At 37.7% G+C, this 144179-nt stretch overlaps 2 long non-coding RNA genes across 2 annotated transcripts in view; both read right to left on the bottom strand.

The window, feature by feature from the left end:
* LOC117326288 overlaps positions 1-51418 on the bottom strand; it is a 60194-nt gene extending 8776 nt beyond the window's left edge. Inside the window, exons 1-2 of the long non-coding RNA XR_004532459.1 lie at positions 51294-51418; positions 25464-26210 (exon numbers count right to left, since the gene is read on the bottom strand). This is a non-coding gene — a long non-coding RNA (uncharacterized LOC117326288). The remainder of the gene's footprint in view (positions 1-25463; positions 26211-51293) is intronic.
* Positions 51419-72102: 20684 nt separating this feature from the next.
* LOC117326287 lies at positions 72103-142859 on the bottom strand. Its single transcript, XR_004532458.1, has 4 exons — positions 142760-142859; positions 98463-98691; positions 73283-73430; positions 72103-72666 (listed from the first exon to the last, which is right to left on the bottom strand). It is a non-coding gene; the product is annotated as an uncharacterized LOC117326287 (long non-coding RNA).
* Between the last annotated feature and the right edge of the window lie 1320 nt (positions 142860-144179).

Below are 144179 nucleotides of genomic sequence, written 5' to 3'. Positions count from 1 at the left end.
CCAGATATAACCTACAATTAATGAACGGTATTCATCGTCTGGTCTCTCCTGTCGTGTCTTGCCCTGACCCCATTCCAATATCCGGTGACCTAGTCTCACCTTAAGGTGTCACATGACCTGTGACATTGTCGGAATAAATTTCCAATTAGCAACAAGATTCAAAAAGACAAAACGAATGAGGTAAGAGCACCTCCTTACTGCACATAAATCACACTTTCATCACAAAATTATTCCTCGATTTCAAAGACAACCAATGAAACTGATAGGCAGTAACAACATCATCGCCGCGGAAACCTATTGTAATGAAGGGTATTCATTCAACACTGTATTTTAGATGCCAGACCTATAATTTGACGGAGAAGTTTATTTTCCTCCTAAACCACATTACCACATCATTACCATAGGTCAGCTTACAGGGTGTCAACATCTCAACCCGCCTAGAGCTCCTCGTTACATCACGGAATCCGATGTTCCCTCCCGGGGTACATTCCTGGTATTTTCTGTTCCGACAATTTGGTGTTCTTCTTTCGTAAACACAACAGTTCTATAATGTCATCCGATTTCCATCCCATTAAACCTTTCGCTCATCTATTGATAAGGAATGGGGGCGATGATACCAGCGAGGTGTGGGGCAATGTTCGATGACAACAGACAATTACATCAATTGCTATCATGACCTTCTGACACGGTAATGGCAGATTAAGTGGAAGATGTTTGCCACTTCAGACACTCTTTAAAGACATGAAAGGAACATAGTGCAGATGACCTGCCTATTAAAAGGTAGCAGTACACACAAATTAAGTCCCAAGTCGATACACAATTCAAATTTCTTGTTGAATTGTAAGATGGACGGCAATGTGATGTAGAAAATAAAGTAAACTTGTAATATCACTATTAAATGTTGTACATTCCTAACAGAGAGTAATGATGATAAATGAAAACAAAAATAGGCCGTTTAATATTTTCATACAAAAATTACATACTTTATCTATTACCACCTTCCAAAAGGTTGAGCTCCTCTTCTTTAAGAGAATAAATAATTCAGACATTTTATCTTATCTCCAGATTCGGTATCAAACTTTTAGTCTTTCAGTCGATCATTATTAGAATGCAGGTCCTTTTGTTGTTTTTCATTAGATATATTTCTATACCTCGATGGTTATATATATACAGCCACGGTTTGTGAGTTTGTTTCCCGTTCCATATTTTATAAGAGCTGCATGTCCTTGCTGTTTCCTTAATCCGGGGATGTGACCAAATTGTGGTTTAATTGTGGTGATGTAATCATTTTAGGTGAAGTGGTCTTATACAATGAAGACTCACACAGGAAATGATACTGCATATTGTGTCACAGTATATCACACTGTAAACAACCCAAGATTCCAAAATACACATGTTCAGTTTTAATTGTCCTTGGGTAAGACACTTAACCCTAATTGCTCTGGATAGCATGTAATGGGCCTCCTATATATTTTGTCAAGTGAGGAAGTCACCAACTACTACAAGGAGACCCCGCCTAAAGATGACTCTGGCTGTTCACAGGGCGACAAACCCAGCAAACAAGCAAACAAACAAACAAACAAACAGCCAGGGTAATTTTGAGGCCTGCTTGTAGTATCTGGTGACTACCATCGCATGTCATCTTAATTTGAAGCCGGGTCTACTTGTAGTAGCTGGTGACTACCATTGCATGTCATCTTAATTTGAGGCCGGGTCTACTTGTAGTAGCTGGTGACTACCATCGTATGCCATCTTATTTTGAGGCCGGGTCTCCTTGTAGTAGCTGGTGACTACCATCGCATGTCATCTAGAGTAATTAAAATAAAGTGTCTTGCCAAAAGGACACGACGATGACTGTTTCCTGAGAAACAAACTGACACAGGTAGGGAGCGTCGAACCTTCACCAGAGGTTATGTGGCGGCGCTCTAACTGGATGAGCTATCGTGGCTGTTCAGGGGGTGAAAAAACCAACAAACACACAAATTATGGCGAGACATATTACCTATCAAACTTGCTAGTTTTCATACTTCTTCTTTTTTAGAAACACCATTTGTTACTTTAGATATTAGATATTCCAGACCAAGGAAAATGAACATTATAATATGATATATGTAGCAAATATGAAGCAGCACGCATTACTTAGCTCGAGCACGATCAAATATAGCACACATTACTTAGCTCGAGCACGATCAAATATAGCACACATTACTTAGCTTGAGCACTTAAATATATATCTGATAAAACATAAAGAAATTGGAAAATAATAAAGTGCTTTTGTCCCCGTAGTGCTGCTGAAAATTATTCATCATCATGAAATGACCAAAGTTGTGGATAAGACATTAAACAATACAAAATCAAATTGGGATATAAACTTTTGCTATTTCTGAAGTTCCTTGATACAGCTACTACTTATAGAGGGTATATTATATATTTTCCATTTACACTTACTACTGACTCATACAGATGTTACCAGATTTATAAATTTGCGAGCCTTGTGATTTATAAACTGTTACACAGATTTCACATGGGGAGCCGAATATATATATATATACACCTTGTCAAATTGTGTATGCTTTCAAAACATCAGTGAGGAAATTCTATGTAAACTATGATTATTTAACTTTCTGATATTGTACAACACCCTGCATGGGAGGCCATCAACATTAGCTAATGAGGGATCTGTTTATACTGGCAGGCTAACAGGATGGGGAGGTGCTACCCTACAACAGATACTCCCCCTCCCCTCCCTAAACAGTTATATATATATATATATATATATATAGGCACTTAACCCCCTAATTGTACTTAACAAGGATTTAATTGGAATTAGATCAGATGGGTCAGGTCAGGGTGATCTCCCCTGCCCATGCTACCACAGCTGGGACCCCTGTGGCGAGACCCCTGTGGAGGTCAGGGAGGTCAGATCAGGGTTAAAGATATACAAGGTGTTGTTGGGCTACTTATCTATATCATGTATCTAGACAACAATTAAAATGTTATTTAGGGCCAATCTCCATCTAAGTTTGGTAAGTTGGTTTACAATCCTGGAACAGCTTGTTATACAGGCGGGCCACTGTTCGGGCCACTGTTCGTGTGTCTTCACAGTCATTAATCATACACACCTAGACCACTGTGACCGCCTGGGTCCGGTCTGTCAAAGTATCAAATGCACCCCTTCATCCTAGTAGGACACTGTTAACAATCTAGAGATTTATGTTCCTTCTGTAACATCAATAATGACTCCGAAATAGAACCTCCAAAGTATCATCATCAAAAAATGTCCTGGTTTATATGTGACACAAGGCAATGAAGAGTCAACTAGCTGTCACACACACATACACAACACAACCTAAGTGTGACAGACAGACAGAAAAGACACAACCAAAGTGTGACAAACAGATAGACAAGACACAACCAAAGTGTGACAAACAGACAGACAAGACACAACCTAAGTTAGACAGACAGACAGAAAAGACACAACCAAAGTGTGACAAACAGATAGACAAGACACAACCAAAGTGTGACAGACAGACAGACAAGACACAACCAAATTGTGACAACAGACAGACAGACAAGACACAACCAAATTGTGACAGACAGACAAGACACAACCAAATTGTGACAAACAGACAGACAGACAAGACACAACCAAAGTGTGACAAACAGACAGACAGACAAGACACAACCAAAGTGTGACAAACAGACAGACAGACAAGACACAACCAAATTGTGACAGACAGACAGACAAGACACAACCAAATTGTGACAACAGACAGACAGACAAGACACAACCAAATTGTGACAGACAGACAAGACACAACCAAATTGTGACAAACAGACAGACAGACAAGACACAACCAAAGTGTGACAAACAGATAGACAAGACACAACCAAATTGTGACAGACAGACAGACAAGACACAACCAAATTGTGACAACAGACAGACAGACAAGACACAACCAAATTGTGACAGACAGACAAGACACAACCAAATTGTGACAAACAGACAGACAGACAAGACACAACCAAAGTGAGACAACATACATACAGACAAGACACAACCAAAGTGTGACAAACAGACAGACAGACAGACAAGACACAACCAAATTGTGACAGACAGACAAGACACAACCAAATTGTGACAAACAGACAGACAGAAAAGACACAACCAAAGTGAGACAACATACATACAGACAAGACACAACCAAAGTGTGACAAACAGACAGACAATACACAACCAAATTGTGACAGACAGACAAGACACAACCAAATTGTGACAAACAGACAGACAGAAAAGACACAACCAAAGTGTGACAACAGACAGACAGACAAGACACAACCAAAGTGTGACAAACAGACAGACAAGACAACCAAAGTGTGACAAACAGACAGACAAGACACAATCAAAGTGTGACAGACAGACAGACAAGACACAACCAAAGTGTGACAGACAAACAAGACACTCACTAACTGCCTGGATATTTCAAGAGGAGGACACAAATATTTAAAATTTTCATGTTGTAGTCTCTTCATTTAAATATCAGAAATTTTTTATTGAATATTATACATTTTCAAACTGGTCAAAGTAGACCATGGTTTATACATGTACATGTGTGAATTACAGACCTTGGTATAATCCATTTATACAATAATGATACTTTTAATTTTTAATCTATTGAAGAATGGGCCGTGTTTGCAGAACAGGTAAGGTGAAAGTTGACCTTGTAGGTAAGTTTGTTCTGTCACCATGTTCCTGGTCAGCCTGCCGGTCAGGTCAGGTCATTCCTCGGCCTTTTTACCTGCAGATGACCAATGACGTCTGAGTGGTCAATATTTGTCAGCCCACCAGATATACTGGCTAGTGGTCAATATTTTATGGGGCCATCAGACTGGCCAAATGTTGAAGGTTTAATTGCTTATGTAGGTGTAATGTCAATATTTTTTCCCTGTCTAGAATTTTATATTATTTTTTGGACTACTTTACAGACATCATTATTCATGACATAAAAACATATACATACAATTATCATATTTATTAATAGTAATATATGGCCGTTTTCTTCCTAGAGTGCACCACTGTCTTAATACGTTGGCAGGACTTGCTTGTCTGACGAAAACTTAACTGAATGGCTTTCATAAACTTTACAGTCCCAACCACAATAAATACATGTGTGGTCACCAGGCTGGGCTTGTCTGCCTTTACGAAGGCAACTGGGGTTTGATTCACTGTTTCAATGTGAAAATATATGGGGTTAGTTACCTGCCTGTTTTTAAAACACAATATATGTATGTTTTTTCTCTTGGTACTTGGTGCATTTTCTTAGGGTTCTAAGACATCTTGTGGGCTTCCATCCATGCCAGCAAGATAAATTTATTCGTAAGGCGAGGTAATTCGTTATGCCATTGTTGTTAAGTACCTATCTTTGCCTGATAGTACTTTAAGCTCCATAGTTACCGGAAATTTTGTATTTCTATTTCAAATTCAATATCTGTATATACAAAATCAGCATTTCAAGGTCATCTCTCCTGGCTCAGAAACGGGTATGTGTATGTATAAGATGGGAGTTTTCCATTCATAACACAGGTCAGCAGTAACAGTCGATATATTGGACAGATTATATAGGAAAGCTATGTGTTATAATATATATACCTGTCCCAGTATAATGTCCTATATATATCTCCCAGTACTGATGTTGTCACGTTCCTACTTCTGACCTGACCTATTAAATAATCTTGTCTAAATCTTCCGATTCAGAAAGTTTGCTCAGATGAATCATAAAATATTTTAAAACCTATATGACAAGATTTACTCGGGCAGACATTTTAAACAAATAGGCCTTCAGAAACGTTCCACTTTTACTATTGGTTTTAAACTCCAAAGATTGACCTCATTCATTCCTCTGCATGTGCCTCATGATATTTCTACGTCACACAGTCTCTCAGACCCGACTTGTAGTATACAATGATGTTTCTATGTCACACGGTCTCTCAGACCCGACTTGTAGTATACTATGATATTTCTATGTCACACGGTCTCTCAGACCCGACTTGTAGTATACTATGATATTTCTATGTCACACGGTCTCTCAGACCCGACTTGTAGTATACTATGATATTTCTATGTCACACGGTCTCTCAGACCCGACTTGTAGTATACAATGACGTTTCTATGTCACACGGTCTCTCAGACCCGACTTGTAGTATACTATGATATTTCTATGTCACACGGTCTCTCAGACCCGACTTGTAGTATACAATGATGTTTCTATGTCACACGGTCTCTCAGACCAGACTTGTAGTATACAATGATATTTCTATGTCACACGGTCTCTCAGACCCGACTTGTAGTATACTATGATATTTCTATGTCACACGGTCTCTCAGACCCGACTTGTAGTATACAATGATATTTCTATGTCACACGGTCTCTCAGACCCGACTTGTAGTATACAATGATGTTTCTACATCACACTGGTCTCTCAGACCCGACTTGTAGTATACACAGATCACACTCTCCAAGTTCTCTTTTTATTTTTATTTTTGTTCCTTTTTACACAATATCATTGAAGTTTCATATCATTATTTAATTTTGGTAATCAGAGGGAAAATGCCAAGGGATCAATCAAACTAGGATTCCAACCTAGCATTTTTAATTCTAGACTGATACCCTAACCAATTTTCATCACTTCAGTAACCAGAAGGTGAAACCATTCCAATACTTAGTGCAATATGGAGTGAATGTGCCCATTTTGCTCTGCTGAACTTCTCTTAGGAATTTCTACACATATATGCCTCCTTTAATGATATCCACACTTTTAATGCCCCCCTCTTTAATGATATCTACACTTTTAATGACCCCCTCTTTAATGATATCCACACTTTTAATGCCCCCCTCTTTAATGATATCCACACTTTTAATGCCCCCCTCTTTAATGATATCCACACTTTTAATGACCCCCTTTTTAATGATTTCTAAACATTTCACACTAATGAGCCCTAGAAGCACGAAACACCTGTGTGACAGCTTTACATTCATTATTAGGTATTCACTGAATCTATTAATAAATCCATGTTTACAGTGTACACCTGTGTGTCTTAATTCCATAACATACTGTATATCATCGTTAATGTTAGTAATATAATTCCATTATAATCATATAGTTATCAGCACAAAAATAAATACTGGAATATTTTGTTAATACACACCTAATATAAATATATCTAGATTTATTCACCTTACTATATAAAAATATTAGAAAAGCAGTGTTTTTCCAGATTATTTCAAAATGTTAGAAAGGCGGTGTTTTGCCTAATTATATTAAAATGTTGGAAAGGCAGTGTTTGGTCGAAATTTAAACCCACAAGCTAGTTCTGACCAGGACTACAACAAATTATCAGCCCTCTAAAATTCAACAACTCGCAGTAACAAAACATCATTTCAGCTACATAATATGGGCCATAGTAGGTTTCTCTTAGACCTGTTGTTAATATATATATTATATACTGATCATGAAAGTCTCACTAAATACAAGTTGTATATCAAAAGGGATATGGTTCACTTTTGTTACATTGTATTCAGATCCAGATGAAACACAAATTTCACCATCCATCAAATTCAAAATGTCAGGACCGAAACATGAACTTTCAATTCATTAATATAATGAAAATGTATTCAATCTTCTCCTATTATCCAGCTAAATAAATACATGTGGCTTTATCGATATCAATCACTTTCAACAGTAAATATTTTCCAAACCTTTGATGAATTTCATAGGCCTTTTCAAATCCCTGAATGACCAATAAAAATTAAAAGGATATCTTGAATGTCCCATTCATAAAATATTTTGAACACAAAATAATTCTTGTCATTTCATGGCGAATATTGATGGATGTTAAGCACTGGGTGAACATCGCCCCAAAATGAAAGGCAAATAATGCCAAGGAAATTCAGAAATACGTAAATTAAAGTGAGAAGATCACAATAAAACATCCGTTCTCGATATCGGACAATAGCACTTCCGAAACATAACGGATACAGTACCATACGGAAACAAGCTCACAGCCTTTGATCAGGACACTAAAACATTCTGGCACAAACTCCAATAAGAATGCAATTTCAAAATTATATGGTACATACATCTTTAACAAAGAGTAATTGTGATCAATTTAAAACAAGAACAGACTGTTACATATATACAATACCATAACTTACATACTTTACACTATTACCACCTTCTAAACATACTTTACACTATTACCACCCGCCGCGACAACAACGGGTACACGAGGACCAACCGCGAAACAGGACTGGACACGAGGACCAACCGCGAAACACACGGGACACGAGGACCACCCGCGAAACACGGAGCACCAGAAGACCACCCGCGAAACAGACGGGACACGAGGACCACCCGCGAAACACACGGGACACGTAGGACCACCAGCGAAACAGACGGGACACGAGGACCACCCGCGAAACACACGTGGACACGAGGACCACCGCGAAACACACGGGTACACGAGGACCACCCGCGAACACACGGACACCAGAAGACCACCCGCGAAACATACCGTGACACGTATGACCACCTCTAAACACACCTGTGACACGATTACCAACAATATGCTAACACACTTTACACCATAATCCACCCTCTAAACATACTTTACACTATTACCACCCTCTAAACACACTTTACACTATTACCACCCTCTAAACACACTTTACACTATTACCACCCTCTAACACACTTTACACTATTACCACCCTCTAAACACACTTTACACTATTACCACCCTCTAAACATACTTTACACTATTACCAACCTCTAAACACACTTTACACTATTACCAACCCTCTTCATCCAGAGTGGTATATTTTTTGTGTTTTTAGTGACAAGAAACTACATACACATTGTGGAGAATGAATGGTTTTAAAACATAACAAATTATGTGTTAATATTATCAACCATGTAGACAGGTATCTTAATTAATTCGAATATTACAATTGGGATGGGGATGCGGTTAGTTTGGAACATGTATGTGCATCTTGAGAGGTCAGCATCCACCCCTACTCAAAAGTCTGTGGGTGGTAATTGTAACTTCTTTCATATCCCCAATACTATTACAGCTAGTCATTTAGGGTACATCCGAGACCCTTGAAACAAAATAGCCTTGCAGCAGACAGACTGTACTTAATGAAGGCTTGATGTAATTTTTTATCGGATCTTATTATCATAATAACGTATTAATGTCCCTACTTACTGCCAAGTAAATGAGACTTTGGTTATGACAGACATGCATAATACAAGACGATCTATCGGTCAGCCAAGTATTTACACAATAAACATCAGCGGTAGACAGTATACAGGACATGTTTTTGGCCAAATTTGCCGATAAAAATGTGGTTTATGCTTCCTTTCTGGAATATGCACCACCAAAGTGAATGATGAAGACTTCTTATCTCTCGATTATCTCCAGTCTCATTTACTGTAATTATACATTACACAGTGATTGGGACTGGGGATAAAGGGCTGGGTTGGAGGGTCCAGTCGGGGATAAAGGGCTGGTTTGGAGGGTCCAGTTGGGGATAAAGGACCGGATTGGAGGGTCCAGTTGGGGATAAAGGGCTGGGTTGGAGGGTCCAGTCGGGAATAAAGGGCTGGGTTGGAGGGTCCAGTTGGGGATAAAGGACCGGATTGGAGGGTCCAGTTGGGGATAAAGGGCTGGGTTAGGGGATCCAGTCGGGGATAAAGGGCCGGATTGGAGGGTCCAGTTAGGGATAAAGGGATGGGTTATGGGATCCAGTCGGGGATAAAGGGCCGGATTGGAGGGTCCAGTTGGGGATAAAGGGCTGGGTTAGGGGATCCAGTCGGGGATAAAGGGCCCGATTGGAGGGTCCAGTTGGGGATAAAGGGCTGGGTTAGGGGATCCAGTCGGGGATAAAGGGCCGGATTGGAGGGTCCAGTTGGGGATAAAGGGCTGGGTTAGGGGATCCAGTCGGGGATAAAGGGCCCGATTGGAGGGTCCAGTTGGGGATAAAGGGCTGGGTTAGGGGATCCAGTCGGGGATAAAGGGCCGGATTGGAGGTCCAGTTCGGGGATAAAGGACCGGGGTTGGTGATAAAAGGCTGGGTGAGGGGGTCTGCCAGCAGGATGAGGGTCAGGAACCAAGGCTTTGCTGGAGGAAACTGGGGAGAGAGCAAGATGCTATAAAATGGTGAACACATATCCCACTACAATGGCAACACCAACGGTGCCACCCTATGCATACAGAATGCAACTAGTGTGAAATAGTAATTATTATATTAGCAATTATTTACCCCTCATTTACCGTCCTGTATAACCTATAGTCTAGTGATGTGTGGGATCACCTCACATACCTGTGCCCCCAGTCAACGTCAGTGTACTTATAGCCTACAGTAGCATTGACCTCCATCACACAGGACAAACCGTGACGGGTTGCACTAGATTTGGAAAGTTTGAAGGATCGTAATTACAGACAAGGTGTAGAAATACACAGAGGAAATTGTAGGTGTGTATTTGCTGGCAGTATAATTTCTCGGCATTATATGTTTGAGAAAACGAACAAAAGGCATAATTTATGCAGTTTAACACTACACACAGGTGGGACATGTTAATTACAGGTATGACATCCTGTCTTTTAGGGCACAAAACTAGTCCTATTATTTCATACCTGATCATCAAATTTCATAAATGCTTATATAAAATACAGGATACTTTCTATTAAATGATTCCACAACTGAAGGGGAAAATTATATCTTGCATAACTGAATACAAAAATATATTCCCGACACGTATCAAATTTCTCTATAAGGTAATTATCTGACAATTATAGTAGAATTTCCTCAGACCTGGATCTTAGTAAAAAAATTCAATTAATTCTCTAGGTATATGTATATACACACTATATCTGATTTTATTATACAGCCTCTTCTTTACAGTGTAGATCATGTTTGCCAGCAATATAGTCTTTATATGTAAAACAACAAAGTTCTAATTGTCTAAATGAAACAAATAGAAACACTATTATGGTTCATGCAGTACGCCAATGACAAACAAGGGAAAGTGATGTTAACTACAGAGTATCACAACAGGGAAATTCATGTTTACACCGGAATATAACAGTGTATATATCATAGTGTTACAATCGTTATTGATTGACAGGTGCCCCTGTCATCACCTGTTCTCCAATGAATGTCTTCTAGTCATCACCCAGGAGGAATGCTGGTCTCTTCCTAGGAACTGGTCCCCTCCTAAGAGGAATGACTAATCACCTTCGCAGAGGAAAGACATGTCCCCTCCTCAGAGGAAATGACTGGTCCCCACCTCGGAGGAATGACTGGTCCCCTTCTGAGAGGAATGACTGGTCCCCTCCTCAGGGAAATGACTGGTCCCCTCCTCAGGGTGACTGGTCCCCACCTCAAAGAAATGACTGGTCCCCTACCTCAGAGGAATGACTGGTCCCCACCTCAGAGGAATGACTGGTCCCCTCCTCAGAGGAATGACTGGTCCCCACCTCAGAGGAATGATGGGTCCCCACCTCAGAGGAATGATGGGTCCCCACCTCGGAGGAATGACTGGTCCCTACCTCAGAGGAATGACGGGTCCCCACCTCGGAGGAATGACTGATCCCTACCTCGGAGGAATGACTGGTCCCCACCTCGGAGGAATGACTGGTCCCTACCTCAGAGGAATGATGGGTCCCCTTCTGAGAGAAATGACTGGTCCCCTTCTCTGAGGAATGACTGGTCCCCTTCTCGGAGGAATGACTGGTCCCCTTCTGAGAGAAATGACTGGTCCCCTTCTCTGAGGAATGACTGGTCCCCTTCTCGGAGGAATGACTGGTCCCCTTCTAAGAGAAATGAATGGTCCCCTCCTCAGAGGAATGACTGGTCCCCTCCAAAGAGAAATGACTGGTCCCCTCCTCGGAGGAATGATTGGTCCCCTTCTAAGAGAAATGACTGGTCCCTTTCTAGAAAAATGATTGTTCCCCCCTTAAAGGAAGCACTCCTCTTTTTTTTTCAAACTTAAATTTTCACACATGTACAGAAACTTGACAAAATTTGAGTATGATTCAAACACACAGTACAGGGATGCTGGTACGTTTCAGTTTAATCAATGCAGTTACAGCACAGACAAAATTACGGCTCACAGCAGACAGAAATACTTCATTGCAGGGGGTTAACAAAATCAATTTTACAAATCCATCAATTATTTAATTCACTTTAAGTTCAGAATCACATAAACGCCGAGGAGTTTCAGCTTTATTAGAATATCAAAATAAAGTAGGCAGTTAATTTTCGCAAATTTTACAGCACCTCGTTTAAATCTGACACTTTATGAATGGGTAGTCCGTAAATATCCGTTGTATGAAGACATTTTTACCATTTTTAAAATCTACTGGCAGTGACAGGACTGAAAACTTAACCGAATCCGATCAATATCTAGAGATGAAGCATTTTTACATTACTCTTTAATAGAGCATGAAGCTGACAATGACTGTGAGAGTCGAAATTCCTGGCAGGCTGCACAATCTCAATATTCCTCCGACAAGGATGTCTATAAAATTGAGCCCCATCGTTTATAACACACATGAGTAAGCAGGTTATTGTCATATAGATATGCTTTATATACATTATTGAGCAATGGGCCTTTTTAACAACATCCAATATACCAGAGTCCGGAATAATGACCATTATGATGATGAATGAAGACAAAAGGGCCTCTCACAAAGATAACCTTACCAGCTATATCCATGTAGCTATTACCGGTTCAATGATAAGTGCTATATTGCTAACTGGCTAATGTTTGACATCAACCAATGTTTGATAGTGGGAGGGCACTCGAGGTGAACTACCGAACCTCAAGGTCGGGCATGTAAGGCTAGACAACACACATATAACGCATCTCCACTTTAAAGTCCAGGGACCCCAAAACCGGACAGGAAGGCATGTGAAGTTCAAGGGTTTGAAGCCAATAACACTGTGGCGTAAACGACCTTCACTGTGGAGTAAACGACCTTCACTAGGAGGAGTCTGGTATTGGTACCAACATATTGTCTGTATCGTAAACAAGAGACATTAGTCAGGGCGGTATAAAATGCGTTGGTTCATCAATATTCTCAGTAAACTATTAACAACCATATCCCTGATCAATAATCAGACATGTTTTTTTTATTGAAGAGGTATAGTTTATGGAGGGCCAATTTAGCTTAAGCCAATGCAAACAAGGGCCCAATGGGCCCAAATCGCTCACCTGCAATGCAGTGATCTTTTCATATATGGATCCTGCAGTTATTTGAAAGCATGCTACAGGACCAATATAATGTCTCTCTGCACTTTGGCTTTTCACTAAAAGTCATTTAAAGATTTAAGCATACTTGATTGACGTGACCTTGAAAGTGAGTCAGGGTCATTCATTTGAAAAAACTTGGTAGCCCTTCACCCCAGCATGCTACAGACCCAATATCAACTCCCTGGGATTCTTGGTTATTGAGAAGAAGTCTTTTAAAGATTTTAGCCTTTTTGACCCCTGTGACCTTGAATGAAGGTCAACGTTATTCATTTGAACAAACTTGGTAGCCCTTCACCCCAGCATGCTACAGGCCCAATAGTAGGTCTCTGGGCCTTTTGGTTATTGAGAAGAAGTTGCTTGAATGGAAAAGTTGACGCCGGACGACGGACGGATGACGGACGGCATAAGCTCACTTGCCCTTCAGGCAGGTGAGCTAAAAATTGGAAAACATATTTTCCGTTTTGTCCAATTTCCCCATTATAATAATAAAAAATAATTGGTTTCTGTTTCAGTCAATTTGGATAGCTATATGTGATTATCTTCTGAATTTTCATAATTAGACAAGAAATCTTGGATATGGATTACATTTTTTACATGTCATCAATGTTGTGCTACTTTGAATAATAATGCCCCAAAAATTTTCCATGATTTCTGATGCAATTTTCATATACAGCACATATATACATTTTATCAATGTTTTGACCTCTGAACAAAATCTTTAAGTCCACCAGAACTTACATTCTCAAAATGTTTGAATTTCAAAAGATGCCTGTCAGACTAAGGTTTAAGAGTAGAATGTGGGTCAAGGTCATTTTTTGTCTGTTGTTTCGTAGTATATATCTAGATCTGCATATGTAGGTAAATCATGATGGCCTTGTCATAAAGGTGTCAAAACACTGCAGATAATATAGCAGGTTAACTTATACACATATATCAAGTGGAATGTAGTCTGGTAAGTCAGGGGAAAAAAACTACTCCTGTAATAGGACTAGACTTATATATATCATACTCATATTAACATGGTGCATAATTCTGAGATAGATAACAGTGTATGTATGTTACTAAAACAGCTTCTAGTACATTTACAATCCAAGATGGACCTCGAGATTTCTACGATCAAAGATGGACCTCTCTACGATCAAAGATGGACCTCTCTACGATCAAAGATGGTCCTCTCTACGATCAAAGATGGACCTCTCTACGATCAAAGATGGACCTCTCTACGATCAAAGATGGACCTCTCTATGATCAAAGATGGACCTCTCTACGATCAAAGATGGACCTCTCTACGATCCAAGATGGACCTCTCTACGATCAAAGATGGACCTTTCTACGATCAAAGATAGACGTCTCTACGATTTACTCTTCAGCATAAATGTCATTGACCAGATCAGAGTCGAAAATTGTTTTAGCCTCAAAATTGTACACAAGCTGATCTTCTTTATAAACCAGCGTTTCACCTCTGGCCAGGTATATCCCTAGATAAGTGCTGTTCACAGAAGGGAGAGCAATGTACAAAAACATATAGGTGTATAATATACACATGGTCAATATCTATCTAGGTCAACAGAGATATAAATAGAAACTATTTACATACTGATGTAGAATCCTGATGATGTTGAGCCTTACTTGTAACATCAACAGTGGAATGCAGCATTATAATCTAGTTTTGCGGTAATCACTTTGCATCACTTCCACAATTTACCCATGCCGTAAGCCAGCATCTGGTAATAAGCCCACCCCCAACTTTGGACCTGTGCAGTAATGTAGGGATCCCAGTTTTAAAGCCTTCACCAACATTCCAAAGTCAATAGACAGTCTGGTATCAATTTGAATATTCATAATGATAATTTGTAAGTGTTGACGCATATATTAATAAAAATTTTCTCCTCAATAACAAGTCCCTGTATATATTAATAAAATTTTTCTCAATAACAAGTCCCTTATACAGTTTTGAGCAAAACAAATACCTAGAGTTACATAAAGCTGATTGTCACTTCATGACTATAAATACGTAATAATAGATATATCTGTACTGAAACCTATAAAGCGGTGAATTTTTATTCCCTGCATATTTCTGATGCAACATGTTCAGGAGCTCATGCCTGGTATCCTTGGACCAGCCTTGCGTAAGGTGAGACTTGTGTAAGGTCAGTACATGTGTACTGTGATGAAATACGAAGGTGTTATTACATAGTGTAGCCTACTTCGATCCACCACAGGAGTTCAAACGTCAACATGTAATAATTTGTATCATCGCCAATTGAATGCTCACCGGACAACCGAATGTCTAGACAACGCGATGTAACTGCATGTTTGTTAACCAAATCTCTTTTATCACTATATTTGTATGCTTGTTTTTTATAAACTTCAGTTACATTGCATTGGCACCGGTCCATTCTCACAATGACAAGAGGCCCAATGGGCCTGTTCTACTGACCTGGGCTGAAAAGAGATTGTGACAAAGTCAGACCATGGAAAGAAAAGCAATCAGTGAGGCAATATATCTTCTTTTTACTTTCATTTAATTATTGGACAATTGGACAATGTTGTCAAATGAAGGTCTATGGTACATTTTTATCAAATCGGTCATTAAATGATCTAAATTTCCATAAGCTATTTAGCCATTACTGTACTTGTTCAACCATTGGCCAATATGACTGCAGTGTCTCAAACTGCCTCCAAATGCATTGATGTATGAATGTACACTTGAGGTGTTTGACAGTTTAGACTTGGCTGTTCATAAACTAGTGGTAGAGCTCAATAAACTACTGATTTGATTTAGCAATCAGTTCCGAATTCAGCCGAATTCAGCCGACCAGCAGAGTAATTAATGATGATTTACAACTGCTATCCAGTCACTAAATGACACAAGCTCCAGAAAAACCGAGATAACATTTTGTGTAATGATGACAACAGGTCATATGATGACCAAGGTGAAGGCTGGTCAATATCTTCAGACCTGAATGGAGAGATGACCCGGACTGGTCAGTAGTCTTATGATGACCAAGGCCAGGTTGAAGTGACCAATGATAATCAGGACTCTTATCTGGCTCGTGTCCACATGAAATGTTACCTATACACACACAATGACTCTGTGTAGTGGTCACTCTGGCCTTGAGTCCACTAATCATGACCATATGTTAATACGTACCTAGAGAACATTAGTAAAAGAATACATGTATCCAAACTCCCAAAAATCTGGAAAATGGTGCAAATCATCAGGGTCAAGCTTGGTGGCCAGTTGCCATGGACAGGGAAATGGTCAAGATGACCACCATCAGTTACAACAAGAGTAGTACAGATGAAAGAACAGAAAGTACAATCAGTGGTCAAATTCTAGCCAACTTGGATACAAGAATTCTACAGAAAGTCCTGTGTTACCGATGTGGTCAACAGTAGACTAGTTACAGCCTACTGCACAGAAACATATTCAACACCCTTTCTCTTAAATATTCTACTTACTGTGTAATGGTGACCTTGACCTTTGACCTTCAGATTCGTGAAGCAATCATTTAACCCTTTGCCACATGCAGGTTATAACACTTCAGCACTCTGTGCCAATCGTGCAAAGATACATTGTTGCAATGCAACATTATTGTGCTGACTGAAATATACATACACCATCTCAATGGCAGTTTTTGAGAAATTAAGCTTTGTTTTGATTAATTTTTCTAAACCTAATTTTGAAAGTGAAATAGTTGTTTTAGACATTTTTAGTAAGTTAGAATTATGTTCAGAATTTCTTAAATTTTAATTCTGTGCTATTTTCTTTATAAAACCAACAACACATAAACACAAAATCAGCTGTATACAAACAGAACAGACAAATTTCAAAATATTTTGACAATGTAATTTATAATTCATTGAATTCCTGTACATGAAATGATTCAACATTAACTCCCAAATGAAACAAACTGAATTTTCAAAGTTTTCACAAGAATATTTCAACAGTTCAGGCTTAAGCTTAGAATATTTTATATCCGATGTCGCGACGAAGGAATGTGTATCCGACCATTTTGGGTCAAATCTACCTTCGTTTTTCAAATGCCAGCGAGCGTAGTTATTAGTGTGTCGAGCTATGGTGGAAAACTGATTCTCATTGAAGAAAAGGTAGAAATAATCTATGGGACTTGCAGTATCAACATCAAAAGTTTCTGGAAGTACTGGCCCCGTTTCCCTAACAAAATCATTTACTGTGATCGGCGAAAAATCTCGGTCAACATTACCTAATGGCGGCAGTACAACTAGTCGCCGTTCATCCTCATTTTCGGACTCGTTATCTGTTGACAGTTCATTTAGAACATCGTTAAGATCAATATCTGACTCAATGTATTCAGGTCCAAAGCCATCGAACTCTAAATTATCATCATCGTCGTCAAAAACGTAGCGCAAAATCATAGCCACAGCCGCCATCATGCCTCGTTGTTGTCACACTTTTATACACTCATGACTCGCACTTTCTAGGTTAATTTATTCAAAAACTTTCGTATGAATGACGTGTACAAATCTGATTGGTCGATGCATTGATATCTTCTTAAAATAGTATCAGGGATTTCCAGATAGGTGTCGCTCTCAATCACGGGATTTTCCATGTCTAAGTTTACCGAACCGGCATGGCGTCGAGAGGCGCTTACATTGAGATAATGCAAAGGCGTCGAGAAGCGCTTACATGTGGCAAGGGGTAAAGGCGTCCAGAGGCGCTTACATGTGGCAAAGGGTTAAACACTAAGAAATAACAGAATAAACCTGGAATTGAAACCAATAGTCTACCTATAGTGAGAGGATGACCTTAAATGGTAATGACCTTGACCTTTGACCTTAACAAACGCAACTCCAAGCCAACCTTTTTTTAATTTGATAGGCTCAACGACCTCAAGCTGTAGCACAGTAGTCCATAATTATCAGATGATTTCAGTACAGATAGGTCACTTGACGGAAGGATTCAGTACAGGTACACTAGATGGTAACTCATATATCTGAAGATGACCAGATGACCAGATCTGTGATTGTTTCAGACCAAAATGACCGCAAGATGACCAGCCGGTACTAATCGATTGAATCCAAAGATGACCAATACAATCCTAATGGCATTTTTCTTTTACGAAAACTTCTCGTCAAGGTGATGTGCTTATTTCTCTTTTACGAAAATTTCTCGTCAAGGTGATGTGCTTTCTATGTGAAGACGACAAAATATCATCCAAACCGTTACAATACAAGATGTCTAATGTCTGTACCGGACATACTTGTACAATGGCTTTTGACTTGTAACAGCTCTGCATCAACATTTCACACAAAACACAGGTCAGATGTCTCGACAAAACCATCTTTATGACAATGGGATATTGGATTGACCACTGACCACTGTCCAGAAAAGAATGAGATGGTCTCGGTAACCGAAGACAACATTCACACCTGATTAAACCCAGAAGATTGAGTACAATGTCCTGCGTACCACACGCCAATGACTCGGTCAGATCGTATCTTTGTACATTCTTCACCTTTGGAAACCAGACTGGAATTCAATTAAACAGGAAGAAAGAAACCTAACCGTACTTACAACGTAGATATATAGAAACAGGACTTCTGTACATATTAAAAGCATCACGTTATTAATCACAAAAGAATGCGAGATTTAACCTCCAGCTAGAAAAATCTATTATGTCTGCAGAGTACCTACATTAAACTTGGGGTCTAATGCACTTAATTGTGATAGTGTAACAGCACTTAATCACTTCAGTAAAATCAAAATGTCCTGAATCCACCATGGACTGTCACCAATATACATCACCCCAGAACAATGTCATGGAATAAAATTATTCAGTTTCGTAGTCTGAAACCTTTTTCTACTAAGGAGAATTTTTAGGCTGATCAAGATGACCTTCAACTTAACTTTGCCCCTTTCAAAAATTTTTGACAGTTTTAACATAACCTGAAGTACTATGCATTATCAATTAACTCCTGTTTGTTTTTTTTCAGAAACACTGAACAGAAAATGAGGCATTCCATCATATAGTAACAGGCAACTGCCAGGGGCCGGTCCTTCATATATATCCATATACAAACTTATACACATTACTGAAAATTCCTGATGAACATTGCTTTTAAAATACTTCAAATATACACATTGATAGCCGGTAGATAGCTTGTGTAAGTAATACAAGCTTTAACTGCACTGAACTGGGGTGTTAGGTACATTGGAATTTTTTCAGGATACCTAAATTTTTAAATTTAAACGAAATACAAAACACTGAATATATTGGCCATATGATACTGTATCAAAACAACCCCATCTATACAGGACACCTTGAAATTAACCTTACACAATCTAGTACTAGTTACTATAGGATATATATATACACAGGTAATTTCAGTACATGTGACATATACTACTTCAGGAATGTCTGGAATCTTGTATACACCCACTGGACGGTACTAAGAAAACGTCGTGTCGACTAAGGTCAATACAAAATCAATAAAATTGTTAGACAGATCAACAAACACAATACTATACATGTCCTACACCTCCGTAAATTTAGACAGATCAACGAACAAAATCCTATGACACCTCCGTATATTTAGACAGATCAACGAACAAAATCCTATGTCCTACACCTCCGTAAATTCAGAACCGATCAACAAACAAAATCCTATGTCCTACACCTCCATTTCATTTATGTGTTGTTTATTTTTTTTTAACATTTCATTATGTATTAATCTCTTACAAATATTTTAACACAATCCTCTACAGGTCAGACCCTACAAATATCATGCCTAGCTCCTCTCCCCCATAAAATAATTCATGTGTTGGTCATTTGTTTCAAATTCCATTATATTTTAATATCATAGAAATATGTTTTGTATGAGTAGCATGGAATTGGACACTCAAATTGTCCTGAAAACCTTTTAAATCTCTTAAAACATTAAATATATATATCAAATTGTGTTATTAATTAGGGCTCTGTTACATCAATATGGGCAGGCTGCAAAGGCTTGGTGCATGTAGAGATATTGAAGCAGTTGCAATAATTTCTGTGGTTATGCCGAGATTTAGTGTGTTTGCATGGACCTTGTGTGCGTGCTGCATGCATGTGATCTGCATTACCCCCCGAGAGAACTACCGGACAGGTACCGGATAGCTCTGGACCACAAACAGGCACTGCAGGCTACATACATGAGATCCTTCTACTAAATCCTGGCCATAATCTATATCAACTGTTTTAATGTTCATTTTTTAGATAATAACAATGTCACCAATTGATATAGACACCCCAATAGGTTTCAATAAATGCCACACTAACATTTAAAATATAGGTCACAGTGACCATCTTTTATAAATACAAACAATCTGGGTACATATTGTTAAAGCAATACACTGCTAAATATAGTAACAGTGACTTTGACCCAAAAACCTCTTAAAACTTCAACTTGATCTGTACTGTAGCTTCTCATACTGAAGTTACCAATTTTTCACCAACATATATCGGTATATATAACTCAAAGCACAGCTGAGGAAATTGGAAAACTGAAAGAACAGACAAACAGAAAAGAAACTAATAGTCAATTTCACTGGTAGGGGACAAATAACCGAATCTGTAACTAACCCACTGGTAGGGGACAAATAACCGAATCTGTAACTAACCCACTGGTAGGGGACAAATAACCGAATCTGTAACTAACCCACTGGTAGGGGACAAATAACCGAATCTGTAACTAACCCACTGGTAGGGGACAAGTAACCGAATCTGTAACTAACCCACTGGTAGGGGACAAATAACCGAATCTGTAACTAACCCACTGGTAGGGGACAAATAACCGAATCTGTAACTAACCCACTGGTAGGGGACAAATAACCGAATCTGTAACTAACCCACTGGTAGGGGACAAATAACCGAATCTGTAACTAACCCACTGGTAGGGGACAAATAACCGAATCTGTAACTAACCCACTGGTAGGGGACAAATAACCGAATCTGTAACTAACCCACTGGTAGGGGACAAATAACCGAATCTGTAACTAACCCACTGGTAGGGGACAAATAACCGAATCTGTAACTAACCCACTGGTAGGGGACAAATAACCGAATCTGTAACTAACCCACTGGTAGGGGACAAATAACCGAATCTGTAACTAACCCACTGGTAGGGGACAAATAACTGAATCTGTAACTAACCCAGCTTTACTACACAAAACATCATTATCATTGTGCCTTCTTGTGAAGAAGATAAAACCTGGATTGTATCAAGTTTTTATGAAACCAGTAGAAGTTGAACGAGATTATGATTGGACGATGATAACATGGAGATCTCATGTCAAACAGAGAGTAAACATATCCCCTGGTCTATAGGAGACATTATCTGAACGAGAAACAAAAACATCATGTTTTGACAGGTTCATCAGGCGTGATACAGGTTAGTGTTCTAACTCTGACCTGCCTGATAATCGACCCTAATTCTACTCCAGTCAAAACATTGTTAAAACATGTCTACCTCACAAAACTCCGCCACCTATCGAAACCTGCTACCAAACATATTTCCACACCTTTTGTTGTATGGATAATAACAATACAGTCCCTTTTTAAACGAGCAGGTGCCCTTTTAATGCTAAAAATTTGTCTTAATACAAGGTAGCCACTACAAAGAGCGCGGTGAAGTGAAAAATACCTAATTAAATTGTCAGGCTGATCTGTTTTTTTCAGCCCAGATTACTTATAATCTCGAGCTCTCGTTTACGTCTGTCATAAATATCAATATGCCGCTAGCGGAAAAAATATGTCTAGGGCTTTAATAAAACACATCGGTCAGCCGAGACAAACAGGTCTACATTAGATCAAACTGATTAATGAAATCTCATGCCATTATAATCCTCCGTCACTGGGATTAAAATTCTAATACGTCATTTTTTAAAGTCCATATCTCACTTTTACTGTCTATAATCTCCGAGATTAGGGAGCTGTTCACCATTACTTTGGAAAATGTCATGACAAAAGAATTTTTGAACCCAGCTGACACTCAATAATATCATATCTATGTAAGAAAATAATTCCCCCTTCCCCCAACATAATTTGTCAGAATATTTGCACCCTCAACCCCCACCCCAGCCAATATCTATAATATCACTGTCAGAATATTTGCACCCTCAACCCCACCCACCCTCCCACCCAATATCTATAATATCACTGTCAGAATATTTGCACCCTCAACCCCACCCACCCTCCCACCCAATATCTATATCACTGTCAGAATATTTGCACCCTCAACCCCACCCACCCTCCCAATATCTATAATATCTATGTCAGAATATTTGCACCCTCAACCCCCACCCCAGCCAATATCTATAATATCACTGTCAGAATATTTGCACCCTCAACCCCACCCACCCTCCCACCCAATATCTATAATATCACTGTCAGAATATTTGCACCCTCAACCCCACCCACCCTCCCAATATCTATATCACTGTCAGAATATTTGCACCCTCAACCCCACCCACCCTCCCAATATCTATAATATCACTGTCAGAATATTTGCACCCTCAACCCCACCCACCCTCCCAGTATCTATAATATCTATGTCAGAATATTTGCACCCTCAACCCCACCCTCCCAATATCTATGTCAGACTATTTGCACCCTCAACCCCACCCACCCTCCCAATATCTATAATATCACTGTCAGAATATTTGCACCCTCAACCCCACCCACCCTCCCAGTATCTATAACATCTATGTCAGACTGTTTGCACCCTCAACCCCACCCACCCTCCCAGTATCTATAATATCTATGTCAGACTATTTGCACCCTCAACCCCCACCACACCCAATACCTATAACATCTATGTCAGAATATTTGCACCCTCAATTTTTCAAAATATTTGCATTCATGTGAAATTTCTTTAAGAATATTTGCACCCATATGTACATCTGGGAATATCTACAATCTAATTATGTTTTCCCCACAAATGTCTACAGCATATATCTTCAATTAATATAACAAATTTTATCAGTAAAAGAAAAATTTGGGTGGACGGTGCTCTCAGACGAAAGTCTTTCTTGAATCAGCTGTTTAACAAGAAATTTATTATATTCTCCTCCACCACACCTCAATATTTAACACTGTTTCATTTTTTTACATCACATGTGCAGCAGCCATCATCCCACACGCTGTAGAACAAGCCGGAGAGTTATGTAATGGGTTTAGGCCAGATATTCCTATCTAACCAGATGCAACACACAACTCACTTTCATTGATAACGACAACGCTATTGTTTTTCTGCACACGCCACGGTGATGATCTTTGTGCACTCCATACCGATCTCCCCCTCTGTGTTATCGTAATTCACCTAAAAAAAACTATTTATGAGTTACCGTAACTCACCTAAAGAAAACTACTAATGAGTTACCGTAACTCACCTAAAGAGAACTATCTATGAGCAACCATAATTCACGTAATGAAAATTAGGTAGGAGTTATAAAATTTGCCTAAAGAAATTTAATGATGAGCAACCGTAATTCACCTAAAGAAAACTACTGATGAGCTACCGTAACTCACCTAAAAAAAACTATTTATGAGTTACAGTTACTCACATAAAGAGAACTATCTATGAGCTACCATAATTTCTGTAAAGAAAATTAGTTACTTGTTACACAAATTCACCTAAGAAAACTACTAATGAGTTACCGTAACTCACCTGAAATAAACTACTAATGAGTTACCGTAACTCACCTAAAGAAAACTACCTATAAGCTACTGTAATTCACGTAAATAGAACCATGTATTAGCTACCGTAATTCACGTAATGATAACTAGTTATGAGTTACACAAATTCGCGTAAAATGCCAAGACCAAAGATTTGAAAACAGATTTGAGATTTGAAAAAGTGTAATTCATCTAAAGAAAACTACTGATGAGCTACCGTAATTCACCTAAAGAAAAAGCTATTGCTGAGGTACCCTAACTCATCTAAACAGTACTATGTATGAGGTACCATTATTCACTTTAAGAAAACTATTTATGAGTTTCTGTCATTCTCCTAAAGAAAACTTTTAACCATTTGAACAGCAGCAAACTCAATTGTAAAATATGAAAGTCATCTCTCATGATCAAACCCATCCTTTCCAATAGAATTCCTAGCCTGTATATATACAGGTTTTGTCATCTGACCCAATGACCACAAAATTTAGACCTACAACCTTCACAACTCGCAATAAGAAAGATATACCATCGATGTTTGGGAACTGTTTTGTCATCAGCCCTACTTTAGAAGGATATCAACATTTTTGAATTAACCCGGACCTCTACGTCCCCAAGATGTCATCGGTCTCGACTTAAACCGACCTCCATGTCCATCCCAGTCCGTGTTTCCCACTCGGAATCGACCACCGAAAAGTCACGGATCCTGACCCTAGGCTAGGTGGAGACGTTCCGATTAAACAACATCATCATCTGCTACCCCTCAATACTCATAAACAAACCTACTCCCCATAACAACTGCTTCATCTGGTAGCAATACACAGACTGAAGTGGGGCCCCTTTACATGGGGGCCCTTTACATCCCACGGGGGTCACTTTGCCTTGAAGACCCAATAGGGTTTAATTGGTGCCCACAAAAAAAAATTTGATACATTAATTGTATAAAATGTCAGTTTGTCATTACAAGGCTCTCGGGAGTGTATGGGAGGATGAAACAGCTGTTAAATTGCCATCAAACATCGTCACAAACCCAAACGGCTACCATCCCTTACACGACGACTTGTCTGCAAACTTGTGTTCTAAGCCCCTCAAAAAACACAAACTTGTATGCTGTGTTAATTGACATAAACGAGGAATATTCCCGCGTTACATAAGTTAATGTTCTCATACATAAATGTACATTTCTACTGTTAAAGATTGGAATCTGTTGATCAAAAGAGCCGAGCGGGACATCAGCATTTGCTTAATACATAAAGGCCTCGGGCCTCTCTACCTCTAACCGGGACAAATGACTGCATCAGAAATCAAGCAGAAACATACAGCTGTCGCAGATATCTCATAAATATTCTAATTAAATTTTTTGCTCTCTTTTAAGGAGTTTTAAATCTTTTATATCATTGACCTGCAATTGGTTAATACGTGGTTCTATGACAGTTTGAAGAAGACTTAAGCTTACCTGCTAGTAACATGATCCTCGATTTACAGCCCATCACAACACAAAATTAATTTGTAATGTACTCCATGTTTGTTTTCCGGTTCCTATGAATCCCCGAAATCCTTCTACACAGGTTGTGGCGACATCTTGGAAATTTAACTATAAATCGTAACGCTGTACAGCACTGCGAACCTGTGGGAAGGCTTCAATCATTCATTCAAAGTTAATTGGTTGTAAAGTTTTGAGAACACTTGTTGAACTTCTAACATCACATTTTCATTCTTTCTTAAAATCTTGTTCATCTGGACTGAAAAGTTAAGCTTTTGAGAAGCATGATGGTAATGGTGCAGATTTTTTACGTGAATTTCCTATCTTTAATAATAGGTGACAAGTCAATTCTTCAATGACATTGACATTCTAGCCAAAACACTTGATTTCAATAACGCCCAAAATATTATTAGAGGCTGTAAAAACACCAAGTTAAAATGAGTCTTCCAATATGTGTTGTGAAAACATCTTACAATGTATATGTTGACCTTCGATTAACAACCGGTTGACCTTGGGACCACCCTTCTGACAAAGTGTTGTTTTTCTTGCAGAGCATCTCGCTTCTGATGACTCTTTCTTGACCTAAAGCCACCATCTTTAAGGATGCATCCATGTTAGATGCTGCAGTGCCTTAAATCTTTAAGGAATTCAGGTAACTCCTTCAATACGTCCAGTCAAAATGGCAGCTTTCTTCATGGCTGAGGTTTTCTGTAGAGGCACCTGTGTATAGAAAAGAAAGAAAAATAATTCACCGATTATGTCCGAATTCCCAGAAAGATTATTTAGGGATGTACCCCCATGCATCTTGCACATACATAATAATGACATAATCGAAATATAAGTAAAACTCTTCTGTCCCAAAAAATCTTGTTACAGGACATGCCACACCCAAGGAAAGTTGGGAACACATCATTAACTCTTTCAGCACCATGTAACTTAAGGGAAAGAACTCTCTACACACCAAGTAACTTCAATTAAATTATAATTTTAATTAATTGTATTTCAAAAGACATCATTTTATCATTTCCTTATGGATTTTCATGTATGACCTATCAAATTAAAGAGTATGTTCTCTATTTTTAGTTTGTCGACACAAATACATCATATCGTTGACAATGTACAGGTAATACAGGTAAAAATACCTGGATTGCAGGTAAATTTTATATATTTCAATTATGGTTGTAATTTTGGCAATAAAATCCTTATAAATTAATTTTTTGTTCTTTGTGTTGTTAATCAATATCCTGAAATCAAGACAACATGTGTACTTGACCCAGGTATCGCACCATATCCAGGTGAATTGATAACGAGAATCATAAAGGTAAGCACAAGCACACAAAATAAGTTAGTGTTTTCTGTTATTATTCGACTTGAAATGTGACTTTCAAATGCACCTAGTCCGAACTGGTTTCTAAATTAATGCATCAGCAGGTTCGAAGCCCTCAAACTCCTCCATCTAACACACGTGTCGGCCCAACAATCTCAGCAAATTGACGAATATTCCTGTTGTTTTCAACTTTGGCCCACGTGTTGAACTGGCGAGTTTCAAAGACATCGGCAGGTTCGAAGCCCTCAAACTCCTCCTCGTCATCACTATCACCGAACTGGTTTCTAAATGCTCTTTCTAAATCTTCTCTGACATTATTATCATCAACATTAACTAAATCAAATGCACCTAGTCCATCAAATTCCCCCTCAGAAGCGATCGACTCAGAGTCACTTTCGTCCGCCATTTTTGGTTTTGAGACCACAACACACTACCTCGGAAAATCCCCTTTCGTAAAGGTATTTCACATGATTTATCGACTTTTCATATCTAAAACCTAGATGAGTTCCGAGTGTGATATATAATTATAGTAATGACGTCAATAGGGAAACGTCTCGGATTGACCAATCGTAATACTTTGTTGCTAAATTTAGGTCTACCTGGAGACCGGTTTATCGGTCTATGGGGGCGAACTCAAAACGATTTCCGGACCGATTTTTCGGCCTGCGGTGCTGAAAGAGTTAATATATAAAGAGATTGTAAATGCTGGTCTAACCATAGAATATTATTGACTTCTTCATGGAGGTGCAAGTTCTTTCCAGAGAAATTATTTGATTTTACAACTAATCAGAGCTAGCACGCAATATATGTAGTCAAACCTGTCAATAAAGGACACCCAAGGCACAGATAAGAAGTGTCCTTTATAGACAGGTGTCCTTTATACAGAGGTTATAATTAGCTATATAGTAAATTGCAAGGAGTGGGTCTGATGAGTCCTGTCCTTTATAGACAGGTGTCCTTTATACAAAGGTTAATTATATAGTAAATTGGAAGGAGTGGGTCTGATGAGTCTGTCCTTTATAGACAGGTGTCCTTTATACACAGGTTAATTATATAGTACATTGGAAGGAGTTGGTCTGAGGAGTCTGTCCTTTATAGACAGGTGTCCTTTATACAAAGGTTAATTATATGAAGGAGTTGGTCTGAGGAGTCTGTCCTTTATAGACAGGTGTCCTTTATACACAGGTTAATTATATAGTAAATTGGAAGGAGTTGGTCTGAGGAGTCTATCCTTTATAGACAGGTGTCCTTTATACACAGGTTGATAATATGAAGGCGTGGGTCTGAGGAGTCTATCCTTTATAGACAGGTGTCCTTTATACACAGGTTAATTATATAGTAAATTGGAAGGAGTGGGGTCTGATGAGTCTGTCCTTTATAGACAAGTGTCCTTTATATAGAGGTGTCCCTTACAACAGGTTTAACTGTATTGTGATTGCCTGCACTTCTGTCATTCATATGGACTTTATATGCCATATAGCAATTCATGCCTAAATACATTGTTGCCAGAAAACCAATGTTATAGGTTTTGGCAGAAGAATGTGTAAAGTTCATTTTCCATAAAAACAAAACTTCAACATTTATTTCTAACAAAACAAGCTTAAGGATAGTCATCACTTGTAAGCTGTGAGCTACATGTAAGCTCTGTTGTACACGTGCTTCAGTGTTTGAGACTGCCCGTGGCCAAATCTTAATAATCACCTATAATCACCTGTATTTTTTAATATACCAACGATTTTCAATAAATCTTCTAAATAAAGACAAGCAAGAAGTACCAGCTAAAACCAGATATCCATACACTTGAAAACAACTTACACCAGCACAGACATTGGTCAAAGGCTAATGAACTATACATATATATTCAGTATGTATTTCTTATATTGCCAGTCTAATTTGTTACTATAACATAAGAACTTAACGTTCAGCGACCAGAGTGATTTATTAGCTCTATAAATCAGTCATTGGCTTGTCTGGAGGGCTTCCATGTGGAATGACAATATCAACACCTGGCCGTGTTAAATATGTACACATGTTTATAGCGAAAAACCTCAATCATGACAAACATGTGGCTTCGTCAGTAGAGTCGTCTTCACTTTAAACGTCTTCAATTCAAACGTCAACCATTACATGTGCTTCAAGTTAAAATGTCTGTCCTCCTCGACTACAAACCTCAACTGTCACCGTGATACAAAATGTCTGCCCTCCTCGACTACAAACCTCAACTGTCACCGTGATACAAAATGTCTGCCCTCCTCGACTACAAACCTCAACTGTCACCCTAATACAAAATGTCGGTCCTTGAATACAAACCTCAACTGTCACCCTGATACAAAATGTCTGCCTCCTAGACTACAAACCTCAACTGTCACCCAGATACAAAATGTCTGTCCTAGACTACAAACCTCAACTGTCACCCTGATACAAAATGTCTGTCCTCCTCGACTACAAAACCTCAACTTTCACCCTGATACAAAATATCTGTCCTCGTGTACAGAACGTTGCTCGTTACCCCTCAACTGTCACCGTGATACAAAATGTCTGTCCTCCTCGACTACAAAACCTCAACTGTCACCGTGATACAAAATGTCTGTCCTCCTCGACTACAAACCTCAACTGTCACCCAGATACAAAATGTCTGTCCTCCTCGACTACCAAACCTCAACTGTCACCGTGATACAAAATGTCTGTCCTCCTCGACTACAAAACCTCAACTGTCACCCTGATACAAAATATCTGTCCTTCTCCACTACAAAACCTCAACTGTCACCCAGATACAAAATGTCTGTCCTCCTCGACTACAAACCTTAACTGTCACCCTGATACAAAATGTCTGTCCTCGACTACAAAACCTCAACTGTCACCCAGATACAAAATGTCTGTCCTCGACTACAAATCTCAACTGTCATCCTGAGACAAAATGTCTGTCCTCCTCGACTACAAAACCTCAACTGTCACCTGATACAAAATGTCTGTCCTCGACTACAAAACCTCAACTGTCACCCTCATACAAAATGACTGTCCTCCTCGACTACAAAACCTCAACTGTCACCCTGATACAAAATATCTGTCCTCATGTACAGAACGTCGCTCGTTACCCCTTATACGAAACTGTCAGTCTGTCCTGATTAACACTAACAACAAAAAGACATATCACTTCTGTCAAAGTTCCTTAAAAATGATGTTAATTATTTCTGTTAATAGATTATGATAACCATCATTTCTAACGAAGTTACGTTTTGTTCTACTTTCAAGATGTGACCCAGACAATTACATAAACCTATCAAAGAGAATTCATATACAACAATCAAAATATGAAACACGTGTAAACTGGATATCATATTTCCGAAACAGCTGGTAACTATTTGAAAGAATATGTAAATTGAACAAAAAACACAACACCTAACAACAGCTTGCGAGATCCTTAACTGCAATACTAAGTGTTTTATGATGTACTGGTAGTGTATGCTCCGTGGTATTGATCCAGACGGCTGTGCTTACAATATGACATCACTGCACTCCATCTATACAATATCAACTTTCCTCGGTAGATTTCTATTAGAACCTATCGTATGCTGTACAAGAGGATAGGGTAATGGTGTTTGCTATACATCACAACGGCTTGTTTGGTATACGCAGTTGGTAAAACAATTTACATCTGTACAGCAACATGTATTTTGGTTACAGTCGGTCTTCGGCTGCGCATCAGAACTTTAGTAAATGACTGCTGCGACACAAGCTTTGGGTATTAGCTTTCCTAAGTAGAGAAATATATTACACTGCATTCGACCTAATAAGCACATCTGCCCTTATGCGCATCTCCTATTTCAGAAAAAGATGATGGATGCGCTAATTAAAACACAGAAAGTTCCTTCCTTCACCGATCTGCCGATATAGTATCAGTCTTTAAACCAGTACAACATCTAGATTGTTTTCATAACATAAATGAATGTCAATGAAAAAAGTAAAGAAAAAACTCATTTCACCCACACAATTTCTTTTCTCTGTATATGATTTTATGAAGTACAACCGTTTTGAGTGTTTTTGTTAAGTGCAAATAGATGACTTTTGGTGGTCCCAGGCCTCATTTGAACTCCCAAGACTCATTTGGACTTGTGAGACTCATTTTGAACTCCCGAGACTCCATTTGGACTCGCGAGACTCATTTGAACTCCCAAGACTCATTTGGACTCGCGAGACTCATTTTGAACTCCCGAGACTCCATTTGGACTCGCGAGACTCATTTGAACTCACAAGACTCATTTGAACTTGCGAGACTCCATTTGGATTCACGAGTGTGTCTCATGTGTCCAACTAGGTCTATGAAAGTCCAAATGAGTCTCTCAAATTCAAATGAGTCTTTCGGCTCCAAATGAGTCATATGAGTGCAAATGAGGCCTGGGACAATCAAAATTTATCTATAATTAGGTCAACAACAATAACTTAAAATTAATTAAATACTGAGGTATATTGCAAATACCGGTAATATCTTTTGGGTTTGTCAAGTCTTCTCAATCCAGCCACCACTAATCTGGTTGTCCCACTATCCAGTCAACACTAATCTGGTTGTCCCACTATCTAGTATCTAGTCACCACTAATCTGGTTGTCCCACTATCCAGTCAACACTAATCTGGTTGTCCCACTATCTAGTATCTAGTCACCACTAATCTGGTTGTTCCACTATCTAGTCACCACTAATCTGGTTGTCCCACTATCTAGTTACCACTGACTTGGTTGTCCCACTATCTAGCCACCACTAATCTGGTTGTCCCACTATCTAGTCACCACTAATCTGGTTGTCCCACTATCTAGTATCTAGTCACCACTAATCTGGTTGTCCCACTATCTAGTCACCACTAATCTGGTTGTCCCACTATCCAGTCACCACTAATCTGGTTGTCCCACTATCCAGTCACCACTAATCTGGTTGTCCCACTATCTAGTCACCACTAATCTAGTTGTCCTACTATCCAGTCACCACTAATCTGGTTGTCCCACTATCCAGTCACCACTAATCTGGTTGTCCCGCTATCCAGTCACCACTAATCTGGTTGTCCCACTATCTAGCCACTACTAATCTGGTTGTCCCACTAACCAGTCACCACTAATCTGGTTGTCCCACTAACCAGTCACCACTAATCTGGTTGTCCCACTATCTAGCCACTACTAATCTGGTTGTCCCACTAACCAGTCACTACTAATCTGGTTGTCCCACTAACCAGTCACTACTAATCTGGTTGTCCCACTAACCAGTCACCACTAATCTGGTTGTCCCACTATCCATGTCACCACTAATCTGGTTGTCCCACTATCCAGTCACCACTAATCTGGTTGTCCCACTAACCAGTCACCACTAACCTGGTTGTCCCACTAACCAGTCACCACTAATCTGGTTGTCCCACTATCCAGTCACCACTAATCTGCTTGTTCCACTATCCAGTCGACATGAATTATAGTTATAATCCAGAGGCCCTTATATGTTGTCATATTCTATGGAACAGAATTTGCTTTTGATGGGCAGTTATTACGGAACATCTAATTGGTTAAAGCAAAGTTGCGGTCTTCATCTATATAATATAGGACAGCTATAATTGTCATGGTAATGTCAGCGATAAACAGTCCCCTATCAAATCAGTCATTACAAATAAGAAATGCACAACAAACCAAGTCAATCACTTAATTCTTCCATAACTATGATAGGCAACAGGAACTCTTATCAAATTGGTTTTTTTCTTCTTCAATGACACAAGTTCCTGGGGAGGGGGTACCAGACAACACAAGTGTTTATGCCTAATGACTTTTATCTTAAAGCGGATTACTTAGTAAACATAGGTGGCATCAAGTCTACACTTATACGACCACCTAGAGGTCGTCCTAGGAAATGACCAGTCTGGTTTGTTTAATGTCCATTCATTGTCACAAAACAGGAGCTAATTTCTATCTGGTTATTGCCCCAGACGTTTACTGTCCCTAACTGACGGAGAGCTAACAAGCTTTTCATGCCTTTGCCCACCAGGTCCCTTTATAACTTTATGCTTATTGCGTGTATTATTGATATGTAAGTGCTCCCCCACCCCATTTAGGGTGACACAGTGACCCCTTGAAGCAGTCTGACATCCCTCCCCCTCTTCGCTTATCCCTTTGTAGTGGGTTAGGCCTTAGGCTCACTTAGAATACCATTAAAGACATTGAAGTTTAATGTGTTTAAAAGTTTTGACAATCTATTTCCTGTAGATTTACTGTTCTTTTTTAACCTTTAAGACATCCGTTTATTTGATCACACAATGACAAGCCGACGTACATATTAGAAGAAAAGTTCAACTCCATCTTCATAATCACTGGCATTTTCAGAAATAAAAACTAAGATCAAAAGAGACTGCATATATCAGGTAGGAAATATGGCTTTGGTGTCCAAATATTAGCCCATAAGTCTTGAACACAGTAGACTGATGTCTATGTTTGACAAATCTATTGGATATGATTAACCTCTCCATCTTTTGTCACCTTGACTAAACAAATCTGAAGTTTCACAAAAGGGGGCAGTATTTGACAGGAAATGTCTTTAGTATGATGCCCTACAGTGAAAGGCTAAGCCTTAAGTAGAGGTCGCCATAATCCTCTGGCTCAACACACTAATAAGGGGCCACCATAATCCTCTGGCTCAATACTCTAATAAGGGGTCACCATAATCCCCTTTGATAACAGGTCTTCCAGGTATGTCCTTGAAACTGTCCAATTTGTGTGTGGTCACTGTTAGGTTACTACACATAATGATTCCTCAACTCCCTCCCACTTTACGTAACAGTATTTAGTACTATACAAATGTTTGTTCTTGGGACTTATGGAACTGTAGATATTTGCCCTTTATTCACCAAGCCACAATACAACAGTAAACCTTCAGAAAGGTTCCCTTGACATACTTAATTATTTCTGCACCTTCCTGCTCCTTACTGCAAATAGACTCAGACTTTGCCTTTGTCACTGAATCTGACAAGCCCAAGGCACAGCATCGACGGCTGAGGACTTCCAGTCAATTGATCTTTAACTATAATTTTCTTTTATCATTAATAAGCAGGCTTCTGATTTCATTTTTCTCTTTGATATTTTACTAAATTTCATGAATACTAAATACAAGGCTACAACAATATTTCCTCGTATTGATATGAAAGATGATAACTATTTCTCGAATATCAAATTGTAGTGCACCATCGTGGCCACAGACGCCTGCTGGTTCACACAAGAACAATACAATTGGTTTCGTGTTTCGTGACTTGTTACTTTTTGGCCCTATACATATTTCCTACATGCTTTTTTTATCACACTTTTTTGTCAAAATGAAAATACAACAGCATGGTCGGATCCCAGTGCGGGAGATAATCCAGCTAGCTAGTTGACCTTTAGAATTAATCTTTGGTACCCTCTCTAATATCTTGCAGGTCAAGTAGCTGGGAAAAACGCCACTGGTTGTCTTTATCAACAGGTAAACACCTAATAGTCCAAGATAGCCTACCTGGTAATCCTGATTCCCAAGGGGGACACCAGTTTAAGAGGATTGCAAAATGTTTAATCTTGCCATACAGCTTTAAGTAGATGTCTTTATCTCATATAACTTACAAAAGTTTCTTTGACACTCCTGAAAGATAGCCGAGTATAACTCCTTACAAAGCCAGGATTCCAAGAATTAACCAACTCAATTACGATACAAACATTTCCCTCCAAAATTACAAGTTTCTAGCCCGCTCAAATGCTCGTGAAAACTTTAGGAAAACACTAATTCTGATTTATATGAACAGACTTTATCTGAAAGCCGTTTATGGACTGCTAAAATACTTCTGGAAAACATTTCCATTCGAATTCTGATTTATTTGAATATAAAGTACTATGTTACTTTAAAATAGGAAAGCTGGATGTTTCTAGACTGCTTAAAGTGCTTGTACACTTTTAGGAAATCATTTTTATTTAAATTTCGATGTAATGGTATATGAAATATCAGGTATATAGAATACCATATTACTGTGTCTGAAACTTGATTTTGAAAAATGTTTAATTTTGATTTACATGTATTGTACATTCCTAAATTTAAAGTTTATTTTGAAAAATTTCAAATAAAATACAACTTCAGCTAGTATACATACATACATATATATATTAATATATACATACAGGTATTCATTTTTTTTCATTGACATAAAAATTATATTTTTCTAATCCAAATTTCTGTAAGATTCTTTGTAGAATATACTTTTGCGGATATTTGCTGTGATTATAAGGCAAATTTACATATTTAGAAAACTTAGTAAACAGTTTTTAATTGACAAATCCTGATTGGACAATCACAGCTATCTGGTATGTATCTCAAAGTATAATGTCTTTGGGGTTTTTCACTTTCATTTCTTTGTGAATGGGCTTTTTTGTAACATTTTGGGGAGAAATTTGTGAAATGAGAAGGAAAAACTGCATATTTTAACAATTTGGCTTCTATATAAAATAATTTCAATTGGAAAATGAGGCACAAAATTGGGCTCAAATGGCCCTTAGACAAAGCTCTGAAATCAGATTCTCAGTATCTCCCTGGAATAATCTAAATGTGAAATAACTTTCAATTTTAAGTCGACAATAAATTTCAAACTACCGACTTTAAAAACTACTTGGCACAAATGGCTGTAACAAAGCCAACATGGTGCCCAGTTCTAGGTTAAAGTGATTATTGATTTGTGGGCTCACTAAGGACTCCGGAAGCACCATGCTGTCACTCAATGAGGTGATCAAAGGTATTATCTGTCAGCCGATACTTCGCTGCCATATTTAAATCCATGTTTACCTGCCCGGATACACAACTTTGAATAGCATCATGATCAGTTTTTGTTAGCGGTGCAGAAACTGTGAACCTGAATAGGTTTTCCAGAATCTCATGTTCTTGGTGTAGCCCATTGAACCTTTTCAGCGTTACCAATTTCATTGATACCGGTTTCTAGGGTAATCTAATTCAAATCTGATCTGACCTGAATTCCACGGAATTTGTTAAGATTTTTTTGATGTATTAGCCATTATGCCTAACACCTTAATGGTGACTCAGTCGCCATTGTGTGGTCGAGGATGAACGGGGCGAGGGAGGTCAGACAACACTCTCGACTTTATAAGTACATATTGAAATGTATTTCAACAACATTGTTTGTATATATTATAAAATCCAGTTAAAATGAGCATGTCATTCACTACGAATCCAATCAAGATTTGTCTTGGAAAATTATATGATTAGTTCATATGACACCCTGCTAACGAGACTTCAATGCTAGTTGTTCTCCTACCTAAATTTTTCTAACTAATCATCAAATGGCAATAATGACACAATGAACTTCCCCTCCAGACACTAATAGCCTGCAGACAGGTAGGTCTTCGACAGGTAGGGGGAGTGTCCTATCGTTCGGTATTATCAGCGTACATCTCCGCACCCTATCTCAAAAGCTACCACCGACACCGTCCATTCAAATTCTACCTGAATAGCATAATGCAAAAACGGTAGAATTTTTGAATTTCAATGAACCGTTTGGTTTTCAATTTTATATTTAACGTTGGGAGGTGGGTGCAAGGGATCGATGACAGAGCGAGTTTTAATTCCGTGTTAAAACACGGCAGTTTATTTTAAATATCCTGAGAAAACAATAAAGACTCTGGCAAAGAAAACAGACAAGAGAAAGTTAAATACCTGCGAACATGAATGAAACCAAATGTTTGTTTATAATATCGATCTGGCTATGGGGGCCAGGACAAGAGGTGAAAAGGCCTTGCTTCCCTACACAGAACAATTGTTCAAGGCTAATAAATCAATATTCAAACTCCGGAAATTTTTTTTTTTAAATTATCAATGAAATTATTCCATCAAAAAAGACATCTTGAACTTGAGGACAGGTTAAGAATATTTTTCCATCAGTAATTAATTAGCTTTTGCAGTAAGCAAACTTTTTTCCCCTTCAAGGGTGACAGTGACATTTTTATCTGCCAGTAATTCTAGCTGATGACAAAGTTACACAATTTGGCTGAGAGGGTTGAATCTGGTCCAGAAAATCCCAAACAAGAGTCATTTCATAGAAAAATGTTTAAAAAAATCTCCTCAGGTATTCTACCAGATACTTGTATGCTACGAAGGTATGACCAGTCAAAAAACAGGATGTAGTTTAAATGTTTAGCTCACAGGTGACCTGGGATGGTTCAAATCGCTAAAGCCCGCTAAATCCCTATCAAATATCGCTATTAGCTACCCAAACATCTAAAATACTCCATCAAACTGATATGCGATCAGTAAAGTTAAAAAGCCAAAAAAAAAAAAATTAAATTTTCAATGATTTTTTTTTCAAATTCACCTGTAGTGTTTTTCATTAGCTAGATAACAAGCGTACAAATTACTTCCTTACGCAGATGACTGTGCATGAAATGAAACTGTTTATTCAACTTTAAGGTTACGATTACAAGTGTTTAACCCTGTATGAGTATTCGATAAGAAAGAGATATCAAAATTGTGTCAAATAAATATGCCTCTGCACGTACAAAACTTATTTAGTTTCTGCTTGTTGTAAAGTTTAACACTATACAAGATAACCTCGAGTTGAAGATGTGAACGTTTGACCTCAATTCAGAGCTGAATTTGTAATCTTGACATAACATGTTATATAACTATAAAATCCTGTAAAACAGCACGTTGTACAATACTGGTATCAATATTACTGTGAATATGCTTATTTTTCGCGAGGGTTTAATTTCGTGATTTCTATATGTAAACTATATGCATGGGGGGTAGTTTATCGCGACTGATCCACCGTCGCTATTTCCATTTGTAGTTCAAAGATTATACAAATTTATATCAAAATAATATGTGTGGGGGGAATTTAGCGATCAACAGTACTCCACATTCAGAGCGTAAATTTCCACATTTACAGTATATATTTCATAGTTTAGTATCCAGTTTCCAGCCAATATATTCACACTTCAAACGAGAATCACTGTAAATTTACCTTTAAAACTGTACCTATAGCATGTCAAAGTGTAAAATAATACACAATAACACTGAAGGCAAAACGATTTCACTCCAAGGTTAAATCATTTGACCTAGTGGCAATAAAGATGCTACTTTGGTGATAGTAGCAAAAAGGTTCCCCTTAAGGTCAAATCTTTTACCCTTAAGTATGAAAATGCAATCAGTTGCATAAGGGCAAAAAAACAGGTTTTTGTATACGTATATGTTAACACTTTCTAACATAAGTTATTGTAGGTTACATGTATGTACATAATGGTTTAAGTTTTTTTTGACTTTAAGGTAAATATTTGTTTGCTATTATGTGACCTAATCATATTTACCTAATATATTCTGTTCTATTTCAGGTTTAAAATTTGACCTTAACGTAAAATGAAATATTTTTCAATTTAGGTCAAATCATGTGACGTTCAGGTAAAAAAAATAAAAAAATAAGGACGAAAAAAATATATTTGGTCTTCAGGTGAATTTTTTCTCTCTAGAGTATCATATATATTATATTTGACATTTGGCATGCCATATGTACCCGTTGTCATTGTGACACTTAACAGTGGAGAAAGTGTCATTGAGGACTATATTGATTCAGGCTGTTCAGTATACTACAGTTGATAGATTTAATGCTTGTGTTGTATTGTAGCGGCTCGACATAGTATTGACTCATTCAGCTCAACTAGTCAGCACAGTTGTGCCCCACACACAATGAGTAATACTACAGGCTAGTAAGGGCTAAATAAAACCATTATTATTACTCAGATTCAATCGTATCAAAACAACACCTTCATTTACGTAACACATGGAACTAAAATTGATAATGATTAATACCGAGTCATACAATCGCTTGGAGTTAAGAGGAGGCCATTAAGTACATACAGGACAATACCAGGACATCAAAACAGATAAATTCTCAACAATATTATCAAACAAGGAAAGTATTTAATAGAGTCAGTGACGGAGAAAGGAAACAATTACATATATATCAAGGTCATCGCTAGCCCGAAGCTACATCCTCTCCCCAAAGATAGATACACCTGCTGATTTCACTTTTTACCTTTTTTTCCCCAAAAGAAGCTGAAACAAGTCACCTAACACTGTATAGTTGAGATAAGATCTTTGTAACATTAATATAATCTATCACATACAGCTAGGGACAAAGAGATTTTAGTACACCACCCTTTACATATAAGTCTAGACAGAGTCCCCATTAGGCCACGCCCCCCCTCTTGTTGATTGGTCAAGATGAAAGTAGTTCCAGAGCTTCATTACATATGTGAATGTGAGCCAGCTATTTCACAATCCTCAGACACCATCTACTTAGGCTATATATAATTCTTACAACTTCACGGCTGACTGAATCTGGTTATATGGGATCCATATCCTTGGAGTTATATCAACATTTCCTTCAAACAAACGGCTGCCTATGTCAACTAGAGAGCAGTAATCTTGACATACCCTCCCCTCAGCAGTACAATACATGTTAATTAGTACTGTGATGTGGCCGTGAAACTGTGCCCTTTAGTAGTATACATATATAATTGAGACAAGACCTCTAGAGCTTTGTCCTAACGCTACACTTGTAACAGAGGTGTAAGTATATATATATATACCTACAATTAATTCTATCTTTACAACATTCTGACCACAAAGTGTTACACAGTTAGTGGACAAACTTCCTGGAGTTTTATCACTCTGTGATGTCCCCTCCCTGATCAGGGTACATAATTATCACCAACAATTAATTCTACCTTACCAACACTCTGACCAATCTGTGTTACACAATCTGTGAAGAAAGCTTCCTTGAGGTTTATTGATATATATATGTTCACAGTATGTCCCCCTCTCTCTAATCATGGTACATAATTATCACCAACAATTAATTCTACCTTACCAACACCCTGACCACTCTGTGTTACACAATCTGTTAAGAAAACTTCCTGAGTTTTATTGCTAAATGTTCACAGCATGTGTCCCCTCTCTCTAATCAAGGTACATAATTATCACCTATAATTAATTCTACCTTACCAAAATTCTAACCAGACTCTGTGTTACATAATCAAAGGAGAAAACTTCTCTGTAAATTCTCAGTACCCCCCCCCCCCCCCCATTGAAATCTATCCCTGTAAGTGGAATAACCATGAAATGAGACATTCCATCTACAACAGTACTGCCCTTGTATTATAGTGTGTCCGATACCAGGGAGGCAATTGCAAGTCTACAGAGCGGGTACTAGACTGGTCAAAGTCATCAGGGAGGGGAAGGGAGGGCAGACTGGTCAAAGTTACCAGGGCAGGGCAGGGAGGTGAGACTGGTCAGTTACCAGGGCGGGGGAGGGAGGGCAGACTGGTCAAAGTTACCAGGGCCGGGAGGGAGGGCAGACTGGTCAGTTACCAGGGCCGGGAGGGAGGGCAGACTGGTCAAAGTTACCAGGCCTAGGGTGAAGAGAAAGTGGAGACTGGTCAAAATCATCAGAGAGGGGGAGAGAGCGGAGACTAATGAAGAGTTACCAGGGTGGGGGAAGGAGGCAGATTGGTCAAAGTTACCAGGGCGAGGGGGGGGGGGGGGGGGGGGGGGGGTGGGGGGGGGGGGTAGTTTCAAAGTATCAGGGGGTGGGGAAAGTGGGTCAAAGTCATCAAGGGGGGGGGGCGGGAATAATGTCGGCGGGGGAGGGAATTGATGGTAAAGTTACAGGGGGGGGAGGAAACTAGTCAAAGTCATCGTGGAGGGGGGGATCATACAGCCAAGTCACTAGGGAGGGGGCATGCATATATATATATATGTCACCAAGGAGGGAACCATACAGTCTAAGTCACCAAGGAGGGGACCATACAATCAAAATCACAGAAGAGCAGACATTCAGTACTATTCTGGGGGAGGTCATGGCCAGTTACTAATGAAATTAGGTGGACCATAATCAACGTAACTGGCAAGAGTGTGTGAGGAGGGGGTACCTGAAGTGTGAGAGGGCAGGAGGAAAGGAGACAAGCCATTGCAAAGAAAGGAAAGAAGACAAGCCAGTGTAAAGAAAAGAAAGAAGACAACCCAGTGTAAAGAAAGGAAAGGAGACAAGCCAGTATAAAGAAAGGAAAGAAGACAAGCCAGTGTAAAGAAAGGAAAGAAGACAAGCCAGTGTAAAGAAAGGAAAGAAGACAAGCCAATGTAAAGAAAGGAAAGAAGACAAGCCAGTGTAAAGAAAGGAAAGAAGACAAGCCAGTGTAAAGAAAGGAAAGAAGCAGTCAGTATAAGGGAGTATGGGACCAGCTAGTAATTGGATTGATGTACAATATAGTGTAATAGAAATGGAGGACCAGCCAGTTTAGGGAAAGAAGGGACCTAGCCAGTATAGTGTAATAGAATTGGGGAAAGAAGGGAACTATCCAGTAAAGTCAGTATATATATAGGCAATGGGGTACAGTTAGTACTAGGGAGCTGAGGGACTAATCTGTACTCATTAAGGGAGTGGAGCCCTGAGTCAGTACAATGGGGAGGAGGGCAGCCGGCTCCGTGAGGGATGGGTCCCTACAGGCGCAGTCCGATGGTCATTTACCGCCAAATAACTGCCAAAGTTACATTTCCTGTAGCTGTCAAAACATAGCAACATTCCCCTAAATCTACACACACAGATTAATTCTTACTATAACTACGTAATTACAATAAATTCAATCCAATATATGTAATTTAATTAACCAAACACATGCTATCTCGGAAGAGCTTGTATATCTGATAACAATGATATGTTTATGTGCTTGTAACTTCTTTCATTTCCATAGCAAGTGAAAAGAAAATATTACAATATTACATCTGCCTGCTATAATCTTTATCAGATACAGCACACATTATACGGACTAAACCAGGCTAGACTTCAGACTAAACCTGCAGGCGAGACTCCTTTTTTACTTCAGAGTGTTAACATGATCTACTAATTATGACAAATATTCATAATGTAAGTAAGGAGATTCTCCGATTCTAATTGACATATTGCATTGACAAGACGTCCAAATTAAACTTGTTCCTTTATCTACAGTACACTGAAGTCCGATGGGAACAGACTTGGACAACTACAACCCAAATTTAACACACAAATTTAACACACAATTTTTACTGGTATATTTACACTACTTTGTGTACCCAGTCATAAATTACAAGTGCACGTAACATGTATTTAATGGTTTCCATGCATAATTTAGTAAAATCGCTGGTGAAAAATCGAACATGTTCCCACGGCATGCTGTCTCACAGTTGTTTCTGATCAATTACTACATGAGTTAAGAACCATTAAACAGTTGATAAAAAATTAATTAGTTCATTAAAGAAGTCGGATAGAAAGTTCTGTCACTCATCATTTACGATCGTTTTATAGCTAACCACAACTGGGTAATGGGGCATTTTTTTCAAACTTATACCATCCATCTCTTCATGCAGACAACATTGTCATAGTACAAGGTGAAGCATTGCAGTGTGAGAAATTTGAAATCGGTATGAGAAATTAGAAATCAGTAATGTAAATTGTTAATTTTCTGTGAATTTTATAATTTAAGTTATGGTAAAGCACTCAACCGACCTACATAGGACCTTGAGAATAGTCACAAACCTATGTGACTGTCAACATTGCCACAAAACTGACCTTTGACATTCAACATTGCCACAAAACTGACCTCTGACCTTCAGATTGCAATTGACCCACAGCATTGTCAAAGAACTGACCTGACCTATACATTGTCACAGAACTTTCAGACCTACTGATGACCTCAAGAATTGTCACAGAACTTACCTTTGACCTACAGCATTGTCACAAAACTGACCTTTGACCTACAGCATTGTTACAAAGTTGACCTTTGACCTACAACATTGTCACAGAACTGACCTTTGACATAAAAAAAACATTCTCATAGAATAGGCCTTTGACCTACAACATTGTCACAGAACTGACCTTTGACCTACAGTATTGTCACAGAACTGACCTTTGACATGCAAAATAAATACAACACCACTCCAAGTACTGGAGACTGAATTAAACACCTAAATCACTTTGAAAATAAACAAGATGCTAAAAAAAAATGCTAACCACAGAAAAAGCCCAGGACACCAGGAAATATTCAAATACTACAGACTACTTCAAAGCATTTTTCACACAATGTCTCAAGCATAATGAACTCCAGTGAAACATGGCATGCCAGGAAACTGAGAACCTTGAGAGGCAACCTGCCTGTTTTTTAAGTTGTGAGCAATTGTTTCTAATTTTACACAGAGTATCAAAACGTCAAGTGGGCTTGACCAGGAGAAGGATGTGGTTTACACTGAGAGTGTGATACCTTGTGAAATACACACAGACTTTAGCACTTACTGGCCTGAAGAGAGTCCAATGATATCAGTTCAAAAATAGCTCTCAATAATATATCTGACTATAGTTTAGAAACTTTGAATAATTCTTCACCAATGCTCAGAAGTTTTCAAGTGATTTCCTGCTAATTAAACATGAATGAATAGAAGAGGACAGAAAGTAAACAAATTAGAAGCCATGCTTCGACAGCAGATTCATTGACTTGTAGGATAGGATTGTGTGAGAAAATATCTGAGGAATACAGGAAAGAAACACTGGACTCTAACTGACCACCACTCAAGATTGACCTCAAGATTGGCCTGATCTAGATCTTAAACAGCCAATTAACATCCAGCCACCAACCTGTTAGAACGGACTTTAGTGGGCACCTGTTCACTACATCTCCAAACATAAGCAAAGGAACGAATCATTTTCATTCACCATCAAATTTTAATTGGTATTCAATCCAATTTACATTCTAGGACTTTCTACCAATTTAATTTCCATTATGACTTGGGCATGTGAACTGTTGGCCTGGTCAGCTGTTTAAGTGTGTAAGATTCTGACCTGTACAGGAAGAGCAGGATGCAAATCTCAGAACAAGGAAAAATAATATTCCTTATATTCATGGAATTTCATTAAATTCAAAATCTTCAATGAAGTATATTGCATAGCAATCATATGGGCCTCAGTCTCCCCAGTACCAGGACCACACACGTGTAATGTCAGTCTCCCCAGTACCAGGACCACACATGTGTAATGTCAGTCTCCCAGTACCAGGACCACACATGTGTAATGTCAGTCCCCCCAGTACCAGGACCACACACGTGTAATGTCAGTCTCCCCAGTACCAGGACCACACATGTGTAATGTCAGTCTCCCAGTACCAGGACCACACATGTGTAATGTCAGTCTGCCCAGTACCAGGACCACACACATGTAATGTCAGTACCCCCTGTACCAGGACCACACATGTGTAATGTAAGTACCCCCAGTACCAGGACCACACATGTGTAATATCAGTCCCCCCAGTACCAGGACCACACATGTGTAATGTCAGTCTCCCCAGTACCAGGACCACACATGTGTAATGTCAGTCTCCCCAGTACCACATATGTGTAATGTCAGTCTCCCCAGTACCAGGACTGTACATGTGTAATGTCAGTCTCCCCAGTACCAGGACCACACATGTGTAATGTCAGTCTCCCCAGTACCAGGACCACACATGTGTAATGTCAGTCTCCCCAGTACCAGGACCACACATGTGTAATGTCAGTCTCCCCAGTACCAGGACCACACATGTACTTGTAATGTCAGTCTGCCCTGTACCACACATGTGTAATGTCAGTCTGCCCTGTACCAGGACCACACATGTGTAATGTCAGTCTCCCCTGTACCACACATGTGTAATGTCAGTCTCCCCTGTACCAGGACCACACATGTGTAATGTCAGTCCCCCCAGTACCAGGACCACACATGTGTAATGTCAGTCTCCCCTGTACCACACATGTGTAATGTCAGTCTCCCCTGTACCAGGACCACACATGTGCACTCCCCAGTACCAGGACCACACATGTGTAATGTCAGTCTCTCCTGTACCACACATGTGTAATGTCAGTCTCCCCTGTACCACACATGTGTAATGTCAGTTTCCCCTGTACCAGGACCACACATGTGCACTCCCCAGTACCAGGACCACACATGTGTAATGTCAGTCTCTCCTGTACCACACATGTGTAATGTCAGTCTCCCCTGTACCACACATGTGTAATGTCAGTTTCCCCTGTACCAGGACCACACATGTGCACTCCCCAGTACCAGGACCACACACGTGTAATGTCAGTCCCCCAGTACCAGGACCACACATGTGTAATGTCAGTCTCCCCTGTACCAGGACCACACATGTGCACTCCCCAGTACCAGGACCACACATGTGTAATGTCAGTCCCCCCAGTACCAGGACCACACATGTGTAATGTCAGTCTCCCCTGTACCAGGACCACACACGTGTAATGTCAGTCCCCCCAGTACCAGGACCACACATGTGTAATGTCAGTCCCCCCAGTACCAGGACCACACATGTGTAATGTCAGTCTCCCCAGTACCAGGACCACACATGTGTAATGACAGTCTCCCCAGTACCAGGACCACACACGTGTAATGTCAGTCTACCCAGTACCAGGACTGTACATGTGTAATGTCAGTCTCCCCAGTACCAGAACCACACATGTGTAATGTCAGTCTCCCCAGTACCAGGACCACACACGTGTAATGTCAGTCCCCCCAGTACCAGGACCACACATGTGTAATGTCAGTCTCCCCAGTACCAGGACCACACATGTGTAATGTCAGTACCCCCAGTACCAGGACCACACATGTGTAATGTCAGTCTCCCCAGTACCAGGACCACACATGTGTAATGTCAGTACCCCCAGTACCAGGACCACACACGTGTAATGTCAGTCCCCCCAGTACCAGGACCACACATGTGTAATGTCAGTCTCCCCAGTACCAGGACCACACACGTGTAATGTCAGTCCCCCCAGTACCAGGACCACACATGTGTAATGTCAGTCCCCCCAGTACCAGGACCACACATGTGTAATATCAGTCCCCCCAGTACCAGGACCACACATGTGTAATGTCAGTCTCCCCAGTACCAGGACCACACATGTGTAATGTCAGTCTCCCCAGTACCAGGACCACACATGTGTAATGTCAGTCTCCCCAGTACCAGGACCACACATGTACTTGTAATGCCAGTCTGCCCTGTACCACACATGTGTAACGTCAGTCTGCCCTGTACCACACATGTGTAATGTCAGTCTCCCCTGTACCAGGACCACACATGTGTAATGTCAGTCTCCCCTGTACCAGGACCACACGTGTAATGTCAGTCCCCCCAGTACCAGGACCACACATGTGTAATGTCAGACTCCCCAGTACCAGGACCACACATGTGTAATGTCAGTCTGCCCTGTACCACACATGTGTAATGTCAGTCTCCCCTGTACCAGGACCACACATGTGCACTCCCCAGTACCAGGACCACACATGTGTAATGTCAGTCTCTCCTGTACCACACATGTGTAATGTCAGTCTCCCCTGTACCAGGACCACACATGTGTAATGTCAGTCTCCCCAGTACCAGGACCACACATGTGTAATGTCAGTCTCCCCTGTACCAGGACCACACATGTGTAATGTCAGTCTCCCCAGTACCAGGACCACACATGTGTAATGTCAGTCTCCCCTGTACCAGGACCACACATGTGCACTCCCCAGTACCAGGGAGTACATGCACATGTACTTGTAATGTCAGTCTCCTCATCACCATTGGAGGGTGTGAATACAGAGCTTTTACCACCAATGTCAGCTTGTGTCAGGGTACACACTATCACAACTCTTTCATCTCTTTCCTTAATCACAAATACAGTGTTGCTGTCAGTCTGAATCCTGGGCTCAGGCCAGAAATAACACCTGTCCCTGTCGGCTAATTACGGTTACAGCCAATCTGACCCCCACACATGTCAAACAGCAACACTCAATGTCAGTGGGTCAACATTGGTCCACAACCAGTGATTAACTCATTGTATTTTGGCAACAGATAAAGTGTATCCCTATTCAAATACAAGTGGTCCAACAGGCCTGTATCGCTCACCTATTCTGCAGTTTCTTGGAATATTCGTAAGTCCTGTATATCTTCAAAACTGATTCATGCTATGTATGGATATACAAAATCAAAACCCTGGAATTTGGTATTCGAAGATTTTGGCAGATTTGCCTCCTGTGACCTTGAAAGAAGGTCAAGGTCATTCACTTTAACAAATTGATAAAGACCAAATTCATTCCTTTTGACAAACTTCGTTGCCCTCCATCCCATTGCTTCTGGTCAAAAGTTGTTTGAATGTAAAAGTTTCTATCTGACATAATTATAAGCCTACTTGCCCTTGAACAGTGGAGTAATTAAAACAGAAATTTGTTTTCGAGAGAACAAAGCCTGTTCAGTTCATTTATTTTCAAATATGTTCTAACTTATTAGTTGCAATGCCAGTGTCATCAAATATTGAAATGTATCATGCTGAAAATGTCAAATAATACCATATTCTACGTATAGAGTGAAGGTATGGAGATTTGTACAGGAAGTTATCACCTGTAAGATGTATCTGTTTACTGGAGTATGCAGATCCACATACCGAATACACAAATCATCGTGGGGCCTCAACAAGGAAGTCCTACAGAAATGTTCACATAGACCACATATTCAGCTGGCAAACAAACATTATCTGACCTAGACCAAGACGACTTGCACAAACTGTCACCGATGGCTGTGACACAACTTATACAAACTGTCACCGATGTCTGTACACAAAGAATGACGCAGACATAATACTGTATTTATTTCTTCACATTAGAAAATATCATCATCATAAACAATCAAGTTTTACTAAAATTATCTTCATTTCTATCATTTATCATGGAGAGAATATTTCTAACTTTCACTCAGAAAATTGAAATAATATACTCCACATAATGCCTGCATTTATTTTATCTTTTTACATCACATGACCACATACCTTTTTACTTCACATTATGCCTACAAAATTTGAATGACAACTATTTTCTTTTTTTACTTTGTATTGACTGTATTTTTCAAATTTGTACAACTATTTTTTTTCTAATGCATGAATATTCATGCAATATAAAAAGTCATACAAATTCGAAAAATTAATCCTGTGTAAAGTTTGAAAATTCTAGACTTCAGTAAATTTTATCAATATTTTTCAGACATGTGGTACAGTGTTTCTAGTTAATTTTTGTCATAGTTGCTGATATATTATGTATATTTTTACATATTCACACAGATTTTAAGCCTAAAAGTTGTTTAGAAGGCCATAAAATTCATCATCCATAAGCTTAAGACCATCAGAATGATATGTGACAATATACTGAAGAGAGCAAATGATCACCGGACTAGATATTTTGACTGGATGTAAATCCAAATGATGAATGCACTTTCCACAATGATCAAGAAATAATAATGAGAGATATCTAATTAGTCAATTCACAGTGTACAACTTCTCTATCTAGCCCAAACGAGTTCATCTTCAAGGAACATCTGTGACTTTACAAGAACTCAGGTAACCGCTATAGCTATATATACAGTGTCAGTATAATGATCAGTGTATTTCAACGTATAATATGATACAGTTACAATATTCAGTGTGTCCACTAAACACAGAGATCTATGTTCTTCATGGTTGAAATTTGTAGTCTGGGCTTTTTCTTGGGGGGTTTTGGGCCCTATTCCCAATTGACATCATTTCAGATTTAAACCAAATTCCCAAAATTTGCTGTTTACTCCTAAAAAAAGTCTTTCCCAATTCACCAATTTTCTTCCCAAAATGAGACCAAAAGGCCCATATCCCAACACAGCGAGAAAAAGCCCTGGTAGTGTGCTTGGTGCGACCTGAGGTCCCAGAGTTGACCTGTGAAGAATGACACAGAAATGGATTGTGACCTCTGCAGAATGACCCAGAATTGACATGTGACCTCTGAAGAATGACCCAGAATTGATTTGTGACCTCTGAAGAATGACCCAGAATTGACATGTACATGTGACCTCCGAAGAATGGCCCAGAATTGACCTATGACCTCTTAAGAATCATTTTTTTCTGAATGGCCTAAAATTGACGTGACCTCTAAAGAATGGCCCAAAATTGACATGTGACCTCTGAAGAGTGACCCAGGATTGACATGTGACCTCTGAAGAATGACCCAGATTTGACATGTGACCTCTGAAGAATGGCCCAGAATTGACCTGTGACCTTATATTATATGGAAGTAAATGTATTGTTTTTATAGATGAAAGAAGAGCTGGGCAAGTTTCCTGACAAAATCTTTGAGTTCCTTTTGTCATATGATATGCAGTAAAATAAGAAACTGGTTGATTAATTGTTATATCTTCACCAAAACTATGGATTTTGTTTATGGTTTATTTTGTTTAATTTCCTATTGACAGCCAAGGTCATTTAAGGACCTGCCAGGTTTTGGAGATGGAGGAAAGCTGCAGTACTGGGAGAAAAACTCCCAGTTTTATGGCCAGTTCCAGACAACTGACCCACATGGGTTTCAAACTTATGACCAAAAGATGGAGGGCTAGTATTAAAGTGTTGGGTAAAGTGCTGCTAAGGGCCATAACTCTACAAGTAAAGATCAAATTGTTGAACTCATCTGAGGTCTTAATTACTGATTTTGGTTGCATACAAAGTCTCACTTTAAAATCCATTCATATTTACTCAAATTATTATGTTCACAAGGTCCAATGGTAATAAAACTACAAAGGGCAATAACTCTGTAATAATTTTACTGTTGACATAACCCACAATTTGTTGTACTTAGACGATTTTTTTAAATCTAATTTTGAAACTGTTAGTATTATGTTTCTTAAAAACAAATGACAATGTGCCACCCTCTTTCTTAAAGCAATTCCATGAAATCTGCAAACCAATGACCTGTTGAATCTCTTACAAAGTACCAGATGTGGTTTGGTGCTGCAGTGGTAATGACGATGTCTTACACCCAAGTGACCAGGGTTCAATTCCAAGATCAGGTGTGAAAAGGTATAGGGGCACCTGTCAAATCATGTAGGTTTTCTCTGTTATTCTTGGTTTCCTCCTTCAGCAATACCCTAAGTGTACTTTAAAATGGGCCGAGAGTGATTGACATAAGATGATCCAACTTGTTTGAACAAGAATGTAGCAGGAAGTTGGTTCTTTGAGAATCTCTCCAACTGGAGATTTTTCTCTTCAGCTTTGATTCTAGTTTTATTCTTTTACAATTTTAATGAGATATGCTGATCTAACGTGTTTTTGCAATTGCTGTTAAATGATTAAAGTTGTAAAGGGTACAGGTGGCAACGTCTGTTTAGCAAAGTATTTCACTACAATAATAGATCATATATATATATATATATACTGAAATGTCAGAACAGGTTGTCGGGTGGATATATTGCACTGGTCTTTTAACTGTGCGACCAGGTACCCTAATTAGACATGAAAATGTATTATAGGGTTGTTCTGGGGTGACCCACCCTATCATACCATGCTGTACATGCACCCTATCATGTTGTCCCCATGCACTCGTTTCCTTCCACCAGGACCCCATTCATTGAAAATGAAATTTGCCTTTCCTAGGATTTTCTTTTTATAGTAGCATTAATATTGCATTAAAATGGCTAATCTTGTTGGGACATGTCATTCCTAACATCAATTATTTTCAGAATAAAATAAAAACTAAAATGAAAGTATTTTAGGTGTATATGTTGTAAATGATAAGTTATGTCACAAAATGAAAACATCTTTTCTGCTAAAATTCCTGACAATTGACACATTCGTAGCTAAACTAGACAATGTGTTTCAGGTTTCTAGAGATAGACTAAAAAATAAACACAAAACAAAGGACTAAAATAGTAAGAACAACATGTATCGTGTTTCAATAAGAAAATGTAATATCATATCTGATTATTTTCACGTTCACTTCGTAATAAATGTGACAAGTGTTCACACCATCACTTCAATAATCCACCATTATTGTCGGCCAATACACACGTCCGCCGGTAACCAGTTATAACATTGTAGCTACCGTAAAATAAAATAAAAAGTACTTCAGACGTACAGCATATATCCATATGAAACGTTACAGTTAATATTAATGATCCAGAATGATATATCAACTGTTAACTTTCATGATAAGAGAACGGTCTATAAGGATGGCATTTGGTTTTACAAGCCCAAGCAAGTCCCCGTCTTACCGACCCAATACACAGCCGTTTTCTCAGCAATTCACATCCATCTGATCTTAAAAAAGCGTCACACACCTGCTTCATGGTTTGAAGATCAATTAATCTCTTGTTTTGGAATTTATAATCCTTCAAATACAAGTCTGTATCATGTTTTTCGTCAACACACAAAAGCCACAGTTCAGACCATGTGCTCAGCCGCCATGACACTTGTTAGCATTTTTGCTGATGTTTGCAATATGATTCAACAAAATATACAAATGGACATATTTTTGTAAAACCGTTATTACAATATATATATACGTGCAGATGGATTTCGCTGATAATAACCTACATCAATTGTTCCAGTGCCTTTTTTCGGAGGTCATCTTCAGATTGTGATCAAAACAACAAATATCCTCGTTCCCAGTCGTTTTAACATATTCATTCGGAACATCGTGCCTGTCGTGTCTTGACAGAGAAAAGGCGAGAAAACAAGTATTTCCGGTTTCGAGGTTGGTCCGACCACCTGCTCATATATCTAGACTTGCTATAGTCTCAATCTGTAAAATGAAGGATGAATTCAGTTAACTAAGTTAATTTCACAGGTGTGAAAGTATCAATGTCCCATTGTTTGAGACGTACATGTAGATGATCTATGCGGTTTGAAAAGGAGATGGCGAAGCCTGAGTACATTTTAAAATCGAAATATATAGACACTTTTCTATTTTGTTAAATTGAAAGAAATTCCAAATTTACATTGTCTGGAAAAATCTATATACATAATATTATATGAGATATTGAATATTGTTTCCTTGTTTTTTTTTCTTTGTATTTTTTCTTGGCAAATTAACTACTTCAAACATCATAAATGTACAATAAAACAGAGGTTTTCATGTTATGGCAAATAGCAACGTGAAATGACAAATTCCAAGTCAGGACACAAAAACACAGAACTGTGCTATAAAAAATTATCATGAATCAGAATAATAGGTTTAATTTGTACCCGCCAATCAACAGTCTTCTTTATATGTATTACAAGGATGAATAACTAGCTGTAAGAATGATAAAATTATTATTCACGGCTTCCAGTTTCCCTTGAATTTTGCTATTTCAGAAATGAACATTGTTTCTCAGAAATCTGAAAGGTTAAAATATAGTCAAACAAATATTTACCTTCAGTCCCAAGAGTCTGATCTCATTTTAAGGAACCAAAAACACATTATCAAGGCTACTGGGCGTACTGGTATTACAAAATAAATGAATTGATTGATTAAATGATTGATTGATTGATTGATTGATTGATTGATAGATAGATAGATAGATAGATAGATAGATAGATAGATAGATAGATAGATAGATAGATAGATAGATAGATAGATAGATAGATAGATAGATAGATAGAGGGAGGGAGGGAGGGAGGGAGGGAGGGAGGGAGGGAGGGAGGGATGGAGTCATTGATTGATTGATTGATTGATTGATTGATTGATTCATTGATTCATTGATTCATTCATTCATTCATTTGTAATATTATCCTTGATTGGATTCGTTATAAATCTGTGTACAAAACATCTGTCAGTCTTAACTACCCAGGACGTGTGCGTTCCTGGTCTTCTCGCATGTAAAAAATACTACTGTTTGACTAAACATGCTGAGTTAGTTAGAGTTACGCTTCCGTTTTAGTAACCTAGTATTAACTGCACATATTCGGAATTCCAGAAGGAATATTCTGTAATGACCCTCGTGCCTTGTATCACAAGGAACAGGTGTATTACTATAATTAACACGCCCGTCAGGTAACCCGCACTATATATATATGTCTATAACATAAACATGTCGATATAGATCAATACTATAAGTGGCTGTTAATAGATAGCATTTGTCAGTCACATGCGAACTATAGCCATCCAATTCACCGTCATGTTTGTACTGAAGGTGTATATTTTGTACACGGATTCATCGATTATAAGACATTGTAAAAAAAAAAATAAAAATGAAAAGTGACAATGGATCGGTGTGCGTAATATCTCTTTGAAATGCAACAGCGGCCAACCTTTCTTCACAAAACTCCACCTCATTACACATTTCTATAAATAGTAACAGTGACCTTGATCTTTTGTTAGCGAAACAATGTTCCATTACGCTTTTCTATAGATAGTGACAGTGACCTTAATCTTGACATTTTGTTCCCGAAACACCATCTCATTACGCAATCCTAAAGATAGTAAATGACCTTGACCTTTTGTTCCTGAAACTCAATCTAAGTGTACATTACTATAAATATAAAGTGCCCTTGATCGTTTGTCCCCGAAACATTTTCTCATCACAAATTTATATGTATTCCTTAAACAATTAATGTAGTCCTTGACGATGTGTTCCTGAAATGCTATCTCATTCTGTTTGTATGTTTGTTTACCATACGACACGCTTTCAATCAACAACAACAAAGACGTACAATTTTTATTACATATGTGTTACAGTTGATGTATTCGACATCGTTGTTGCCCCTACCGTACTGAAAAATTCGTAAATACAGAAGTTCCATTTTTATTCTCTAAACTACGTATGTTTATGACTAATGATCATCTTGACTTTGGGGTGGGGGGCCGCGGTGGCCGAGTGGTTAGGGTGTACCGACACTTTATCACTAGCCCTCCACCTCTGGGTTGCGAGTTCGAAACCCTATGTGGGGCAGTTGCCAGGTACTGACCGTAGGCCGGTGGTTTTTCTCCGGGTACTCCGGCTTTCCTCCACCTCCAAACCTGGCACGTCCTTGCATGTAAATGACCCTGGCTGTTAATAGGAAGTTAAACAAAAACAAACCAATGACTTTGGGGCATTGAAAATTATTTTTTTTCGAGGTACTTTCATAATAAGGGCGAATGCCATGAATCAATATATAGCGGAGATCCAATTGGGGCAGATTTGATGCTGATTCCGGACAAATCAGACACAGTATGAATTGGGGAAGGTCGGACACCAGGACAGATATAACACTCAACGGCGACAGATCGGACTGATTTTGGACGACTTGGAAACAGAATCAGGACAAATCGGATGTTGAAACGAACATATGAATTGGACACTGCATGGACTGGGGGCAGAGCGGACACCGACTCGAGTCAAATCGGGCAGTAGATCAGGCCAGATCGGGCCAGATCGGGCACTGATGTCGGAAAGTAAACCAGAACAAAGAGAACTCGTAACATAACTGGACACTGTCAATCATTGGTGCTAACAAGGTTGTCAAAACACCTGTGTTTTACGTAGTCCAGCGAAAACCCAATAAACTTACGCGTTAAACTGATAGATGATATATGTGATATTTTTGTTAGAAGACGCCAAACGAGTCTGCATAGTACCGCACGTACTTTAGACGGCGACGGGTGGTGTAAATATTGCACTTTAAAGTTTATACATAATATTATTCAAAGAAATAAGTCGAAAATGTTACCTATAATATAGTAGGGTCACATAGTAGATGTCTGTGGTTTGTAATGTTTTTGTTTTGTAGGAAAACTGAAATTTTATAGAATTTTAGAGATTGTTTCATGCCTACCATCCTAACATAACGATTGTTTTTCCTCTCTCTATCTTTCCAGCTGTTTTTTTCTTCATTATGACGCATCGATTTAATTCCGATTGAACTTGTTATTCGCGCCGCGGCAACAACGCGAAAGAACATTTCAAACGAAAGGCAAACAAAACTCTTATCTGTTAACCTATCCAGTGTTCTTAGAAATAATACGTCTTCAAGATATTTTTTATCGTGTCAATGATTTCCCTGAAAGTTGTTTTATTTCATTTTGAATGCATGCATGCATGCACCTGATTAAAATCGCTTTCCATATTACACGTGTGCGTGCGTGTTTGCGTCTGATGGTGCATGGGCGCGTGCTTGCGTTCTTTTGTGTGCAATTGTGTTATCTTCGCGAGAGTGTAGATCTCCTTGGCGCAGTTGGCTTCAAATACTCGATAGTACTAAAAATCCCAAATAAGGCATCATAGATGTTCGAAGGTCCACGAATTTGTTACGAGCGTACCGGGAATAGATCTTGCAGTACCAAAGGTCCAAAAACCCGCACGTACACATTTATTGTTGCCCCGATAAGGGAAGGAGGAGCTTGAATGTCCGGGCGTAAGTTCATAAACATTTGTTCTCTGTGTTTAATACCCAAAGAATGGCTGATGGAAGTAGCCTCTGAAGCAATTCATTCTAAATCACTCCCGAAGCGATGGCTCTGTTTTGACATTCATTAGATACTCCATAGTTTTAGTAGCCATGCTACACACTTTGTCCAATCGCATTGACCAGGCTTCAGGCCGAGGTCGATAATTGACCAGCCAGTCTGTCTAGACGTCGAGGTAATCTAAGGCCATACTACCTGTATCTATAAGAAGTGGAATATAGGCCGCAGATGTGAATCAGGCATAAAAGTCTCACCAAGACATATTGATCGATCCAAAACGGGCTGCGCAAAAGTACACGACACAGGGGCTTGACACAATTATTCATTCCATGGTCCGTATTTATAAATACACTATATATGAACCAGAGTTTGAAAAATCCGTGCTAAGTTCCTTTGCTATTTATATATACTAAAGTATTATGTCCGGATGACAGATTGTGACATTTTAGTCCGCTATTGCTGAGAGACGTTAGAAACGGTTACTAGGATGGCCGTGCCGTGTGGCGTTAAGATGGGCGAGATACGTGCTGTCTAGACGGCTCTGTAATGCAAAAGAGTTTATCGTGATATCCGCATTTTTGTCAAAATCCTAAAATCACTTTCATCTTCATCCAAATCGTGGGTGGCGCAAGCGCGAGTTACGTAACAATGAATAAAACAATACGAACGCACCGGCCACGAATGCGTTCGATGCTAATTGATGCTGGAAAGAACATACAAAGATAGGCGGAGATAAATCCGACAAAATCAGACAGAATTACTTCATTTTCTCCCGTTTGACTTTATCGGAACAAAATGGGATAATGTTAATCAGTGGATAAAACCGACTGCCATATTCTCTTGGTAACACTCAACACTGCGTACTATCTGCAGTATTTTATTGTCTCTCTTTGAATTTGGGTAATTTGATTTCAAACGGCAGAAAATACATGGAGGGCTGAACCAAAAGCAGTGCTCCTGGTAGGTCTAAACAGTGTTGTGCTGTCTGGCTGTAAATTGTCGAAATTGAATATAATGGTAATGAAACGCCTCATAACTATGTTACGCCGATTTGGCTGCAGCGATACATAGGGATCACATCAAGGTTCTACTTCAAACAATGGCCACTCGACGCCTCTGAAGTATAAGGTGCCAGGGATATCTAAATTCATCGACATGTCACTTTATAGCATACGTCACAACGCTCAACATGATGTAATATCTATAATCACTGGACGCGCGTGCATGAGAACCTGACAGCGGTCTGCCATCTGGGCAGAAAGACGCTTACAGCTATTGGTTACAGCATAAACTGCAATGATATTCTTCAACAAACATCTGATCGGCGGTTGTATTGTTATTTTGGCACCGGCAGGTATCAAGATGTCCGCCATTTAGCGCTGGTTCCGAGAAACAAAGTCCTGTATTTACACTTGTAGCTTTACAATGAGAGAATCTTTAAATGTATTGTACTCAGATATTCTCGTTATAAAGACAATTCAACAAGGATTCTCTTTGACTGATTTCGGTTTGGGGGCATGCCAAATAACATCGCGATGGCGGTGAAGAGAGGAGGGAAAGTGTGGTACACCGATACACATAGTAGCCTGGGATGACAGACATTCCCCGCATTGCCTGCAGTACCACTGCAGTCCCCAACGCTGTGTGGCACATGTGCTGCAAATATATAGCATCGTTTCATGAATTATGGAGTACTTTCGAGTCGAATGTTGGCATGTACAGACGAACAGTGTTACTCCGAGTTGTGTCAGTGACAGCAATCACAAGCTGTAGCTGTTGGGGGGTCGTCCTACAACATACCATTGTGTAGGGGTACCGCAGCAAGACACCGAGGGTCTTTAGCAGTCACCACGCAGGGACTTCGTTTAATATGCGGTTACAGCCGTTTTTTTCCACTTCCATGTTAAATGGACTTATTGTTTTATTTAACTTGCCTTTTCAAGAAAGAATGATGCAAAAGTTTCGTTTGAAAGGTGTATCCATGAAATAAGTAAATACTAGTATATAATTTCTATGGAAACTAAAACCTCGTCTCGCGCCTCGCCTACACTGTATATCGCGATCATTGATTTGAAATTTGGCGATTTAAATTTTGGCGATCAAGATGTAGTCCACCAAATCGCCAAATCGGGGACTGACCTGGCTGATTTTCTAGCCATACCATAAACCAACTACCTATTTGATGAACGTTGACAAAATAGGCCCGTTAGTACAGACATAGAAATATTTAATTCGAATATCAAACTTCATAGTAAAGAGGGCAATGCCCATTGAGTGACTGGACAAAATCTGTCGTAGAAAAATGTGGTCGCACAAAGTTGTCTAAATATTGTAGAAAACAATAGGCCTATCGTTTGATAGGAATATAGCTAGAACTTGTCCAAACGGTTCTTTGTTTTGACAGAAACTTGGATAGTCTATCTGATATTAAAATATCCAGTACCATATCACCGCTGAGATACAGATCGTCGACATATGGTATGTCGAAGGTCATTGGTTCCATTATTGGCCAATCAAACGCAAGATGACAAAACTGAATATGACCCTTCCTGGCTGCGAATCTTGAAAAAAAAAACGATGATATTTTTTCCTCTTTTTTTTTCAATTGCCCAATGGGATGTATCATTTTGTGTATAAAATTCTCTCTGTCACTAAATATCTGTCCACGACTGACAAGAAGATGAAAACTCGCCATAGACAGGACAAATTACAAACGGTTTAAGTTAATAACCAGAGGGGACATATGGCATTTGGAATATGACCGAACATGGAAGATAAATACTAAATATTAGCTGTAATTGATATTATTGGATGAAAATATGAAATTGCAAAAATTAGTATGAGAGCCGGTTTCAAACAACTCAACTTCTCATGCTGTCCGCGGGACATGTGGATTAATTAATTATTGGTGATAATTACAAGGTTATCTTTACGAGCCCGACTGGCGATAGTGGGGTAGTGTAGGCAATGTTACCCTGGGACTGACATATAAACCATATGTCCATAGCTAATCATATTGTCTGCTTCAGAGTCTGATAACGGTGACCTTGAAAGACGGGTATGACCTTTTTCTGACGGGTGAAAAGTGGATTACATAGCCAGACGGGTTGCATATGTTCAACTGACATTGAGAACCAAAACAGTAATATCCATAGATATATCGTTTTTCAGTCATACTTCTAAAGAAAGTTTATGCTACTTTCGCTACTAACTACTCCGCGAAATGTCTGAAACATGTACACAACACGTGTAAAATTATCGAAATAAGAAGTGTATATGTTATTTTCAAACTTCCGGTTTCATGAAAAACGTACGTGAGTCACGTATCAAATATACAGTACAGATGCCAAGGAATATCGCGGGAACGAGTGTTATGCTGACTGTCAAATGGTAGATCGCATTGGAAACATGGCGTTTTCAAGTGTATGTATCATAACTGCTAAACATCCAACTTGTACTCGCCGACTTCCGACACAGCCCGAGACATTGCTTTATTTGCGAGTATTACGTGAATTTACGATCACATTGCTGGGTAAACGTGACATACCCATATCCCTGGGTTGTTCTGAAATATTCATATTACTGGGTTACGTGTAATACATTCTTGGGTTATTGAAAAATACCCGCATTCATGGGTTAATTTGAAATACTCGCATTCCTTGGTTATTGTGAAATACCCACATTCAAGGGTTAATGTGAAATAGTCATATTCCTGGGTTATTGTGAAATACAAATGAGTCGTATTTCTGGGTTGTTGTGAAATATTCATATTACTGGGTTGCGTGTAATATATTATCGGGTTATTGAGAAATACCCGCATTCCTGGGTTATTGTGAAATACCCGCATTCCTGGGTTATTGTGAAATACTCGCATTTCTGGGTTATCGTGAAATACTTGCGTTCCTGGGTTATCTCAAATCGTTTGATGAAAATCAATACTTTGCTTGGTTCGTTTGTGGATTTTACATGTTCGCTTACCTACATAGAGGTTTATATATTATCACGATTTCCATAACCTCTCGGTCCATTCTGATACCTACCATATTATGACTCGGTCAAACCATGAAAAAAAATGCTGCAATCACCAGATATTTCGTTTCAGTTGATACGAAATTAAAAACAAACTTTTAGAAGCTAAACAAACCAAAATATTGTTTACATTAACATATGATAGCATCTTATTACATATATTTGATATATTATGAAATTTATTATACGGGTTTTTCACTTGGCGACCCTTTAAAACTCCCTTTCATCGTGGATTTTGATTGGGGTATGACAAGATATCGCTAGAGGTTGGCTACCGACAAAGAACAATCGGTTAGGAAATGCGAATCTTAAGAAAGTTTCTTAAATAATGATGACATGAAGTCGTAAAAAGATGTTTAAACAAGCGAACTGTCAAATTCTTGTTTGACCACGGGTTTGGTTACAGTATAAGGTCTTATCAAAAATAGCGCCTCCATACGACAAGTGTGTGATCGGAATATGTTAAATAGAATGTTTATTCGTGCCCCTGAACGCTCACATTCTCGGGACAGTCCTAAACATATCAAGTACCATGTTTGTATAGAATCAAACCCTAATGGCTGCATGATTCAAACTCTCCTCAAATTAAATGTTTGCTGAGAAGCGTTTGACAAAAACCCGGTACACGAAGGCGTGGGGGTCTACGTGGACAGCACAGGAAATGCATACTTGAAATGCTACACTCCAAAAGCGTCGATCAATATTGTAATCTGGAGGCATTCAAACCAGGTAAACTATATATAAGGTAAGGCTTGTCACGCCGCTGAAATACTCCTCACGATCTAAAAACATATATTTACACGTATTTCATTGATAAAGTTCAGTGAATGGCGTACCTCGGCAGCTACAGCCCCCTCCCCCCACCCCTCCGTGACCTGCATCGTCCCCGGCGGCTTGCTTTAGTTTAAAAGTTAGAATTTCGTTATATATAGACGATATTTTGTCGTTTGACGCGGATAACCTTAGCTTTGACCCGTGCATACACATCCGTTTTTTTATACATAATTTAAAGGTATCAGTTTAATTAAGATAAATTATCCAAACTGGGTGCTGAGGTGGTCCAAAGTTGGGAAATCCCGGCTTTTCAAATTCGTTAAACAATTTTATCAACCGTGTCTTCACCAAAAGAGAAAGTATACAGAAATGGGTTGGAGCGTCACGGTTTTAAACTTTGGAGGATCCAATTGCATTTATGACTTTTGATTTTGATTTTAGAGTTTTTTCCTCGCTGATAACACCTGGGAGTGTATATGACTTGTGGAGGGGGATGTGACTTGTAGTTCTCACATCTACAAACACTTATCTTGCAACATCATACGACATATAGATATCTTATATATAATCATCGGTTTTCATTTTAAGATTTTAATAATGCTATCGTTTTATCTAGAAAACCCCGCCAGTAACATTTAACACTGTTTGTTATATGAGCCTTTATATAGCCAATTGTTTGCAATAAAAGAAAGTAGTTTGTATTCATGTATTATAGGATAAGCTCCGAACATAATCTTTGGAAAAACATATTGACTTTCTAAAGTGAAGGTTATGCTAAAAATCCATCTATTATATCTCGCAAAAAGGCCAACTTGATATGCAACCACGGGCATACATTTCGTCTTTATGTTTAAACATATAAATTGACGAGAGAGTCGATTGTTATCTGAAGTTTTGTTAATGACACTGCAGTATGCTTGGATAATTCTGGATCGTATAACACTGGGAGTGCCAATACAGTAATAAAAAGTTTAAGATAAATTGCTCTCCATTCACAAATTTTCTGGAATTCCCGAAAAATGTTTGAAATCTTAACTGTTCGTGAATCTGGGACAAGATCATGGCCACTGTTATTAAATTGCTGGGACAAAACAAAAACAAAAAACCGTGAAACCTTGAGTGTGTTTATATTTTCAGTAATCGTTATTTCTTTATTTACTGTGATATATAGCCTCATCATTACATCAAAGATACGCTCAAACTATCTCCTGGGGTACGACAGAGCGGGCTATTGTACCGTTCAAGTACTCCGAAGTGTATAGCTTAGTGGTAAAAATCCCGACCCATTCAGTACCCCGGCAGGATATGTCATTCATATTTAGCTTATCTACAAACACAAAGAAGAGGACAAACAGAAAGTGAAAAGTGGTGAAATAGACGATGATTGATATAACATCCGCCAAGCCTCTCAAACGGTACTACCTTTACTATCAAAGCTTGTTTGTTCAAACGGTATGCCGACATAAATCTGTCCCGGGGGGTCACCTGGGTGACCCTACGTAACTACAGGTAACCGCAGGTATCGGGAGTGTCATACACTCTCAATACACCACAGAAATCACAATATTATATATATACGTATACACAGGTGTATTACCAAGGCAGTGTATATGTAGGTAGGGAAAACCGCGGGAAAACTGTAGTCTTCTTTGTGTCGGCTCTAGAGATCAGAGTATACTCATTATATAAATTAAAGTCTTTCTGTTTGAATATTATTTCTGTCTGACTCACAAAGAACGGACTAGATTTGGTGATAAAGGAAATAAAACATAGCAACAATCACCATCGGAATATTGGAAGGAAATCCGTTTTTTTTTTGGGATTGGAAAAACAATCCAAACAGTATACGTTCAGTTTTCTGTATCAATGTAAACAGTGTCTTTGAAGAAGCAAAAATATTTGTATAGAACACAAAACTGACGTTCAGTCAGGAAAAGGGTCACCATGCCTCGAAAACAACAGACAATACCGACATGCAACCGACATCATACTTAGATCGATAAAATTGCAGGACGAATTACGAAGAAAATATAGATTTGCATGGACACCTTATTTTGGACCAGAGATCTGGATATAATGATCTAGTTATCAGTTTCGATGGACAGCATTTGTTTGTTTTTGGGTTGATCACCCCGTGAACAGCTAGGGTCATTTTGAGAAGGAGGCTCATTGTAGTAGTTGGTGGCTACCTCACTGAACAACATATGGGAGGTCCGTCGCATGAAATCCAGAGTCATTAGAGTGAAGTGTATTGCCCAAGGACACAACCACGACAGCACAGACCAGTCCGTTTCTCAGCTTCACGAGAAACACAAACCGACACGGGTAGGGAGTGTCGAACGGCGTACAACGAAATGGATTGCAAATACGTATGGGCGACAGAAAAAACAACAACTTTATACATAAAAATATATATGAGATTGTGTATCGCCAGTAATTAACACATATGACAAAGGTGGACATTGGGGGGTGGCCTGACGCCACTGAGTATGAAACCGACACCGCGAGCTTTGTGTCCAGTTCACGGCCAAGCACTTCATAAATCACATCAAAATAGCCCCAGTAACGGTAAATTCAACATTTACTGCGTAAAATGCTAATTTCGTTCTGTTCAGACCCCTCTGACGCGCCTAGAGAGCGGATTTGTCTAAACCTACCTACACATTGAGATATTACCTACTCAGTGTATTGAGATTTTATTGCTAGTCGTTTGTAATTATAAATAAATTTAGCATATTAATGGTACGTATTATCGGTAGTCATGTTTAAACAGCACCTGTTCGCTACCTTGGTTACGGACGGTTACCAGTGTAAATAAATAAATGGGCAGTGTTATGATGTTTCGGCGTCTGCGCTTGGACAATGTAAGCTACAAAAGGAAAGGCGATATACCCGAGAATTCGTCACCACGCAAAGACGCGTTCCGCGAATACACATTTTCCAAGTAACAAAGGCCTGGAATACCTTTGTCAGGTATACCGGAGTCATGTCGAGAATAGGGTAATTATACGAAGTTGTGATTAAATTGAAGACCACTTATAAATAGGGAACACATGTCAGCTCTTGTCGACAGTCTTTGTTGTTGGGTAGCTTTGTTAGAAATCTTCGATTCTACAAGTTTTTGTGTAAATAATGATGTGTAGTTAAATAAGTACGAGAGAAAAAGCAAATATATTTCATAAAAATATGTGCATCAAAGGAATTAAACGTCCTCAAAGTAAATTTTATATAAAAATATAATATTGAGTAAACAGACCTGTGTACCTATTACATAACAATGTTGGCGACGTTTTCTAAAGATCTCGCTCCAGTATTTAAGTTGTGTCAGGCCGTCTCGAGAGGTTGAGAGATAAAGCCATCTATAGATATCGTTTACTATGTAATTTATATGTAATCGACTCGTTTGTACAAGTCACAGAAAAAGCATGTTCCCTACTACAACATCAGGCTAGTGCAAATAAAGTGGTTTCAAGCTGATAGAAAAATCAGCGCCACACCGTCTCAATGCGCCCGAGAAACCGAACATTCGAGAAACCGAACATTCAATCTTCGTGCACCAAAAGGCTTCCTGACTAAATGCGCCCGAGAAACAGAACATTCGATCTTCGCCCACCAAAGGCTTCCTGACTAAATCCGTGAGAGAAACAGAACATTCGATCTTCGCCCACCAAAAGGCTTCCCGTCTAAATGCGCCCGAGAAACAGAACATTCGATCTTCGCCCACCAAAATGCGTCAAGCCTAAATGCATCCGAGAAACAGAACATTCGATCCTTGCCTGTCACATCTGTCACCTCGATAACTCTATATTCCGACGGCCCTCAGAGTGAATCCACACGTGTCGATGCATGACACTCACGTGTCAAATGTTAAGATGTTAAAGTCACAACATCTTCCGTGCATGTAGATGAATATTCCGACTGTATGACATTTAAACAAGGAGAAATTGGATTATCGGCTCGACACTTAAAAGCTATAATCAAGCTGTTGAACCTACCTCTAGTGTAAATGTGTTTTTTCCAGTCTCCAAGAAGAGACACCGTGTTACCTGCATGACTGTCACTGAAAAAAAAAATCATTGTTTATAAAAAAACAAGAAATATCTTCAAAAAAGATAAACGGCATAGTTTTAATGCTGGTGGTTTGCTGGTGAAATAAATTGACGAACTAATGCGTTTCAGCTCGGATAACAAAATTATATCGGTTTGAATCATTTTTGGTGATAATAAGATTGCATTTGAATCAGAAATATAATTTAATTAATGTGTCACTTGAAAAGATACATCCACTTATTCAGCTAACATTCAATCTTAACTTTGTTTCATTTTTAACTGCATTGTTTCGTTTTTAACTGTATATCTGCATTTTGCATTTACCGCTACATTGACCAATCACATAATTCATCTTGACCAGTAACGCCACCTGTCGCGTCATATCCGGGACCAAAAGACTATTATACGGCTATGCCGAAAAATATCGTAATTCAAACTTTTATCCATCTCAGTTTAGAGGGTATTTTTTCAGTTCGGGAAGATGTCCATGGCCGTGAAGACAACAAGCCAAAAGCCACATTTCCATGTCAGGAAGCAGACGTCAAGTTCGATATCTTGGAAGGGCTTCGAATTAGATAGTTTTGGTAACAGATAAAGACCACTGGAGCTCAGACGACTTGTTTAACAAGTTCGATATCACTCTTGAAGCAATAAGTTCACAACAGAAAAGAATTTAGGTAGCGCGAGATGAGACGGTTAGGATTTTTTCAGACTCGCCAAACATAGCCGTGTGTTCGTGATTGACTGTCTTGTCACCGCAGTCGTCTGCTTCAAGTCAAGGTCACCTTGTGATGTAAAGACAATCAGATTTAAAACCATTTTCGGCGAGACTCATTCTTGTCCACAACAGTACGTCTTCAATGATTTATAACGGTCTGCGATAGAAAAACCCTAGTCTTCCTGTAAAACGTGAATGGAAGAAAAACGTCTGCGCCTGGCTTGTTTATGGTTTCTGCTGTGAAGGTCATTAAGGTAAAGGTCGCCAAGGGCAAAGGTCAACAGGCTGTCTTACATCAATACGTCTATAAAACATGTAAGGTGTTCGACGCCGACAGATAATTTGGGAGTCGATCGCGGAATTTGTCTGAGGGAGGACAAACCCTCGACATCTTGGAATTTCATATGGATTAGCGTGACTGTGGAATGATGTTGTAAGATTTGCAATTCATTCAGCATCCTAGTTCACTTGCCAAGGTGCGTTGCGTTTTTGATGCAGCTAGCGTGCGAAGAAGTACCTCTGGGTCCTTGGCAGATTCATGCATGATCATTTTGGCTAATGAAGATTGAAAAATATTAACCAATTTGGTCATCGAGTATTACAATGGGATCGACTTGATTCGAGAAAATTGATGGAGGTTGATTGATGGGAATTGTACAGGAATACAAGCAGAGGACATTGTTTCAACGGCACCGTGTTTATTTTACACATTCAGTTTTAATCATACTTCACGGGAATCATAAGTCACAAATTAATTTAATCACTTATTAGCCAAAAAAGAAACATCATCTTGGTTAATTAAATTGTTGGTTTCTCGAACCACACGTATTAGTATCTCAAACCACACGTATTTGTTCATACGTAGTCGCAGGTTAGTTGAGGACCGGAGGTCAAAGATTTGGTCTTCACGAGCCGGATATATTTCATTACCCACATTGCTCGTGCACAATCCTAGGAGTTTCAACTTCTAACCTACCTGTCACATAAATTCACATGTTGTTAAAGGTGTATACGTAATTTGTCTCCTAACTTCCACACAATTTGACGTGGTGTTTAGAAATATAGAGTGACACTAGTAGCCGGTATGTTTACCGAACTTTCAGCACAACCTGCATAACAACGGATTTAGGACAAAAAGCAAATAAATTAAAAGCTGATAGCTACGTGACGTTGTACAATGAATGGGTGCATTCAGGTCAGCTTAATTCGCCATGAATTGTACATATATATGACAAATATGTTGTTTTCTTAACGTGCATCCCGTTTCAAAAACATGTTTTTTCTTCTGATATTCTTTTGTTTAGAAATGTCTATGCAACGACGTCTTGTTCTCGGAGTCAGAGTAAAGTATTAACTTCGTACGATTGTTAAAATTTCAAATAAAAAAGTCTCATTTCAGATATCTGTACCCATCCTACCCCTGTGGTCCTATAGTTAAAATCAGCGATACTATTTGGCGGATATTGTTGCGAATAAGAGACTTGTATCAACTTTTACATTGTACCAACCCACATGTACAATGTACATAAACCAATTTACTACAACATTAAAATATTTGTTTGATTACTATATAATGTGAGATCTTGGCCTTAATTATTTTGAATGTTTTATCCACATTTTTGTTAAGTGTCTATAAAACGTCACAATAATTCGAACTGGGGAATTCTGCGGTAACATAATCTATCTATATATGGAAAAATAGTCTGTGTTTGTATTAAATTGAACGGGAAAAATATAATCTAACATTCTAAATGGACATATTGATAGTTTAGATTAAATTTCAAGGAAATATTCACGTTTAAAAAACAACTAAGACTGCAAAAATCCTGGACCGAAAATCTCCACTATGATGGCTTGCCCCGGGCCGAAAGAGCACTGCGCACGACTCACAATAGCGACGTGCCTCGGGCCGAAAATACACTACAGCACACCCTTACTATGATGACGTGCCCCGGGCCGAAAGTACACTACAGCACACCCTTACTAAGATGACGTGCCCCGGGCCGAAAGTGCAACCTGTTCAACTCACAGCGGCGGCGTGCCCCGGGCCGAAAACACTACTGCACAACTCACAATGGTAGCGTGCCCCAGTGCTGCACACACGTTCATCACACTCCCGACATGCAACAGATGCTGCGAGTTACCTAAATTACGACATCAATGCTATTTACAGCTTAGTTTGGAAACAACCCAACTCATTGCCGACACAAAGAACTCTCAAAATCAATAATTAATTTGGAAAAAATAGGAAATACATGTATGCCAACAGTGAGATAACAGGGTGTTTTGTGGGCTCCCTTTGAAATATTTTCGATTGCCTCACCTTTAGTCATAAATCAAAAACCAAGGTCATAAATGTCTGTGAGTTAACTTTGATTTAGATCTCAATTGACAATCCTAATGACTACAGTGTCAAATTTATCAGCTCAGTTTGTTGACATCAAATTAGGGCCGTCACATCTCTCTTAAGTAAAGACAAAATTAATTCAGAAATTCTTTATTTACTGACAATAACATATAGATTGTGTATTGTATAAATAGTCTATTTAGGATAGAAGTATTGATTTCTATAAATATACAAAGAATGATTGATTCAATCTGATTTATCATCAAGCTGAAAATAGTAAACTGCTAAAAATAAAAGTTTTCAATAAAGCCGTTGGCAAAAGGTAAAATTTCATCATAAGGGATTTGGTTTATAACAGGATCATGGAGGAGCTTAAAATTCCGAGTATATCTTGTAAATAAAGTCAATTCTGAATTCTAGACAACTGAAAAACATTGTCAGTATTGTCAGATTTTGAAATCAAGACAGCTTTGGACAGAGTACACTGGATTCTACACGTACAATGTACTATTATAGTAAAAACAGCACATCTAACTGGGTATGGAGCGATCCCTGATCTTTATCGAGGCTGCCGGATTCTTCACCAGATTGTATGCTATAGATATCATTAAGTGACAAAGAAATTGTAACAGTAGCATTCAAAAGGGATTAAAAAAAACGAAAATGTTCATCTGTTGTAAAATACTATAATCTTTGGGATCTAAATCGAGACCGTTTTAAATCATAAAGACAATACCCCCTGCCTACCTTGTCAGATTCTATATCTACAAATAAAAAAAACTGCCATTGTTACACAGAATTCTTTATTCAGATGTCATCAGATTTTTTTTTGCTTGTATACAGTCATGATTGATATGTCTTTGTCAGAGAACAACATGGCTGTCGTAAAGGCAACTTGACCGCAAATAAACACAGCTTGAGTTGTTGGTCTCTGAATTGTATTAAACGTAGAGAAAGACATTTTTTTTTTTTGCATGTTTTGACATCTTAATAAGAACAATGTTTTAAGCTGTCAAAAGACTTCCCCGAAATGTTAAAGATAGCGCTAGGCTTGTTTCAAGCGATGACATCATCAAACAAAGACCTATATTTCAGCTCTGTCAGGGAGTACACATGTACATGATGTTGGTGGTCTCTTAATGAACACCTGTAATTATTGGTTTTTACTTTATATAAATCTTATTCTAACTGTTATGATGAGAAACAAAGAGCAGGTAGAATCATTCAGTATCAACATATATAAAACAACTCCTGCTCTTGCTCTTCTGAAAAAAACAAAAACAAAAAACAAAAACAATCGCAGGTTTGAATTTCTCAAAATATTTATTAAGATGTTTTTAACAAAAGCATAAACATGTATATATATATTTCTCTCGGTACAACTACGACAGGAAATTCAAATCTATATATATATATATGTATACAAGAAACTCTTCAGACAGAAAGTGTCTCTGTTTTATATAATTAAGAATTAAATGCGTAATGTTAAATGTGTCACATCCTTCAAAACATTATAATTTCGGGTTATACACATATATAATGAAGCATCAAATGAATAAATTGTATGATCGTATAATAAATTGTAAATTTATGGTTTATTGGTACATGTATAAAATGGAATATTAAAAACTTTGCATATTATGAAATAAAATTTCTAATAAATTAATAAATATTAACATCTCAAAATAATTAATAGCATATAATTATAATGATATGCATGTAAAAATGATAAACTGGAAATTCTGTCCAAATACAGGAAATAATTCAACATACATGTATATATATGGTAGCCATATGGAAATGACCTGGAAGTGACCAGGAAGTGACCAGGAACTGGACAGCAGGTTTTATCGCCATTTACCTTGATTTGTCTGGGTTTGAGCGTCAATTCATTGTCTACCACTTTACATAACTTTATCACTCTGCCTTTGCTATAGTGCCCAGTATCAATTTGTCTATCAGTCGCCCCGATCACTTTCAAAGTGGTATCGTAATCCAATAATCAGTATAGGTAAATACTTTGTAGGTGTTTAATCAGTCCATCACCTGACTGAACCTCGAGTGGCCGGCTGGATCAGGTACATTTTAGTAGATTACAGCCTATCCCTAACTTCCTCTATACAACCCCTTGACCTACTGTCTTTTAAATTTCAAAGTCCAGTGGCCATCTTGAAGTGTTTTTAAACAGGAGGAAATCTTGTTGGCTCTGATAACAGGATGTATCAATATCTAATGACCAAAGATAGTCACTGTGACTTAACAGCTATCAGAACGTCTTAAAGACATTCACCCCTTCCCAACTACAGGTACACCCTATACATACAGCACAGCACCCCTCTACCTTGAACGTACAGCCCCGCCCCCCTTCCTTACATACTCAGCCCTGCACACTTGAGACTCCATAACATATACTGCCCAGCACACTCTCCCACCTACACATACAGCCCTGCTCCCTCTCCCACCTACACATACAGCCCTGCTCCCTCTCCCACCTACACATACAGCCCTGCTCCCTCTCCCACCTACACATACAGCCCTGCTCCCTCTCCCACCTACACATACAGCCCTGCTCCCTCTCCCACCTACACATACAGCCCAGCTCCCTCTCCCACCTACACATACAGCCTAGCTCCCTCTCCCACCTACACATACAGCCCAGCTCCCTCTCCCACCTACACATACAGCCCTGCTCCCTCTCCCACCTACACATACAGCCCTACTCCTCTCCCACCTACACATACAGCCCTGCTCCCTCTCCCACCTACACATACAGCCCTGCTCCCTCTCCCACCTACACATACAGCCCTGCCCCCTCTCCCACCTACACATACAGCCCTGCTCCCTCTCCCACCTACACATACAGCCCTGCCCCTCTCCCACCTACACATACAGCCCTGCTCCCTCTCCCACCTACACATACAGCCCTGCTCCCTCTCCCACCTACACATACAGCCCTGCTCCCTCTCCCACCTACACATACAGCCCTGCTCCCTCTCCCACCTACACATACAGCCCTGCTCCCTCTCCCACCTACACATACAGCCCTGCTCCCTCTCCCACCTACACATACAGCCCTGCTCCCTCTCCCACCTACACATACAGCCCTGCCCCCTCTCCCACCTACACATACAGCCCTGCTCCCTCTCCCAACTACACATACAGCCCTGCTCCCTCTCCCACATACACATACAGCCCTACTCCCTCTCCCACCTACACATACAGCCCTGCTCCCTCTCCCACCTACACATACAGCCCTGCTCCCTCTCCCACCTACACATACAGCCCTGCTCCCTCTCCCACCTACACATACAGCCCTGCTCCCTCTCCCATCAACACATACAGCCCAGCTCTCTCTCCTCCTGAATGTACAGCCCTGCCCCCTAGACATACTGCCCTTCCCCTAGACAGACTGCCCTGCCCCCTTCCTCCTATATATACACACCTACCTACCCTAATGACCAGTAGTAATGCCAATATCCCATTTCTTTATTACAGCCCTCACATAAATGACTTCATCAAAGCCCCGTTAAACTACCCCGTTAAACTACCGTACCTGTCAAACAGCCTATATTTGGGACACACAATACCACCTAATGGTCAATTACATGTAAATCAGACAAACGATACCTTCCCTTTACAGGTAAAAACTGAATTAACACCAGTGGACAGTGGTCACTGGTCAGTGGCTCAACCCCACACCATCTACATCCACCTTCACACCTACCCCGATATAAATTATACACTTATCTACCCGGCCATTTCTCCTGCCCCACATACACTTCATAATCACAGATACCAAGAAATGCTTTTATCGACAGACATTCCCCTGTTCAGGCTCTCAGTAGCAACCTCTATTCCTCGTCTCGAAGGTGACGATTTTCTTTCAATGACACCAACCAACCATTTTGCTACTATCTGAGTAATAAATCTAACTTTTAACTTGGACTGGCATCGCGAGTAAGTATGTGTTCTTTTTATCAAAGGAGAATAAGGCACAGAGGTGTTTAAGATTAAATCTATTTACTTTCAACAATAAAAAGTTTCCAGTATTTAATTCAAACTTGATACATTTATACCTCCGAGAGGAATATCGAAGTAATCCTGATGATTTGACCCGTTCTTTAATAGATATCTACCTAATGATAAAATCTCAGGTGATACGGACTCTAGGTCATGTCATGGGGGGCATGAGTGTCCAAATTACCATGCGTATACATTTCTATTTTATCCACTCTCGTTTATAATAATCGTAAATTTATATCAATTTCTTTTTGAGATAAATATCAATTGGTGTTTTGTGAAGTGCTACGAGGGTATTTGAGGACGTTTTCCTTCGAATGCTGTCTAAAACATGAATATGAACGTTGCTACATTAATACGAACATCCATTTAACTCATTGTCGGTATTTGAAGTACTTTGTCAACTCCGTTTTACGATTTCATCAATTTACGTTTTACGGAGGAGTGACCCCGTTAAAGGTTTTTGGGGACACCTACAATTTACGTTAAAATCAGAGAAAAGATCATTGAAGTAAATGTATCGTACAATTTCATCTGTCCTTTGTGTCTGTAAGATGTATCGGTACGTTCACACTCCCGAATAAAGGTCACATTAGTGTTTGTGTCCAGTATAGATCTTAGCATAGTAACCAAGCTCCCACTATAGATCCAATGGAAAATGCTGCGAAAGTACATGAAGTGTCATTCCTTTCACAGACAAAATGTTCTGACAAAAAATTATCATAAACTACTAGATATTTCTGTTTAGCAAAAACATGATTAAAAACTGTATTTACAATTTTATACACTTATCTTAATAAAATCTATAAAAAAATGTGTTTGCAAGAAAGAAGTTGTAGAATAAAAACATAAGGAAAATTTTTATTGATTTATCTTTTGTTTAATATAATAATGGTCATTCAATGTATAAACAAGGTCAGTGAAATAAAGTTTACGAATACACAATGAAATTGTATCGTCATGGCCGAATAAGAGTCGATTTGAGGGCATTCCTGGATGCTGTAATTGACAATAGCATTATGTCAGAAAGCCTAAATGATTTATCTTTTGTTTAATATTATAATGGTCATCTCCATCCAATGTGTAAATATGGTCAGTGATATAAAGTTTACGAATACACAATGAAATTGTATCGTCATGGCCAAATAAGAGGCGATTCGAGGGCATTCCTGGACCCTGTAATTGACAATAGCATTATGTCAGCAAGCCTATCAATACCAAGAGCCTGACTGACTTAGATTTCTACACCTGTAGGTGACACAGGATGTTTTGACAATTACTCTACCTTATCAATGTTCAAAGAGATAAAGATTTTAATTCTTCATTTCCCACACTCATCATTGCGGTCTGTCCAGTTACAAGGGCCAGTAAGTGTCGACTACAGACAGGTAGCCCGATTCTAAACAAACACAAATAAATCTATCAAAACACCATATAAATTCATTTCTCTGACTGTGTGCTGGTCAAGTGCCCACTCAACGTGTCTGACCTCAACCCCTGACCCGGACGGCCGTGGTAAGGCGTGTGTACGTCAGGATCATTGTGACTGCTGTGACAATTGTCAGCGACAGGAAGCTGTGAGCATCCCTCGTTGATCTACCTGTAGAAAACAATAGACATTGTGAGAATGACCAGTATTGATTGTATACGTATGTAAATAGACTAGTTAACGTCATCGGATCACTGAGTCAACAATATTGTCTATACTTATGGAAGACTGACTTCTCTAACAAAATATTTAATCCTTTTGTGTTTATTCATTGGGAACATATTTGTTCTTTCGCAGTAAATACACATCTACTGATATTGTTGCTTGTGACAATGCTGAGAATTTTGAAAATGCCTTTTTCACAGTTTTAAGCTTATTGTTTTTTTTTATACACATAGAGTATGGAATTTCAATTCATAATTCTCAAATTTCATCGCCTCTAGACTGATAACGGAAAGATTGTTGATAAACATGAGAGAACAGTTATACATTCAACAGCTTACACAGGATAAACAATGTCCTAACACACAAGTAAATGTTTTTTTAAGTCTGTGAAATATCTACAACAGACAAGTAATAAATTAAACACACATGAAATGTCTTCTTACCATTATTTCATGTTGAGAAACTGCAAAAAGTAACACCATCAGATTTTCATTTGTCTTAAACTGGTAAACATGTATATTTATCATTCTTTAAGTGGTACAACAACATCTTGTCAACAAACCTGGAATTTTAACGAGCGTGTAAATGTATTCATCAGATATGGAATACGTAGTTTCAAGGATCCGTGTCCGAAAGGTGAACATCTGTGATCCCCACCCATCTGAGCACCTGTCTTCAAGACCATGGTTCCCATCTCAAGGTTCAAAGACCTGAAAAATGAAAACATTATTACCATGTGCTCAGAAACTTGTGTTCATTATTATAAAATGGCTTCAATGACCTGGGTTTCTGAACGTTTATCAAAACAGAAGCAACTCGGATCACAGAAATCATTTAATAATCCTGATCTTCTATGAAATAATCCAATGGGACCAACACATAAACTTTGATTTACTATAAGGTTGATCAATGTATTGGTGATTCAACATTTGGTTGATTCAGAGTATTGGTGATTCAATGTACAGTTGATTCAATGTACGGTTGATTCACTGTACGGTTGATTCACTGTATGGTTAATTCACTGTACAGGTGTTTCAATGAACAGTTGATTCAATGAACAGTCAATTCAATATATGGGTGATTCAATGAACGGTCGTTTCACTGTACAGTTAGGCTTATTACATGACAATGAAATAACATAAAGTATATTACTACACCGTAATCAACAGTCGGTTTGGTTTTGAATAGTTTAAAAAAAAACAAAGTCATTTCAGGACGGCCTCTCCTGTGCACGAAACTTACATCAACTTTAAAGTGCTACCTCACAGAAGCATACTGTTGAAGACACCCAGCAGGACACCCCACCTGATCACATTATACTGAAAAAGGTCAAACCAGTCGTCCCACTCCTTGTATGCTGAGCGACAAGCAGACGTAGCAACTACCATTTTTATAGACTCTGGTATGTCTCGGCCAGGACACAGAACCAAAAGCCTTCCTCAGAAGGATGGACATTCAACTTAAGGCCAATATAAGGATTTTATTACAAGACATTGAGTATTTGTAGGGAAAATATTATTTGTTTATTCATTGAAATATTTATGTATTACCATGGAATAGAATAAAGAATCTCTGTTCGACAAGATTTACACTGTTGTAGTGCAAAACTAGAAAGTTTGTTAATTGAAAACTGCCACCTCTGTGACCTTGAAGGTGGGTCAAGGTTATCCAACTCATCAATTAGGCACACTTGCCAGATATCGTCTTGCTAACATCTCCCAGCATGATTTAAGTTCAGAAATCATTTTAAAGAGAGGTTGATACTGGATGGACTACAGATGCTGACCCCATCAAATATAAATTCACAGGTTTGTCATTCTTGGTGCTAGATGAGGTGTCAAATCGAGAAAAGGGAATAACACGTAAAAGACATGATATTTGATTGGTCATTTTTAAGTCACGATGAGCAGACGGATATGAAACACTGCAGTCTCCTCCCTAATGCTACATCAGACATTGGTAACAGTCGCCTTGAGGACTCGTTCATCAAATCTTAACGCGGTCTTATAGATACCGTTTTATATCTCTCGCCTCCCTAAACAGTCTGGATGTTCCAATCCGAATAATTTTTGTGGACTGAAAAAAGTCTCGGTTATTAGCCGTTTGGGAACTGGGAGACGTAATAGTCTAGACTTCGTAAAGCTTTGCCCCCTATTATCATGTAATGTCGAAGTTAGGTTCTGATCCACGACCATCTTCTCCGTGAGCTATTTATAACCGTTAAACAAGGAAACGACAATTTCATTTGTGACAGGGGAGACTGCATTCCGGAGGTGTCACACCTGTTAATAGTTTTGACACTGGTCAATGGAAGCGTCTACAGATTTTTGCACCAATCCAATATAAAACGGAAGGACTACAGATGGCCCAACAGCAAAATATTTAGCGAAAATCAGAGAATTCTCAAAACGGGTTGAATCCTCACCTAGAATATAGTGGTATGTTGTGCATTCAGTTCAAACGAATTAAATAACACACTGGTGTTATGTACAGACAATAAAAACAGGTATCTGTGTCTGAGGGTTTGAAGTTCGGTAGTATTGATACAAATATCTAAACGTCATCGGCACAATAGTGTCATGATTCCTCATCACCTGCTAACAGTGTTTTACCGGAGTATAAAGGTAGGGGTGTGTGTCACCGCGCGGGGTTAGAGTATATCAAATTACGCCTCTTATAGTCCTCAGATCACTCTCAAAATCTCATCTCCGTACTCGATCGAATACATTTTTTACCCTGACTGAATGACGCATAATATGAATGTTAACAGATACTTAAAACGGTATTTAAATTTATATAAATTAGACACAGACAATTTGAATTTCTGCACGAGATTCCTGTTGATAAACACACTGTTTTGTTCCAGTGTTAATGTTTCCAAACATGTAACAATCACTAAACGATAGCCGTGCTGATAAGGTCAGACAATCGGATCACATTTCAGTGTTTTTTTAAGCTCGAAACACTTATCTGTGTTGACCATTGCCTCATCTTAGTTCAAGGTGAATCTATCTCAAATACACATGTTCACCAACCTGTATTGAGCAGCAGGTACACGCTATCTGCCCTATGCTAGAGTGCATGTCCGATTATCTTCGTCTGTTCGACCGCATTACGATTTGGCGCTTTAATGCAAAAAGGCCGCATATCAGGCCAAAGAAGGCAATGGCATTTACACTTATATTGACATCAGTCAGCTTCATTACCCATCGAACATATCAATCAAATCATCAGTATCTTAAATGTACCTAAATTATAATGGTTTGACAGTTTGTACAGTAAATGTACCTAAATTATGATGGTTTGTACAGTAAATGTTCCTAAATTATGATGGTTTGTACAGTAAATGTTCCTAAATTATGATGGTTTGTACAATAAATGTTCCTAAATTATGATGGTTTGTACAGTAAATGTACCTAAATTATGATGGTTTGTACAATAAATGTTCCTAAATTATGATGGTTTGTACAATAAATGTTCCTAAATTATGATGGTTTGTACAGTAAATGTTCCCAGATTATGATGGTTTGTACAGTAAATGTTCCTAAATTATGATGGTTTGTACAGTAAATGTACCTAGATTACGATGGTTTGTACAGTAAATGTTCGCATATTATGATGGTTTGTACAGTAAATGTACCTAAATTATGATGGTTTGTACATTAAATGTACTTAAATTATTATGGTTTGTAAAGTAAAACTTCCTAAATCATGATGGTTTGTACAGTAAATGTACCTAAATAATGATGGTTTGTACAGTAAATGTACCTAAATTATGATGGTTTGTACAGTAAATGTACCTAAATTATGATGGTTTGTACAGTAAAAGTTCCTAAATTATGATTGTACAGTAAAAGTTCCTAAATTCTGATGGTTTGTACAGTAAATGTACCTAAATTATGATGGTTTGTACAGTAAAAGTTCCCAGATTACAATAGATACAGCTACTACGGTAAACGTTCCTAGATTACGAAGGCAAGTGTGGTAAATGTTTAATGCATATATCTTTGTTACTATTATATACACAATATTTTTTGTGTTTTCTTACTGAACTATGTTCACAATGCTCGAGAGTTTCTAAACTTGAAACAGAGATCTTGGTAAATTGGTGTCCTGTATTCGTACTATCCTAAATAATTTTAAAATTACATCCCAGTTGAAACTTCCCAATTAGATAATACAATTGTATATGTACAAACTATGTATCTCAATCGGTACACATGTACTAAATAAATCATGCCTAAGATTACAGACAAGACAAATGTAAGCAGTTAAGTTAATGACAAAATACAACAAATTAATTAACTCTCCATTACTGCTAGCATGAATACCATCCCAATTCTGATGTTCTTTATTTTGAAAATCAAGATGACATATTAGTTCCCAAAAGTCACAAATGAAATGACTTCTCAATTCTATCCTTAAATTCAATCCTTATATAGCCAAATTTTGTTATCTCAAAAACTCGTAAAAACTCCCGAGATATTCAGAGTATTCAAGGTAACCAGGTGAATTTCACTATTAAAATTTTTCACTGCTGAAACAGAATTTTTTCTTCAAGTTAACCATGGTCTTTGAGTTATAACAGTTTGAGATACTGTAAACATATATATTTTTGTGGTTATCTCATTTTAGCGTTTTCTGCATTTTAAACCTTCCGTTAAATTTTGACAGCACTAACAGTATATGAAGTTCATGTCTATTCTTATATCTATGGCAAGTATAGCCCGAGTTTTCTCTGGCCCTGTCACCATGTCTGGTGTAGGGCCAGAGCGCACTACTATATGAAAACGTGGAATTATCCGACACCGTTTGGTGTCGCTAAGAATTTGATGCAAAAACAATAAAATCGGGTGTGACATAACACCTACCTTACATATATGGATAAATGAGATATTTATGTACCCCAAAACACCCATTTAGTCTCATATAGGTGTTTTATTCCGTCTGTATAGACCCTCGCTTTACGCTAGTCAAAATTTCATACTTGACTCGACGCCATATTGCTAACTATGTAGGTCGCGGTCTGCCTAATTACCCTAATCTGTGCGCGATGGAGCGAAAAGAAAAAAAAATACAACATTTACTTTTATATATTTTACCGCTTATAATTTATAAATAATGATTTTTTTTAATGGAATATAACATCTTTTGGGAAATAATCAACTTAGTTTTCATAATTTAAACTTTGTAAGAAGAAAAACACAATAAATGATATGTGGTCTTTTCGGTCCATTGCGTTCCGATTTGGGTGGTTAGTCGTACTGTCACTTACAAAATGGCGGGTCAACAGTATGAAATTTTGACTAGCGTAAAGCGAGGGCCTGTACGGACGAAATAAAACACCTAGATGAGACTAAATGGGTGTTTGGGGTACATAAATATCTCATTTATCCATATATGTAAGGTAGGTGTTATGTCACACCCGATTTTATTGTTTTTGCATCAAATTCTTAGCGACACCAAACGGTGTCGGATAATTCCACGTTTTCATATAGTAGTGCGCTCTGGCCCTACACCAGACATGGTGACAGGGCCAGAGAAAACTCGGGCTATGGCAAGTACTGTGAGTTAAAAACATTTCATCATTGTGCAAATCTGTTTGAATTCATTTATGAGCCAAAAATTCAGATATAGGCTAAAAATTCACTGATGAGCTAAAAATTTAGTTACAAGCTAAAAATTGAATTATGAGCTAAAAATTAAGTTATAAGCTAAAAATTGAATTATGAGATAAAAATCTAGTTCTAAGCTAAAAATTGAATTAAGAGCTAAAATTGAATTATGAGCTAAAAATTGAGTGGGCCAAAAAAAAATTATTTTCACAGTAATGAAAGTTTGATTGTATTCTCAACAGTATGAACTATACACAAGCAATACCAGTTGTCCTTAATTGACCATAGCTGTTGATAGGACATTAAACAATATGAAACCAAACCAAACGAAATACATGAAATGGTACATGTAGCTAAATCAGCTGATCACTGATTGAGTGTCGTATGAGGAGAAATGATCTGGTTGAATGGCCGCCAGTGTCACATCAACCCACCCCTATTTACATTCACTGTCTTACAGGGACTATGTCAATATGTGTCCAGCACTTTGAGACTATCAAGATACTGGGTCACAGGAGATTTATCACAGACAGATTATTCCTACAACTAAACTGTGAGATCCACCTACAATCATGTCAAGTCCGTTAATATTAAACCATAATCAAACACTAACAGTTCCGGTTCTCAAGCGCGATACCCTTAGTTATATACTGACCCCTTCAACTAGGTAGTAGTCCAAACAGAATTAGCATTTAGTGATAGCTTTTAGTATCGGGACCGAACTAAGCCAAACTAAAACTAACAAAGCTTTTACTATAAACCTCCTTTAATATTAACCTAGCTACCTCTAAGAAGTATATTGACCCCCCCCCCAAAAAAAACATATTGACCTACCTCAAGAAACATATTAACCTACCTCAAAGAAACATATTAACCTACCTTAAACAAATATATCAACCTACCTCAAAGAAACATACTGACCTCCTTCAAAGACACATATTAACCTACCTCTAAGTATATTGATCTACCTCAAAGAAACATATTAACCTACCTCAAAGAAAGATATACTGTAAGCAAAGAGCTAGAAATCAAGCTAAACACAAAATCGAGCTAAAGACAAAACTGAGCTAAACACTAAATCGAGCTAAAGACAAAATCTAAGCAAAGATACAGAGCTAAGTCTATTTTAAGTAAACATAGAACAAAAATGTACCCAAAAGTCAGGGAGGAAGAATAAGTTGATGACTGAGGTTTCATCAACGAAATTCAAATCTAAATGTCATCATGTCATACATAAAGATGTAAATTTGGAAAAAATAGAAAAGTAGTTCCTGCCAAAAATGTTAACATAATTAAAGAAAATAAACAACTGTAGAAAATTAATTAACAAATTATGATATACCTGGTTCATGAAGTTTCCGAAAACTTAATTGCACACACTAATAAACACTAATTAACACTAATTAACACTAATTAATTATTTATATGTAGCCTAATATCATTCAACCAGCGGAAAGAACGTGACGACACAAAAAGTCGGAGCACTTAAATATAACTCATTGAAGATCATGACGTTTTTTTTAAAGAAATACTTTGAAGAAAATTTCAACTCAAGAATTATCAAAGGCTTATATACAATGCATTAGTTTTAAATGTCAGTGTTAAGTATATATTAGTTTTAAATGTCATTGTTACGATAATCGGAGCGTGGTAAGGATCAATATATTTTTCAAAACCACATGCATGACCTAGGTCAAGTATTTGGGCTCCGTCAAAACAACCAGGTGAGTTATCGGAAAATTTGTCAGACGAAACCACAAAATCGGCACTAACTCTCTTAAGGAGATTACTGGTACCGCGCAAAAATAACAAAACACTTTTCATTTTCAAAGACTATTTTAAATCTTGGGATTAAAATTGAAATCTGTCTAAATACTTCGGCTGAGAAGATTAAAGACGGATTAAAAACTCTGACCATGAAATGTCGCTAATTGTACGTTAATTATTTTTCGTACCTTCACTAACAGCATGTCTACTTGACGTATCGCTGGAAGGTATTTGGGTCGGTACACCCCATGATGACTAGAATAACCGCATGACTAAAACACTCACCAATACCTGTATTAACGATGAAGGTCGTCCGAGGGACGGACAATAGGTTCGAAGGAAGGAGGAGGGGAAAGAGGAGGGAACTGGATTATGAAATTCGTCAGAAAACGAGCATGTTCTGTATAGATCGCTGTGATATCATCAGGTCTTCACAGTGATGGACAATGTCGACTGTCATCATTACACAAAATGTCACCACCTTTTGATCTGTACGGTTACCTCACATCCAAACTTTCTAGGGTATTAAGTCTGATCACAGCTGAGCTAATTACGTAGGGATTAGCCTGATGCCAGGCTAATTTTAAGTCCCGGTTCTAATCATACCTATGTCATTTAACAGGTGACGTAGCACTTTAGAATTACAAAATAATGTTGAACTTTTGAATTGATTTAAACTTTTGTGATTTAATCCCTGCGATTACGGGTAGAAGGGGCACCTCCGACAATTATGTAGGTAGAAGTCCATAGTGATGTACAGGAATTTCAGTTAGTCATGTTTTTAATGGATGGTGGTCAAAAGCCCGTCACCTCTATGATGGCTACTATGAGGAACAGTGGGGGTTAAAACAATCAATGGCAGGAAGAGAACTGTGGGTGTATTGGGTGGAGTTATGGCCCGGGGCCATGAAGGTCAAATAATGATTAGGTAGCGATTTACTTATCGTTAAAGGGCGGTTGTACTACAATATCCTAAAGTTAGTATTTACAGAGATGAATCAAACATGTTGTTCACCAAAATAAATAAATGAAAATCTTATGAACAGAAAGACAAAATGAAAGGGAGGAATATAGGGATTGAGAGAACAGATAAGGGTTAATAGGAGGAAAAAAGGGTAGAGAACAGAGAAAGGAAAATAGAAATAGGGATTGAGAGAACAGATAAGGGATAATAGGAGGAAAAAAGGGTAGAGAACAGAGAAAGGAAAATAGAAATAGGGATTGAGAGAACAGATAAGGGATAATAGGAGGAATATCGGGATTAGAGAACAGATAAAGGGAAACAGGAGGAAATCAGGATCGAGAGAACAGATAAGGGATTATAGACAGACTAGGTAAGGACAAACAGATAACAAGTTTATCATGGGGAGGAAATGCAAATTTGTTCAAAGTTTGAGACCACGCAAGTTATCAGATAATTTAGAATAAGCAAGTATGGACTTCTCCCTCTGGTAATGCTAATCCTCGATGTAGGAGGGTAAAACTTGTGACACAGTGCTGAGACATGGCATTCTGTCCCAAACTCTTTCCTCCACATCCCTCATCCTTGGCCTGAAGTAATTTCTGTTGTAAACATCACAATTTAAGCTCACACCAACAGAAGTTTTAATCGTGTACCAGTTTGTATGGCGTGAGCTCATATTATGATAGTTTACAACATGTCAACATTTGCAGATGTACAACTTTGTCAAAAACACACCACATCATTGTCGGCATATGTCTCTGTCATGTTAACGTGATAATCAGACTTATATACTTCACAGGGAGGGCTAACTTTTAAGATGAACATTATTCTTCCAAAGATTTTTTTGTTGGATGTGTATATCTACTTATTTTTCAGACTAGTTTAGAAGCAAAGATCATGAGCTATGAAATGACAGTTCACAGAAAGTAAGTCTGAGAACTGGTCCACTGAGGTTGACACCCATGGTAACTTATTATGGCACAAGTTCACAAAAGTTGTGAACTTATCTAGGGACTAGTTCACTGAGTACCGACACCATGGGCCTTACGAGAATGTTCACAAAGTCTGCTTACTGGGACGGTCAAAGCTGCCCAACAGTAACCTGCAAAGCACTGGTTCACTGAAAATTGTTTAACATGGATTCACCCCAACGAGACTGACACTAACACTATAACATACTGATCGCAACTACGCTTTTACAAGAGGCAGAAAAGTTGTGAACTTATCTAGGAACTGGTTCACCGAGAACTGATACCACCGTAACATACTGAGGCACTGGTTCACAGCAAAGTTGTGAACTTATCTAGGAAATGATTCGCCAATAACCAACACCTATGGTGACAAACTGAGGCAGTGGTTTACATAAAGTTGTAAATTGGTTCACCAATGACCGACACCCCTGTTAACCTACTGAGGCTGTAGTTCACAGAAAATTGTGAACTTATGTAGCGACTGGTTCACCTAGTACTGACATCAATGGTGACCTACTGAGACACCAGTTCACAAATGGTTGTGAACTTATATGTAGGGACTGGTTCACAAAGCAACGCTAATCTACCGTATAACAGAAATGTCTGTAGTTACTTCCTTTGTGGTTTTTAGTATCCAGACAGATTAGTGGTACAGTGCCCCACCTATAGCCATCGAAAGTCTAATATAATTTTGTGATTCTTTATCAACCAGGAAATCCGATATTTATATATACATTATTTTCATGATACTGAGTATCAAAGGATATAAATTTAAAATTTAAATACAGCATTAGACATTGTGCTTACTTTATTGACAATTTGAATATTATCTAATGAATATGTTGTTCATATTCTTGTTTTTTTCTTCTTAAATATCACTGACAAAGGCATTAAGCCTACGCAAATTGATCACGTTCATTCACATATCTTCTTTCAAATTTTTTTCTTCTAAATGTTGTGAGGCATTGAAACAGCATATGTCGGCCTTTTATTCTGATGTGACGCAGGCTACGCTAGGTCAATTTTGGGACGCTAGGAAATACCTGATTTCAAAATAAACAACTCCGCCCCTTTGATCTGATTGGTCGATCTAAAAGTAGTTCCCCTGCCACGATACAGTAGGTTGTGGGTACAGTATAGTAGGACACCTTGACTTCTGCATGAATGAGTAGACATACACACCTTTGTAGTATCTGACCCCAATCCCCAGCCGTGGGTGGATCATTCAAACTGGGACACTACAATACACACATTTCCTGATTAGGGTATCAAACTGTTTTTTTTAAAGTTTAAAGATTTATCAAAGTGAATAATATTTACAAGCACCTACGTCACTTAGATGATGATAAAAGATTTTTTGAGCTGATTCTCCACACTGTCAGATAGATCGTGGGCGAGAACTTAAGATATTCAGTTAGCATCAGAAAGTAATTGATATTAGCAATAACTAACAAAAACATTTTATTCGCCAATACCTGCTAATTAGCATATATGTAGCAATAAATGCTAATTACTATCAGCACCTATTTACTACAAACTAGCACTGATTATAATGCTAATTACTATATCAGCACCTCTTTATTACAAACTAGCACTTCACTTAATTCTAATTACAATTAGTCAGCACCAATTTATCACAAACTAGCACTGATCGTAATGCTAATTACTATATATCAGCACCTATTTACTACAAATTAGCACTTCTCTTAATGCTAATTACTATCAGTACTTATTTACTACAAAATAGCACTTATCATTAGATATTGTAGGTAAAAAATGCTTGTACACATGAATGACAAAAAGAAAAGGTTAAGTTTGAGAATTTTAAGGAAATTCATAAATTCATAAAATGTAAAACATTGTAGAGCAACATTTTTTATCATCTCTGATAAAACTGGAAGGCCATAACGGAGATCAGCTTGGTTGAACTCAACATGAATTATTCATAAACAATTCAGAAGTATCTGAGGTAACTGGACATTCACTTCCAGTGTCAAAGAAACAAATTCATCATAATCACAGACAATGTAATCGAGGCCATATAAATTTAATCAGCTCTAGATCCTCAGGGTCACACATTCCCACACACCTATAGGTAATAAATGACATGCTTTATAAACGGTGAAGATAATATCTATATAGTTATAGACAGTACCCAGTTTGTACACATATGTTGTACATAGCAGATGGATAATAAGATTTCAGAGCAGATGAAAAGAGGAAGAAAGTGAAGAATGAACAAGTGAGAATGGACAGACAGTGAGAATGGACAGAAATTGAATGGACAAATTTTGTTGGACAGAAATAAAGTGAGAGGATAGACAGAATGGACAGAAATTGAATGGATAGACAGTTAAGAATGAACAGAGACAGAATGGACGGTGAAAGTGGACAGAAAGTGAGAATGGACAGACAGTGAGAATGGACAGACAGTGAGAATGGACAGACAGTGAGAATGGACAGACAGCTAGAATGGACAGACAGAAAGATTGGACAGTGAGAGTGGACTGAAAGTGAGCATGGATGGACAGACAGACAGCCAGAATGGACAGATAGCGAGAATGGAGAGAGAGTGAGAATGGACAGACAGCGAGAATGGAGAGAGAGAGTGAGAATGGTCAGAGAACAAGAATGGACAGTGAGAGTGGACAGAAAGTGAGCATGGGCAGACAGACAGAATGAACAGACAGACAGACAGACAGAATGGATAGAATGTGAGAATGGATAGGTATACATATTTAAATGTTGGAGGGAAAGTTGAGAAATGCGGATGTGTGCGTTGTAAACCACCGTGAAGGACGTTTAGTATGAATATATTAAGCCAATCCCATACAACTGTTATACAACTACACGGAGAGGTGAAGGTTTTTTACAGCTAGAGAAAATTCTTGGAAACAAGGCTCTGCCTATCTATTCAAGTCCTGGACAAGTTCACCTGCGGGACTGTCCTATCAGAATGATTTATTCCAGGTAACGGACCAAAACAGGTAGTTATTACGATTACTTGTGCGAGGTCTAGCGAATCATGTGTCAGTTTAACTAATGAATTAAATATATAAAGTTTTAAGAGAAAAAAGTGATGGAATGAATTCAAATAAGAAAAGAGACATTTATACACTGATAGGTTTTGAAATGAAAGTATATATATATAAACATGTTTGAAGTTTATTTTCAGTAAATGTACGGGGCACATCTATCTTGCTATACATGTATATGTAAATTATTAATTCATTTATAGCATCAACTTCTCTTTTCATATTGATGGTACATTTTTGTGGTAACCATCTTTAAATATTCATAAAATCCTTATCAATTTACCATAGCGATTCAATGCCTTGTACTGTTGCACTGAAACTTAAAGATAAATGAACACAGCTAGACTTGAGCTAAAACAAGACATGTTGTATATCCGACAAGACTCTATCTAAGCCGGCTACAAACGCCACAAAATGCTACACAAATTAGGTCACAGGTTTTGAAAATCAATAGAAATCTTTTGCATAAGTTCAAACCCGAACATGACTCAGGAATGCAGGAAGTTAAAATTTGAAGGAGGATGATTTCAGCATTTCGGTCATTAGAACCCTCCCTTCTTGGTAAATAGAGCCCTAGGGAGCTACTGATCAGTAGATAGAGCCCTAGGGAACTACTGATCATTAGATAGAGCCCTAGGGAACTACTGATCGGGAGATAGAGCCCTAGGGAACTACTGATCGGTAGATAGAGCCCTAGGGAACTACTGATCGGTAGATAGAGCCCTAGGGAACTACTGATCGGTAGATAGAGCCCTAGGGAACTACTGATCGGTAGATAGAGCCCTAGGGAGCTACTGATCAGTAGATAGAGCCCTAGGGAACTACTGATCGGGAGATAGAGCCCTAGGGAGCTACTGATCGGGAGATAGAGCCCTAGGGAACTACTGATCGGGAGATAGAGCCCTAGGGAGCTACTGATCAGTAGATAGAGCCCTAGGGAACTACTGATCGGGAAATAGAGCTCTAGGGAACTACTGATCGGTAGATAGAGCCCTAGGGAACTACTGATCGGTAGATAGATCCCTAGGGAACTACTGATCGGTAGATAGATCCCTAGGGAACTACTGAGCCCTAGGGAACTACTGATCGGTAGATAGAGCCCTAGGGAGCTACTGATCGGTAGATAGGGCCGTAGGGAATTACTGATCGGTAGATAGAGCCCTAGGGAACTACTGATCGGTAGATAGATCCCTAGGGAACTACTGATCGGTAGATAGAGCCCTAGGGAACTACTGAGCCCTAGGGAACTACTGATCGGTAGATAGAGCCCTAGGGAGCTACTGATCGGTAGATAGGGCCCTAGGGAGCTACTGATCGGTAGATAGGGCCCTAGGGAGCTACTGATTGGTAGATAGAGCCCTAGGGAACTACTGATTGGGAGATAGAGCCCTAGGGAACTACTGATCGGTAGATAGAGCCCTAGGGAACTACTGATCGGGAGATAGATCCCTAGGGAACTACTGAGCCCTAGGGAACTACTGATCGGTAGATAGAGCCCTAGGGAACTACTGATCAGTAGATAGAGCTCTAGGGAACTTCTGATCAGCAGTTTCTGTCTGGCCAGACATCATATATTCTGATTATTGAACTTCCTACTGACAAGTTTGTACAATAAATAAGAAAACATTCTTTCTAATATTCCTAATCTGAAAGACCTTTTTAAACTGAATAGGTGCTTAGAATGATAGATCTCAATTCATCTACACAAAGGAATGGATTCGTGTATATAAATAATCACAGAGAGTTTTTAACAGTAATTTACTTATGTGTTTCCAGACATCTTTGTATGTTCATGTCATTTCAGAATATTTTACTGTGCAGATTTATAGGCACAAAGGAAATTAACCAACAGGTACAGCTTATACCAGCCCTCTCCCTAAAATATTAACGGTACATATACATCATCATATGTGTGGAATATAGCTTGTCTTCAATGCAAAGACTTAACTGTGTACATTCATTTCTTTAATGATAAAAAAAAAAAAAAAATTTACACAAAAGCAAGATATTATGCACATTTTTTTTTTGCATCTAGTTGATATAGAAATGTTCTGAACTGATGATGAAGAGACAAGTTTGGATGAAAAAATTTAAAAAAAAAACTGACAAAAAAGGTTTGACACTCGTACTGAGAGACCTGACCTAGTGAAAGTCCCCCATCCACCCACAAATCGTCCCCCAATATCACACATGGATAATCTTATACAGGTATCACAGCTGGTTGCCGTTAACAACAGTTTTTAACCATCCCACGTCCAAGTACCTGGTAACCTTATTCTGCGATGTCATGCTCCGTACAAATGTTGTACTTCGTTTTTATTTACTTTTTATCGTTTTGAGGGTTTTGTTATCGCAAATCACGCAATAACCATGAAAATACGGACACACAGTTTTCTCTTGATCGGACTCCTCAACAAGCTTCTTTTTCAAGGGGACATATTGAAAATAACAAGTTAAAACATTACCAGCAATAAAGTGGCCCATTTGATGATGGGCACTGATAACGACAATTCCAGTGTTGTAACTACAACTTATTCGGCAGTTACCTTACGCAGTTACGCAGTCATGAATGCTTGGACCTGATCGCTTCTGCACTAAAGAAAGCAGTGATTCTCAATAATCAGTCGCCAGGCTTTTCTCCTAAATGTCCCCAAATATAGGAGTGTCTCCCCGGCTGATAAATGGGAGCGTTGTCAAGGCATATGACAGGATTATCTCAAAGTTCAACAGGAGATTCAATTACATTTTACTGTACTTAAAAAATAGCCTGTTTTCAGGATGTGTATTTTCTTGTTATATGATGAAGCGGTATAATTATTCGAACACACGTATTAGGACCCAACGCCGAGCCTCAAATATCAACAAGCTTACATATAATTACAATATTAGATTTTACTTTTAACATATTGAATACATGTAGTTATTTTCAATGTTTGGGAGATGTAATATAATGCCAAGGTCAAAAACTAGATACTACTTTAAAATATCGTCTTTCTGTCAATTCTTAACTGACAGACAATTTAAAATGACTGTCTGAAACGGCAGCAGTCATAGTCTAATGAAATGAAACTTAACATCTTAAATTCTTTCAAATAATTTTTAAATCTCAACATTTATATTTTTTTTTTTATTTAATAAAAGAATCTATATAAAATATCTACATACAAAAGAATGACATAATGTTTTAGGATGTATGTCTGCAAAGGATATTTCTCTGACAAATTGAGTATAAATGATTAAAAAAAACCCTCACAGGTATTATAGAACCAGGTGAGGACTTTACAGGTGAGAATTGGTTGATGAATAAGGTGAATCAGTGCCTGTAGCATACTGTGATGTCCCGACCATAATAACAAACAGCCCAGCTTCTGCAGGTGTGAAAAATCTGTCTCACTCACGCATGCCCCTAATGCTAACGAGTCGACAGGTAAGTACATGTGCACAGGTAATATGCGCAGCGGACTGCGTCACCAGAGGTAACCTTTGTGAAGTAGGTGCGGTTCTGTGCCGTGTTGTGAGGTTACGTAATATATGTCGTAATACATGTCGAGCCACAGTGTTAACAGAACTATTACACAATTCAATACTATTACAGACACAACAAAAACTGTCAATGGGCCTGTTTGTGAACATTCAGTACACGCACACTACAGGGATCTACTGCAGTACAGCAGGACCACAGACAAATCAGTTGCTACACAAAGTTAGAACAATATGGCTGCTGATGTAACAAGGTCAATGCCCTCTGCGTAGATGCACACACAAATACGCACAAGGCAAGGCAACACTGGGTTACATTTGTTCTTGATCAGGCAAACAGATGTCAGTGTGACCAGATCTTTTTTAAAGCAATATCTGTCAGCCGCAGTGACAGAGGCATGGGGTACACACAGGCATGTGTGATGGCATATGTTCAAGATTAGAGAAGTTTGACGTTTTTGTGTCGCACAAAAAACAATTAAAAGATGATTACCTGTGTATTCGTCATTGTTCTGTCACAGAAACAACAACAGAAACTTGGATTTATTGGTTTGTGACAGCCGACCATCTGTTTATAAACAAAGAATCCTGATAATCTAATACAGATAGGTTATCAGTGAAATCAACAAAAAAAACCACTTCTCAGAGAAATCAACCAACATCCATCACTTCACAGTGAAATCAACCTACCTACAACATTTCACAGTGAAATCAACCTACATCCAACACTTCTCAGTGAAATCAACCTACCTACAACACTTCTCAGTGAAATCAACCTACATCCATCACTTCTCAGTGAAATCAACCTACATTCAACACTTCTCAGTGAAATCAACCAACACTTCACAGTGAAATCAACCAACATCCATCACTTCACAGTGAAATCAACCTACATCCATGCCACACTTCTTGGCGAAATTGATGATATTGATAGTATTTGTGTTCAGAAATCTGCTTCTAAATGCTTCATGGAGAGATTGCATATGTTCAAATATTCAAGCCTGAGAAAAGTATATAAAAAATTGACCACTTTTCGACAAATCTATTCCTAAGACTACATATCCTAAGCTGTTCAATTGGAATTTTTAAAATTATGAGCAATAAAGAAGTTTTACAAATTTGTAATTCATTTCTAAATTTAGGGTCTAAAATTGGGAGTCTTACCAAAACAGGGACGTTGGAAAGTATGTGCAGATATCTGTTAAGTTCAGGTTTCTGGTAGACAAGTTTCTGATATGGACAGGTTTCTGATATGGACAGGTTTCTGGTATAGACAGGTTTCTGGTATAGACAGGTTATAAAGGTGTTTGTATCAAATGTAAAACATGCAGTTATCTCACATGTTTCAACCAGAAATGTGAGGCTTCACAACAGAAGAAACTATCAAGGCAAAATAACATCCAACCATCTAGTGACTATGGAGTTTTACTGGCAAGATCCTTACTGATCTAGAAGACTAAAGAAGACCACAGGGCAGCTACCATTCCTAATTCATTAATCTTTATCAGAAGCCGAAGACAAACTATTAATATACTTAAAATTTAATCTGTATTATGCTAAGATCAACAGTTTGCTTGGAGGGCATTTATTTTTTAAATCTAAAGACTGACTTTCAAATATTATCCGCCTTAATGAGCAATATTAGTAGCAAGACACCTGCAGGGTATATTATCAGTCACAACAGAAAAATAATGAGCAGGTCAATAGTCGGCCATATTTTGGAATTTAAATTTAACAAACTATGATTCTGTTGACAGTCAAAACAATTACGCGGGAGTCAATAAGGTCGTTTGGGTTAAAACGCAGGTAAATATCGTAACAACAATACAGTATACCTGGATGCCCTGATAAGTACAGCACATGCACCACTGGCCAAAGGTGACCAGTCACGGACAAAAAAAAAACCGGAACAATACGATGGTGGGGTTAATCGTGTGATCTAGTAATCCGGGGTGAGGGATGCGTACCGACCCTCAATGAACATGTCTACCTTAGATGTTCTGGTGTTTGGTGTTCAATTAAGTGTTAAGGGTTGTATTCTTGTCACATAGCGGCCACGGTATTGTATGCAGCTCCCAGACATCTTTAACAGATTATAATAGCCGAAAACTTTAGACAGTGCGGGTAAGAGGGAGGAAAATGGGCCGAATTGTGTTTGTGAAGCCGAACCTTGTTGTACCATTTTCGCCTTGACAATAGATGTGGGAGTGTAACATCAGTCGGAAGACGACACAAACTTGATACACAAAACTAACCATTATCAGTCACAAAACACCACTGTAGTAGGGGATTTTCACCAACTCAGACCTTTCAATCATAACGCATAATTAGGATCAGATCAACTATCAAAATAACACTATCCCTTAGTCACTGCCTTTATCATATTACAGTAGCAGAATACGGTATGTATACTTAACAGTACCAGAATACAGTACACCTATACTTAACAGTACCAGATTACAGTACGTATACTTAACAGTACCAGATTACAGTACGCATACTTCACAGTACCAGAATACAGTACGCATACTTTACAGTACCAGAATACAGTACGTATACTTTACAGTACCAGAATACAGTATGTATACTTAACAGTACCAGAATACAGTACACGTATACTTAACAGTACCAGAATACAGTACGTATACTTAACAGTACCAGATTACAGTACGTATACTTAACAGTACCAGATTACAGTACGCATACTTCACAGTACCAGAATACAGTACGCATACTTTACAGTACCAGAATACAGTACGTATACTTTACAGTACCAGAATACAGTATGTATACTTAACAGTACCAGAATACAGTACACGTATACTTAACAGTACCAGAATACAGTACGTATACTTAACAGTACCCGAATACAGTACGTATACTTTACAGTACCAGAATACAGTATGTATACTTAACAGTACCAGAATACAGTATGTATACTTAACAGTACCAGAATACAGTACGTATACTTAACAGTACCAGAATACAGTACGTATACTTAACAGTACCAGAATACAGTATGTATACTTAACAGTACCAGAATACAGTACGTATACTTTACAGTACCAGAATACAGTACGTATACTTTACAGTACCAGAATACAGTACGTATACTTAACAGTACCAGAATACAGTATGTATACTTAACAGTACCAGAATACAGTACACGTATACTTAACAGTACCAGAATACAGTACGTATACTTAACAGTACCCGAATACAGTACGTATACTTTACAGTACCAGAATACAGTATGTATACTTAACAGTACCAGAATACAGTATGTATACTTAACAGTACCAGAATACAGTACGTATACTTAACAGTACCAGAATACAGTACATATACTTAACAGTACCAGAATACAGTACGTATACTTTACAGTACCAGAATACAGTACGTATACTTTACAGTACCAGAATACAGTACGTATACTTAACAGTACCAGAATACAGTACGTATACTTAACAGTACCAGAATACAGTACGTATACTTAACAGTACCCGAATACAGTACGTATACTTAACAGTACCAGAATACAGTACGTATACTTTACAGTACCAGAATACAGTACGTATACTTATAACAGTACCAGAATACAGTACGTATACTTAACAGTACCAGAATACAGTACGTATACTTAACAGTACCAGAATACAGTACGTATACTTAACAGTACCAGAATACAGTACGTATACTTTACAGTACCAGAATACAGTATGTATACTTTACAGTACCAGAATACAGTACGTATACTTAACAGTACCAGAATACAGTATGTATACTTAACAGTACCAGAATACAGTACGTATACTTTGGTTTATCTTGGTCTTGAAACGGACCTCATGACCTATGTCACCTATGTGCATGCCAAACGTGGCATAAGGAATCAAAATGAAAGCAAATCCCAAATTAACAAAATTTCAATTCTATTTATAGTAACAATGACCAAGACAATACAATTCCTGAATATACACACATCCAAAGGTAGCTCAATTGGTAGAGCATCCTGCTAGAGTTCGGAGGTCTGGGGTTCGAACCATGTACTGGCCGTGCACTTTCCACTCCTCTTACAGAATTTTGAAATTAAACAAATTTTATATTATGGCCCAGTAACGTCTGTTTTCTGGGAAGCAGAGTAAAATCTAACAGAACCATTTCAAGGAAGACCTTTTGAACAGATTAACAACAGCACTTGCAGGAAAACACAGGGAAAACTATAAATTATCACATATTGATTGTATTCAACGGAATTAACACAACAAGGTCCAAACAAAGGTCGGCTGTACTAGTACAATTGTCACAATGGCTGTATCTGGCAATACACATTCCAGATAGATTATTTATAACACACAAAGTGTTAATTATACCGATAATTTCTTGTGACTGGAGTAGGCACAGAACCACGCATGTGGGTTAATGTTGCGTCCCGTTTTGTTGCTCATTAGTGTATTCATGTAAAATATACATTGTTGTACATTGTTGCAACTTGAACATTCCAATGACGTCACATTGTTTACAGATCCCGCGTTGTGTCTGAACTGCCTGACACGAAGGCTTCATTCTGTGTTTTTTAATGTTTTTGTTAGTTTTCTGATAATTCAATTGATCAGGTATGATTAAACAACCCCAATCAATTTGAGGTGTGATTGTAATTTTAAGTTTAAACCGCATGTTGCGAAAAATACTTCAACTTTCACTTTGTCAGTGCATTCGTGATCGCAGCTTCGATCGGCTGTCATGGCAACGACGAGGACGATGGTTTCATCACAGTGACGAATTTACAAACTTGCATGTGTACAGCCGAAAACTTCTAACTATACCTTATGTCTTTGGAAATCATCTGTAAATAATTAATTGAATTAATTACGATCCATTGCATTCGTTTATTAACGTCTGTTCGTTTCTATATGCCGATTTCGATACTTAAAACACTGAAGAGTTCCAATATTGGAGAATGAACATTAACACTTGCTCTATGAATCGTCCTAGAGCACCCGACTACCCTAAATCAATACTTATGAAACAGGTACGAGCGTGAAGGTAATTGTATGAGAGCAACGAAAAGTGCTGTACATTCTTACGAAAATGACAAACATCGTCAAAATTACTTAAAAAGTAGTCAATTAATCGGCATTTCTTCAATTAACACCTGTTTATAACGCCGTTATGTAACCATACTTGAATAAATAGAAGAATGTACAGCACTTTTTCTCGGTTTCTTAGCACGATGAATAAGTGTATCATATTTGTTTGTACGACAAAATACGTTGGTCGGGTGCTCTGGCCATATTTACCGACCAAGTGTTAATGTAGTCCTTCGTGCCGGTCACGTGACCACGCGAGAACACGAGGAACGACAAAAACATCCCGATAAAGACGTTGGACACCTAACATTAAAATCCGATCAAAAAAACAAACAGAACTAACCGGGAAATCATTAAATATTGAATTTATATTAAAACATGATGTTTTTTGTTCTTTTTAATTATAAATGCAACATTAACCCACATGCGCAAATTTCACCTGTACAAACAAGTGTCCAAGGTTCTCTGGACAGACAATTCAGAGTGTCCAAACAGGTGATCCTAGGGTTTTCTGGACAAACAAGTTTCACCTGTACAAACAAGTGTCCAAGGTTCTCTGGACAGACAATTCAGAGTGTCCGAACAGGTGATCCCAGGGTTTTCTGGACAAACAAGTTTCACCTGTACAAACAAGTGTCCATTGCAAGGTTCTCTGGACAGAAAACTTTCAGTGTCTGGACAAGACAACGGTCTAAGGGTTCTCTGGACAGGCAAGCATCAGTGTCCAGAAAGGTGGTCTAGGGCTCTCTGGACGGACAAGTTTAGTGTCCAGATATGGTTGGTCCTAGATTCTTTGGACAGAAAAGTTTCAGTGTCTATACAAGTGGTTCCAGGTCTCTCTTGACAGGTTAGTTTCTGTGTCCAGACAGGACGTCCAGGATTATCTGGACAGAGAAATTTCAGTATCCTGACAGGTGGTCCCAGGGGTCTCCGGATAGATCTTGCTACATTAATAACGTACCTTTGATGTTTTTGAAGTTGGTTGTCAGAAGAAGTATCAACCGTATACAGGGTCTATCTGTGTAACCTGCCAGAAGACTGGCTATTGTCGTCCTGTCATATCTATACGAGAGTATTGTTGTGTATTATCCTCGAACTTCCAGTTTCATACGAAACTCATTCTTCCGAATTACAATGGTAAGAGTTCTCTGATAAAACAATGCCCATTATCTAAGGCCAGTTCTGGTTAAAGATCAAGGGGAAAGGTCATGACCTATGATCTGTTAATTGGTTGGTTGATAGGGATCTTGGTCTATTATTGTGACAATTACGGGGGAGATAATCGGCGCTTTGTCACAGTTTATTTCTGCGGTTTATCGGTATATCACATACATAGTTACATTTCCGCTACACTTGTTTGCCATCTAAACTGCCGTCACAAAAAAAAAAAAAAAAAACAGATTCCGATCACGAGTTTCAAAACTTGTTTTAACCAGGATCATACCTACGTTTGGGAAGAATCAGAAAAGCAAGAGTCAGGCGTATACGATGACCTGTGAACATCGCCTGATAAAAGCCATCATGACAATTGAAACTGTCCTCATTACCTTTCCACCTGGGTGTTCCGAAGCCTGAGAAAAAATAGCAAATGCCAGTTTTGTTTCAAAAATACAGTTATAACATTTCAATTGTCTGTGGATCCCGGAGGTACTCAAGTGGGAAAAGCTACCAAGGGAGAAATGGCTGTCGTTTTACCTTCCTAAAATCACATCAAAGAAATGCCAGCCATTCCGTCAGAGAAATGAGTGATGATACGAGATAGCAGACAAAACAGACTGTAACGGTCACCACTCACGACATGTTCAGCTTAATCAGTACTTCTATACACACTTACTACCTGGTTAGGATTTCAATCCGCACCGAACATTGTCTACCTGGCATGTCAGTTTTCCAATATCTTTATGATGAGGGAACAACCGATGATTTTCCAGCTAATTAAAGTTTTTACAATTTTCTTTTCATGGCTTTGTTCATATTTTTTTCCCCTTCCTACTTCAGCTGACATTTTAAAACTTGATAACTATAATTCTATGACACCAAATAGCATTAATCATGTTTTAACAGTTGAACAGTCCTTCATGGGTTTGACGATGCAGAACATTTTTGTGAATGAACATTTAAGGGAAGTTGTATTTAGCCAGAGAATCCGTCTGTTGACCACAGTAACAGGGAAGTATATGAGAATGATTCTGAAGCTAGTCAATATTTCTATCAGGCCTTTAAAAAAAAAGCTTTGTTTCTGGTAACCCGACCCTCCCTATTTTTAACCCCCAACCCTTTAGTTTTTATTGACTAAAATACATAAAGAGTGAATCCAGTCTGGAAATCCAGATCCTACTTGATAGATTTAGACAATGCCAGTAAAAGTGTCACCTAGACGCTTTACTTGTACTAAACGACCCATATGCAATTCAAGTGTCTTTAGTTACTTAGAATGTGTAAAACAATCATGGGGGGAAGTGATCTAAATATAAAATTAAATGTACATTTACATGTTACATTATGTATATATTACATCATATTTCAATGTTTAATTAATCAAATTTAAGATACAAAAAAAAAAGGGAAATAAGATAAAAAGTATTTCTGACCTAGGTAGGTCAGAAATACTTTTTATCTTATTTCCCTTTTTTTTTTGGCACATTAGTAGAAAGCTATTTTTATTTTGGCCTCATTTAAAACAAAATATCACAACTGACCCTGACACGAAATGATCAAGTTGACAATCAAGTTTAAACTAAATCAAACAAAGTTTAAACTAAATCAAACAAGATTTATCCTTTTACCCAACAAAGGAGCACATACAACTGAGACCAGCCAATCAAAGGCACACAGACAACTGAGACCAACCAATCAAAGGCAAATAGACAACTGAGACCAGTCAATCAAAGGCACACAGACAACCGAGACCAGCCAATCAAAGGCACACAGACAACCGAGACCAGCCAATCAAAGGTACACAGACAACCGAGACCAGCCAATCAAAGGCAAATAGACAACTGAGACCAGCCAATCAAAGGTACATAGACAACTGAGACCAACCAATCAAAGGCACACAGACAACCGAGATCAGCCAATCAAAGGTACACAGACAACCGAGACCAGCCAATCAAAGGTACACAGACAACTGAGACCAGCCAATCAAAGGTACACAGACAACTGAGACCAGCCAATCAAAGGTACACAGACAACTGAGACCAACCAATCAAATGATCAGAGATGACAGAGAACAGCCAATCAAATGATCACACTAGACTGAGACCAACCAATCAAATGATCAGAGACAAATGAGTTTGGCAAATCAAATGTTCATACAAGACTGAAATCAGTCAATCCAAGACAAAGAGACAAATGAGACTTACCAATTAAATGATCAGAGATGACAGAGACCAGCCAATCAAATGATCAGAGATGACAGAGACCAGCCAATCAAATGATCAGAGATCACAGAGACCAGCCAATCAAATGATCAGAGATCACAGAGACCAGCCAATCAAAGTCACACATAAGGTATCATCATTACACCTGGCTCCACTTAAAAATATCAATTAAATCTCAGACACTTAGATTATGTCAAATCATAGCTAAATGACAGTCTAAATTCCAACACATCATTATACATTAATCGCTGAAAAAGCCAAGATTTTTCAATGTGATAATTTCAATTAAATCTATCGAATACCACTTATCTCAGCTAGGCTATTTGAGAAATTGCAATACATTATCGAAGCCTTCATTTTCTGTGGACCGTGAAAGAACAATTACTTGTTGGATAAGGTTGGTTAGTCGCACAGCTGCGGTACACTTGAGTAGCGACGCGTGGGGAGTTCGTACTTACGAATGTAAGTGTGACAACCATGTCAGATGGAGGCTTGCTCGCATCCAGATGCGGACCAACAAATGACAGAGTTAATTATAAACACCCTCAACTCCACAACAGGCGAAACTAAAAAGATTGTAATCAAATGCTACTAATCTGTCCAACCTCTGTTTGAAATCTTAATACTATCACTTAACCTGAAAGCCTTTACGAGACTCTTTACAAAATTAAATTGGGTAATTGACATGTTTTTACTGAAATGTTGATGTCCTTTCACTGAAATGTCCCAAGTGTATTTCATTGAACACCTTGTACATGCTCCAAGGGGCATATTAAAATTAATATTTTAGATAACCTGTCGTGGCGGTAACTATATTACAGGACTGATATACCTAGCACTATTTTTCCTCCGACACCATGGCATACATTCGTCTATACATACCAAAATACAATCTAATCCTGTAGCTGACATCTGCTACATACAGAAAAGTGAATGCTGTCAGAGACATAAAAAGTCTCATACATTGTTATAACCTTGGTAAACTAGCACAACAATGACATATTTTTTTTAGAGGAAATAACGTAACTCCATTCCTTAGGGCCCATTTTTCAGACTCCCTGGTATGGATTCTGGGCACAGCGTAACATTTCTTTCAATATGGAAATAGCAACAAAATTTGCAATTCAAAAGAAGTTTCATACAAAGCACTCAAAAATGGAAATCGCATTTCTTTGGAGAATTGAATTATGACCTTGAAAGTCCAAAACACTTTTTTTTTTAATAAAAGGACTTGATAATGATTTGATGGTCTGTGGAAAGAGCCTTAATTCCATATTTTCTTAATATTTCAGAAAAAGTGTAATTATCTTGTAATCAAATTTTCTAAATTTTGTAAATTATAAAATAAAACTGTTGACAGTTTCACCTAGTTACAATCCCCAAGATTGTTAGATTTATACAAAATATACAAATGACTTAAAATGCATATTAATCATATTTTACCAGGTGATCATGCACTCGCTGAGGTTCCTGAAAAAAGTTCCTGTCCAGAACTGGACTGGGTCCATCCTTCGTCCTTAGGTAAGTCAGGTTCCTTTGGGTGTCCATTAAAGAGGTTACAGAGCCTGCCATCCCCATGACTCTAGATGGAATCTTCCATTATTGGACAATGAAGATTCCTACCTATAGATATAGGTAGCCTGTCCTTGACCTTTTTCACATCTTTATTGACCTATAATGACCACAGAAAAAGAAGATTAATTTTTTTCCTGTGAGCAATAACTTTTTCTGTGGTTTCATAGAATTTCGTTTAAATCACTTCAGGAATAAACATTTCAAAGAATTCTTACCAAGCAATTAATCTTCGTAAACACATCAAATTAAATATTCATACAAGTTTAAAAGAATATATTGAAGCTCATTTATAATTTATAACATTTAGACATGAAGACATGGGAAAGTCTGATGGTTTATAGAAATCTAACGATCAATAGGAATAATAGGGTACAAGATAATACACATTTAAAACCATTATGACTACGAATATTTGATCAGAATTTGAGGAAGGACAAATGTAATATGATAAATACATGTATGGTATATATAAAGGTGTGAGAAAGTACTGATTAGTCCAGATAAGAGGAAATATTAATCAGGATGTGTAGAAATTTAAATCTCAGGTAAGAGACGCTGTGGTCAGTTACTGGAGCTTGACCATTACTGGACATGAGTGATGGTTGAAGATGACACCATAGCCCTGAGTGTAACAAAACTGATGGACAAGGCCACTGGCCAGAGCGTCCTAATGTGCGATTACCTATGTGATAGGAATATGAGCATGCATTAAGGTGACTAGTGTCTAACTTCTGTCTGGACGATGACCTCCGGTTGAGGTCAGCACTCTGTACATGACCTTTGTACAGAAAAATGACCCATGGTGGTTTGACCCCAACACCTGAAACAAATTTTGGTAATTTCTAAACAAACTGACCATCACAGGCTCAAATTAGTAACCTGTAGGGATTCCATAGTCTTCAGCTGAGACTACATGTGATGGGTCAAGAACATACCCCCGTACTTATGGTCAAGGACAGTGAACCGATAGATGATGGGTCAAAATAATACCCCAGTATGTATGGTCAAGGACAGTGTACCGATATGGGTCAAAATAATACCCCAGTATTTATGATCAAGGATACTTTACTGACAGGTGATAGGTCAAAATAATACCCCAGTATTTATGATCAAGGATACTTTACCGACAGGTGATGGGTCAAAATAATACCCCAGTATTTATGGTCATGGATACTTTCCCAACAGGTGATGGGTCTCTAATACCTCAATACTTATGGTCAAGGAAGGTGTACCGATAGGTGATGGGTCAAAATATTACCCTGGTACTTAAGGTCAAGGATAGTGAAAGTGTACTGACAGGTGATGGGTCAAATTAATACCCTGGTACTTAAGGTCAAGGATGGTGAAAGTGTACTGACAGGTGATGGGTCAAAATGAATACCCTGGTACTTAAGGTCAAGGATGTTGAAAGTGTACTGACAGGTGATGGGTCAAAATTATACCCTGGTAATTAAGGTCAAGGTTGGAGAAAGTGAACTGACAGGTGGATGGTCTAGATAATTCCCGGGTACTTGAGGTCAACATGTCAAGGACAACTTTCAAACAGGTGATGGATCTAGATATTATGCCAGTGTTTAGACTAAAGAAAGTGAAAGTGTACAGACAGCTGGTGATTTTGATTGGTTCATAGGTAGACACATAAAGATGCAGCAGATAGTGGGCTGAGCCTGGTGTAATCAACGACAGGTGTGATATCCCTATTGTCAAGTCAGGTGTAGGTCAGAATGAACTGCGTACCTGTCCTCTCAATACCTGTACTCCAGTGTCGTAATGCACTCATAGCTCCGTGATCACTATCAAGCTAATATAACTCTTATTATCCAAAGGAAATCACTTTCACAGAAACTTAAATTTTAATATCAAGTCTATTTGAAAAAAAAAAAATAAAAATAAAATTTAAAAAAAAAGCTATAATAAAACCATAATATATAATTTCAAAGGGAAACTGTATTAATTTCAAATAAAATTTTTAAAATGCTGATTTCAGTGTAGGAATTATAAAATCATCACTGACTAATCTGTCAATCTCTAGGGCAATAACAAATACAATCCGATCTAAACTGCACTAGCTCTAACTACGATCTTACAGACAGGCTGGTTTTTTTTTTAAATATAGATATACCACAAATATTTATATATATGAATCAATTGATTTATTTCCATTTAAAGCAGGACTCAATTAACTTTCTTTTTCCCCCTTATAATCCCCTTATTAAAATTTAGAAAAAAATAAGTAATTGTATATATCTCGGTAAATCACTTAATTATGATAATATGCCAAATTTTTTAATTTGAACTGAAAGAAGCGACCAATCAGTACTATGTAATGCTAGACCATGTCATTCAGTGTGACAACAATGGTTGTTAAATTGGCGGCTTTCTGGATCACTGTCACCATTCAACAGGTACTAAGACTAACTGAAGTTTAATTGTACGTCCAATTAGTCGCTGGCTGTGGGGAAGATAATTTCTCTCTTCTAACCAGACACCAATTAATTTTTTTTGTCATTAAAACTCCAGTGTAAACTTGTAAATTTGCTGTTACAGGTAAAAAAAGCCTTTGAGACACACACAGACTGATGTACGTCCCTGTCTGGACGAAGTTTCGGTGACCTTGACCTGACGTGCAGGTATTGTAATCTTTTTCACTACCTAATTATCCAGGTATGTCATTTATAATGGACGAGGATGAAAGCTTCTTAAAGGCTGCACCACAGATGCACCGTTATAGACAAAGCTTGATGCACTCGAGCAGGATATTGACCTGCCTGATTCGATATCATAACCTGGCAAAAGACAGCCCTGACCTGTCAGAGAGAGAGATCTCCTATTATACAAACAATTAAGTGATAAGGCAATACTCAATAATTACACCTTTTGACACCTAAATCAATTCATTGCCCTACTTGAAACCTAGCTCCCTTTTCTCTGCCATCTCTTCCTGCTCTAGTTTTCCTTCTTTTTTTTTTTTAAATTCTATCAAAGCAATTGTCATTTAAGGATGACCACCCCATGTATGCCAAGTCAGTACTTGTCAATTCAGTACCTGGCAACAGCACTACGGTCAGTACCTACGTGGGGCAGTTGCCAGGTACTGACCATAGTCCGGTGGTTTTTTCTCCAGGGTACTCCGTCTTTCCTCCACCTCCAAAACCTGGCATGTCCTTAAATGACCCTGGCTGTTAATAGGACGTTAAACAAAACAAACCAAGGCCAAGTCAGTTAGGGTATGTGTTCAAAATTTTTGCATATTTTCAGGAAGCTGCGACATATGTGCTGGTTTGAGCCTCCTGATGATGGTACAGACCAAAGGTCTACATAAGTCACCTGGTGGGCGGAGATAGCTTCATCAATTAGAGAACCAGTTGTTCAGTGAGGTAGTCACCAACTACTACAAGGAGATTCCCAACTCAAAATGACCCCGGCTGTTCACGGCTAGAATAAGCATACAACATATATAAAACTGGGCATAACGTATTTAAATGAAGTTCATTATTTTCAATATTGCGAATAAAATCCATTCTAAGCAACCAGAGAATGCACTCATATTATAGAGACATCTTAAGTGACATTGCATTTTCTGAATTCTGACGGAACACATAAATTAAATATGTATATATATTTGGACAGGTGATAAAAGGTTCATTTAAACATCAAACATATTTAAAATCTGTTATATTTAACAGAACATAATCTGTTTTACAGATCCCGGGGTGATTTCCTGTCCATTCAGAAGGAGAAGGTAGCCCTTTAATCGAATGTTTATCGGTAGTTATCGAGGACATCCCATTTCACCTCCTGATGTACAGACAACCCCAATAACGACTCAATGATTGCCCAAACACCTTTTTGACAGATGTGGCGTATCGTAACACTGAGAGGCATACATTTCAAAGAGGCATTTCACCCACTACATAGAGCTAGCTACTTCATAGACAAGGTGAAGAGATATATATGTCTTTTTGATAAACAACTTCATTTGATTGTGGTTCAGAACCTTTCTATCAGACATGTAATAACTTTTTATAATTCATAACTTGACAGGCAATAAATGTGGAAGTTCAGTTTAGCAAACATAATCCTCCCAGCTTGTACAGTCCGACATATCTATACACTGCACTGTTTTCAGGGACATATTTCCATCAACTTGTAGGCACATTTCAGTTGTATGTATATCATATACTGAATGGCTGACAGGCCATATTAGGGGATGCTTAAGGCGTTATCAATAATAATAATTAGTAGTACATAGCTAGTTCCCCCTCATCACATTTAAACTGATAGCATGTGGCTATTCCCCGAGATGTATCCCTCCCCCACAGTAACTGTCAGTATATGGCCGTTCCCCGAGGTGGATTTCCCCCTGCCAGTAAAAGTCAGTATGTGGTCGTTCCCTGAGGTGGTTTCCCCCTGCCAGTAACAGTCAGTATGTGGCCATTCCCTGAGGTGGTTTTCCCCCTGCCAGTAACAGTCAGTATGTGGCCGTTCCTTGAAGTGGATTCCCTCTGTCAGTAACAGTCAGTATGTGGCCGTTCCCCGAGGTGGTTTCCCCCTGCCAGTAACAGTCAGTATATGGCCGTTCCCCGAGGTGGATTCCCCCTGTCAGTAACAGTCAGTATGTGGCCGTTCTCTGAGGTGGTTTTCCCCCTGCCAGTAACAGTCAGTATGTGGCCGTTCTCTGAGGTGGTTTCCCCCTGCCAGTAACAGTCAGTATGTGGCCGTTCCCTGAGGTGGATTCCCCCTGCCAGTAACAGTCAGTATGTGGCCGTTCTCTGAGGTGGAATCCCCCTGTCAGTAACAGTCAGTATGTGGCCGTTCCCTGAGGTGGATTCCCCCTACCAGTAACAGTCAGTATGTGGCCGTTCCCTGAGGTGGATTCCCCCTGCCAGTAACAGTCAGTATGTGGCTATTGCCTGAGGTGGATTCCCCCTGCCAGTAACAGTCAGTATGTAGCCGTTCCCTGAGGTGGATTCCCCCTGCCAGTAACAGTCAGTATGCGGCCGTTCCCTGAGGTGGATTCCCCCTGCCAGTAAAAGTCAGTATGCGGCCGTTCCCTGAGATGGATTTCCCCTGCCAGTTAGCATTATTCCCCTGTAGAGTCTACCCATCTTAAAAAAACCCAACTGATGTAGAATTTCGTTACCTGTTCTGAGTTTCTCTAATTAAATCCTGGTACAGCTAATGTGTCACATTAAATGATCACAACTCCAGTCCTACATAATAACACTACCATATCTACATTAAGCTATAAATCTTAATTCATAAAACAGTGAAGCAAAGATCAAAACGATGCTTACTGAAGTGAAATATCATATGTATCTTCACTAAATCTCATTCTTACTGAGTAGGTATGTACTCAAAAGGAACCACATTATCTCAAAAAAAGATTTTAATATAAATAGATATCAAATGGAAATTTTAAGATACATTAAATTTCAGTTGAAACTTCAAATAAATAAAACTTGTAATGTAGGTATAATGCTGAATTCATTTCTGTGATAAAATCGTTTTAATTCCTGCAGAAGAGTAACAAGCCTGTTTCGGAATACTGCTACAATGGAACCGCAGGACTGACAAAGAACATCCTGGAAAATCTGATGGTCCTGATAATAGTATAAAAGACAAATTCTATAAAAGCAAAATTTGACAAGTATAATATATCATACATTACATTGCTTGAGGTAATGTTGGTTTTCTTGAAACAGATTTTGTTAAAAACTGATATTAAATCTGTACCCTTGTATATAACTTAATTGCTTCTGCAGCGAAATAAAAATTCGAACTTGCATGACATGTATGTAAATATTTCCTTATCAAGACACGTGGGGTTACCTGGGTACTTTTTCTTAAATTACAAACCAGGAAATTTACTCCATGATCTCTGAACACTTTAGAATTATCATAAATCACTTGCACATTATGCAGTTTGCAAATATTTGCCTTTTTGTTTAATCATTTCGAAATTTTTGTTGCATTTTGTTTGAAAAGTGTTCAATATAAGGTAATGGATTGTAATCCATGGTAAGCAAAGATGCATTTCATTACGAATATTTCAAAAATTTTAAATCAACGCATAAAAGAATGTTACCATAGCTGAAATCACAGGGGCTTGGCACGATTTTCCAAATGATAGTCTATATATATATGTATATAGTATCAAGGGTAGTAACTACAAAGAGGGGGAAGACCAACGTATTTAAAAAAAAAATAATTTGTCGTATTCTGCGGGTCAAAAATCTTAGTGACACATACATGACCTTAAAGAAAAATGTTTTATCTTTCCAATGAGTGTTCGATGAACAAAATTGGCCAAGTATTATCCAAGTTATGACCTGACGAATTCGGAAATAGATGCTGAAATGGCTAGGTCGGAATCTCCCTGTCCGGTTGAATAGTCGCCTCGCCTCTAATGGGTACCTCAATAACCATTCAGAAATCGAAAAATCGACGCTTGCAGCGGTATACAGTAACCATAACTATGTCAATATAGGATGTCGGTTGGTTATGTTATCCGTCATGTGCCGTAGCCAATTCCATATTACATCACCGAGCTTACCGTCTTCAAAAAGAACGGCCATCTTTCCCTAACCTTTCGTGACTTTGTTTATGTCGTTACAGTGGTCGTACAGCCAAGAAGCGTTCCGAATGAAGGGAAAGATGGCCGTTCTTTTTGAAGACGGTAAGCTCGGTGATGTAATATGGAATTGGCTACGGCACATGACGGATAACATAACCAACCGACATCCTATATTGACATAGTTATGGTTACTGTATACCGCTGCAAGCGTCGATTTTTCGATTTCTGAATGGTTATTGAGGTACCCATTAGAGGCGAGGCGACTATTCAACCGGACAGGGAGATTCCGACCTAGCCATTTCAGCATCTATTTCCGAATTCGTCAGGTCATAACTTGGATAATACTTGGCCAATTTTGTTCATCAAACACTCATTGGAAAGATAAAACATTTCTCTTTAAGGTCATGTATGTGTCACTAAGATTTTTGACCCGCAGAATACGACAAAAATTTTTTTTTTTAAATACGTTGGTCTTCCCCCTCTTTGTAGTTACTACCCTTGATACTATATACATATATATATAGACTATCATTTGGAAAATCGTGCGAAGCCCCTGTGGCTGAAATGTATTGTCGACATTAAGAAGATAATTTAGCTGTAGTACAGGTTTGTGGGAGTTCTTTAACACACATGAAAATGTGTAAAATATTTCATACATATATAAAATACATTCACGCTCAAAGTATTCTAGAAAGCTATAAAACCTTTTAATGAACAACACATGTTCAATCTTTGTTATGAGTCTTGACCTCATAAACTCTTAAATAGCAAACAGGTTTTCAGATTTGTTCCTTGAATTGTAAATGAACTATAACAGATACCAACAAGGAAGCATTAAATCTATACATAAACAGGGCAATATGTCTGATTGTCATTTAGATATTTTTATTGGGAATGAAAGTACATCAGACCCACATGCTCATAAGCTTGCCTCTGTGATATGATAGGTACAGTTCAAACACATTGGTAACCTAGATCAGTCAACTCCGGTCACAATAGGTACTGTTCAAACATATTGGTAACCTTGATGGAACTCCAGATACAAAAGGTACAGTTCAAACACATTGGTAACCTGGATGAAACTCCAGAAATATATTACAGTTCAAACACATTTGTAACCTGGATGAAACAAACACATTGGTAACCAGGATAAAACTCATTCAGATAGAATAGGTACGATTCAAACGCATTGGTTACCTGGATCAAACAACAGAAGATTCTGTAAAATAGATACCGTTCAAACATATAGGTTACTTTAATCAAACAATTTCAGATACAATAGGTACAGTTGAAACACATTAACCTTGATCAAACAACTTCAGGCACGGTACAAACACACTGGTAACCTTGATCAACAGTTCAATCATATTTGTAACCTGGATGAAACAAACATGGATATAAATAGATACGGTTTAAACACACTGTTAACCTTGATCCAACAACTCCAGATTCTGTACAATAGATAAATTCAAACACACTGGTAACCTTAATCGAACAATTCCAGATTCTGTACAATAGATAAATTCAAACACACTGGTAACCTTGATCGAACAATTCCAGATTCTGTACAATAGATAAATTCAAACACACTGGTAACCTTGATAGAACAACTCCAGATTCTGTACAATAGATAAATTCAAACACACTGGTAACCTTGATAGAACAACTCCAGATTCTGTACAATAGATACAGTTCAAACACACTGGTAATCTTGATGAATTCACCCAGAAGATGCCATGGTTTTTTAACGAAACCAGAAATTATATGCATTTAAATGTCTTGCCTGTGCCAATCTGTCAATGCGTTCTTACAGAACCAGACTGCTCATTGCAACCAGCTGCATTAATGGGGAAATTTTTTCTATCATAATTATAATCTTACTATAATGTCTTTTACTCCATCTATATCTGGGAAATTGATTTTTGATTCAGACTGAAATTTATATTACATTTCCATATAAATGGAGTTGGAATCCCTCTATAACAATGATAACTTACATATTAGAAAGTAAATTACGAATCGGTCTTTAGCATTGCACTGCTATATATATGCCAACAGTAGGCAGCAAGAGTGGACAGAATCAATCTCCTTCTCTAACAGCACCGCAACATTCATTACAGGTAGGGGGCCTTTTTGACTAAATAGTTGTATAAAAAGGACATATTTTCATCTGCTGGATTGACACTTTGATTTGTTTAATGAATTTCAAAGTTGAGTTGGGTCATCGATTGTTAACGATATTTTGATTTGGAGGACGGACTCATGTGGAGGGGCACAGTAGCCGAAAGCGAAGTGTCCTCATCCCGAAGTGCCATCAACAGGTGTCAAAAACAGGATAATTAAAATAGAAATTACTACCGCAGCAAACATCCCATCAATGGTCTAACGGAGTCCCATCACAAAGACGGCCATCCTTCACTGCCTCAGGAATTCTCAAATGCCAACACATAAATGTCTCGTGAATTAATTTAAATACAGGCTTAAATAGTAAATCATAGTGAAAACCGTTTTATGTACACACATTTGAATGAGAATCAGTGTGGTGACACTGTGGGGCGAACGGCTCGTTTACATATGAAAATTCCGTTACCTGTATGTGTGTGTATGGCAAGTGGCAGAACAGTAATGCTATGCCTCTTCTATTCAATAAGGTGGCTGATAGCAGTTTTGACAACTATTTACATAATTTTTTATTGTAATAGAGGAAAAAATGCACTTACTACTATATGCAATGTTAAAGTCTTTTAATATACTGGACCAGTTCAGGAGAGCAGAGCTGACAGTCAGACTAGTTCAGAAAGGACAGAGCTAATACAGATTGGTTCAGGAGGACAAATTGACCCAGACTGGTTCAGGAGGGTAGAGTTAAGACAGACTGCTTCAGGACAGAGCCATCAACCAGACTGGTTCAGGAGGGCTGAACTAACGCAGTCTGGTTCAGAAGTTGTTGAGCTAATTAACACAGGATTGCAGAGCTAACACAGACTGGTTCAGGAAGACAGGCTGACACAGACTGGTTCAGGACAGAGCCGACAGTCCGACAGTCAGACTGGTTCAAAAGAGGACAGAGCCGACAGTCAGACTGGTTCAGGTGGGTTATCTTTACACAAGACAAATTAAGGAGGACAAGAGCTGTCAACCAGACTGGTCGAGGGGGGCTGAGCTAACAGTCTGGTTCAGAAGTTGTTGAGCTAATTAACACAGGATTGCAGAGCTAACACAGACTGGTTCAGGAGGACAGGCTGACACAGACTGGTTCAGGACAGAGCCGACACTCAGACTGGTTCAAAGGAGGTTATCTTTACACAAGACACAAGACAAATTAAGGAGGACAAGAGCTGTCAACCAGACTGGTTGAGGGGGGCTGAGCTAACAGTCTGGTTCAGAAGTTGTTGAGCTAACATAGGATAGCAGAGCTAACATAGACTGGTTCAGGACAGAGCTAAGCTGAGCTAACAGTCTGGTTCAGAAGTTTTTGAGCTAACACAGGATAGCAGAGCTAACATAGACTGGTTCAGGAAGGCAATTCTAACAATGCATGACTTTTAACAGACTGGTTCAGGAAGACATTCTTATCACCATGGCAATACCCAACTCCACAGATGAAATGGTCAGAATGGAAACCCGATAGGAGTACTATGTAGCTTGCTTTGTCTCCATGACAAATATGGACAAAACAATCAGTATAAAACAAGCCTGACAATATAGAGGCAGGTTGATTCAAAGTGACACTCATCAATATTCCTAGATTTACTGCATTCCAGGTTGTAAAACATGACCATATGGATTTTTATACCCCTAACAGCTGATATTGGTATAATATGAGCCTTATTGCTTTGATTTCAGGATATAGGCAAGTGGTGACCTCCTCAAATGTCAAGACGTATTTCCTAACAATCTCCAGTAGGGCTTAATTCAACTGATTTGGGATGGGACCATTCTGTGTCACTTTGAGAAGAAAATTGATGAATTGGAAACAAAATTTTCAAAAGTAAACTGAAAATTTTGGGAATTTGACTTAAATCTGCAATAATTTCATTCAGTTGAAAATGGGGCCCATTATTAGCTCCAAAAAATATCCAGAGAAAGTCCTGAAAAGTCAAACTTCTTGTAGAAGTTGCAGTAAAATACAGTGTATTTGTGTTTTGCACATTTTTTATCAAGATGAAAACAAAATGTGCTATGGTACGGCTAAAATCTATAGTTTAATACACCACTAGTTTCTACCAGACTTGTACAGACAAAATCTCAGTCCATTCAAGTCTGACGCCTGTTGAAGTTATTTTTATTCATTCACATGTTTTTTTTTCAGGAAATGACAAAGTCTAAAGTTTATCATATAAATGGTTAAAAATGATATCTCCTTCAGCCAGTTCTCCACACAAATGAATGAATGAAAATAAGTGGATGAATGAAAATAAACGGATGAATGGAAATGAGTGGATGGATGAATGAATGAATGAATGAATGAAACTGAATGAATGAAAATGAATGAATGAATAAATGAATGAAAATGAATGGAGAGAAATGAATGAATGATTGAATGAATGAATGAATGAATGAATGAATGAATGAATGAGAAAAAGGGACAGAAATACATCTCAGTTTCTTAAGTTAGATAAGATCTCAGATATTTAAACACTATCTCCCAGTCTGGAAATGATTAACCCTTTATAGATACAGGTCCCTATAACTTTTGAACATCACTGAACACAGAACAGTGTATGTCATACAAATAAGATTTTATGGGAGCCATTCTGCAGTAGCTGCCAGTCCTGAAGAAAATCAGTGCTCATCTAATCAAAACTTTTCAAAGAACACAGTAAACTTAATGCAGCAATGAAAAGTTTGTATAGTCATGAAGAAAAATTGACTATTTGACTTGAACTGGTCATAGACATTTATTGCAAAGGGTGCAGAGCTAAGCAAGGATATCCGATACAGAGTAATTGACAGAAGCTTGACAGTCTTTAGCCCAAAGTCCAGCCAAAACCGTCTAACAGGATCCACCAAACAGGATACAACTACGTAAACATCCATCACAAAATAATAAAAAAAACAGATGCATTGTGGGAAGATTTGTACTTTAAATATTTGCAAATATAACGGGACTTATAGCATTTCAGCTTGTATATTGTATAAATTAAAGGCTGTATTTCCAAGGGACATAGAGACAACAGGACTTATAGCATTTCAGCTTGTATATTGTATAAATTAAAGGCCGTATTTCCAAGGGACATAGAGACAACAGGACTTATAGCATTTCAGCTTGTATATTGTATAAATTAAAGGCCGTATTTCCAAGGGACATAGAGACAACAGGACTTATAGCATTTCAGCTTGTATATTGTATAAATTAAAGGCCGTATTTCCAAGGGACATAGAGACAACAGGACTTATAGCATTTCAGCTTGTATATTGTATAAATTAAAGGCTGTATTTCCAGGGGACATAGAGACAACAGGACTTATAGCATTCCAGCTTGTATATTGTATAAATTAAAGGCTGTATTTCCAAGGGGCATAGAAACAACAGGACTTATAGCATTTCAGCTTGTATATTGTATAAATTAAAGGCTGTATTTCCAAGGGACATAGAGACAACAGGACTTATAGCATTTCAGCTTGTATATTGTATAAATTAAAGGCTGTATTTCCAAGGGACATAGAGACAACAGGACTTATAGCATTTCAGCTTGTATATTGTATAAACTAAAGGCTGTATTTCCAAGGGACATAGAGACAACAGGACTTATAGCATTTCAGCTTGTATATTGTATAAATTAAAGGCTGTATTTCCAAGGGACATAGAGACAACAGGACTTATAGCATTTCAGCTTGTATATTGTATAAATTAAAGGCTGTATTTCCAAGGGACATAGAGACAACAGGACTTATAGCATTTCAGCTTGTATATTGTATAAATTAAAGGCTGTATTTCCAAGGGACATAGAGACAACAGGACTTATAGCATTTCAGCTTGTATATTGTATAAATTAAAGGCTGTATTTCCAAGGGACATAGAGACAACAGGACTTATAGCATTTCAGCTTGTATATTGTATAAATTAAAGGCTGTATTTCCAAGGGACATAGAGACAACAGGACTTATAGCATTTCAGCTTGTATGTTGTATAAATTAAAGGCTGTATTTCCAAGGGACTGCACAGATTGAATCCCTGGAAAAAACGATGAAATTTATACGTAGAAACTGAAACAATGGAAGTTTGACCAGCTCCTGCTGGCTACCAAGTAATCAGATAACACTACAGTCTGGAGGATTTAGACGGTTGTCAAGTATACCCCCCACTTGTGGTGCTAAGTTTGCGACGCTGGACATGAAGTGGTATGCTATCTCCACTGTTTCACTGACCTCTATTTAGAAGGAGTCTTTTCCGTTATTAGAAATCTGATTACAGAGAAAAAGCAATTTTTCTAAGAGGATTATGTAGCTAAAGAGGTCACAAATGAATGATGTGTCCCATCCGTTCTTTTGTTGTATTCACGGAAAATATGAATATTTCCAGTTTGAATTTCCTTTCTCTGTATGTTCAAGAAATTAAATGAAACAATAAAAAAAACTAGGACTTGAAGGTGAATGAGAATTTGATTCTACCTTATTTGGGTCTTGAGAAGATGATTTTTTAAATTTAAGTCAAGTTGACCCTTTTTGACCCGGCCCATCAGCCCCAGGGGTTCAGTCAGGGCCGACGTTTGCATACCATCAAACTGTCATCCCATGCTAGCCTGATAATGTTAACCAAGTTAAAATGAATTCCAAAAGAGTTCCAACAAATAATAGCCAAAATTGATTTCCCTGCATCTACTGTGGTAAAATTCACCTCCTTTAAAGGCAATTGTGAGACCCAAAGATAATAAAATTTATAACTTTGGCAAAGCATCTTAAAACCCTTTAATCTAGGTCTTGAAAAGAAGATTTCTTGAAATTTCAGTCGATTTGACCCCTTATGGTCCCACCCTTCAGTGGGCAAGGATGGGGATCATATAGTCCACAGTTTTGGTTGACCTTTGGTCAGGGAACATTTCTACAAAATTTCATTGAAATTGATTCCGGGGGTTTCTGAGAAATCGAAAATGTGAATTGTTTCCGGACGCAAAAGAGACCCAGGACAATGCATGATGACAGACAAAAGGTCATTACACTAAGGAAAGGTCACTTGAGTCTTTGTTCATCATACCAGCAAGTTACCTTTCACCCAATAAGCCAATTAAATATCATTACTCTTTTTACCATATTTGACTCCTGATCATAGAGGTAGGTCAAGGTCATTTATATAAACAAACTTGATAGCTTTCACACCTATTAGCTACATAGGTAATATACTAAGCCTTTTTACCCCTTGCATGAAATCTGTAGAGCAGTTTGTGCTGGACAAAAAAATAAATAAAAATAAAATCAGATGGACAGACCATGGATACTGGACTGGACACGGGACTGGACACGTAGCAGATGATCTCAAAATAGTTTTAACAGAAAATGTATAATGTCATTGCACAAAACAGATCCTTAAGCAAAAGAGAATTTTGATTGGCGAGATTAAACTGGGTCAGGAGTGATGACGCACATTAACAGGATAAGAGCACTTTCTGATAACCACACATTTCTGATGTGTATCTCTTCTCTGCTAAAACAAGATAATTTCAAACAGCACTAATTTTATTATCAAACACTGCACAATAAACTTATTAGTTTCAACATTCTTTACCTTATTTCCTGTAATATTCTCTGAAAGACGTCATTAGTCAATGATACCAGCAGTTAAATGTTTAATCCTTAAGTGACATACAATTGTATTTGTAAGTGTTGACCCTGATAAGCATTATACAAATTTTTTTCGGGTCAAGATCGGCTTAAACATACCGAGAACAATAATTCATCTTAATTGTCTTTTAAATACCTTTTGGTTATTCATGTAAAAAAAATAGAAATGAAAACCGTTTATATTAGGCTAGTATTAAATTAATTAATTTACATAAATTCCACGAATTCCACAATCCTATAGCAGCATTCCTGAGACGGAAAAGTATCCTAAAATGGTGCCATAGTAAGTTTGGAAGTTATTTGTTATTAGATCATCGGCTTAATTAATTTTATGACCTTTGAAAGGCAATGACTAGCATCAACAAGCTTATTGACTAATATTATATTATAAAAACGTTCATAATCTACATCATCAATTTAAGAAGTACTCCTGAATCACAGGGACTTGGCACGATTTTATAAATGATAGTCCTCTATATATGTATTATAGTGACTATTATACATATATATATGGAATACAACATCAGTTTAAAAAGTACTCCTGAATCACAGGGGCTTGGCATGATTTTATAAATGATAGTCTATCTATATGTGTATTATAGTGATGTTATGCATATATATATGGACTATCATTTATCAAAATCGTGCCAAGCCCCTGTGTTCTGAATCAAAATGTTATTTTACATGATAAAACTTTATTTGTACAGCCTGTAGTCGAAGATTTATTTGTACAGCCTGTAGTCCAAAGTATAATTGTACAGCCAGTAGTCCAAGGTTGAATTGTACAGCCTGTAGTCGAAGATTTATTTGTACAGCCAGTAGTCCAAAGTATAATTGTACAGCCAGTAGTCCAAGGTTTATTTGTACAGCCTGTAGTCTAAAGATTGATTTGTACAGCCAGTAGCCAAAGAATGATTTGTACAGCCAGTAGCCAAAGAATGATTTGTACAGCCAGTAGCCAAAGAATGAAGAATGATTTGTAAAGCCAGTAGCCAAAGAATGCTTTGTACAGCCTACAGCCAGAGAAAACAATGTTACATTAATGATTCCATTTCCTCAACAAAGAACAAGCCATCATATATTAAAGTCTGTGAAAAATAATTATCACAAGAAAACCCCATTAAACTAAACCATTTTTTTTTTTTTTTAATTTTAAAATCAAGGCCGGTACACTCACTGAAAGAGAATAAATTGTAGAGAATTTCCTTGGATTTATGTTGCAGTATTAGAAAGTCTGCCCTCATAAGTAGAGAGGATTTATTCCAATATTTGTGGTTTTTTCGTGAATCTCTTGCACTAGAAGTCACAGCTGCTGTCAAACAAAAAAACTCGGCCCTGATGACTCAATGCTGTGAATGAAATCCACTTCTTGGAGTTTTATTTTTAAGGCAAGATGTCAAGCTGTTGCAAACAGATGAAAGTATAATGAACACCAGATTTTGGTGAATAACACTTATTTCCATGTATAGATATATAAGCTCCAATCTTACTTCACTGGGTTCTATCAATCAGCTGGTATAGAGAGTCGAGGGTATTAACTTTTCAAAGAATGGTTACAACGAAAGTCATTGACCTGGAGATTATCAATCAGGATAAACCCGATTCTTTATAAAAATTTTGTTTAAAAGACTTTTTGTTGATATGAAACGTTACAAAATTTCCATTTCTTATATCAACAACGTTTTCTGTATCTGTGTGATAATAGCCCTGGTCACACGGATCTATATAACCAGTACACAGATGTCAGTTTGACCTAGTGACCCAATACTAAGTAATGTACTTATATAAATGTACAGGGTAGGCCACAGGAGCAGCTAAGTGAATATATATAAAGTTTACAAGTAAATGATAGACTAATGTGACAATGTAGGGGGTCAGCCGCTAATTTTGTTACTGAGGATGAAGCAAAAGAGAATTTTGATTGGCGAGATTAAACTGGGTCAGGAGTGATGACGCACATTAACAGGATAAGAGCACTTTCTGATAACCACACATTTCTGATGTGTATCTCTTCTCTGCTAAAACAAGATAATTTCAAACAGCACTAATTTTATTATCAAACACTGCACAATAAACTTATTAGTTTCAACATTCTTTACCTTATTTCCTGTAATATTCTCTGAAAGACGTCATTAGTCAATGATACCAGCAGTTAAATGTTTAATCCTTAAGTGACATACAATTGTATTTGTAAGTGTTGACCCTGATAAGCATTATACAAATTTTTTTCGGGTCAAGATCGGCTTAAACATACCGAGAACAATAATTCACCTTAATTGTCTTTTAAATACCTTTTGGTTATTCATGGAAAACAATAGAAATGAAAACCGTTTATATTAGGCTGGTATTAAATTAATTAATTTACATAAATTCCACGAATTCCACAATCCTATAGCAGCATTCCTGAGACGGAAAAGTATCCTAAAATGGTGCCATAGTAAGTTTGGAAATTATTTGTTATTAGATCATCGGCTTAATTAATTTTATGACCTTTGAAGGCAATGACTAGCATCAACAAGCTTATTGACTAATATTATATTATAAAAACGTTCATAATCTACATCATCAGTTTAAAAAGTACTCCTGAATCACAGGGACTTGGCACGATTTAATAAATGATAGTCCTCTATACATTGTATATGTATTATAGTGACTATTATACATATATATATACTGAAACGAAAAAGAAACGCAACATGGAAAATTGTGATTAATTTTGTATTAAATATACATATCTGTATAAAAATCGCGGAAATAAACATGCACCCTGCCTAACACCCATACCAATCTTCAAAATCACCCAAGTGTGACTAGAGACCTATGCACTTCCGGCGCGGTAAAAACATCAAAAACCGTGCCTGTACAAACATATGCGTTCTTTTTTCATTCAAACCAGTATCAATTCATCACTAACATTGAGCCACATCATCGCCAATACTTTTGCAAACAATAATTCCTTTTACAATTATGCCACGGTTATCAAAGGTTGATAGAGGACGTGCTATAGCGATGCTTCTGGCAGGGAACACGCAACTTCACGTCGCTCGACAATTCAGAGTTCACAAATCGACTATCAGTCGATTAGTTTCACGTCTTAACGCAACAGGAAGAGTCGATGACCAGCCGAGATCAGGACGTCCACGCGTAACGTCGCGACGTCAAGACCGGGTTCTTAGGTTGGCACACCTGCGTAACAGGAGATTAACGGCCGCTGAAACGGCAAGGAATACGATTGGTAATCATAACCGTCGAATTCATCCCCAAACAGTGATCAACAGACTGCGTGAGGCTAATTTGCGTGCAAGGCGACAGTACATTGGTTTACCACTAACACCGCAACGTCGAGCACGTCGTATGCAATGGGCAACGGCACATATGCCCAGACGTTTTCCTATGAGACGTTGGAGGTCTATGCTCTTCACCGATGAATCTCGATTCACGTTATTTCGAGCAGATGGCCGTCAACGTGTGTACCGGCGTCGAGGCGAACGTTTTGCTGACGCCTGTGTTTTGGAACACGACCGATTTGGGGGTGGATCAGTTATGGTTTGGGCGGGAATCTCCCATGGTTTGAAGACGCCTTTGGTGATAGTCAATGGGAATTTAACGGCCGTACGCTATTGGGATGAGATCCTTAGGCCCCATGTTGTGCCGTTTGTTAGGCAGCATCATCTAACCTTTCAGCAAGATAACGCGAGACCACACGTTGCAAGAGTCTGTAGAGACTTTCTTGCGACACAGAACATTGTTCCTATAGATTGGCCTCCATATAGCCCCGACCTGTCCCCAATCGAGCATTTGTGGGATGAATTAGACAGAAGAATTCGAAATCGCCGTAACCCCCCAAATACCCTCCCTCAGTTAGCAAATGCACTCGTCCAAGAATGGAATAACATTCCAATACGGAAAGTCAATGCCCTGATGAACTCAATGCAACAAAGAATTAGAGATGTGATAACTGTTCGAGGAGGACACACACGATATTAGGGCACGGTTTCAAAACTGCTGCCATTTCAACTTGGATTCACGTAGGGTACTACCAATCATGACCTTCTAGCAAAGTGACCTGTTCTTAAAAATCTCTAAACATTTAAAGGATGTTACATCAATATTCAATATTAACTATTACATATGAAATTTAAACATAATGCTCACAAGTATTATTTTATTAAACCTACAATTTGAAGTTGCGTTTCTTTTTCGTTTCAGTATATATGGAATACAACATCAGTTTAAAAAGTACTCCAGAATCACAGGGGGCTTGGCATGATTTTATAAATGATAGTCCATCTATATGTGTATTATAGTGATGTTATGCATATATATATGGACTATCATTTATAAAATCGTGCCAAGCCCCTGTGTTCTTAATCAAAATGTTATTTTACATGATAAAACTTTATTTGTACAGCCAGTAGCCGAAAGATTGATTTGTACAGCCAGTAGCCAAAAGAATGATTTGTACAGCCAGTAGCCAAAAGAATGATTTGTACAGCCAGTAGCCAAAAGAATGATTTGTACAGCCAGTAGCCAAAGATTGATTTGTACAGCCAGTAGCCAAAGAATGATTTGTACAGACAGTAGCCAAAGAATGATTTGTACAGCCTAGAGCCAGAGAAAACAATGTTACATTAATGATTCCATTTCCTCAACAAAGAACAAGCCATCATATATTAAAGTCTGTGAAAAATAATTATCACAAGAAAACCCCATTAAACTAAACCATTTTTTTTTTTTTTTAATTTTAAAATCAAGGCCGGTACACTCACTGAAAGAGAATAAATTGTAGAGAATTTCCTTGGATTTATGTTGCAGTATTAGAAAGTCTGCCCTCATAAGTAGAGAGGATTTATTCCAATATTTGTGGTTTTTTCGTGAATCTCTTGCACTAGAAGTCACAGCTGCTGTCAAACAAAAAACTCGGCCCTGATGACTCAATGCTGTGAATGAAATCCACTTCTTGGAGTTTTATTTTTAAGGCAAGATGTCAAGCTGTTGCAAACAGATGAAAGTATAATGAACACCAGATTTTGGTGAATAACACTTATTTCCATGTATAGATATATAAGCTCCAATCTTACTTCACTGGGTTCTATCAATCAGCTGGTATAGAGAGTCGAGGGTATTAACTTTTCAAAGAATGGTTACAACGAAAGTCATTGACCTGGAGATTATCAATCAGGATAAACCCGATTCTTTATAAAAATTTTGTTTAAAAGACTTTTTGTTGATATGAAACGTTACAAAATTTCCATTTCTTATATCAACAACGTTTTCTGTATCTGTGTGATAATAGCCCTGGTCACACGGATCTATATAACCAGTACACAGATGTCAGTTTGACCTAGTGACCCAATACTAAGTAATGTACTTATATAAATGTACAGGGTAGGCCACAGGAGCAGCTAAGTGAATATATATAAAGTTTACAAGTAAATGATAGACTAATGTGACAATGTGGGGGGTCAGTCGCTAATTTTGTTACTGAGTATGATTTTCAGACTCCATTTTATACTTACATTACTGAAGGACACTAGGTACTGTACAACCATAATTTTTTGTGGAGTTTTTATTTTGTGGGTACACAACAAACTCATATGTTCACAAATCGATAAACAGTTGAAATTATACAAGACTTCTTAAAATTAAGTGTATTTTATGGGTGTTTTTAATGCACCAAGTCAAGTGCGAAGAAAAGTTTTTTTTTTTTTTTTTTTGGAAAACCATGAAAATTGAGTATCACAAAAATGAATGACTTAACAGTATTTGTCAATTTGTTAGACTCCGGTTTGGAGCTCTTAGATCGGACTGTAATCTAAACATGTTGATCAGTATTGCTGAAGTTCAAACATTTATTCATTGCCAATCAAAGGTATTTCTAAAGTTCCAATGGAACTCTTTTCTAAATGGGAAATTCACAGAAATTTACCATACCTCCATAACAACAAACAGATACCTTAATTCATTCTATACAGTACACTATGAAATATCAAGTTAAAATTACAGAAATTTAAATAGATACTTTACCACAGCAAAAACACAGGTGAAATAAGATCATATTATGATATGCCGGTTCTTTCAAATGAAATCTCAAGATATCAGGGACTTTAAAGCTTGTATCATTAAATGGCCGTATTTAGACAAAATTAATTGTTAAATGAAATCCCCCCAATTCAATTCACCCAATTTTAACAATCCATCTTCTTTTTCAAGCATTACTGCATCCCTATAATTGTGAAAATAAACTGTCTGAATTAAATATTGCAAGTATAAATTTTGAACTTGACTGTAATTATCAAATTTACGAAATAAGAACAATTCAAAGGGGATGTTACCCAGAAATTTGTCAAGTTTGTAGTGTACTACTATACATTACAACAAAGAAAATTGAATTTGACAAACTGACATGTTTAAACTATACACTTTAAACTTGTCCAGTCCTATACATTTCGTTGCTGTGTATCAATTTACTAAATTAAAATAATGTCTATTAGTTAAACAGCCTTGGTGTCGTTTTTCCTATATCATGTATCTCGGGTAATGTCTCGTATCTATAACACTTCAATCTGAAATATTTGAAATGTGATATTTATGTTACAAAATATCCAAAGGAATTTCGACTTTGTATAAACAAGAACTAGATCGTTTTGTCGATGTTTCAAGTTGATGTTTCGGGCCTGAGGCCTAGGACTACCCGACCTTCCGTAGCCTTTGCATGAGGGGTCACGAAATGTGTTCTCCGTTCTACTGGGTCAGGAGCGTAATTGAGCCGGTCACCCATTGATTAGGAGAGCCGAAAAATGTACCCGACCTAAATATAGGGTTGTAAACTGAAAAATTACTCTCTAATATAGTTACACTGAAAAAAGACCCTAATTTGTCTCGGAAAACTGTAATTAAGAGATAATAAAGAGGACGGCCAGTCAGGGCACCGACAGTGAAAGTGGGCACAAACATCTCACTCCAGTTGTAATTACCGTGTTTTCTTTTGCAGGGAGGATGGGACAACATGGATGAATCGCTACATTACATATTGATTTTTATCAGGGTATATACAATATGCCACTGATTTTCGACACAGTGATGAACTTTGAATGCTAAATTCTGTCATAAAATCGCATCATAAACCACGACTTCCTGTTCACTACAATACGCTGTATATCGTAGCTTTGAGCTGTTTAATCTTCAACATGCAGATCAAATTAACATACGTTATTCTTTTTTTATTAAGGGACCACCAGCTATTTTTACGGAATAGTACGCATCGATGAATGAATTTATCACAAATCTAATGCACCCAACTGAAATGAAGAAAAAAAAAATCTGAAAAGTAGACAATAACTCGCTGAATTAACCTTGATTTAATCTTCGATATAATTATCTATATTTGTATGAATGGAGATTAGCTTTCCTCGTTTTATATGGTTGATATCCCACTTATAATATCGGGTACCATAATATCCGGCTTATCACATTGATTTGTAAATTTTCTCTATAAATTACATAAAATAAACTGGATATTATGATATTTGGTCCAACATGATATCCTCATCATCAAAAAATATTTTTTTCGTCTCCTTTATTATCTTTGTAACATCTGACACCAGGAGAGTTCGTTAGCAATGAAAATAATCGCAGGAATGGTCACATGACACAAGAAGCTAGAAGAGAAATCAAATTTCAATAAATATTCATTTTCTTCTAATTACTGAAAATAAGTGGGGTTTTTTAAACATTAATTTAGATTTTTGGTGTGTTCCTGATATGATGCTTGAAATGGTTCATTGCTGACACAGCGATTTATTTCCTTTACATATTTCGATATAAGTAAATACGAACATTCAAACTTTGTTTATATCAAAATAAGCATCATAATTTTGTTTGTAGTAAAAATGCTGATGAAACTGCATGACATGCAGGTCAAGAGATAAACGACATCTGTTTGTAAAGATCCAGTATCTATATTGGACCACTTATTTGTTTGTTTGTTTTTGTTAAAGTCTTATTAACAGCCAAGGTCATTTAAGGACCTGCCACGTTTGTTAGTGGAGGCAAGCAGGAGTACCCGGAGAAAAACCACCGGCCTACGGTCAGTACCTGGCAACTAGCGCTGCCCCACCTAGTTTTCAAACTCGCAACCCAGAGGTGGAGGGCTAGTGATAAAGTGTCGGGACACCTTAGCCACTCGACCACACTGTTGTTATTACTTACTAGACCTTATATATATATATATATATATACAGGGTCTAGTAAGTAATAACGACGGTATAAACCAATATAGGTACTGGATCCTAACAAACAAATGTTGGATGCGTATTACTAGAAATAGATATATGTCAAGTAGTAATAACGACAGTACAGACAAGTAAATTGTCAAATTTTCGAGGCAATCTGCCCCTTTATCAAGACACAGGTAAATTACATACGATCACATATAGACATAATACATGGAACAGTTACACAAATATAGTAGGTATAAACAACAAAAAGTATCATAATGTTGTAAAAATGATCCCCCTCGGTCGATACTAAAATCGAGGGAAAAAAACAATAACAAAAACATTCATGACATAACACACGCTGCCATCACATAGAATCGACCCGCGATGCTTTTCTGTTAAACCTTTAAGTTATATTATTTATTTATTTATTTGTTCATTCATTCATTCATTTACTTTTAGCATCTGTACACCACCAAAGATGTTTCCTTATTAATCATAATAGGCCCTCGGCGAATTTAGTATCGACCGAGGGGGATCATTTTTACAACATTATGATACTTTTTGTTGTTTATACCTACTATATTTGTGTAACTGTTCCATGTATTATGTCTATATGTGATCGTATGTAATTTACCTGTGTCTTGATAAAGGGGCAGATTGCCTCGAAAATTTGACAATTTACTTGTCTGTACTGTCGTTATTACTACTTGACATATATATATATATATACATATATAATTGTCTTCCTTTGTCATTTGTGTTACTATGTTATATATCTAATTATTAACACAACGTATCATATGTGCTGTGTCGAAAATCTGTAATACATTGTGTACAAGTTACAGTTAACCTGTACGTAAGCTTTGATATAAATGGCCTCATTCAGCCAGACAATTACTGTATACATGGTTGTATTTAATAATGAGATTCAATCTCCGCATGATTTAAACTTCTGTCAGACTCTTTCAACAACTCAATAGTTATTAACTGTGATACCTTTCCAGAAAATGTTTAAAACAAAATGGTTTGCTTGAGGAGATATTTTAGTGTTCAAGTCCCTTAACTAAACATGAGGTTTAATAAAGGCTAGAATGGACTTCCTGTCTGCCGCAGGGCCAAAGGGGACCACAACAAAACAGCATTGTCAACTTAAGTCACCAAAGGAGACAATATATCAAGTTTTCATAATGTAGTAAATTTTCTTCATGTGATTGTTAGTGAAGAAACACACCATGCTATATATCTTGGTATATCATGCATGCATTATACCAACATCTTCAAGGCTCTCAGAATAGCTGTAATGAGTTAAGTGGCATACCGCCTTAAGCTAATCTTACACTGACTTGGGTGTTAAACTGACCACACAGAAGCTGTAATACAATACACACAAGTAGGGGACAAAAAGACCCGGACACAATGTCACAGTTACTGGACAGTGGTCAGTTATTATGACAACATGACCCTATCCTTGATTCTACAAACAAACAATACACATCCGGACACACCAAAGACCAAAGACTATTCTTTCTTTATTTCTTTATTCTCCACAACTAATGAGAGATGTACATAATAAGGGGAGATGGGGGGAGGTCAGATGGAGAAAAGCTTAAATAAACATCTAAACCAATTATGAAATTCCAGGATTTTGGAAAAAGAAAAAAATACTACCCACATATGATCAAGGCTATGTAATAGGAAAAGAAATATGCAACAACCAGGACTTGAACCCAGGACCACCAAACTTCAGACAGACAAGAAATATGCAACGACCAGGACTTGAACCCAGGACCACCAAACTTCAGACAGACAAGAAATATGCAACGACCAGGACTTGAACCCAGGACCACCAAACTTCAGACAGACACTTTAACAGTTCAAGCTACCTGGCCACCAGCATTCAGAGAAGTCCAGTTCCGCTACATTCCTCCCTCCTTCCTTTGACAAAATCTTTGATCACAAAGACACACATTACACCCAAAACACCTTATGTGAGTATTTAGTTGGTTGCTTATGTAACAGGTGATGAAATCTGCAATGACCACACTGGACTCGAGGGGCCGCGGTGGCCGAGTGGTTAAGGTGTACCGACACTTTAACACTAGCCCTCCACCTCTGGGTTGCGAGTTCGAAACCTACGTGGGGCAGTTGCCAGGTACTGACCGTAGGCAGGTGGTTTTTCTCCGGGTACTCCGGCTTTCCTCCAACTCCAAAACCTGGCACGTCCTTAAATGACCCTGGCTGTTAATAGGACGTTAAAAAAAAAAAAAAAAAAAACTGGACTCGAACCTGGGACCTCCAAACCCTGAACAGCCACTCAAACTATTTGAGCTCTATGGCCAAAGTCGTTTGGCCCAGTCCGATTCTGCTACAGTTACACATGTATGCTAATCATAGACCTAGAGATATTTATGATAGTAAAATGAAATTTTTTAGTAGATTTTGGTTTGTTTTTTTATTAACGTCCTATTAACAGCCAGGGTCATTCTAGGACGTGCCAGGTTTTGGAGGTGGATAAAAGTCATAGTACCTGGAGAAAAACCACCGGCCTACAGTCAGTACCTGGCAACTGCCCCACGTAGGTTTCAAACTCGCAACCCGGAGGTGGAGGGCTAGTGTTAAAGTGTCGGTACACCTTAACCACTCGGCCACCACGGCCCCTCTTTTGAGAAGAAACAAGTTTCCAACGAAAAACACAACCAGAAAGACATTCTTTATCAACACGGTTCCCAGAAGCAATTTATTTCATTGGCCTGTATATATACATTTTGACTGTTTAAAATAATGATGAAGAAGATGATAATTATAGGTATTAAAAATATTACAATGACCTATCTCTAACAACAATAGGCTTCATTCCCAGAATGCATTTCCCAAAATTTGAGGACTGCTGGGAAAAAACTTAACGTTAAAGAAATATGTTTGGATTGATCCGTACATTTCCTTCTAGGTCACAAAAATTTTCCAGACTATTATTATCTAGAAAATCTCAGATGAATTGTATTCTCATTGTTGAAACAGACATTCTTGTTCAATAGTGACATCATCCATCAAAATCAATTACAAGTATAACAAGCTGTGAACTGGTAATTAATTCCCCGATTTATTTCCGTCAATTACCATACCTGGTTAGAAATTACTGTACTGTATTTGTGCTGTTGTCACCTTTTAAGTGATTACCTCCCCTTGTGTTAAACTGTATAGCATAACCCCTTAATGAGACATCAACACCGCTAAGACTAATTGTTGAATTCGATTACTAACCTTCTGTGAATGGTGGTAGAGAGGGATCAGAGTCTCCTTCGACAATATAAAAGAAATTAAAAAAAGCCCGAATTGCCGGAACACCATTACAGAACATCGGTGATAATTGATATTAAATGTCACCCATGTTTAGCCGATCCAAAAGGACTGTCGCAGCACTCACCGTGACAGCTATATGGTTATGACGTCGTAACAATGGTATTCATAGCCGTTAACTACAACAGCAAGTTTGTCATATGCGTCATCGAGTGTGTTTTGTCAAATTATATAAACTGTTGTTTCATTGATTTTTTTTGTTGACAAAATGACAAGCATTTTTCTAACAAAGGCAAAAGATTTTTATCAGCTCGTAAAACATCTATTATCAAACTGTCAGTAAAGACATTGAGAAACATTTTCCAGACCGTTGAGCCAACAACCTGACGTCTTGTTGAGAACTGATGTAAGCTAATAGGACACAGGCAAGAGTACGTTTTTGGTGTGCATCTATTGTTAAAAAATGTTACTGCAGGGCGGTTTCATAAATCAAGTTTGTTAATTAGCAAAAATTAGGTTAATTAGCTTTCTACTGGACAAATATTTCCTTTTTTTCCCCCCGCTACGTCACTTTATAAACCATTATTTATCAACAATCATAGTTAAGTGGATCCCACCCACTCATCATTTCAGCATCTCAAATCGTTCCAATGCTTTCAGATATGTCATTAGATAGGTTATGCCACAAATATTTCCCGTTATTGACCAGCAAACAAAATCTGTTCGAGATAATGACCTCCAGATCAACAGCAGGCTACTAGCTGAATCACGGCTGCTGCCAACCGAGCGCGCAATATTACTACATTTTTTCCCAGTCATCATAAATTATAATTGAAACATGATTTTATTTGGCCTAGTCATCGGATGAAATAAGTCATCATTATCATACTACTGTATTGTGAAATCTAAATATAGGGGTAAACGGAGATATCATAATTTTGTATAGTTCAGACAACTTCCTGTCTAGGATAAAAACAGCACGTAAATCACAATAGACATATTTCTAAATAATAGATCTCATAATCACCATTCTCGGTAGTCTTTCCTGTTTTTCTCACCAATTTATCAATTTGGACCTTTGTATACCTCCGTCTGCAGCTCATTAAACAAAGATCTGTGTTCACATCCTGTGACTCTGCCGAGTGAAATGATAGCTAGATTTAAATTCCAATTGCGTTATACAAATTAAACATTGATTCATACATTTTTTAACATATAAACCTTTATACCTACTTGATAGTGAACTTACTGACATCATAAACTTATGTAAGATCCTGAAACTTGAGTGCAAGACATCTTAAAATTCCTTCAATGTTAAATGATTTCCGAAACCCTCATCAGGGATAATTGTTAAGATAATTATGCCTATTCATTTAAAATCTTCTTTTCTTAATTTCAGAACTTAACTTTATTCGGTCCGATAATTGACCAGAGAAAATCAGATATTAAGTCTGTAATCAAACTCTAACAAAACAACTATATTAAAGTACTCGCGACCAGGATTCTAAGTATCAAAACAGCCCCATATAACCTAAATGCTCAATGAAATAAAAATCTTCTTCATGTATATGTAATGTAATAAATCCCATGAGAATTGTTTGTGAGTAAACAAGAGAGTGTTTGTATTTTGACAAGGGATTCACATGGGCGATGTTTTACTCCATCCGATACTGGGCTTGGAAGGGTGTGTGAGCTGTTTAATGCCTATAATTTCTTTGTCGTCTCGTTGCCTGTATGTAAGATGATGACTCGACTCTTGACAATGAATTAGGGTCGTGAACCGTGACCTGACCACGGAGATAAAAAAACGGCATGTAGGAAGTGTGTAAGGGTAAGGTTTCCCTCACTAATAATTACCTGTACAATCGGACCAGGTGACCCGAGAGGCAGGTTACGAAAAGATGTGCACCTATATACCCATCGGTAACTGGGTCCCTTTGGTACGTTGTTTTGTTTATGACCTGAGACGCTATCCTCCCGGTCTCCTCCGACACTCCGAGTGGGAATACACTAACTAAATCTGAACCTAACACTACAATATTATCTGATAAAAAATCCTGATACATTACAAGCCGGCACCACGGAGTCTTCACTCCAGTCATCTGGACCCGCTGAGGCGAGGGTACATTGTTTTAATAAATCAATGCATTAGTCAAAATCATTATCACTTTCTGTGATTTAATTTTTACACCTGGACATCTGTGCATGTATAAATGATGTTTTTAAGGACTTTAGGGTACAAAAATAGGGTCATCATTACCACAAAGAAATGAATTCTATCTTTACGGACCTTTAAAACCATCAAACATTCAACATTACAATGAAGTTAGAAACACACATCTAATTTTAAATGTCGTAATAGTACACATCAAAAGGCAAAGGAAAGAATTTAAACTTAAGTTGCTAATATCTCAAAACTGTTGATTTGACGCAGATGTTGCACTGATGCAGATAAGGATTTCAATGAATTTATCTTGCCTTTACATGGTAATTTAAAAACAGCCCTAATCAAATTACTCTCCAAATTACAATGCTTAGGTTTTTAAGAGTAAGAGCATTTCTAAGCTGTTATGTAATTTTAGATTTCTTCAGATCAAAATGACCACCCAAGGTCGAGGCAGGCACCATGATGGGGCCCACTCACCCAAAACCTTGTCAAGTTTTAATTCGGCCTACAATACGGCATGGAAATAATGAGAATGAAATAGAAAGAAATATGTTTCAAAGATGGAAACAGGAAGAAGGAAATTACTTTTTTCAGTTTCATATCCACATTTTAAAATCACGGAAGAAAATGGTAATAAAAATTTGAGGTGTCGACTGCGTAATACATGGTGATAGCCATGGATGGGAACAAGAAACGGACACGGTTGAGTGATCACACATTGGTGCAGAAGTGTAAAACAAACAGAAGTTGTTGCTGAAGCTGAATTTAAAGTGAGCATATCTGTTGTCTGATCGAAATCTTATCGGCTCATCTTCTTGAGTAAGTCTCCATCTGGTATTAGCGGTGCGGGTTCGGCTAAAGGTTCACCGAGACATGTACGTGATGCACTGATGTGCAATGTGCATGTTTTAGTTCTAACTGTAGTGAGTTCTTCTCCACTCCCCCTGGTATGCTGGTCTACTTAAAATGTTTTTTTCATTTTTAACAGGACAAGACTCCCCCACACACTCGGTTCCAGAGACGTAGAACAACATTCATACAGAACTTGTGCTTTATCCATCATTAACACTTTGGAGCGATAGAAATTATTTTAGAACTCTTAAACATGTTAGACTGTAGTTATAAGCTTGTACATGTATATAATAATTTGTTTTATTCATTTCCAGACAAAAACAAGATTTATCAGTTCTATTTGAATGTTTTACTTCAAATATTTGGGACAAAATGAGACTTTCTTCATCAACATTATCAACATAATTCTCAACATTCTCAAAAATGTTACTTAAAATCCATATTTGTGTGAAGAAATCCCTTCTTTCTATAAAAAAAACCCATAAATGTATATTGTAATTATATATATTCACATAAGATTAAAATCATCATTTATTAGTCACAAATAGCAGAACAAACATTCAAGAAGTTCTAAATTTTAATTAACATGGTTTGATTAATGCAATATTAATCTTTTTCAATTCATTTTTTAGCCAAGGACACACACAAGTTCCATCTGTATGAAATTTTGTGTTAAAGTCTCGTCATTTAAAATTTTCTCCAGAAAAAAAAACTTGAGAACACCAGTACTAAGAATTCCAGTAGCTCCACCCCAAGTTGATTGACAGGGAGAAAGTAGTCCCTTGTGTTGACCCATTAATCAGCTTATACAAATGTACTACCTTGAAAATCAGCTGATGATCAGCTGACTTTAAAGGTCAAGCTGTTAGGGCATTAAATGTGTGATATGTTGAGACCAATATTTGAACGATTTCGATGTGATAAATGTTTTTTGTTATAACAAGTGATAAAAAAAAACTTCAAGTAAAGAATATATCTACCCGAAACTTTCATTCCGTGAAACATCATCCTATTCTGAAGATAAGAAACTGTTTTAATACATTATTATTTTCTCTATTTGACATGAGTGAAATACTTATACCTGGTAATGCTAATTTCAAATTCACAAAAGTCTGTATGAATACCTAAAAGCTAATGTCAGATTCACAAAATTCTATATGAATACATTTTTTACCTATAAGCTAATTTCAAATTCACAGAAGTCATTAAGAATACCTATAAGCTAATTTCAAATTCATAAAATTCTATATGAAAACCTATAAGCTAAGGTCAGATTCACAAAATTCAATATGAATACATTTTTTACCTACAAGCTTATTTCAAATTCATAAAATTCTATATGAATACCTAAAAGCTAATGTCAGATTCACAAAATTCGTTAAGTTTAATTCAAATTAACAATCCCTTCGAGTCTAGATTGACTTATCTATAAAACAACTTTGATGATTATATATAGAGCTAGGTGTTTGGGGTCTAAGTTTACATGTTTGCATAATATTAAGTGAACAAAATCCTTCACCTTGGTCAGGACGAGGTGTTTGTGAGGTTGTCGACATGACATGGCGTTAAATAGGCGACCATACAGGCTAATCAAACAGTGTCAATGACCAACGCAACCCCAAACAGTCGATAAACTTCACATAAACCAAGTGGACACAAATAAATTTAAGCAAGAGGTTACTCAAACTTTAACTTTCCGGTTTTATTACGACTTTTTTTTCAAATATAGAACGCTAAGTTCCTTGTCCTATTAGGTAAATGCACTATTAGAGGAGAATAAACAAAGTGTTTTAAATACATTATTTTGATAACACAACCATGTTTTAGGCGACCTGGAGGTTTTATTTAGTTTTAATGTCGTAAGTTTACCAGGAATTGATGATGTGATAAATATTCCGTTAAGTTATAACGAAATTTGTCACAATCATCATGCATCCAGATATTGTAAACTTGATCCATTGTGCAACTTTTAAGATTTCAAACCCAGAGACAACTAAACATTATTTTTAAATAGAGCCTACGAAACTAGAATTACAACTGAGTATTTTTTCATTTTGAAAATTGGAAACATCATAAACAATCAAATCCAGTTACATTCTAAAATGAAAATACTTTTCCTAATGGATATATATATATATATAAGTATTTATATACTTACAATTTTTATTTGAATATAATTAACACTAGTTTAAATAATGCCATATAAATCTTACAATGCTTGAATAAAATTTAGATTTTCTGACAACAAATACTTTGCAGGGTTAAAAGTTTTCCTCCCACATCTCCAGCGTCAGTTGAAAATCTACGAGTCAATAATGACAAACATCTATTACTGGAACTACGATTAGCTGTATGATTAAATTATCTACTTCTGTACATAAACAGACTGTGTTAAAATAGAACTCGATGTTTAATTTGCTTATTCACAGAAACAATTGGCGCTAAAGAAGAAAATGTCAACTATCGATTTTATCTCCACGGAAAGGCTTTATCTTTGTGTAGAGATCATCCCTCCATCTTTAAAGGTAGTGCTTTGATCTCAACACTAAGCACATTTTGATCAACACACACAATTTAAGTTTTCGGTATAGAAAAGGATGAAAATAGCTAAGAGTTGAATGATTTATTCATCCTTTTTCAAAGACGAACAGACATTTTTAAATTCAATAGAAAAAGTAGAGCAGTATAACTATATCCTGGAATTTATTTGTCATCAAAACTTAATCGAGCCCAGTTCTATAATAACAAATTCATTATCAGACAGCCATAAAGAATTAATAGGTCTGATCAACCCCAGTTTCCATCCGACCTTTGCCGGCTTGACCTTTCCGACTCTAAAGAAGACAGGTATCAGTTATGCAAGAGCGTTGCCCCACCAACCCACCCTAGTCAATAGTTAATTCAAAATGAAGATTTAATTCAAATAAGGTATTTATCGACCCACAACAGGAAGCGGGGATTACTCCGCCTCCCAGTATTAGGGTAGTCGCCCCCCCTCCCTCAGGCCATCAACAGAAAAGAGATCTGCATTCCTGTTTGGAGAAAGATTGATCAAATTTCACAGACATCAATGGGCCATCTCCAGGACTTAGGAAGCTACATTTGAATTGTTCAAAATCCAAATTGTGTCCCACAATGGCATGGTAAACAATGGCGGCCAAGCATAGAAACTTGACCTAGTGCCGATGTGTGCAGAAAGGCTCAGCAGGATTAGCCAGATATGACATCACTGATAAACTACTACCAATGGTCAAGATGTTATGACCCCTTGACCTGTCCAAATGTTGACCACTCTACTTACATGTACACACCGTTACATAATTGTCTTCCAAGTTTCAAAGATAAAAATCATTTCTGGTACACATGTACCGATTACACTGCAGTGCTATCTAAGATGACGCTTCTGTCCAGGGCTGAGCTATAAATAGCTTTTAATGATTAAACACATCCTGGTCAACTATAAAATGATTAAATTAATTAGTCCACATAGATCCTATCTTGAGGGTAATTCCCTCAAGGGAGATAACTACGATTACTAACAGATTCGGAGACACATACACAAGTAAAATCAGTTTATGAAATACATGCTAACTCACACTGGGTAAGTATTATGGACTGTGGTCAGTTTGTTCAAATATTGTGTTAGTGGTCAATGCTTTCATGCTAATTACTGGTCAAGGGTACAAACACCTGAATGACGTTCAGCTCCTAGCGCCTGGATACACTGAGAAATGGTCAATAAGATGCAGATTTTAAACTACAGGTACCCGACACAGGATAATGTTATCATTGGGATTAGGAAGCGATCTTGGTACTGACCTACGGATCAGTGTCAGGGTATCATACAACAGTTGTACCCTCCCATCAACCATAATACACCCCTTCCTACAACAGGTGCCAATATATTATTTGGAATACAGACTTTCTTATCGGAATGTAGCCTTTCCAATTGGAATGTAACTTTTCCTATTGGAATGTAACCTTTCCTATTGGAATGTAGCCTTTCCAATTGAAATGTAGCCTTTTCAATTGGAATGTAGACCTTTTTATCGGAATGTAGCCTTTCCTATCGGAATGTAGCCTTTCCTATCGGAATGTAGCCTTTCCTATCGGAATGTAGCCTTTCCTATCGGAATGTAACCTTTCCTATCTTATTTTTTATAATTTCCAAGAATGTGAAAGTGACATTTTAGTATTTCTCCTTAAAACTGGACAAAGTTTGTTATTTATCTTAATATTTTGGAAGACTTGTACACACAATTAAGTTTTGGACATGCTACCTGCATGAATCAATTCTACGATGAATGATGCATATTAGTTAAGTACAGGTTTTAATAGTAGTTTGGAAAAAACATAAGTATGTGAATTTGTTGTCTTCTAATCTTCACTCCCACAGAATTACTCAGAAAATATTCATAATTTTATGACAATAGTAGAATAAAACTTCGGAAAAACATAAGTATGTGAAATTCATTGTCTTCCCATCTTTATTCCCACAGAATTATTAAATATTTCTAATTTTATGACAAAAGCTGATCGTGAAAATCTTAGAAAGTAAAACTGCAATGGTGTGAAATGTGTGTACAAACACTTCAGACATTTCTCACTGTGACATCACTATAATACATACGTTATGGTAATACGTCAAATTAAAACAACATCAAGTTTTTTATTCACACATTGATGGCGAAGCATACTTCTTCAGTATCTAATCCACTGGTTTACATAACAAGAAAACTTTTGATCTGATGAGAACAAAACTTTGGTCTCATATAAGAACATCTTTTAAGAATAAGAAACTTTTTGTCTGCACTGTAAGACAATTATTTTTAAGAATAAAGAAACTTTTGATCTGATAAGAAAATCATTTTTTAAGAATTATAAAACTTTGGATCTGTAAGAACATTATTTCTAAGAATAAAACAAAATTTGGTCTCATAAGAACATCGTTTATAAATAAGAAAAAAATGGTCTGGTAAGAACATAACATCTTTAAGAATAAGAAAACTTTTAGTCTGCAATATAAGAAAACATTATTTTTATAAGAATAAGCAAACTTTTGGTCTGGAAAGAACATTATTTTTATGAATAAGAAAACTTTTGGTCTGGTGAGAACATCATTTTTAAGAATAAGTGGTGAGAACATTATTTTTAAGAATAAAAAAACTTTTGGTCTGGTGAGAACATCATTTTTAAGAATAAGTGGCGAGAACATTATTTTTAAGAATTAGAAAACTTTTGGTCTGGTGAGAACATCATTTTTAAGAATAAGAAAACCTCAAGTCCCTTTTAAAAGCTTGGTCAAAGGGAGATAACTCTTAACTATTTCTTGTCCCATTTTTGAATGGTGGTCCTAGTTCATTGAAAGAACATTGCAAACTGCAAAAAAAAAAAAAAATGAAAGTGATGTTGCAAAAGACAGATGACGCTGCCACACTGAAGACAGAGGAAGACAGAGGAAGACAGTCTGTGAGACAAAGACCGCAGGCAGGAATGTGTATTGGCTCGATAGCCTGGGGCATGTAATGTGACAGCGCATCACAACAAACTTATAAATCACGAAAGGACTGTCCCACTGACAAACATGGCTATGGAACAAGCTGTCAATTATTTCCTAACCTTTACCGCAATATTTTGCAGCCCAGGGCAGGAATGTTCGAGCCCTCAGCATTTACCTCAGCAGAGTATGGCATCGAGACTGTCTATCATTACATATTGACCTCACTGATGTTAAAAGCTCATAAAACTACCGACCAAGTCGACTTTACACATAACTCAAATCTGTACAATGATCACAGACAATAATTAAATATCAATTATTATTTTCATTATCCTCACTCGCAATATATCAACTGGATGCATTTGAACAATTTCAAGTGATGAATTTGAAGTTTTGAGTTTTCTGAAATCTTTCACCAATATTTTGACTTTACAATATTATTTTAACTGGTTCAAGCATACAATCTTTGTTATCTCAAAATCTGATAACTTGAAGATACAAGGTAAAATTCAGTTCCAACAGTAAACATTTTATATAAAATACGCCCAGTTAAGGCAAATACTCCAGACATCTCTTAAGTTTTTTTTGTATGACCTCGGTGACTTTTGAGATAATGAGGTTTGACTGAAATATTTCAGAAATACCAGCAAAAAGATTTACTGGAAAGCAGTTTTTGAAAAAAAAAAAATTTTACTGAAAGCAAAATACCTAGGTACTTCAAATGTTTGTTAAGACATATTTAACCAGGTAAATATCAGGATTCAAGCACAGACAATTAAGGATTGCACGAGGAGCTGGCCAAACCAAATCTGACAAGGGGTGACATGCATATTTATCCAGAATAGAAATAGTGGGTTGAAGTACAGAAAAGTGGACAAAATGAGAATATCAAAAATTACAAGTTTGAAAATTACTTTAACTACAAAGTAATTTTGTAGCAATATTTCAGGAGTTAATAGGAAATTAAGGGAATTTCATAAATATATTTGTAACCCTGGTAAATACTAGTCCCAATGTGCTGCACTGCTGTAGAGAACTTTAGCTCAATCGGCTGAGCACGAGAGGTTCCAGGTTCGATCCCTAGCGGATGTAAGTATTGACCTCTATTACATGTAAGATCATTTCATTGGTGGTTGAGTGACACAGTGGTAACACACTTGCCTTTCACCTAGGTGGCCACGATTTGATTCCCTAACCGGACTTGAAAAGGTATGGGAGGTCATCTCCGGGTACTCCGGTTTCCTCCTCAGTCAGACCCCTTGGGGACTTGCATCCGGGCCAAGAAGAGTAATTATTATAAGTTAGTATAACTTGTTGCACAATTGTTGTAAAATGAATAAACAAATTTCATCACATAATTTCATTTGAGACTTTTAGGCCCATTGTCAGTCCAAAAAAAATCCCAGCCTTGTGATAAATATACCAGTCAGTTCAACAGATAGTTTTACATGTGTGTTGGATGTTCAGACGATATATATACAAATCTTAATTAGTCAGGAAGCATGCTAAAAAAAAAATGAAAAGAGGATAAGAAAAATATTTTTATCATGAAAATGCTTTGAACATGTGTCATAGGATCTGAAAACACGCAACAGGCTAAGATTCTACACATTGATCATATATTCGTGACCACAACTGCCTCGAGCTGTAGCAATATCGTCAGGATAGGTAAATACAAAAACAGGAAATTCCAATACGACTTTTATACTAACACCGACCAAATTCTTCCCGGTGAAAAAATAGACCGTTTTAATCGGATGTGTAGTGGTCCATGTAAAAACGCTTCGGTGTTAATTGTCACGCTTGACTGCCAGGTGTCGGCTTTGTGATCAAGATGTCACGTACACCTACGGAGCATGTAATATCACCATCTACTTCCCTATTTTTCGTTAATTAATCTGATTTCATGAATAAATTGGTTTTCATCTTTAACTCCAGTCTTAAATATAGCTATTGAAGATGGAATATCACTATTATTGAATTGACCTAAAAGAGTTAATTTGGGCAGCACTTAAAAATTCTCTCAGATCAGTTCAGAACTTAATCAAATTCAAATATGTTAAACTATGTCTCGATTTATTCAGTCAGACCTTTTTCTCACTGGTTGGGGAAAGGGCCTTTTTGTCTCATTTTGGGAAGAAAATTGATGAATTGGGAAAGATTTTTTTCAGGAGTAAACTGCAAATTTTGGGAATTTGGCTTAAATATGAAATAATTTCAATTGGGAATGGGGCCCATTAACGGCCCCAAAAAGCCCCCAGAAAAAGTCCTGCCATCGTTACATATGCCAGTGTATGTAAGACAGTTATACATTTAAACCTTTTAATGTTCAATTAAGAAAATCAATGACAGGAACGAAAGTGAATTTTTGATACTGTAAAAAATTTTTATCCACACTTAAGATTTGTAAATGCTGTACAACATTTATAAAAGTCAAAGCAAAAAATCTCAATCGCACCCTGTCAGCTGGAAACAAGAAAATATTTCCTGGATCAATTATTGGTATTCGAAGATGATGACATAATAGTTCATAGCAGTTTGTAAAGGGAGATAACTACGAATAAAATGTCCATGTGTAAGGCGAGATATGTCCTTAAGGGATAAAGTTATTAAAGACGTTTCCTCTGGGTACATACATACATGATATATATATATATACATCAAAGTGCAACTACGACAGGAAATTTGAATCTTTAGCTTCGGATCACCAACACACTGTGCTAATTATTTGATATGACGTAACATAGTTACACAACTGACGAAGGAAGACAACTTTTTGACTTGTGCCCTGACCAGGCCTCGAACTCAAGATCTACGGCACCCAATCGCCTAGCCATAAATACCCGCAGCTTATACGATGCGCCACATCAGCGGTCTTAAAAAAAAAATTCAATGACGCAGTGATGGTCGGCCCGATACCCTGACATGATCATTGTGGAAGTCGTCTATAAGATGATATAAATACCTGGTTCGCAATGTATTTACATACATGGATACGAATTGTACATATATTATAAATATTTCTCTCGGTACAACTACGACAGGAAATTCAAATATGTATATACATCCATACACTGTATTCCATTTTCCATATAAGGATCCCCTGCATGGGCCAACAAGACAGATTTAATATATAGTTGCCAAAATATTTCAAATTGTTGACAGGATGTATTCCAGAGAAATCTATTTATAGAGATGATATCAACCTATCTACAAGGTTAAAGAGATCTAAGATGATGGTTCCTGATCATTATCTACAGATTGAAGTAATACCCATCCGGCCTTGGTCAGTCACATCTCATCAGTGGACCTAACAATGGTCAAACTGGACAGTAGGAAACAAAAGTGAAAAACTGACCATGACCACTGATGGTCAGTCTGTGTGGCCCTGGATCAATATATATATATATACACGGTGTAACTGGTCAAACTGTTCTAACAGATGTTGGACAGTAGGTGGCTCTCACCCACCACCTCCACACGCTTCAACTCCACATGCTTCTCTAACACTTCTTTATTACATATGACAAACTATTTGTAAACATTTGTATTTCATGTTCAACACTAAAAAAATTAAAATTTTGGCTAAGACTTTAGAAGACTAAAGTCAAAATTAAAGCTACAACTTTAAAGTCTAATTTTAAAATTTTGGCCAAGACTTTAAAAGACTAAAGTCAAAATTAAAGCTTCAGCTTTAAAGTTTATTTTCAAAATAAAAGCCAAGACTAAAAGACTATAATATTAAGTCAATATTTAAGGTAAAACTTGAAATTGCCCTTTTAAAATTATGTTAGGTTTTGATATTTTATGAACAAAAGTTTATTAATTTGAATGTGAATAAATAATATACAGTAAGCTGAGTGGATCAATGTAAGGAAAGATTGGGCCCAGTTTTACATGCAAGAGACATACAAATTGTGGAGATCAGTGTCACATTTTGGCAGAATATATATTGAAAATGGGAGCTTGCGGACAGCATAGTTACTGAAAATGGGAGCTTGTGGACAGCATAGTCGCTGAAAATGGGAGCTTGTGGACAGCATAGTTACTGAAAATGGGAGCTTGTGGACAGCATAGTCGCTGAAAATGGGAGCTTGTGGACAGCAGTCGCTGAAAATGGGAGCTTGTGGACAGCATAGTCGCTGAAAATGGGAGCTTGTGGACAGCAAAGTCACATTTTGACAGAATACATTGAAAATGACAGCTATCACTTGAGTTCAGAAACCCTTCATCAAATTAGTGACTTCAATCGAAAGGAACAATCGGATGACAGTGAAATGCCAATTATACAGGTAAAGTGATTCAGGAACACACCTGGCATAGGTAATTAGCGAAAATGTTTCTATGACAGTCGAGGAACAGAAGTTACAATATAAAGACAAGTCACGGGGCTGCTCTAGTTGGAATGTTTCTTTTACTATAAATATCAAGAAATGACCCCCAACATCACAGAAAGACGGTAGATATTCACAAAAGGACTGTCAAATCAGTTAGGAATCCTTTTATCAAATTTGGTGTCTGGTTCAGAGGAGAGCATCAGAAGACAGAGAAACATTGTTATTTTGTTAAAGTTGTGCCGGAATTAAACCAGCTGTTGCCTTGCCACCTACACCCACACGGAACAGACAATTAATTATCCAGTCCACATCCTGCTCAGAGGAAACTCGCAGTACATGTTAAATTGAATAATTCCCTATAAAGGTGACACTTGCCTTTGTGTACTGAATAACAAAGAGAAAAAAGAATTTAATGGTTCATACGGGCAAAGACAAACTATAAATTTCTAAATTTGTATTGCACATGTGCTGAAAAATGTAACAGCTTGGCTGATAGTTTTAACCATGAACTTTAAAAGCTAGATAAATGATTTCTAAATGAGCAGCCTGGTCCATAGTCCGAGTTTCATCTGACCCTCCACTGTCTATACCGACATGCGGGTGACCTTTGGGGAGTCTGTGATATACACCAAATGCAGAAATTGACATTGTCTATGACTACAAAAACAAGGATGGATAGTATTGCAACAGCAATACAAAGTCCCCTGCCTGTGCTAGAAGTGCACCTATTTATTTCCAATTTTTTTTTGAAAAATGGTTTTTCCAAAAAAAACAAATGTGGGATGCACAACTACATGTTATACTGATCATGTATACCAACTTACCAAGTTTCGTTAAGATCATAGTAGTACTTTAGGAGGAGTTGTCTGGACAACTATTGCGTGACAGACAGACAGACGGATGGACGTACGGACGGACAGACAGAGGGAGGGTAAACCTATAGTTCCCCCATTTTTCAAACGGCAGGGGACTAATAAGATGGGTGATGAAAATAAATTATCAGATGGAGCAACGGTAACAAACTTGCCTTTTACCTAGGTGGCCGGGGTTCGATCCCCTCATCAGACATGAAAAGAGGTTCAAAGGGTACTCCATTTTTCTCCACCCAATAAGACACCTCACTTGCTTCCATCCCGGCCAACAAGAGTAACTAGTTCTAAAAGTTGAAATACTGTAAATCACTTATATTTTGCATGGGATTTATTTTTACATTAATATACGAGGAGAGTAAATCATGAAATCAAATTCTTCATGATTATTATACGAAAACATCGCCTTTGAATGGTGGCCAAGCTACCAGTTACCGATATGGTATATACGTACATATAAATGTTTTGCAGAGTCCACGAATCTCCTAGTATTATCTTTCGAAAATTTAAAGTAATTACTAGATCAGCATTTATGAAATCATATTTTTCAAAATATCTCTGAAAAGGTAAGTTTGTAAAAATAAAGTATTTGCGAAATCACTTGTTCTTGAAATTATTCAAATTATTGTCAAAGAAATAAAAAAATTTAGAATGGATAAAATAGATATATTGGTACCAATATACGATCTATATACAGGCTTGTTTACTACAGTAGCATGAAATAAAATATTTGTGCATGTATCCAAATTTATCAGTACCAAAATTTAACCATTAAAGAGTAGCCTCAGACTGTGAAGGATTTCAAACAGTGTGGCAAGGAATTTTCATGTTATTTCTAAAATCGATTGAAAAATCAGGACATTCCACAACAACCTGCCCAATAAATGGATTTGTCTGACCTATTCACCTTTTAGTAGCAAAACAAGTTTTTTAACAACTTGTTTATTATCTATCTGCAAAAATTGGCTTAGAATATGTTTTAAAAAGATCATAATGTCCATTGATTTGGTAACAAAAGGCATAAATGTAGCCATTGTTCTGGGCATTGTCCAGCGTACCAGCAGAAAACATTTACTCTTTATATAATTACCCAGCCCTACACTCAGGACAATCATTACCAGCTGTTTCAAATACTGGTACACTTGCACCGAACTCGAGCTTTAAGTTGAACGCCACATCACATTGGGAAGTTCAGACAAATTATACGCTGCAGCACCAAAATATTCATTTTACATAACGTCTGTTGAAGAGAAGATAGTGTTTAAGATAAATGTTTAAGTGAAATACTTAGAAACTTGGTTTCTGATCTGGCTGACTATACTTTACATTTTAGATCAAGCTGGGATTATCTGAGAGACTTTCATAAACATATGACCAGTATAGACATGAAAATTACTTATTGATTAGGAAATAACAATGGGGTAGACACACTAAATAGTTCCGTCCTCCTCGGTAAATAAATCCCCACAGGACTACGGAGGGGAACAGCATAGTTGGAAGGCTGATCGGGACATCGAATGTAAACAACATGGTACACCAGCAGGGGTCGTTATCCAGGGTAATCTGAGGCCAACGGCCAGGTCATTTCAGGCCAAGGGCACCAAGGATCAACATACAGGAACTAGATCAATATTTCGGTGGTTAAATCCTTCAAAGGTGTGAAGCATACATCATTCGGGAGTATTTAACGCCCTACCAGAATATGAACAGGTGGTCATATATATGAAATAGTTGGCCGAGTCAGAGTTTTGTGATTAATATGGAAATACTCACACCAGGTCATTGCACAATCCTGAGTAAGAGATCATTCCAAAACAGGAGGGTGAACAGGAGTTAAGGGGCTTACCAAAACATTAAATAACATGACTGATAGGGAGATAAGGTTGGGGGCATTCTAAAACATGGCTGATATTGGAAGAGGGGGGATGGAGGGGGCATTCTAAAACATGGCTGATAGTAGAGGGGTGGGGTGATGGGCAAAACATAACTGACAAGGGGACATGGGGCAATGGGGCATTCCAAAACTAAGTGACAAGGGGACATGGGCAATGGGGCATTCCAAAACATAACTCATAAGGGGACATAGGGCAATGGGGCATTCCAAAACATAACTGACAAGGGGACATAGGGCAATGGGGCATTCCAAAACATAACTGACAAGGGGACATAGGGCAATGGGGCATTCCAAAACATAACTCATTAGGGGACATGGGGCAATGGGGCATTCCAAAACATAACTGACAAGGGGACATGGGGCAATGGGGCATTCCAAAACTAAGTGACAAGGAGACATGGGCAATGGGGCATTCCAAAACATAACTCATAAGGGGACATAGGGCAATGGGGCATTCCAAAACATAACTGACAAGGGGACATAGGGCAATGGGGCATTCCAAAACATAACTCATTAGGGGACATGGGGCAATGGGGCATTCCAAAACATAACTGACAAGGGGACATGGGGCAAATGGGGCATTCCAAAACATAACTCATAAGGGGACATGGGAGATGGTTTGATATTCCTAAACACTAAGTAGAGGGGCAATTATATGGTGGGGGAGAATGATCAAGGGGGCAAGAAGGACAATTCCAAAACAATAAGCAGGGGCAGAAAGGGGATTCCATAACTGATCTGGAGGGCAAGAAGGGGAATTTGAAGTTTATTTGTGATCACAACTGTGAGACACAGGTATATGAAAATGATAAAACATAGAATGTAACTTATTTGTCTTGGTAGTCAATTAATAAAATCGTTAAAATCAAGACAGAAAAGAAAAGAAAACGAATGACAAATACCGGTGACCAATGTCTTTCGTCATTATGTTGTGGTAGTAATTATTGCCATTTGACATCCCTGGTCTGTGGTGGTCAATAACCTACGACATTGAAAGTTATCCACCATAATGTTGACCACATACTGATAACAAACAATCGAACTAGTGACATAGTTACCTCCCCTTAGACCCCCGTATCAGCCAATGGCCAGCAGCTTCTTACAAACAACTTATCATCATAGAACACAAGTTTTATTGCTGAAATGGAGAGTAAACATCGCTGGTTCTAATCAACACATGAAGTGGCAAATTACTAACATTCTGGTAGAGATATCAAGCATAAGACTTTTGAACCCTGGCCCACCGATCTATCCATGTCTCTCGACATTTAGCCTGCATAAGATCATTGACCTGTCCAAGTCGCATAATGTCTGTACCAATATTTCCAAGATATCGCCATTCTGGTTTTATCAGATAAATATGTCCCCTTTTAACAAACATCAGTGTAATTTGCCAGTCTAGTAAAAGCTGTTCTAGGCAAAAAGGATTTAAATTCTATGAAATAGTATGAATTATAAAGAATTCTTTTGATCTTTGAATTGAGAAATTTTTTTTTAGTCACTTTAAGAAAAAATTTGAAGAAACATTTGTGTGGCACACCCAGTATCTAATGTCACCACATCAACAGAGAAATCTACATCAGTCCTGGCATCACATGACAGTCACATGACAGAAACCACACAGGTCACCTTTACAGGTCAAGGATCCAACAACATATTTTTGTTCATCTGACAGTTGCCTCGCTCATAAAAATTTCACATCACCAGGTGAATAATTCAACACGTCTCCTAGTCACGGGACAATCCCCTCATAAATTGTTTTCACTTCACACTCTTAACAGCAGTTCAAGTTAAGTTTACATCTCAAATTTCCATAAATCCCATTATATGTCATAACTGTTTTGTGTGGGACATAAAATGTGGAAATATGATGAGTGCCATTTGCTACAGACTTGTGGTGTTGTGTGATAACATGCACTAGGTGTAGTCCAATGAATACATGTAAACTTTGGTTTTTTATTATCATTATCATGATTTAAATGTGTCCTCTACTCCCCTGGTAACCCCTCATAATACAAATGTTTGTAATCCATTCCATACAACCTGGGAACAATCACTTGCATTGTTCTGTCTTTTAAGATGACAAATATGTATAAAAGACATTAACTTCACAGGTGTGATATTAAACTTTCAGACACAAATTTGTCCCGACACCGAATATCATATTGCGTTTTTATGCACGTATAGTCATTGATTTAACAATCTGCTGTTGGCCAGAACATTAATGCATGAAAAACAATTGGATTTTATGCAATTATTTCTAAAGTTACCACAAACTTTTATAAACAAACTAGTGATAGAGGGCTTGCTACACAAATTTATCCAAAAGCAGTCCAAGGGAGATAATTCAACATTTTATTTGCCTAACTGTTGTCAAGGGAAAAACACGTGCAGTAGAAAACATTAATATGAGCTCTACAGATAAAATATGACGTGTAATTCACGAGCTGTACAAATCTTATAATTAAAAACAATAACATTTTCTTAGATTGGAGGAGAAATCTTAAATTATAAAGCTGAACATTGAGACAATGACAAGTCTAAATACATGTACAAATCACATCGCCCATCAGGGACTGGCAGTCTAATTTCAACAATACACACATGTACATCTGAACTATTATGGTTTTAATTTAGTGTGTGATGTTGCCAAGTCGTGCAATACTTACAGTAACCTCCCGTCCCATGCAGGTAAAAGACACGTGCGTTGGACGTTTCATCACTGATCTTCAGAGCAGAAAATGCATGTCCAGGGGAGACAACTCCGACCAGAATCGCGACTTTTATCAACACAAAACCAATTAATTTATATTATCAATATATTTATGACGTCATATGGTAATTCTCTCGTAACGTAACACATAAACAGAACAAGCCATCACTTATTTATTATTTCAAACTACATTCCATGAATCAAATTTTTAGATTAGCTCATAAACATCATTCTTTCAATTAAATTTCAAACTTTTTATTTTTTTGAAAATTTTCTATTTTTAGCCGATATCTCCGAGATCCTCTTCTGTACAAATACTGGGAGAATTTAGTTGCATGGTGTGTTTTTTCACTTAATTTTCACTAAAGTGCAAAAGATCTGTGATTTTATCAGAGACGTACATTTTTTGCATGTTATATATCTGATCATATGCACGAAGGTAGTTTCTGTATCTTATCATAAAACGGCCACCAATATGTTTTTCACGGTTCATTACTATACTGCTGGGTCAAAAGTCTTTCCGCACTTACAATCGTACCATTTAAGGCCGATTTTAACAAAATTTTGTACGCTGAAAGAAATTGGTTCCAAGTTCATTTTTATAATCGTTTCATTTATTTCCGTTGCCGTTTACCTGGAAATTAAAAAGATTCGGTATTTTACATGAGGAATTTATATTTTTTAATCAACATACCAAACAACAATAAGATATAACCACGAATGAAGTCAGGGAGAGTGATTGAAAAAATTGAAAATACAAAGAAATTAAAGCGAAATTTAAATTTTGCGGAAATGTAATCCGATTGCTCCGCCCCACCTACCCGTGTTAGTTTGTGTATCTCGGGAAGCTGAGAAAAGAGCCCCTGGACGGCATGCGACGGGCCTTCCGTATGTTGTTCAGTGAGGTAGTCACCAACTACTACAAGGAGACCCCTCCTCAAAATGATCATGGTTGTTCATGGGGCGATGAACCCAGCAAACAAACAAATCGCTCAACAGTAGGACTTTATTTTGTGATTCTTGTGATAAATAAAAACGTATTTAGAGAAACGTGTCTGATAATTTAATTATTTGAGTTATGAAGCAATATTTTTATAGCACAAGATGCCAGGAAAAGAGTCTGTCTTCATCAGCTGTGAAAAGTTGTATTGAAGAAACATATCGCACTCTAAGATATATTGCTACCAGTAAAGGGGAAAATTATCTTTCTGTCTTTAATAATGACTTGGGGAAAATGAGAAAGATTACTGGTCTCTATATACATGTAAACTACGAAAATTGTTTGGAGGATATTGGCGCGTCTTTAATACAGTTGCTCCTCATAGCCTTGTGATCAGTTCTTAAATTGTTACTGATATCTTACCCTGGTAGACTTT

Source organism: Pecten maximus, chromosome 4, assembly GCF_902652985.1.
Source record: "Pecten maximus chromosome 4, xPecMax1.1, whole genome shotgun sequence".
In the NCBI taxonomy this organism is placed as follows: domain Eukaryota; kingdom Metazoa; phylum Mollusca; class Bivalvia; order Pectinida; family Pectinidae; genus Pecten; species Pecten maximus.
The sequence above is the reverse complement of the archived record's forward strand: the minus strand, read 5'-3'. Positions and strand labels throughout refer to the sequence as shown.